The sequence below is a fragment of the Leptodactylus fuscus genome, chromosome 2 (genome assembly GCF_031893055.1).
Source record: "Leptodactylus fuscus isolate aLepFus1 chromosome 2, aLepFus1.hap2, whole genome shotgun sequence".
Lineage (NCBI taxonomy): Eukaryota > Metazoa > Chordata > Amphibia > Anura > Leptodactylidae > Leptodactylus > Leptodactylus fuscus.
In genome coordinates, this window is record NC_134266.1 from 142,507,585 (window position 1) to 142,651,763 (window position 144,179).

Genomic DNA, 144,179 nt, shown 5'->3' on the forward strand with positions numbered 1-144,179 from the left:
GTTTGCTGCAGGCTCCGTCATAAAACCTGTAATGAGGTGAATTGCCGCTGATAAAAGACCAGAGCTGACACTGGCCATGTCCCAATTATATAGGTGGTAGGTGAGTTGTCAGGGAAGCCGCGCTTCTATAGGACCCCGCGGAGCCCTAGTGGTGTCTGACAGGCCACGCCCATTTGCCAGCCTCTTACTCAGGGGTGGGCGGAGACTCGGCTCAGATGGCTGAGGACACAGTGAGGCGGCAGGTGCGGCTGATGTGACGGCTCCAGGTAAGAGCGGGCTTGCTTTAACCCCTTGTATGCTTGTGCGCAGCTGGATTAGTATGGCGGCAGCTGGCAGTGGCGAGGTGTATGCGAGGTGTAGCGGGCTGCGTGTAACCCTTGCGCTGCTGGAGGGAGCTCTGCACACAGCGCTGCGCCGGGCTGGAGTAGGACATGTGCGGCTATGTGTCGCTATACTGAGGCTCCATCAGCCTGCCCATATCACATATCCGCGGTGCTGATCCCCACATCGCTCATCATCACCACAAGCATCACTGGACAGAACCCATTTAGTGTCGTTGTCCTTGTGTAGCTATAGACGTGCATGCGTGTACTGACTGCATTGTTTACATAGGGGCTGACATGGCATCGTATAGTGCTGCTGGCCCATGCTGGATGCTGAGCCTGCTGCCTGAGCTCACACATCACATAATATCATAGGAGAAGGGATTAGACGTGTAATCCTGCCAGAAGATAGCCCCCATACTCCGCTATGGATGACTGACTCACCTGCCCCCAGCCATCCTATGTCATGCCCGCAGTGTGCCCACTCTCTGCACTCCACACAATGGATCTCACTAGGTTGCCCTGCAAATCGACTTTAATAGCTGTTCAGTAAGTGGGTGTGCGAAGTCTACATGGCAATGCCTTCAGCAGCAATGGTTCCATCTGACCAAAGGTTGTAAATAACATGTAGTATAGAATACTTCCATGGGGTCAATAATCTTCATGTGGCGTCTATACACTCTGCAGTGGTTGTCCTCTAGTAGTGCAGAAACCTGTCAGTGTGACTATATCCCCAGATTCATTAATGATAATACACCCTGTATCTGCAGCTGTCACTGATCCATCACATGTGTAGGATCTGCATCATGTGTTGCTACGCACATGATACTGCTGGCCTTTAATGGCTGCAAAGCTTTTCTTCTATTGTTCTGGTGATCATAGAGTTATTTATTATATTACTTCATATAACATATGTATCTTAAGACATTATGACTACTGTCATATTCAGGCAGTTATTTGCTGTTATTTCTACACGTGGTGCATGATGTATACGGTATTACATATATGCTGCACAGCTGTAAATCAAGGTTACTACCGTCCATGCCCGTGCTGAAACCAAACAGATCTACACGAGGTTCTCTAGCATAAGCTACCAGTATGTACAATGTAAGAAGGTAAGCGAAAATGGAACAATAACAAGAAAGCATTTCTAAACATTCCCAAAGAGACTGAGCACGCTGTATGTATTGCCTGTATAACCATTCTAAGTACTGTATGTATATTGTATAATCAGAATTCCCTAAATGGATAGCTGACAAGAAATCCAGAAGTATAAGAGAATTCAGATTACTGGCCATGGTTTGCTGCTATCTGGTGAGTTCACATTGCCATGTGGCTGCTGGAATCCAGATCTAGTAATATCGTGTACTTATTTCTACTGTTCACTATGATGTGTAATCTCTATGCATGCTGGGCTGAGTAGGGAGATCTTTGCTATTCTGTACCCTGTCCGATGTCTTTATTGGATGAAAGTTCTGTGTACGGAGTCAGTGATTCACATGCTGACTGCTGGAGAGATGCTGACTCACTACTCAGTTCACCAGGTAAAAGTAATTTGAGTAATTGCTCAGGTAGTATCCACTGGTGAGTCAATGAAGGTTATGCAGTGGAAAGCAAAGTGTCCTTTAGAGTATAGATAAAATCCAAGTATTGCTATGAGGACGCAAGGAAGCAAATGCAGCCATAGGTTTCTGCAGCTGCAGACTGCAGAGATTAAAAGCTGCATGCAGAAGAGGCTGTTGCCTTGCCCCTAGAGGTCTTTGTTTTCAGGGAAGCAGTATGTATGTGAATGGCGGTAATAGAAGTGTATTGGTCCCTGACCAGTGCACTGTTATATAACCATCAATCACCTGGGATAATTTGCTTCACCATAACTTACATATTCCCTGACAAGTTGTGCTGTAGATCATAACATATTGAACTGGGATCAATGCATAATTCACCTGCCATCCCTGTATTAAAAGACAGAGCCTTGGCACGGTCTCAGGGGGCCCATTGTTCCTCTGCCGCACAGGGTTATGCAGCTTGGATACCATCTATAACTGTGCTATATTGTTATATATTGATCTAGCTAGGATGGCTTACTTTATTATCCCTCTGAAAGTCAGGGAAAGGTTGACCTGTAGAAGACAAAATGATCGGTTTACATTCATGTAAAATGTAGTCTTGAATATTTTTGGCCCTGCATTCATACATCAGTGACATAACTTAGGCTATAGCAGCTCTTGCCAGGGGTTGCTGTTCACGTTGTCTCTTATTAATTTCTGCTTTTTTAAGCTTCATTTTCTGAGTCTTTTCCTGACGGCAATATTTTTTCATAGCTTGTTAAGCTTCATGCACACGTGTGTTTTGTTTTTAACAGATAGCATACCGATCCATTATATTCTACTGGCCCCAAACATATCTGTGTATTATCACAGGTCTGTGTAGGGCGCTGTGAGCCGGGCGCAAAACTCAGAACAGGCATATCGCTTTTGGGACTTTGGCGCACTAATGAAATCTATGGGTCTGTGGAGGTTTTCCCATGGACCCCACATATGTATGGAGCCTTAGAATGTGTTCACATATGCACTGGTATGTTTGTTCATCTCCATTTTAGGAGAAAAACCACGGAAATACTGTAAGTGCTGGATCTGATCATAATGGACATAGTCAGCACCTGAGGGACAGATTGTAATGGGGTATGTTGGGTTTCCGAGGAAAAAAAATCAGCCTTTTTACCCGGCAAAATAATGGGGTATATTGTTTTATTCTGTTCTGTATTTCCACCCCGTAATGAAAAATTCAACATAGATATGACCAAAGCCTTATAATGTAACTTTTATTCTAATTTATTCACCGTGCACCATATGATTAAAGGGGTTTTCTGGGATAAAATTATTGATGACCTATCCGGTACTCCTACATATCAGCAGTTTTTAGCAGCTGATACACAGAGAATGGAGCAGGAAGAGGGCAGCTCTTTTCTCTGTATAGTGGCTTAACTGAGTCTCTGCAGCTTAGCTTCCAGTCAACTGAATAGGAGGAGCTGATTTGCAGTACTTGGTCTGGCCACTACACAGAGAACAGAACTGTCTGCTTCCTGTTCAATTGTCTGTGTGTCACCAGACGAGCACAGCTGATCAATGGGGATGTTGGAAAAGTTGCTATTTACTTACCAATGCCTATTCCTGCTCACGGTCACCTCTACTTCCTCTTCCGCCCTCCAGGGGGCCCTGTTTGTCTCGTATCACATTGCTAGGGCACCCTGGAGGTAAGCAGGGGTGTCCATGAGTGGGGATCGGTAAGTAAAGCTGTGGGCCTGCGACAAGAGTATTTGTTGAGCGAACTCCAACAGATACTGTTGTTGGTATATTCTGGGGTCTCTTCAGACCCCCAAGTATAATGTTCGTAGGCCCAGAGGAGGTGACAAACATAAAAACCAGTGGTACTCACCTCTCCTGTGTTCCGAAGTATCCCTGCTGTCTTCGGGCCTCGGTAGTGACATTATAGGGTCAGGCCAGTGTTGCGACTCATAATGATGCTGGCATAACCCATGCCTATATAACACATAGTCTGGAAGTGGATAATAAACATTATATCTGTTCCATATTATTGCATTTTTCTGGTGTTGATTTTCCATTATTCTACAGATATGTATTATGTACGCACAAAGCAAACATTTTACTTGCTGAAATATCATGTTGGTATACAAAAGCGTCTCCCAGCAAGAATGAGGACAGCTGTGCTATCTCTATAAGCCTTGTATCCTGGCATAGAATTCAGTAAGCTTGTGAGAACAACTTTTGTTATGTACAGTGCAGGTGCATTTTACCTTTAAAGGAACACCTTTTGCTTTTGTATGACTCTTAGGTATGAAAAATAACCCAAACTAGAAGTAGGAATGATCTTCCTAATATTCCATATAATATCTGATTATTAGGACTGTGGGAATATGTCTACATAAAACCAATTCATGTTATTTTCTTATTTTCAATTGTGTCATGCCCACTACACCAGCTAAAAACTATACATAAACTTTTTCTTGTGTGTAAGTTTGGAATCGCTAAGAAATACAGTAAGTCCATTATTTACAACACATTTTTGGTGTTTTAATTTACAGTTTTATTTGTATAGGTTTTGTTCAGCAAGGTGTCATGCAGAAGTGAGAGCAACCAGGCTAGCCATACATATACAGTATACATATTTCGGTAGACATCAGATTCTCAGCAGAATTCACCAAATTTGGTTCTGCTAAACATTTGCATGTTATATGTATGGCCAACTTAAAGAGGTTCTCTACCTTTCCAAAATTAAGTTTTGTGGGGGTTCTAGCAGATCAGCTATTTTCCCAGGTGATGCGCTGCTCGTTCATCATATTATTATCCTATAGACTTGAATAGAACACTGTTTCTGGAACCAGACTACTGTGCTCAATAATACAGTGAATAGGGCCTTCTGTACAATGCTGGATACTGCACACCCAGGGAAACAGTGATCTGCAGGGGTCCTGACAATCCTGCCACTCTAAAATTGATGGCCTATCTTGGTGAGCTGTATCTTTTGTACAGTTATACATTTAATATGGAGGCATATGAATATTTTTCTGCATCACTTTGTATGTATCGCACAGAGAAAATCTTTTTCAGACTCTGTATATGCAAAGGTAGCTTCCTCTAGTAGACTTGCTTCGGCTAAGGCCCTGCGTAACAAAACGTAGCTAACAAAAATATGGAAGTGTGGCAGAAAGTGGGGCCTTAGCCCTCTAGTGGAAATTGCCACCTCACATGGTGCCTGACAAGGCCTTTGTGATTGCGCAAAGGAGGCTGCACCCAGACCCATAAGTTGGGGGGCCCTACAGACCACCATTAACACACTGCGGCTCATTAATCTTCAATCTCTTTTCTGATTTCTTTTGATGGCTGGCAGTCTGGCTATCATAAATCTCTTACTCCTACCCTATGGTGAACTGGAGAGAGACAGGGGAAGAAAGAAGAAAATTAACAATTTAACTCCAAAAGTAGTAGTTGGTAAGCATATTTAATAGTCAAGGAGGGAGGCGGTGACCCAAATACTGTGTGGTGGACACTGGCGGAATGGGGATGATGGGAAACTTGTGTGTACAGACTTTCTCAACAACTGTACATGGTGGTCTGGGTCTTAAAGGGATACTACCATTAAAAAAAACTATATTTTCTAGGTAACGCGTCGGAATAGCCTTTAAAAAGGCTATTCGTTTCCTACCTTTGGAAGTGCTCTCTGCCACGCTGTTCGTTCAAAATACCGCTTGATGTCGGACGCCTGCGCAGTAAACTCTGTTCGGCGAAGATTTTGAGGAACGTACTGCGCATGCCCGAAATTGCGGTGTCGGCACTATGGCCGAGGACATGCGCAGTACGTTCAGCAAAGTTCGCCGAACAGGGCGTACTGCGCAGGCGTCCGACATCAAGCTGAAGAAGGAAGGGGAGGATACAGAAGAACATAGAGGCGGTGCTGCAGTCGGTTTTCGAGCAGCAATGGGGACGCCCCCATCGCTGCGAGAGAACTAATTAGCATACCAGTACAAACTGGTATTTCGAACGAACGGCGCGGCAGAGAGCACTTCCAAAGGTAAGAGACGAATAGCCTTTCTAAAGGCTATTCCGACGTGTTACCTAGAAAAAATAGTTTTTTAATGGTAGAATCCCTTTAATAAAGATAAGGGAAATGTAAATGCTGCTAAAATGTACTGAAGGAACGCGGCTAATGCTGAAAAGAGAAGTTGTGCAGGGGGCCCAAACTGAGGCCCTCTTTTACTTGCGCCTCTGTTGGTAGCTGAAAGGTTTGCTGCTTGCTCATGGCCGGAACTTTTAGTTAATGTTTCATTGCCGTTCGAATTTTTTATGCTTAACTGCAATTTTACTGAAGTTTAAGATGTGCTCTGTTTAGGTCTTTTTCATATTTGTACAACAGAGAACTCAAAGATTTTTCTTTTTGTCTCATATTGTCTGAAAGACAAGCCCCTATATAGTAATCGTTGTATATCACTGTGTCTTTCTTTATGCTACTTTTCACCTCAGATTAGTATACCACTTGGCATGGATCTAGTAGCTGTGTTAGCTGTGCGGTATGGTAGGCACCACTCCTCAACTTATCTCAGGTAATGCATCCTCTGCCTCAGCATTTCTTATAGCAGTAGTAAGTAAATATGCCTTTTCTAAATGCATCCTCTAGCCTGGACACAGCGGGTGGTGCCTAATACTATAAGGCTCCGCTCCCACGGAGTAACGCGCCGCTCATTTAGACACGTAAACACGTGTCAGAGCGAGGCGCTTCAAAACAAATCCCATTGATTTCAATGGGTTGGTGCTTACGCGCGCTACACATTGAAATCAATGGGAGGCTTTATAACCCATTGATTTCAATGGGTAGCGCGCGTAAGGCGGCACCCATTGAAGTCAATGGGATCTGTTTTGAAGCGCCTTGCTCTGACATGTGTTTACGTGTCTAAATGAGCGGCGCGTTACTCCGTGGGAACGAAGCCTAATAGTCACAGGAGCTCACCTAGAGACAGAAGGTGGTGGCTTGACCTCCTAGGAGTCCATATATTCTAGGGTATACTTTCTCAACAGTTGTTGGCGCAGCTTTCCAGTACTCTCACCTAATGCTCACAGTCCTGGAAGGTCCATTTTGGTATTAGTTCGGCAGTGTTTTGCAGAAAGTAGGCATGGGTACAGATACTAGATTTGAGCACAGAGACTACAGATGGGTGAAAGCAACAGCATATTTTGAATCTCCTTTTATATGTTGTATAGCTGTAAGAAATGCTTGAGAGTTGTTTTAAAGCATATAAAAAAAAAAATATAGATTTTAATCGCTTTCATCTGGGTCAAGAAAGATAAATTAAGTTTCCTTTTCCACATTCACTCCAGGTCACCTTTTCCTCCCCTGGTTGTATTTGTTGTATGTATTCTTTATTTCAAGCAGGAAGGTGAAGTGAGCCTCTGACCCCAGGTAGTGCAGTTCAGCTTTCTCCCCTGCCCTCCTGTACAACCCTGCACACATTTGTCCCCATACACTAGTATGTGAGTGGAGTGTGTAAAAAGAAGGGTCTGTATATGCTGTGAGAGTATGTGTGTTGTGCGTGTGGCATATAGGTGTGTGCTGTGAATGGATGTATGTGCTCTGTTTGTTGTGTGTGTGGTATGTTTTGTGTCTACCCATTATATTATATAGTAGTGTAGTTCCTGTATTCTCATTATCTGCTCTTATTCTGTGTATATATACATTGCACAGTAACACTTCTCTTGTTCTGTATGGTGGGTATAGTGCTCATTGTATGCTCTTACTAACCTCTGCCCGTGACTTCGTCTGCGTGCTGTTGGCGTCAATGATTTGCCTATATTCAGCAAATTGCTGCCGTCGATGGTTTGCCTGCTCTGGCGTTTCGGCAGCTCTTAAACTGTCCTGCTGCTGAACTTGTTCCTTACACAATGCCTGTGATTGTTCCAGCATCTCAGTAGCTCGCTGGGACGCCATATAATGTACCTGAGATGAGGCTAAGTTTAATCCCACTAATATAAATGTGAACGTTTGGATGTTTGTTAGTCAATCACGCAAAAATGGCTGAACAGATTTGAATGAAATTTGGCACATAGATGGTTTGTAACCGCAATTAACACATGGGCTACTTTTTATCCCAGGAAATGATATGGCTTCATGACTGTTATGAATCTATGCTCACATACTATATTAAACTTCTAAATATTAAATTAAATATTCTGAGTTTAATATAGTATGTGAGCATAGATTCATAACAGTCATGAAGCCATATCATTTCCTGGGATAAAAAGTAGCCCATGTGTTAATTGCGGTTACAAACCATCTATGTGCCAAATTTCATTCAAATCTGTTCAGCCATTTTTGCGTGATTGACTAACAAACATCCAAACTTTCACATTTATATTAGTAGGATTCTGGGTACTATTCCGTTATCGGGCCAGCAGCAGCGCATTTCAGCACTAGCTTTCGGGACAGCAGTTCAGTTCAGCAGCGGGAATTACAATGACATCCGAGGACTGCTGGCCCGATGCTTGTGCCCAGTAGCCAGTACATCAATGACCCCCCCTCCATCTCCTCCTCCTTCCAGTGCTGCCCCCCAGCTCTCCTTACATCTACCCCGTACCCTCTCCCCGCCACATGACTAAGCCGATGCTGGCCCGATGATAGAGGCCGTGCTTGTGTGTAGTAGGCAGTACATCGATCGATGCCCTCATCCTCCTCTTCCTTCCAGTGCTGCCCCCCAGCTCTTCTTACATCTGCCCCGTACCCTCTCCCTGTAATAGGCCTCACCGTAAATCTTGAGCAATGAATGCTACTAGATAGCCGCCGGACGCTGCAGAAAGTTTGTCCCTCCGGCTCGCTGTAGCTCACCGTTCCTATAGTCGGCGTGTTTCTTGTCAGGGCCTGGATTGAGCCCCGGTGTCTTTCCTTTCGGTCTCGGTACTAGCGCTGAGGTGAGGCCTAGTCGTGTGGCGGGGAGAGGGTACGGGGAAGATGTAAGGAGAGCTGGGGGGCAGCACTGGCAGGAGGAGAAGGATGGGGGAGGGGGGTCATCGATGTACTGGTTACTGGGCACAAGCATCGGGCCAGCAGTCCTCGGATGTCATTGTAATTCCCGCTGCTGAACTGCTGTCCCGAAAGCTGCTGCTGAACTGCGCTGCTGCTGGCCCGATAACGGAATAGTACCGGATTCTGTATATATGGACACTGCGCAGTAATGCTGCTGTATATGCTGGGGGGTAGTTTCCAGTATCTGCTCAATTCTGTAGCTATTGGCACTGCATAGTACCTTTTCTTTTGTAAACTAGGTTGCTCCGATTATGTTCATATATAGTGACAACTTAGGGGTTATTATAGCTCACAGGATCGCCATTTCTTCATCAAGTCAGTTGGCACATCAGCAATTTCCAATAAACTCTCACTGATACAGTGGATTCGGTTTATTTTTCTGTTTGGACAGCTAACAGCATGTGCAACCCAGTACAAATTCTGAGCCGTCTGCCTACTGACTAAACATTCAATGTCCCTCATTATGTCACCTTGGGCCTCCTACCCAGTGGGGTTTATTTATCATCTGCCCCTTTTTTGGGCCATACTTTTTACAGGCGTGCCTTTTCTTAGACTAGTTATACTGTGGCATTTATTTAGGATGTAGGCGCTCCTTCTTGTTAAATGTGCACATGTTAGTTTAGATTCGCCTTTTTTGTGCAGAAAGGCACAAGTGTTGAAAAGTTGTGCAATTGCCCCTTTGTAATGCATTCTAACCTGGCGGGCTCTCTTACTCTGCCCATGGTCTGGAGTGCATGTACTCGAGTATAAGCTGAATTTTTAAGCACAATTAAAAAAGAACATTTTTTTAAGCAAAGAAAAATAATATATATATATATATATATATATATATATATATATATATATATATATTTTTATTTTTTTTTGGGTGGGGGGTTTGAATTCCATGTGGGAGAAAAAAAGTCCTCAAGCTCAGGGACGGGGCAGACCGAAAACCAAAACGCCCCCTCCCCTTCCCCAGCACCCAGTAACTACTGCACCCAAAAACCATTTTAATTTTTGAAATTTTCCAGTAGCTGCTACACTTTCCCCCTAGGCTTACTGTATACTTGAGTCAATAAGTTTTCCCAGTTTTCGGGTCGGCTTATACTCGGGTCGGCTTATACTTGAGTATATACCGTATTTTGGCGCAAGTCATAAATACAGCTTAAAAAGGATCTCCATTTAGGCCATGCCCCCTTGTCGCACTAAAAAGCACAAGTGGTGAAAGCAGCATTACAGCATGAAAAAAGGTGCAAATGCTTCTAAATGAAGCGTGGCGTACAAAAAGACCTCAAAAAGGCGCAAGTAGCTGAATAAATGTGCCCCAGTATCTCCATAAGCACAGTGGTTCTCACCACCTCATGTGGTTATGGCTCTCACAGGCAGGGAGCATTAAGGGAAATGGGAAGGGTTGACACTTTATTCCACCTGGCTGCTAATTAACAACCTGCTTTTCTGTAGATCACATGACACACCCATCTTTTCAGAGACGTTTCTTCTACACTGCTTTCTCAGGGTCCATTCACACGGAGGAAAATCGTGCTTTATTTGGTGCTGAATTTTCAGCGCTGAAAAAAAGCCTCTCATTGATTTCAATGGGTCCCGCTAGCTTTTTTCCCCACTAGCGGAATTTTCCACGCTAAAAAAAAAGCCTTCCGTTGATTTCAATGGGTTCTGCTAGATTTTTATTTTTTTTTACTAGCAGAATTTTCCGCTAGTGGGGAAAAAAATCTAGCAGAACCCATTGAAATCAATGAGAGGCTTTTTTTTTTTCAACGCTGAAAATTCAGCGTCAAATAAAGCGCCATTTTCCTCTATGTGAATGGACCCTGAAATGCACACTTTTTTTGCACCTCTAGTGGCGCCATTTTACTTTTCACCTGGGTAACACACAGCTGAGTGCAACTCTCATTACATCCATAACACTTCAGAACTATTATGTAAACTGGCTTAAAATTATGACCCTTGTTAGACACTGTGTATGCCGCTGTATGGTGCATCCGCATAGCACCATATAAGTCCAGGGCCACACACAGTCTCACCGCAGGGGGGTTATCCACAGTAAAAATTGCTGGTAGCTAACCCACTGAGATGTACAGTAGTAGCACTGTAAATGAGAGAGCTTGCAGGAGAACAAGCTGCAGAATTTCCCTCTGTATTTTACCTTCAAAATATGGCATCCGATGATGCATGGACTCTTTTCTTTTTTTTTCTTTTTTTTTAATCTTTTAGATTCTATATGAATCTAACAGGAGAAAAATCTTTGCTTCAAATAAAAAATAAAAAAAAAATCAAATGGGTACATACACATCTACTAGTTATCAGATCAGAAAAATGCAAGCAAAAGGAGGTATGAATTTTATGACAGAAAACCTTGTAGAATAGAGCGTAAGGTATGCTATCCTGCATAGGCAGAGAAGAGACAGAGTTTGGATGGATTGCACTTTTCTAATATTTCATACTACTTAAACTTTGGTCCAGGATTTGCGGAATAAACCTGACAAGTTGAACAGAACTTGTCTTGTCAGTTTAGATTCAAAAATTTGGGTGATACATGGACCATTTTCTAGCTAGAACTTGGTGGTGTGAAACTGGCTTTACATGCTTATGAATACAGATCAGTATCATAGTACTTGAATTCTTGCAAATCCTTTTTTGATATGAAATGCAGAAAAGTAACTGTGGTAAAAACATAAAAACAGCGAATCCCATGCCCACTATGTGGTAAAAACCGGCACGATTTCCAAAACCAACACAATTTTCCCCATAGGTATAATTGCAACAGAAAGTCCACGGAGGAAAACTCAGCAAACTTTCTGTTTAAAGCACTGCGGGGAGAACCACGATGTGTTCCCGCCATGGTTTTTCCCGCATCGCTTTATTACTGCAGGACATCCCGTAAGACCTTTAGCCTTAGAGTTGCTCTGTGTAGCATAGAATAAACCTTTCTGCATGCAGCTCCTAAGTTGGCTAGTAAATGAAGGAATGGCACCTGTATGACCTGCCAATAATCTAAGGGGGCATTCACACAATGTAACGCGATGTTGATTCTGACACGTAAACTTGTGTCAGAATCGGCTCTGCAAAACAGAATCACATTGACTTCAATGGGTTCCGTTTAGTGCGCATAACACATTGAAATCAATGGGAGGGTTTTAACCCATTGATTTCAATGACTTGCACGCGCTAAATGGAACCCATTGAAGTCAATGTGATTCTGTTTTGCAGCCGCGTTACATTGTGTGAATGGCCTCTCAGGTTATCTTCCTGACATGAGTCTGTCAATGGTAGGCACTGCACATTCTCTTTTCTATGGCACTTTAGTCATAAGGAACATAGGCTGTGACAGCAGAAAAATGTGGGCTTGTGAATTAATGTTCTCACAGAAGCCATTAACAAAGTGACTTAAATTATAGGTCTCTCCCCAAATTGTGTTATGATATCATATTAAATGTATGTGATGGTTTTATAATTAGTTCTAAGCTGCTTCTCCAATGGAAGTGAATTACCGATGACCTATGCTGTGCTGTGAGCTTGGCAGTCAGAAGGATTTCACATCTTTCAGGCCATTACCATTATAGGAATCACAAGCCCTCTAAACATCTTTAGATGATTTCTTCTGGAATGCTTAGACCTCATGATACGGTAGAAACCATTTCAGTATAAGTGGATAATGGGCTAATATACATTTCATTTATATGAGGATGATAAAACATGTAACATAAGTGTTCACATACAAAAGATGTAATGGTAACATTCATGCAGTATGGTTTTGTACATTCCTATTAGTATTGCATTACAAATCCATTCAACATGGATCTGTAATATAACTGTAGGATGCCTGCACAAATCCTAAGAGCTTATTCATATGACAGTGACACATGGCCCTTTTTTTATTGTCCGGCAAACTACTGTTGAGGTCCCACGTAACGTCCTGCAGCAACAAAAAAAACATTGCTGGAGAAACTGCGGGGGCAATACATCACGTTTTTTTCCGCAGTGCTTTTCACAGAAAGCTTGCAGAGGTTTCCTATGCGGACTTTCTACTTCAATTATACCTTCAGGGAAACCACCAGCATTTCCATATGTATAATTGACAAGCTGCTATTTCCAAAACCGCAACGGTTTTGGAATCACAGTGTTTCCACTGCACAAATATTATCACACAGTGATTGTAAAACACTGCGGGCAAACTGCGGCGTATACCTCATGTGGGGACCTGGCCTTAAAAACATTGAGAGCGAATGAGTGCATTCACATGTCCTTTTTGTGGACAGACAGAAAAAAAATAAGAGAAAATAATAAATATAAAATAATAAAAAAAATCCCCTAGAAAACAGACAAATCTTTTATAGTTATCCATTTTAAGAGAACTACAGATCCAATAAAAATCAGTATGTCCATTTTTTTTTTTTAGCTGACATATAAAAACAGCTTGATGTGTGAGTTACAGCCATTAAAAAACTGATCAGCGGGATGGGAAAACAATATGGGATTCATCCTTTTTCTTTCAATGGTCTGTTAACTCATGCAACACGGGTGACACAAGGCCAAGAACAAGGATTTACATCAGCTGTTAAAAATCGATTGATGTATTACTTAAAAAATTCAATAAAGATTAGTTAAAAAAATGAATAAATATAAAATGGACTAATGTGTCGGTTCATGTATGAAAATTGAACACACACACAACATCTTAGGGAAATCTACTGGAAAAACTACCTGAGGCTAAGGCCCCACGTTGTGAAATTTTTTTTTTTTTTTTTTTTGTTATAGATTTTGCAACAAAATTCAGAGCCTTTTGGGGCCTTTATTTATTGTAAAAAAAAAAAAAAAATCTACCCCATTGTTCCCCTATTGTGCTCCATTTGTGCAAAGCCAATCTAACAAGAACTGATCATGACTTGTTGTCTTTCATCTAAATCTCTTGTTAATGATTAAGGGTCCATTCACACGGAGGAAAATGGTAAGGAATTTGGTGTGGAATTTCAGCGCTGAAAAAAAAGTCTCCCATTGACTTCAATGGGAGGCTTTTTTTTTTTTTTTTTTTTTTTTTTTTTTTTTTTTTTTTAAGTGCTGAAATTCCACACCAAATTCCTTACCATTTTCCTCCGTGTGAATGAACCCTTAGGATCTGACTTCGAGCCCCTACTGACCATCAGAATGAAGGGGTTGTAGAGCCAACTTATTGCTGATGTTCTTTCAAAGCTTCCCCTGCACTGCAGGTTGCCTGGTTAGTGCTGTGTAGAGAAAAATTTAGAGGCTATTTTTCTCTTTATTCTCCGAGTGGTGAAGGTACCAGAGGTTAAACCCATTGATCTTAAAGGGATTCTATCATTAAAACGATATTTTTTTCTCAATCAAACGTAGGAATAACCTTAAGAACGGCTTTTCTTCTCCTACTTTTAGATGTCTTCTCTGCTCCGCCATTCGGTAGAAATCCTGTTTTCTTCGGTATGCAAATGAGTTCTCTCATAGCACTGGGGGCGGTCCCCAGTGTTCAAACAGCACTGGGGCGTCCCCAATGCTGTGAGAGAAATCTCCAATGACGCCTCTATCTTCTTCTGGAACGGCCTCTCCTTGCGTCTTCTTCCGGCGCTGGCTTCAAACTTCTATGCATGCGCAGTCAGCTCTGCTGTTGGACCTCGGGCAGAGCCGACTGTGCATGCCCGCCTGTTGTAAGCGGCCATTTTCTTGTGGCCGCTTCCACAGTAAGCTGGGGTAAGTGGCCACAAGAAAATGGCCGTGCGCATGTGCAGTCGGCTCTGCCCGAGGCCCGAAGGCAGAGCCAACTGCACATGCGTAGAAGTTTGACCACAGTGCCAGAAGACGACGTGAGGAGAGACCATGCCAGAAGAAGATGGAGGCAGCACTGGAAAGTTCTCTTGCAGCATTGAGGACGCCCCCAGTGCTGTGAGAGAACTCCTTTGCATACTGAAGAAAACCGGAATTTCTACCGAACAGTGGCGCGGAGAAGACTTCTAAAGGTAACTCCTACGTGTTAGGCAGAAAAAAAAAGAGTTTTAATGATAGAATCCCTTTAAGGTGCAGGCCTGTGCGTAACTATCAGGGTTGGAGACATAGCAGCTGCTATGGTGTCCATTTCCACTGAGACCTAGGGTGCAACTAACGTCGTAATTATGTATCAATGAAGGGGATGAAAACTGAATGTGTCTCGCTCGTGGCAAGCGTGCCTTGGCCTACGCCTGAGGGGGGGGGGGGGGACACACACACACACACTCACTCACTCACTCAATGTGTTTTCATTAGTTTTCTGGGACACCATAATACTTCCTGGAAATACAGAAACGAATGATGGGTAGAAAAGTTATATAAAATGGTACACTATAAGTTCTGCTTCCTACTGATGGAAATGAGAAGTGTTGCTGTTTTTTTTTTTTTTACATTGTGCCAAGAATGTACCAGAATCGTTACATAAAATTCTGTCTCAAAGTGAAACAACTACAAGGTACTATAAGCGTAGATTAGACAGTCTAAAGATAAGCCAGATTTATCATCCAGCATCAGCCATTTTGATAAAATGGTACATTTTCAGATAGCTTGTCTACGTTTGCACTATTTAGCCAACAATAAATCTGGACCTTTGTTCTTCCACCATTTTCTTTTGGAACTTAGGGAATCTATTCTTTTTGGAACTTAGGGTGTGTTCACACATGCATTATTTTTTGTAAAAATCAGACACCAAAATATTTTATTGTATAATAGTATCACACTATGCACTGCTTGGTGCTATCTACAGTTTTGTTTAAGCTGTATCCAACTGAATGAAACACTTGTAGAAGTTTCTGCATCATATCTGGCATATCTGCTTAAATAACAGTTACATGCAGACACCCGTGAACCCCAAAGATTATAATGGGTCTGCCGGGTTTCCGCCAGTTTCAGTATAAGGTCCTATTTGCAGGACTTTTCTCTTGTCTGATTTTTGGCAGCACAGATGGCAACCTGGTGAGAGTTTTCTGCTTTTTTAATTTCATTTTTTTTTCTTAGAAATAATTAAATTTATGACTACCAAATCTGCTGTGTGAACGAGAACATAGCCAAACTATATGTCTAAAAATTCAGATAATAATGAACAAGAGAGTGCAGTAGTTCTTATACACAGTCCAGTCATATTAATGTGACCACTGCCTACTTTTGACGTCAACGTTAAATAACCAATTGCAGAAGGCACGTGTCATCAGCCATCTGGGTGCACTCATCATTGTGGAAGGCACGATGGATCAACACAAGTATGCATCTATCCTTGCGGACCATGTTCACCCCTACATGCGAATTGTTTTTCCTCAGGATGATGGCATCTACCAGCAGGACAATGCGACGTGCCATAAAGCTCGCAGTGTACCTGCATGGTTCGAGCAGCGCCAGGATGAGTTTACCGTACTCCCTTGGCCAGCAAATTCCCTGGACTTGAACCCAATCGAGAATCTGTGGGACCACCTCGATTGGGTTGTTTGCGCCATGGATGCTCAACTGCTTGACCTAGCACAGCTGACCACGGCACTGGAGTGGGCATGGCTCAACATCCCAGTGAACATCATCACAACATCCCCTCTCTTCCTGCACGTCTCGCAGCGGTCCGCTCTATGAAAGGTGCTTATTCTGGATTTTGACAGGTGGTCACATTAACGTGACCGGACTGTGTATAAATATGAGGTGTATAAAGGTACATTGAATGGATGTTCCCTGCCAAGATTGGGGTTACTGCTCCTAAGTCCTGATCAAGACTTAGGTAGGGAACATTTTTGGCTGAGATAGCCATGAACGCCACATATTTTAAAATATAATTCCGTGAGAGCCATAATACCTCCCTGCACACACTATTATGCCCTATAGTGTCCCCTGCACACATTATTTCGCTATTGTAGACACCCATGAACAATTATTATACTGTGGGGATTTTTTCAGACCCCACAGTTTAATAATCGGAGACCCAGGGGAGGATTAAAAAAAAAGCACTGTTACTTACCTCTCACTGGCTCCGCTGCACTCTCCGCTGCTGTCTGGCATCTTCAATGAAGTCCGGGATGTAATATAATCGGGGAAGGTGGTGTGTGTGGGGGGCCAATCGTGACATCTGGGACGTTACGGAAGTAGGCCTGAAGCCTGTCCGGAGAGGTAAGTAACACTGTTTTTTATGTTCCCTTACCTCTCCTGGGCTTCCGATCATCCGATCAGAAAAGACCCCCGAGTATAATAGTGCTTGTGGGGCCCACGGCTTGCGAGCCAGATGCAGCCATCAAAACAGCCACATCTGACTTACGAGCCATAGGTTTCCGACCCCTGCTCTTGGGCAAAACTGATAGGAGTTAGGAAACAGTGCAGAGTTGTACTAGAGGGTCCGTATCAGTCGTTCCCACCTTGGCAAGTGATTTGCCAAGATGTGAATAGCCCTTTAAGGCGTGCATCTTTTACCATATAGGTATCTGGTTCTTAATATTTGTAGTTCCAAGTATTGTGCTATTTGTAACTTTAGTTCTTTAGCATAGACCTATAGTTCTGGTTAAATTTGGAATAACAGTGTAGCCCAATAGACATCACTCAGAAGCTGGGAGTGTTAAGTTTAGCAACATGGTTTAGCTTTAGTTTTTCCTCTTGGGCTTGAAGTCTGAGAAGTTCAGGTACGTATGGGGTCAAAAAGAACTATGTTGTTAGGTCTAAATTTTGTAAACTACTGCAAGTCCCTGCTCCAGTCAAGAGAGAATATTTCCTAGTCACCATGGAAACTGGGTAACTGCGGTTTGGCCAGCTCTCATTAAAACTATAAAACAAGCGCAATTTTTTTTATTTATTTTTTTTTAACAGCGTTTTTTTTTTTTTTCTTTTTTCTTTTTTGAAGAATGCACAATCAGGGCTGGGCCTGAACACACAATGTAATGTCATGTAAGAAGATGTGATCTCTACTGCACCACACAGCTTGGGGGTTTATTTCTTTCTATATGGTGCCATTGGGTTTTATTAGTATCACTAGATTATTCACAAGCAACTGTAGATCTCTAGAGAGCCCTGTCCATCCTTCTGGAAATATCTCGTGCTGGCATGCTGTGGATGTAGCTGAGCGTTGGTATTAATCTTCATAGGTTCCTTGTAAATAAGTATATCTGTCCTCAAAACTTTCCCCCTGATTTACTATTGCATATTGTAGCTGGTGCCCATTTCAGTACACCACATTATAGTGACATTTTATGGCAATTGTCACTGATTTTAATTCACTTTTCATGGAATGTTTTTTAGATTTCTAGTAACTGAAATCTCTTAGCAGTGCCAAAGGGGTTTGATAAAGCGCACAGACACATGTTTTGATGGAATGACTGCATTTTAGGGTGCATGCACACTACGTAACGCCGGGCGTGTATGAGAGCCGTACATGCCGGCGTAACAGCAGACTGCCGAACACTTCCCATTCACTTCAATGGGAGCGCTTGTAAACGCCGCTGTTATGAGCGCTCCCATTGAAGTGAATGGGAAGTGTTCGGCAGCCCTGCTGTAACGCCGGCGTGTACGGCTCTCATACACGCCCGGCGTTACGTAGTGTGCATGCACCCTTAGGGTGCATTCACACTGAGTAAACGCTAGCTTATTCTGAACGTAAAACACGTTCAGAATAAGCGGCGTCTAAAGCAGCTCCATTCATTTCTATGGGAGCGGGGATACGAGCGCTCCCCATAGAAATGAATGGGCTGCTTCTTTCACTCCGTGCAGTCCCATTGAAGTGAATGGGGAGTGCCGGCGTGTACGCTCCGGCATGAGCAGAGCTTGCCGTATACGCCGGCACTCCCCATTCACTTCAATGGGACTGCACGGAGTGAAAGAAGCAGCCCATTCATTTCTATGGGGAGCGCTCGTATCCCCGCTCCCATAGAAATGAATGGAGCTGCTTTAGACGCCGCTTATTCTGAACGTGTTTTACGTTCAGAATAAGCTAGCGTTTACTCAGTGTGAATGCACCCTTACAGGGTATTTACCTCTACCAAAGTCCTTCCAAATCACTGATATGCTATTTTTGTTGCAGATTGGTTAACTTCATAGTGAGCATACCTTTTTAGGCCGAGGCCCCACATAATATACAGTACATACCATGATTTTGCCGCAGTTTTTTGAGCCAAAGCCAAGAAGGGGGAATATATGGGAAGCTGCTATATTTCTACCTTTTGCTCAATCCACTCCTGGGTTTGGCTAAAAAAACAACAACAAAATCTGCAACAACAACAACGAAAAACTGCATTTCTGCAATGTGGCCGGGCTGGAAACTCCACAGGAAAAATCGCGGCATTTTACATTAACTGCAAAGTAGATGGAATTCTGGCTAATCACATCCACACATTGCAGAAAATAATCGGCAGCGGAAATCCTGTGATTTCAAAAACGCTTTACGCAGTAGACAACCGGCGCTAATGTCTCCAATCGGTCCCTGGACCAATCGGAGGCATTAACTTTTCCGGCACCTCGGTCAAAGCTGACTGAGGCGCCATTTTCCTGGTGATCGTCGGAACCTGGAGTAAGCTCCGGGGCCGACGTCAGCTTACTATGACAGCCAGGAGCCTTGTGAAGACTCCCCGGCTTGTCATTACATTACTTCTATTGCAGGCTAGAAGTGCTGGTATTTTGCAATGTATTAGCATTGCATCAGTGATCAGACCCCCCTGGGGTTCAAATTTTTTATTTTTTTTTTTAAATATAATTTTTTTTTTTTTTTTTTAAAGTATTAAAAATTCAAATCCCTAGACCACATATAAATCCCTGTGAAACACATACATGTTAGGTATCCCCGTGTCCGAAATCGCACGCTCTACAAATCAATAAAAAATCTTTTTCCTGTTCGGTAAAGGCTGTAGCGGTAAAAATAGTCAAAAGTGCCAAACTGCAGTTTTTCACTGTTTTTTGATTTTGATAAAAATTTGAATAAAAAGTGATCAAAGCAATAGCATTTCCCCAAAATGGTAGAACTAAAAAGTACACCCGACTCCGCAAAAAAAGACGCCCTATGCATCCCCGTACACGGACGTATAAAAAAGTTACGGCTGTCAGAATACGTGCGTATCACATTGAAAGCAATAGGGAAAAAAGCCTCCCATTGATTTCAATGGATCTCTTGTATGCCGGCACCCATTCAAGTCAATTGGAGCTGGTTTTTATGCACTCATTCTGAACGACTTTTACATTCAGAATGAGCGGAGAGTATACTAAGGCGCCCTTACGCTGGGTTCACACGTGGGGTTTTTTGACGCGGAGACCGCCTCAGAATCCAGTCCAAAAAAAACGGCTAGCTGCGACTGGATGCTGGTGCAGTGCATACAGTGCACCAGCATTCCGCTCTGGATTAGGCCCAAATGAATGGGCCTAGTCGGGAGGTAGTGCTGCTTGGCGGCTGAATCAGCTGTGGAATCTGCCTCAAGAAAGGGCATGTTGCTTCTTTTTTCTGCGAGCAGGAACAAACCGCTCACGGAAAAAGGAACCCATCTACTTAATGGCCCCTCAGTGATCCTCTTACGGTATACTGCCCCTTTACTGGTCCCCATAGGCTATAATAACAATTGTCTAATATGCAGGACTAGTCTTATCATGGAAGAACTCCTTCCTGACCCCCTTCTCACAATTCTGGTACTATTACAAATTCCTTCCATGTCCTTTGTGCTCTATTTTTTTTTTAATACATAGGTTATTAGCTCCACTATGTGGAAACAGTGGAAATGTCTTTGCAGATCACTTAGACCATGTTCACATCTGCATTGGGTGATCTGTTTGGGACTTTTTTGACTGTTTGTGTCTGTGTTTTTTCCATTTTTTGATAAATTGTAGGACCTGTAAAAAAAAAAAAAAAAAAAATCATTTTTTTTAACCTATTCATTTCTGTGAGCTTTTTTTTAACACCTATCTGCACCAGTTCCAGCATTTTTCCAGCATTTCTTATGGGAGATTTTGCTGCAGTCTGCATTATTATTTTCTGTCACAAACATGGAAACATGACAAAACTGATTCTAACAAATCTTTTAAAAAGCCCACAGAAAACAATAGGCTTCAAACGACCATTTTCTACAGTTTTTCGGATCCGTCATGGATCAACACAGATGTGAACATATCTTTATCCCCTTTCTCTTAATAGTTGTCAATCACACTCTGTATTTTTTTCTTTATTCTGTATTCATTATTCTATTTCAATGAGAAATACTGTTTACTATTTATCGGTATATAACATATTAGCTGCTAGAAAAAGAACACATAAATCTTTTCGGTACGTTAAAGACGCTGCATTATGTTTTACAGCTTGGCAGACGACAATTCCGAAAAACTAGGGCAAACTGAATAAAATGCTGCTACACAAGTAATCCTCTTATATTTTTCCAGTGTATTATGTGGAGTTGGCCAGCACACTAAAGGTTGATTGAAGGATAAATCGACAACATTAGTGGTTGTATTTATGAGAGAATTTTCATGCACTCGGCCATGTTCAAGTGTAAGTATAGCTGAGAACAGTCAAAACCTCATCTTTACAAATGTAGACTCTTATGATATGAGAAATGGCTGGCGGTATCTCAGAGCTCTAAGTCCTGTGCTGTAGAGCCAGTTTACAGCACCATTGTGACTTCCACACTGATTTTCCTGGTTCATGTGCTACTGTATGCTGGTTTCCTGAGCTGGGACATCTCCTCTGAGACCTCGATTGGAGGGGTACCCACCATAGTGATTTAAAAAATGTTCCGTAACTTTGCTTAACCAATATAGTTAATGACCTCACAATATATAATAATAATAATGTCATCACACTATGCAAAACTTCTATCTGTATTCTCCAGGCAGTGCCAAGAGTTCTTCCTCAACTTGGCCATTATCCATATCAGGAATTTCATGTACTGCACCAGTCTGTATGAGAAATAAGATACCCTATCATCATGACATTATTAGATATTAAAAATCTTTCTGGACTATGTTTTGAAAAAAAAAAAAAATGCAAAGAGGAAACCATTATTTTTTTTTTCCAGGGATCACTGCTAACATTATTTTGGTCCAATTTGGTTTGCTGCACATGGTTAAAGTTCCTTCAGATTGCTTTACAGAACAAGTTGTTGTGTGTGTACAAGAGGAATAATACTATTTATGACCAGGGGTGTAGCTTTAGGGGTGCATCGGTAGCAGACACTACTGGCCCTGGACCCTGAGGGTTTCTTCACCTCATAAAATATAACACTATTCTGAAAGTCACATTACAGATGTTGCATTTGATGCCATAAGTGTTAAGTTACGACGCTATTTCTGGGCACTGTATAACTAGAATTTTAAATTTTTTTTTTTTTTTAGTTTTTGCAGTGTTTCCATTTCCATCCTCTCAATCTAATTTTCAGTTTTACCTGAGCAGCTGGATAGACACTATGTGCTATGATGTCTGTGGGCCCTGCATCTATCAATCATTTATATATCTATATTTATATATCAATAACCAAACTGTAATAAGTGGAGTAGGTATATAGAATTGTAGGGTACCAAGGGTAACAGTCATAACCATATATCTTAAGTGAGCTTGCATCTACGTGCAATATCATAGTATCATTGAACAGTAAGAATTAAAATGTCATTATGAGACCACATGAGAATTGGCAACGTAAGCAATAAGTGAACAAATAAGATTATTAGTATTGTATTGAACGTATTGAGGCATGGTATAAGAGAGTGGTGAGATCACTAAAAGTAGAGATCTTATTAATAGAAGAGTTTAAAGGGAATCTGTACTTAGGGAATGCCTTTCTCATGAGAGGGTGCACTAACACGTATGGGGGCTGATTTATTAAGGAATTTTATAATGGTAGATTCCCTTTAAGAGTAAGGCCCCACTGGACGATCCACAGCGCTAAAGTGCTGCGGGAAAAACCGCGGCGGGAACGCATTGCGGTTCTTCCCGCAGCGCTTTGAACAGAAAGTTTGCAGAGTTTTCCTGTGCAAACTTTCTGTTACAATTATATCTACGGGAAAGCCGCTGGTGTTTCCACAGATATAATTGACATGCTGCAATTTCTAAAATTGTGCCTGTTTTGGAAATCGCAGCGTGTTCGTGCTGCGGTTTTAAACACAAAGTGTTTGCAGTTTGCAGTTCCTGTAAAACGCCGCAATTTTTCCTGCGGTGTTTCCGGCCCGGCCTCGTTGCAGAAGTGCAGCTTTTTTGTTGTTGTTGTTGCTGCAGATTTTGTTGTTGTTTTTTTGAGCCAAACCCAGGAGGGGATTGAGCAAAAGGTAGAAATATAACAGCTTCCCATATATTCCCCCTTCTTGGTTTTGGCTCAAAAAACTGCAACAAATAAAGCTGCATTTCCGCAATTTGGGGCCTCAGCCTAAATGTAAAGAAAATTGGAGAGGCAAAAATAGAATACCTTTAACAGAAGGAACAGTAGAAACTTCAATCACCCCTGACCGGTGCTGGGGAGAAGACGTGTCAAGCCCAGGCTGAGAAGGATAATTAGCAAGCAATGAACAGTAAGAAAGTACAGACCGTGCCGGTTACACTCACTCTGTAATCCCATCACTGCTGGTTCAGTGGTCCCTACTGGTCTGTATTTACATTGCTTTAAGGGAACCCATAAAAATGCAATCTAATCTGCAAGTATCATTATTGAGCGGGAGAAGCTGAACAGACTGATGTAGAGTTTTGTGGGAAAAGACTCAGATGTCATTTATCCATTTATTATTCCAGTAGGTGGTCCTAATAGTGATAGCTGTCTTTGTATGCACGATGATAGAGGGGAGACTGTCAGTCACTGTTAGGACCGCCCACTGGACTAATTATTCCATTTAAGCAATTTATTCTGAATCTCTTCTCACAAATCTATATCTTAATCGGAGCAACACGGTGGCTCAGTGGTTAGCACCGCAGCCTTGCAGCGCTGGAGTCCTGGGTTCGAATCCTGCCGAGGACAAAACATCTGCAAGGAGTTTGTATGTTCTGCCAGTGTTTGCATGGATTTCCTCCCATACTCTAAAGACATACTGATAGGGAAAAATGTACATTGTGAGCCCTATATGGGGCTTGCAATCTACATATTGGGGAAGAGACTTTATCCTTGAGAGCCAGGAGCCTACTGAAGGCAATACACTTCTATTACAGGCTGGATTTTGTTAGAGTTAAAACAAAAAAACCCCCCATAAATTTAGTATCACTTAGACCCGCAGAATACAGGCAGCATGTCCTGCCATGTTTTAGCTGCACAGTGAACAGCATAAAAACAAAATCTGGAAAAAAATGGTACAAATGGATTTTTTTTTTTTTTTTCTAAATCCACAACATTCTGAAATTTTTGCTGCCTCTGACTAGGTTAGCTCGCAGCTCAGACATTAGGACATCATGCCAAACTTAGTGGCATCTCCTTAGTAATATATCTTACTAAGGAGATCTTTCCTTCTTTGTTCTTCTGCTTCTTATCTTCATTCTGACTGTTTAGTTTACATTATATTCATCTCTGTATTCAGCCTCACACATACAGCTCATGGAGCAGAGGGGTTGAGCTGAATTCTCCTTCATTTCAATGTGATCTTTGTTCCTGACTTTTTTTTTGCAAAGACAATCCATCTCTAGTGGATATGACTTTCAGCTGACCACAGGACTCAGTGGTCAGCAGTAAGCCTGCTTTGTGGGGGTCAGAGGATGTTGAGGGTAGTTGATTTTTTTTTTTGCCTCATTCTGTGTATTATCAGCTTCTTATCTATCTATATAGCGTGTAACAGCAGCAATTATTTAAGTGTCTTTTCTAATTCCCCTCCTCTCTTCATAGCCTAATATGGAGAAAGTAACTGCCTGTAAAGTGGAGAAGAAAGTGTATTTCTTTATTGATATATATTACATAGTTTCTTTTTTTTATCTGTGCTATTCATTTATGAAAAGTAGTTTCTAACTGGAGGTACACTTAGGTGGTTCCACCCACATCTAGCTGACTGTAGGTAGTAACTTGAAAGACGTGGTTTGATCTATCTGGTGAACAGAGGTGCTGGGGAGACTGCAGTCATGTACTATAAATAGAGATGCATTTTGGGCAGACACTACCTTAGTCTGTAATTTTTCATAATGTCAAGCGGTTTTAAAGTCACTAACAGTGCTAAGTTATTGGCTTATAAACTGAAACATGTAGGAGCCAAAACAAATTTTTAGTTGGAAAACCATATTATACTCTCCCCAGCACTCCTCCCAGTTATAAATCTCTCACTGTTCCCATGCATATAATATAATGCTCTCCTAAGTGCTCCCCATGGTATGACGCGCACCCCAATGCTCCATGCCCCTCCCCACAATATATATAATGTTCTTCCCATTCCCCCACCCCAACAATATATAATGTTCTCCTCAGTGCCTCCCCCCACCACAATATATAATACTCTTCCTAGTGGTTCTCACACTTAATGCTCTCACCAGTGACCCTCTCATCAATTTATAATGCTATCCCCAGTGACCTCCAAGTATGTATACTGCGCTCTACAGGCCACCCACAGTATATATAATACTTTCTCCAGCGCCTCTCTCACACTATAATATAATGCTCTCTTTAGTGTTCTCCTACAGTATATATAATGCTGTCCCCTCCATAGTAAATGTAATAGTCTTCCGAGTTACCCCTCACAGTATATATACTGATATATCAGTATATCTGAACTTTTGACATCTTGTTCATCAGCAGGAGTCCCTATAAATCCTTTTAAATGATGAAAATGTGCTGAATAAATTGAGTGAAAACACTGTAAGGCCAAAATACTGTCTATATGCCTTGACAGTGTAGATTCAAAAATGGGGTAATTTGTTGGGAGTGTCCACTGTACCTCAGTGATTACATGGTGCCTGAAAATGATTCTGTCAAAATCTGCCCTTCAAAGGTCAATGGCACTTCTTCCCTTCTGAGCCCCACCATGTGCGCAAACTGCAGTTTACAGGTGCAGCCCGGTACCTGAAAACTATTCCAACAAAATCTGTCTTCCAAAATCTCAATGGCACTGCTTCTTTTTCTATGCCCCACTATGTAACCAAATAGTAGTTTCTATCCACATCTGGTACATATCTGCATTGCATTTTCTCCGTCAACCATTTTGTAGTTTTTTGTCAAAATCAATGTTAAGTGAAAACAATTGAAATTTCTACATTTCACCACCATTTTGTTTTAAATCCAGTAAAAAGGTAAAGGGTTAACAAAATTCCTCAATGCTGTTTTGAATTATTTCAAGGCTGCAGTTTTGAAAATGGTGTGATTTATGGTGGTTGTAATAAAGCAGGTTTATGATGGTTGTAATACAGCAACATTTTAAAGTCACTTCAGAATTGAATTGGTCCCTATAAAATTTGGTTGTGTTAACTTTGTTGTAAATATGGAAAATGGCTGTTGTAAGCCTTCTAACATTGTGGGGAAAACATATATTTAAAAAATGATGTCAAAATAAATCCGAGACATGGTAAATAATATTTACTAACTAATTTGGATGGTATCAAAATTTTTCAAATATTGAATATTGAATCAAATTTTCATAAAATTTCCTATGTTGCTGTTGTTAACAATAATAATAATAATAATAATAATTTTTTTATAAATAATCCAGAAACATATTAACCAAAATTTACCACTAAGGGCTCGTTCACATCTGCGCTCGTACTCTGTTTTGCAGGTTACCGTTTCCTGCACAAAACAGGGCAGGAGACGGAAACCTGCCGGCGTCTTTCGAAACCCATTCATTTGAATGGGTTTGAAAAGTGTCCTGCCGTGAGCGCCAGGGAGCGTTTTATGCTCTCCGCTGCGAAACCAGTTTTTTTTAAACCGGACACAGAGTTGGACATGCAGTACTCTGTGTCTGGTTTAAAAAAAAAAAAAAAAAATTGTTTCGCCGTGGAGAGCTTAAAATGCTCACCGGCGCTCATAGCCGGACTCTGCATGACAGGTTTCTGTCTTCTGCATGCATTTATTCTATTCATAGCAACCAATCCCAGCAAAGCTTTCTTGTAAAGTATAGAAGTAGACTGAGAAGCTGTGGCCATTTCACAGAAATGAAGAGGGGACATGAAATTTAAGAGAGCGAACCAAAGAAAAATAGAAAATGAAGGCTACACATATTTTAACTATATATTATGAGTTTGTGAAATTTTCATCATGAACTGGGAGGTCACTGTAACTTGTACCTCTGGCTTAGGTGGGCACAGGCCGACCTATCTAATGTTGTCAGACATTTCTCAATAGCCGATTGTAAAGCTTTAATCTATATCTGAACCTTGAGCCTGGTAGCCACAGAGAAATCCTATTCCCTAAGGCTTTCCTGCAGCCCATCAACAATCTCTAGGCTGCTATTTTATAAGTTACCAGACTGTATCCCCAAGGTGAAATATAGATTGCTATACTCAGCATCCTGAAGTTTGTCAATGCAATTCAAGGGCAACTGCATGGAATTTGATTTCCCAGTGGCTGCCCTTCTCTATTTTGGGATGTTTCCAGCTTGCAGCAGAAGCAATTCTGCTAGAGAAATGTATTAGAAAACAGCAGATAATGCAGATCCCTGTGTATTAGTCTATGGGCTGCCAAAAAACAATCACTCGATCAGAAATCTCGCCCCCAAACAGCATACACCTAATTGGTGGATTGTTAATAGGTCTTATTAGAGGGGATCTTTTCCACATATGCATTATGCATGTATCTACTTTTATCAGCTGATGTCCTATACTTGGGGATGTTGCAAAATCGGTGACTTTTCAGCTTATTTGCACAAAAAGCTTGCAACATCTTACATTTTATGCCTCTTACTGCTCCTTACTGCTTTGGTGAGAAAGTGGCTGGGGTTAGCCTGTCAATGTGATTTATGCCAGATTTTTACAATGTACTCTTTAACCCCCTTCCTGCTGCAGCCATTTTAGTTTTTGCATTTTTTTTTTTTTACACCCTGCCTTTGAAAAGCCATAAATATTTTATTTATCCTTTCACAGAGCTATAAGGGCTAGTTTACATGGAGTCCAATGGGCCACATTTTGATGTGGAATCCACGTCAGAATCCGGCTAAAAAAAACCCGCCTCCCATTGAAATCAATGAGAGCCATTCATTTCCATTTTCCGCAAGCTGTTTGTTTCCCGCTCGCGGAAGAAAGAAGCGAGTTGCCCTTTTTTCAGGCGGATTCCGCGGCTGATTCAGCCACGGACGTCCGCCTTGCTACACCTCCCTCCTGACTAGGCCCATTCATTTGGGCCTAATCCAGAGCGGAAAGACAGTCACAGCTAGCTGCAGCAGGCGCATTTTGGTCCGGATTCTGACACTGCTTCCCGCATCAAAATCCGGACCATTTTATTCCATGTGAACTAGCCCTAAGGGGGCATGTTTTTTGGAACAAACAGTTGAATATCTGTTACAATAGGTGTCACTATCGTAACAGGCGCTATTGTAACAGACATTAACAAACACTAACTGATATTAATGTGTTTGATTTATTTATTTTTAAATTTTAAAAGGACACATAAGCAACAGTCTGTATCAGTTAGTGTCCGTTTTTTACTTTTTTTTCCTCGTTTTTTTTTTTCTCATGCGCAGAAAAAATGGACAGTATAACGTACACCTGATCCATTACCCATAGACTTTAATGTTAAAAAATACCATACGCATGACATCTGTCATGAAACAGTTTTTCTTTGACACAAAAGTTCTGCATGTAAGATTTATTTATTTTTTGTCTGTGAAAATAAACGGATATTTGACGGATTGGGTGTATAATGGACAATAACAGTCACTACTGGACACCAGATAAAATCCCATTGAAATGAATGGAAATTTTAATGGATTTGTATCAGATTTTAATGGATTTATGTTCAGCTAGTATCTGTTGCTAAAATTTTGTAACGGACAATAGCAGTGGACACTACTGACGGTCACCATTGGTAGTGTTAACACCGCCTTAGGCTAAGGCCCCTTATAGCAAACAGCAAAAAAAAAAAAATAATAACACAGTGAAAACACATTGCATTTTTTTCCCACATCATTTTTCATTCCATTTTTGCTGTGCTTTTCTTTGCATTTTTTTCTTCTCTTATTAAATCTAAGGGGAAAAGGCTTACTATTCCGTAGGTATGATTGACATGCTGTGTTTTGGAAAAGGCAGATTTTCCTCACCGCTTTTTTTTTTTTTTGCAAAATGTGAATGGGTTTAGCCAGAAAATCATTCACTTTGCTGCTAATATATATATATATATATATATATATATATATATATATAAATTCTGCTGCGTTTCTGCAGTGGGAGTCTTGGCCCTAAAGGGTGTTTCATGCAATTAAAGGGGGCCAGGCGTGTGCAAAAAAAAAAAAAAAGCAAGGAAATAAGCTAGAGCTTAGTTTGGGAGAAACTGGGTACTCTAGGCAGTCTAAAATGGAGCAGATTTATCAAAGTGCTTAATGCTGAATGAGTAATCCAGTGCATTTCTAAACTGTCTAGTTTAACTTCACCAGCTAATAGTTGGCTTGGTTTCAGACAAAAAATATGTAAAATGTTTGGAACATTTGTGGTGCACAGTAGCACATTCTTTCTTGTAAACCCCACCCCTTTACTGATAAGCCGCACCCCCAGTTTCAGGCAAGGGACAGAAAGTTTCTAAAACTGTTGATAAATGCGATTTAAAGCATGTAAGCCAGTTTTTGCCACAGATTGCACCATAATTCTTGTTTTCAGCTGTACATGAGCCACAATATGTTGGTCAATTTCTAACACAGTTGACTGGCTACAGAGGTGATCTGACTCAGACCTGGTTCACATCTGTGTTTGGTATTCCGTACAGGGAGTCCGCTTGGGCACCCTCTGAACAGAATGCCGAATGCATTAAAAAGCAATGAGCAATGAAAGTACACGGACCCCATAAACTATAATGGGGTCCATGTGTTTTCTCTGCAGTGTCTGCACGAATCATGTGGAGAGAAAAGTACGTCAAGCACAATTTTCCTCTCTGCATGACTTGTGCGGAAAACACACGGACCCCATTATAGTCTATAGGGTCCGTGTGCTTTTATTGCTCACCACTTTTTAATGCGTTCGATATTCCGTTTGGGATTTGCTCAAGCGGACTCCCAGAACGGAATACTGAACGCCGATGTGAACCAGGCCTCAGCCTCTGCCTGTATGTTTTGAACACCAGGACGTTGTAGGCATTGTGACTGGAGCAGCAACAGATTTGGGAGAGGTGAGTAGCGTTCCAATGCTATTGAAAGGTACTCGTCTCTCCCAGATCCGTTGGTGCTCCAATCACAATCCCTATAACATCCTGGTGTTCAACACGTACAGGCAGAGGCTGTATATTACAGTGCACATCTTTTAAAAATATTTATTTCCCCATAGAAAACCCCTTTCACCCAGAAGCCTCAACATTATGTATCAAAAGTTCATTTTGTAGACAAGTGTTTCCTAAAAACTCAAAAAATCTAGGTCAGTGTATTAAAGCACAATTCCTGCTCGACGCTGAACATTGAAATGTCACATAGCATATTCCAGTTATGTAACTAATTCTCTTAGATTGTAATCTGATAAGAAAAAGCTGTTGTATATTAAGAAGAAAAGCCGCTTCCTTACTTTTATGGACAATTTTACATGAACTGTAGCAAACAGCTCTGCTACACATTGCAGAATAGCTACTTTTTTTTTTTTGCTGTGTTTTTTAAGCCAAAGACAGGAGTGGATTTAGCAGATATACAGGAACCTCTTATACATTTTCAATTTCCCATTCCTATTGAAGTCACTCCTGGCTTTGGCTCAAAAATATGCAACCAAAAAAGCAGCTTTTATACAACATATGGACTCAGACTTAGGTTGAGTTTATACATTGAGCATGCAGTGTGTACAACATGCGCTGGGGATGCTGTCATACCTGGGGATCAGAAGAGTTTAACAAAAGGCAACTTTATTTTTAAATGATTTTCCCATTAATTGATTTTCTTCTGAAGACTGCTTGTTAAAAACTTCCAACCTATACTTCAGGAAAATTATGAATATAAAAAATTAAATTTGGGATGGACAACCCTTTTAATAGCAACCATGTATAGGATGGGGAACTTCACTGTAAAAGAGTGCCGCAAACTGTTGGTGGCCAGTGGCTGAAAGTAGTAGTGCTGGAATTTTGACTTGCCATGTAACACTCTACTAGTTCCTCTAGGTAGGGTAAAAGCATTGGGCCCCAGAAAGTTCCAATTATGCATACTGCACCTTTGTTTTCCAAGGTACCCTTTATCCAAATGCCACTCTGTTGTTCTCTCTCATATAGTGTCTCAAAGGGGATTAATAAGTTTCTGTGTCCGTCCTGTGGCTGGGACAGGCTCATTGCTCTGAGGTCCATGTACAATTTATCTTCAGATTCCAAATCCAGCACCCACGCTTCTTGTACAGTACATCTGCTAGGTTAGACAGCTTGTCTTCTGACTACGGCTGCAACGCAATGCTGGGCTCAGGCTACCTGCTCCTTCCCTACACAACATCACTTCTCTAGGGATCAGATAAGACTCCTAGTCTACTTCGCTGATCCAGAACAATCTGAGTAGGTTATATCAGGTCTCTGCCCACCCACGCATAGTGAAACAGCCTATTTAAGGGGACCAATACTAATTACATAGCTATAAAACAGAGAATATACAGCAATATACAGTTTGCAACACTCTGGTGGGATACTGCAAGAGCAGCAGGCTCCATCACTGTCCCCCCCCACTATGATGCTGTCCCATTACTTATGGGAAAACTAGTTGCAACAGTGCATGTATTTACACATAGATGAGAAAAATTCTACTGTCTTACTGTCCACTTTGAAGTGGTGTACTCTGGTTAAAGTTGGTGAGACATATGGGTGGCCCAGGAGTCTCAGGCCCTGGTGGCCAACCAAGAAGACCCCATAATAATCCACTACTATTTTCCTGATTTACTTTCTCTTGGATGTTTTCACTGGGAAGTTCTGTATACTCAAGTTACCTGCAATTTTTCATCTTATTAAATAGGTAATAATAGAGGAAAAAAAGGTTATTTGCCACAGGATATATATATGATATTTTACTCGCTTTGCTATGGTAAAGGAAAGCATATACTGTAGATGGTTCCAGATTTTTTTTTTTTACGGCCTAAAAAATTAGTTGTTCAGGGCTGTATTCCCATAGTATACAGTGTATAGAGCCAGAAGAGTTACTGCATCTCAGCAACGTGGCCACTATACAGTGTGCAGAGCCATATGCTTTTAGCTCTGTATACTATATAGTATGGAGGATCCAGGGCAGCCCCAAATACTTGAGACTGGCTGCTGGCCTTCACTGAACAGATATTTATATCCTATTCTAAAGATAGTTCACAAGCAAATTTCATGTACAGCCCCTTTAAACTGAATAAACCCTTTAAGTAATCAAATGACTTTCTTGGTTTTTGTTATTTCACAGGCAGGAAGTGACTGGAGGGGGAGGGGGGGCATTTGACCTTTTATTACAGAGCATTTTAAAATTCTCTACTGGGGCCATATCCTTTATATACGGATGTATCATTTCTATGTGGGACTATAGATATACTGTATATGTAATCTAATTGAATCTTTAATTGAAGTTGTTTATGCTTTAATATATTTCTACATTTTGTCCATGTACTGTTATAGTGATACCTTTATGATGAAGTAATATCAAACTGATGTTATTTCTGGAAATCCATGATTATGCATTAGGTTACTCTTTCATATTCAGGTCTCCTTCTTTATTGTTGGCGTCATCTATGTATTTTGATGACTCGTATTGGCAGGTAACAATAGTCTTTGCGATATTGTTTTCAGTCTAGAAGAATACAGAAGGCAGTCAACTGGGACTACAGCATATGGCTGTATTAATGTGCTGCCAATAATTTTACTATAATATCAAGTGCATTTCAAGGGTAAAGCTATACAAACTAAGTTAATAACATGAATTCTCTTATTCCTCACAATTAGAATTTAGACATTTTTTAATTGGGTTGTGTTTTATAAAAATAAAAAATAAAATATTTACTTAAGTGATTTTACCAGTGGTATCGGGCTATAGGAATTCTACTGTATAAAGAAAGCTCAATAAAAATTAGAATGCATTTCTTGCCACAAATGCCATAGATTATTTCTAATCGCACAGTGGGCATTAAACCAGTGATGTATCTCAGCTAATGCCTCACATTTATTCCTTTAGATGCTTATTATAATGACTAGAATCCTGAATAACGTGTAAACCAAACTCCTACATCTGTATATGACTCACAGTTCCTGTATCCATGTAGTACAGTATGTGGAGCTACTTGAGCACTTCTACCTTTTAATGTCTAACTTTTCCCAGCTGGTCTGCCCAGGAAAATAGTGACTTTACAAAAACCCCATGTGATCACATTTGGTGCCTTTTTAGTGCTTTTTTGTTCTGTAAAGGAGAGTTATATTGATGGTGCCCTTTAGTTAAAGGGATATTTCCGCATTAGATATTTGTGATATATGCACAATGTCTGATAGTTGTGGGTCCAAATGTTAGTGCCGCGTCTGTCTCCAGAATTGGATTCTCAGGCAGCTGGCTGCTATCCTGACAAAGACTGAATGGAGAGTTGGCTACGCATGTGCATGGCTAACTCCATTTACAGCTGAGTGTCTAGGAGCCTTGTCCTCCAGGGTGTATCCAGAGGTGGGATCTATATCTTTCAGAGTTTATAGCATAAGCTGTGGATATGGCATAAATGTCTAATATTTCAGGTTTATGAAATACATTTGTGTACAATTCTGATTTGTGACCCATAGGCCAGTAGTGTAATAATGGTGTCACAGGACAAGACGCCCCAGCTACCAGATACTATACAGTTACTACTATACAAGTGTATAGAATGGGTTGCATTATTCATTTCTGTAACAAATGGCAGTGTTATAGTATATGGATCATCCATGTGTTACCATTTTAATTGGCATAGTTTATTTCAGAAGGGCTAGCAAGATATCAATTTTACCTTCCTAAAATAGCTTCTTTTAATACCTCGACTTTATTGCAAAAGCAGTGTGCTCCAGATTGTAAATGAGTGTAAGTCAAATGCTTGCAAGTATGTATTTACACATAATGGAATGAATCGACTTTCAACATGAACTTAATTTTCAGTCATTTTCTAATGAGCTCATTTACAGTTGTTCATTTTCATAGGAATATTTTGGTGAACACAACATTAATTTGAGATCATTATAATGGCCCTATTTTAGGAAATCTAGTTTATCCCCGATTAGTAGCGCCTAATGATGCCAGCACAAATCTCTCCCAATTCACACTTTATCTCCCTCTCACAGCCCTGTCCCTTTCTTTTGTCTGTTTTGTAATATTGATATTATTCTGTTTTGTTTTTTTATACCATTGTCTTCTTCTGAGCTACATCCTCCTATTATATAAGCCGTAGCTTGCTTTGCAGGGTTTTTGGAGTAGTCTTGACATATAAGCCCTACTCCAAAGATAAGCCCTAGTTACAGTTAGTGCCTCCAGTGCTAGGATATGACACATGACGTCCCTGACATCACGAAAATGGAGAATAGACCTACCTTAGCTCTCAACCATCCTGAGCTAATGCCCCTCTACCTCACGGCAAGGCAAAATCTGCACCCTTGCTCCAGAGTCCCGCTTCCTGCCTCCCGAATCCATCTTCCAAGTGCCTTGTTTCTGAAGGCTTTTAAGGAGATTTGGAGTGACTGGGTCTGCTGCGGACATGACCTGTATACTCGCAAGATCCTTGACACTTTGTCTGGCTGCCTACTGAGCTGCTGCATCAGATCAGGCATTAGAAATCTTAACCTTCATCACTTTACAAGCCTCAATCAGTGTGATTAGCGCTGTCTCTTGTGCAGACAGGTAGGTTGGGAGTGGTTCAATTACTACTACTACGTACATCTTCTGATCCATCTTTTGATACCTTGAGCCATCTGCAAAATCTAAATAGATGGGGTGGTAATCAGCAGATCTAACATGCCAAAATCCTGCAGTTTCTTGGCCCATAAGGGCCCATACAATCATGGTCTTCTAGTAAACACTCTTTTTCCTGAGAAGACAATGAACTAGAATAAAAGTCATGGCCCTCTGTACCTTCTTCTACGCCCTTCGGATACAGTAGAAGTAATGTAGCTGAATTCAATACAGTTCAGCATTTCAGGGTGACATTTGGAGGTATGAGGAGAGCACACTGAAGTTGAAGTTGGCGGGCCATCAAGACATGTTTAGGTTGAATTTGATACAGGCAGAGTAATAGGCCACAAGTTGCTGCTGCCCATCATATTGTTGAGTGAGGAGAGTAGTGGTAAGTCTTGAATGGTTTGCTTCCTTTCCTTTGTGTGGTGACGTGCTCCTGCATAGAAGCAGCAGCGAAGGAACACAAGTGAAACCTTCCAGCCATGATCTGCCAGAAAACAGATGCGTCCAAACAAGTTTCAGGACTGTGGGAACAAATCAAGAAACCATCAATATATTGCAACAACACATTGTCAAGATGGGGCTGCCATCCGTGTAGTACACACACCCTAGCAGCAGAATACATGGTAGTTGAATTTTGGGTACCCTGTGGTAATATTGTCTTTGCATACGACTAACCCCTAAAAGTAAATATAAATAAATACTGGCAATTAGGTTACAAAGGTACAAAGAAATAGGCATTTGCAAGGTCAACCACAGTAAAACGGATGGCAGTCTAGGTTACCTGGGCCAATAAGATGTGAGGGTTTGGTACCACTGGGGTGACCATTTCACTTATGGAATTTATTGCCTGCAGATCATGGACCATATGGTGGGTATCTGGTGCTTGTTTCTCAGTCCTCTTCGTAATTGGCCATAATGGAGTGTATGACATAGTGACACAATTGACCTTATAGCTCCGGCAGATAGGAGGTCTTTGATGTGACCTTCTTGGGCAGGGCTGAGTGGTTATTGGCAGAACTGGGGAAGTGTCACATCCGTTTTCAGGATGACAATGACTTGGATGACAATGAGCTTTCCTGCACATTATAGTACAATCTGCAATTTTGCCCTTTGGACTACCCTGCCACAGTTAGCCCTAGTAATCAGAGTTCTTAGTCCGAGAATTATGTGCCCAACTAACCTGGAATATAGAAAACTTACCCAACAATGATAGAAGAAGATTTGATTCTTACAAATTAATTTTACTGTCTTGCTTCAGCCTAAATATTTCACTATCATCTGAGGTTTTCTCATTATTTTTTCTAAATAGATGAACACTATTTTCTGTCCCTGTTGAGGGCACTAATTTTCTATGGTTGGAAAAACAACCCAAAACTTCGCAAAAAAAATTTCTTAGAGTTGACATATTCTGACACCCTTAACTTTTTTTTATATTTCCATGTACAGGGGTGCATAAGGTGTCGTCTTTTTTTTTTTTTTTTTGCTGGGCCAGATGTACTTTTTAGTTATACCATTATGTGAATTTATTCACATTTTTATGTTAAGCGAAAAGGTGAAAAAATTTGCAGTTTGGCTCTTGATTTTTTTTTTTTTTTTTTTTAAACTGTTAGTGTTTGCCATATTGGAAGAATATTTTTATACACTTGGATATTGGACGTTTTCGAAATATGGGGTTGTATAATATGCTTTTGTTTTGTTTTTTTGTTTTTTTTTAATTTATTTTCCTTCTTTCAAATCTAGGGAGGGGGGGAGGTAACTTGAATTTTGAGTTTTTTTTTTTTTTATATTTAAACCCCCCCCCCCCCTTTTTTTTTTTTTTTTTTTTTTTTTTTTTTTTTACTTATTTTATTATAGGATTTTATTATAGGATTTTGATTGCAGGTGCCATAAACTGCTATACAACTGTATTACAGTCTACGGGACTTTAGCTATTAACCAGCTTCAATAGCTATATTACTATGACCAACTTGGGAAATTTGAGAAGGTTTGACCCTGCCTTTTGGGAGCCATTGTGCACCATTTGGGGCAATGTTATGCTTTGGGGGGTCCTGTACAACAGTAGAGACCCGGTAGCTATGGTGACCACCCTGCTGCAGGTAGTAATGGTACAGCAGATGTTTGGATGGGGTTAAGAAACTTAGTTTTTTTTATTAGGTACATACAACCTTTTTTTGTTTTTATTACTTTTTGTTTTTGAGAGGTGAGATGAACAGAAAACATCAATTCTAACATCTGAATTATAAGATTAGTGACATTTAGAATGTAGAATAAATAATGTACTAATTTTATTTAATGGGTTGTTATGGATGTGGTGATACCAATTGGGATTTGATTCTGATTGATAATGGGGTGGTGATATCATGGTACCCTCATGGAAAACTGTAATGGACTTTGCCAGAACCGCAAGCAGGATATGTTTACAACTGTGTGTGGGTTAAGGAGTCCAGTAAAATCATCTTCTAAGACTCTTTAGAATGAAATTCAATTAAAGGTGTCCATTTCCAGCAACATTATTCATGTAATTATTAGGTAAGCATTCTAATGTACAGGTTTTACTTGGCATTGTCTAGGTTTGTCTTGAAGTCAGAAAGTGTAGGTGGGTGAGTACGAAAGCAAATACTTCTTTAAAAGCTACTTAATTCTTCAGGACCATTATTTTGGTAGCCTCAGCAAACCAACTTAATGCAGTGAAATCTCTTTGACATGATCAAAAATTGGTCTTTTAGGTGACCATTGTATGTACATGGTGGAACTGAAAATATGTCATAAGAAAGCTGGTCTGGATAAAGGGTAGTTTTCTCAAAATGTTACCTTTGTGAAATGCTTCATTGTACATCTCTGGTTTCTAGGCAATTTCCTTTTGACATAATGCTGATAGTCCCCACCAGGGCTTAAATATATATACATCTATTGTTCCCTGCTATATAAGCTTTGTTGGATTCCACATATACAAAGAATACGGTATATGTCTAGACATAAATACTGTGTTCTATGGTGCATGACAATTTCATTTTCTGTCATGTATGTATTAAATCAGTGGCATAGATGAGTTCATGTCCACAAGCCATTAATGTAAGTCAAACTTAATTTTTTTTCACTAAGAAAATTAAATCTAGATCATGAAATATATTATTTTCTTCTGTAACCCATTTTTATTTTTTGATTATATACATGATTATGATGGTAGTCTGAACGGCTGTTATTTGCTTTTAAAGATACAGTATAATATACTCCGAGGGCCCCCTTAGTTTAATGCTACACAGTGCTTCCCCAGTATAATGATCCATGGTGTCCCCCACCAGTATAGTGCTCCACAGTGGCCCACACAATATAATATGCTCTCCAGAGAGCCCCCCAGTATAATGCTCCACAGTGGGCCCACACAGTATAATATACTCCCCAGAGCCTTGAGCAGCTTCAAGCGATCCCTTCAAATTTTGTTGAATGGTGCCAGCTTACCCACCTCAGGATTAATGCTGGGAAGACCAAGGAGATGGTGTTGGACTTTAGTAAACGGAGAAGTGCTCTGACCCCGGTGGAGATCCAAGGGACATGCATTAAGATAGTCAAGAAGTCAAGACCTATAAGTACCTGGATCTGCTCCTCAATAATAAACTAAACTGGGCTGATGATCCTGAGGCGCTGCACAGAAAGGGCCACAGCAGACTCTACCTTCTCAGAAGGCTGAGGGCCTTCAGAGTCCAGGGGGTCACTTCTTAGGGCCTTTTTTTTAACTCTGTGGTTGTTTCAGCCATCTTTTTTGGTGTGTGGCCTGCTGGGGCAGCAGTAGCTCAACCAGGGACAGAAATAGACTTGACCGTCTGATCAGAAGGGCCAGCTCTGTCCTGGGGAGCCCACTGGACCCAGTATAGGTGGTGGGTGACAGAAGGATACTCTCCGTGGTGACCTCCATGCGGGAGAACAAATCCCACCCCATGTATGGATGTATGGGACCTTGATGGCATTTGGCAGCACTGTATGTGACCGTCTGCTTCACCCCAAGTAAGTGTGAGAAGGAGCGCTATCGCAAGTCCTTCCTTCCAACCGCGATCAGGCTGTATAATCTACATCAGACCAAGCGAAGATCACCCCGCACAGAAAACTAAATGAGTATGATTATGAAGTCTTCCTTCTTTCTTTCTTCTCTTCCTAAGCTGCTATGGACTCCTAGAATATCTTTCTCAGCATATGTGTGTGTCTACGTCTGTATTATATTACTGTGTATTATCATGTATCTATATTACTATGCTGCTGTAACATACTGAAATTTCCCCACTGTGGGACTATTAAAGGATTATCTTGTCTTATCTTATCTTAAAATTAGTATTGGTAATTATTCCTGTGGTTTTCCCATGCATTTTAGTGCTATTATTATTGCATTCCTGATGTCACTGCTGAGGCCTGTGATTGGGCCTCTGTGACCACGTGGGACACACTGACGTTATGACTCCAGCATGCCCCACGTAACTTCTGATGCCCAATCACAAGCCTCAGCTGTGATGTCTGGAACACATGATGTCAGCTACAGGTCAGAAGGTGATGCCATGGAGCTGGAGGCCCAAGCGAGGTAGTTGTTGCATAACTAGAATGGAGATCGCTAGCCAGGCTCTCTCATCCAGTATTTGACCTTTCATGTTGGTTTGGATGAATGAGCATGAATTCCCACAGACACACTCCAAAATTTTATAGAAAGCCTTCCCAGAAAAGTCAAAGGACCTTTAAATGAAATAGGGGAAGCAATACCATATTAATTCTTTAGAAATAATATGATTTAATATGAGATAAATAATAAAGATACAAACACATTCTATGTTGAAAATCATTTGAATTCAATGGACACAGTCACTTGGTTGACCATGGACACATTGCCCTAGTGTTACAAGCTAGTAGTCCTGACCATGCGGTTACTCTGATATTTCCAGAATGTCAAATTCCTGTAGAGAAATGATAATGAAGGCTAATGCCAATGCTATTATTATACATGAGAACTTTTTATTCTGGATGGGATTGATTGATCACGACACCAGTATAAACACATTAACAGCTTGTTGTCTTGAGTGGTACATGAGCTTTTACTCTCGAAAACTTCAAAGACATAGAGGTGACTTTACAAATTAATATAAAGAAGCATCATGAGAGTGACAATGACACAAGAAAATTGAAGAAAGGGTAACATTTAAGATTTCGTATACTGTAGAATATTTAAAGTGTACCTCCAAATATGAAACAACTTTTCATAAATGAATAGTACAGGTAAATATAAGAAACTTTGTAATATATCTTATTAAACAAATATGTTTTCTTCTCAGCCACTTTTTCTATAGAAATATATGGAGATGGGAGGGGAGAGGAGGAGGCCACTGGAAAAGATAGACAAATAGCTGCAGCTGCTAAACTGTATATTCGTTTTAACAAACCACTGCACAGAAAGAGAGCTAATAAATCAGTTAACACCCTCCACCCCCCTTCCCTCTCCGTAGACTCTATATAAACGAATAGTCTGAGTGAAGGAAAGGAGGAGAAAAAAACTCAAATTGATACAGAAAGTATATTGAAAAACTGAAGAACTTACAAACAGTAATATGTATCTTTTACTATTGGTCTGAAACTTACAACCCGTTAAATAGAAATAAAGAAAAAAGAAATGCTGTCATAAATGGCCACCATTACTGGTCGTAATCCTAAAAAGAAAAAAAGAAACATTGCTGTGAAAACGTAGTTATAATATCCCCATGCGTCACAAAAAAATGGCAAAAGTTATTTTGGTGGCCAAGAAATTAAAAAAACTAAGGCCAATAAACCATCATATGCATAAAATCACTAAGCAACAGTAAAATGTATATTATGTATAAACATAATATGTTGCCATTCTGCTGATCCTGTCATACATAAATGCACAGTCAGATTAAATTAATGTCAAAGTTCAGCCAAAGCTATAGTACTGCATGAATTTATGTGCATGTCCTATACATTACTGTATAAAAGCAATTATGTACGGGTGAGTCATGCGTCACCTCTGTTGAATGCAAGCTGATCTATATGTACTTGGATTTCTGATTGAACCCTGCTGTTGGAATTAGATGGCTTTGTCTTTTTTCAACCTTACATGTAACTTTGTAAAAGGTAGCAAAGTTTTGCCGGACCCTGAGGTTAAGGCCCCACATTGCCAAAAAGCAGGTTTTTTTGCTGCAGTTTTTTTCATCCAAAGCCATGAATGGCTGCAAAAGAAATTGGAAATTATATAGGAAGCTCTTATACTTCTCCCTTCTGCTCAATCCACTCCTGGCTTTGGCTCAAAAATACACAGCAAAATCTGCAGCAAAAATAGTGTGAAGTCCTAAAGACTTAACTGAAATCTGCAGTATATAATGAAGGGTTTTCTCTTCTACTTTTTCTCTTTCCTATATACAGCCAGCTTTTCTATACATTAGGTGTTTCTTTGTACATACCCCCCAGCTGTCCTGAGTGAAACATTCCTGAAATCCAAATTCTGGGCGTCTGGTTATGTCCCAGCATCAAGGTTGCTGGCTACTCCCGGTGTCACCATTCTTCCTGCCACAACTCTCAATATTTTTAGTTTTGTAGCATGTGTAGCATGCACTGGCAGCTTTTCTGCATTAAAGAGGACCTTTCACCATGTCTGGGCGCATGCAGTGTTATATACTGCTGGAAAGCTGACAGTGCGCTGAATTCAGCGCACTGTCGGCTTTCCCGATCTGTGCCCGGTGTGAAGAGCTTACGGCCCGGTACCGTAGCTCTTCTATGGTCAGAAGGGCGTTTCTGACCATTAGCCAGAGACGTCCTTCTGCCTCGCGGCGCCAATCGCGCTGTGCTGTGTGAGCAGGGAGGAACGCCCCCTCCCTCTGCTCACACAGCTTGTCCATAGACGAGCATTATCAGGAGAGGGAGGGGGCGTTCCTCCCGGCTCCACAGCACAGCGCGATTGGCGCCGCGAGGCAGAAGGACGTCTCTGGCTAATGGTCAGAAACACCCTTCTGACTGTAAAGCGCTACGGTACCGGGACCGATAGCGCTTTACACCGGGCACGGATCGGGAAAGCCGACAGTGCGCTGAATTCAGCGCACTGTCAGCTTTCTGGCAGTATATAACACTGCCTGTGCCCGGACATGGTGAAAGGTCCTCTTTAAGCCTCCAACCCAGCCTAATCCATTTAAATGGATGCCTGATCTTGTTTCACTCCCACAGGTAAAATTGTGAACATTGCTGCAGCTTTTTCATCTTTGGGATCAAAGGCATTTAGAACTGAATACAAGGGTAAAGTCCCAAAGGAATGGTGGTAGCTGATAAAGAATTTTTTTTTTTTTTTTTTTTTTTTTTTAATAATTCTCAGTCTTAATTGCAACTTGAGAAAAATAAGGATAAAAGGAGACGCAAGTTGTCCACTAGATCTGAGTGCTCTATTTTAATGCTGGTAGTTCAGATCCTGTAGCCAGTAGCATAACTAAAGTCTTGTGGACCCCGGTGCAATCTTGTGTCCAAGGCCTCCCTATCTCATACCTACAGAGAATCCTTGATAGTGATGGTTACGGGGGCTAAGGTGTTTAATAAACCTTAGTGTGGTTAGGGTAATCTGTGGGTCTCCTTGGTTTATGGGCCAGATGGAAGCGGCAATCTCAATACTGATGCCAGTGCTTATGGGCCTCGGTGCGACTGCATCCTCTGCACCCCCTCAAATTACACCCCTGCCTGTAGCTCCATAAATATGAAGGGTACAGTGGCCACATATATATATGCCATTGCTCTATTCACATGAAACACTTTGGGGAAATTGTGAACCCTAGTTTTTATGTTTGCTATCAAAAATTCTATCTTTTATAAAAGAATAAAAATAATTCCGACATGCTCTCCCCTAAATGTGGGAATGTCCCACAGGATGCACTTATCCTATCTTATCACCGGTGGTCCAGCTGCAGGAACATTGCTTCTTCTATAAAAGACAGATTACTTAATGAATGGGGGCCAGCATGTAGATGAGAAGTAGATCAGATGTAAATGTATGTGACTGCTGGTCCTTTACGTCATTAGCGAGAGGATAGGATGCAGTCGCACTTAGTGACAGATTCCGTGATCAGGGGTGTGGAGTTAAGTCAGGGTGTCAGTACAAGTGTGAGTCATTGATGTAGAATAAAAAGCTCCAGACGACATTAATGTCGATCCATTGCACTGCACTTGTCTTTATTATAGGATCATGCATCACACATATAATTCATTGCACTGCACTTGTCTATATTATAGGATCATACATCACACATATATTTCATTCCACTGCACTTATCTTTATTCTAGGATTATACATTACACTTATAATTCATTTATTTAACCTAACCTTTTACAATTATTCAATGTCTCTTGCAATGCTATAGTAAAACTGCATGGGATCCAACAATATGTAGTTCTATTTACCACAATGATCATTGAACATCACTTAATATTGTAATTCCTACACAGTAGTATTAACAGCACAGAAACAATAACTGTAATAACTATGATCTGTTCATTATCAATACAATAGGGATCAAATATGTGTGAACATGTTTAGTGCTGAGTTAACATCTGTGTTTTAAGTTATATAAGGAGTGTCTGGTGCAGTTTACATGATAAAAACCAGACAAAGAGTTCTGCATCAGGTACTATTTAAGTCTGGCAAATTAATGGGCCCATGAAAAAAAAAACAATATCCCCAAAATTATAATATGTGGATCTATCTTCCTCCATCATTTAACAGACTAGTCTTTAGTGCCCATTCCGTTTATCTCCTTTCACACAGGGGACTCTGGGAACCCCTTTCTTCCGATTGCCTATAATCACAAATTCTAGACACAACCTTGGTTTACTTGAATTGTAAAGTTGCTTTAATAGGAACTTCTACTCCTATGGCAGGAACCATGCGGTCTTTTTGTGGCAGTTTTATTCACAATTTTATATAAAAAATAAAGTAAATAATAAAAAATGAAATCTAAGTCTAAGGTTTAGATACCACATTGCAGAAACACAGCATTTTTTTATTGCTGCAGACACTCAGTGGGGGTCAAAAAAATTGTCCTTTTTCATTTCAGCAAAGTGACACACATCCAAGTGGGGAAAAAAAAGCTGCAGAAAAAAGTTGCTTTTTCAAAACCTCATGCATGTTAATTTCAATTGCGAAATTGTAAGCATTTACCCTGCGACTCGACATTCCTCTACACGGCATTTTTTTCTGGCATAGCAACCCTATGGGACATTATACCACATGGAGGGGCCACTATGGGTTATTATACTGTGTGTGTTGGCATTAAAAACTCCAAGAGAAATGTTGCAGAAAAAAACCCAATCTGTTTTCTTCCCTAAGAGCAGGTTCACACCAGCACCAGGTCTCTGCTTTGTGGGTTTCCGTCTTCTTCCGACAGGAGACGGAAACCCGGCATTCATTGTCCGACATTGAGCGACTTCTGGTCTCTTGCGAAACAGTTGTTTTTTTTTTTTTGTTTTTTTTTATCCGACACAAAGTCCTGCATGTCTGACTGTGTCCGGTTAAAAAAAACAACAACAGTTTCGCCGCGGAGAGCAGAAGACGCTCACTGCCGAACACTTTGCAAACCCATTCAAATGAATGGGTTCGAAAACTGCCTTCAGTTTCCATCTCCTGTCCAGTTTCTCTGGAAGGAAACGGAAACCTGCAAAGCGGAGACCGGGCGCAGGTGTGAACCCACCCTTAGCTGCATTTTGCTACGCGGAGCCTTAGCCAAACTATGAATTCACACTACTGAGTTTCACCTATGAAACTCACTCTGCCAGAAGTCCTGGCCTCCCAACAACATTACTGCCCCATGCGGATTACAGTATGGAAAAGTATGTCACTGGGAGGCAGGGACTTCTAAAAGCATAGATAAATATATGGCTAGTAGTCCCTCTCCTGGCATATTGTTCAGGCAGATAAATGCGGCCAACACACAGACCAAGATTCTTGGGTGAATCTCGCACCAAAAAATGCCACAAAAAGAATGTGTGCATCCAGCCTACTAAAAAGAACTAGTGTAGTGGTTAATATGATCAATTGTTTTCTGCTGAAATGATCATTCAGCTTATGTACAATACATGTATGACGGGGTTTACATGGTGCTTTCTTAAAGGGGTAGTCCACAAATTTAGGAGGAGGCTGGGAAGGGCTGTAAGCCAGTGGCTACTAAATTGAAAATGAGAGGTATAAAAATGTGATGGTTTTTACCTATAAGCTGAAATGCGTAGTAGAAAGCAATGTGAAATCCCAACCTTTACTCTGTGAAGAAGTGAATGAGTTACTAAAGAACAATGATCTCAGCTGTGATTCAGGGCAGAGAAGAGTAATAAAAAAGAGTGGCCGGAAATGATAGGATGAAGAAAAATAATCTTTTCTAATTCATCAGCCAGGTTCTACTAACGTCACATAGTGTGTAAGCCATGAATTATTCTGTCCTTTAGCATCTCCGTCAAGCGTCACACTCTATTTCTAGTCAAGAGCAATTCAGTTTACTCACTTTCCTGGTGGACCAAGATGTAGATGAGCTCATATGTTGTTTGTTCAATATTTTAGGAATGATTAAAACCAGCATGAATATAGTAGTGATAGGGTTTGTTCCTGGTGTGATCAGTTCAGTTCCTATAAGAAGACATCAGAGATTCAGTAAGTAGTAATGATATGGAGAGAGGCTGTAACATGTCTAATCTAACCAATCATTTTGGATTCTTTTATGTGTGAAGTGTTCTACGCTGCTGTATTTTTCTTGCTGTTGTAGATGTTCATATTCAGTGATGATGTTGAGGGATGTCTCACCGAGCTCTTTATCATTTTCAAAAAAAAAAAAAAAAAAATCCATTTACAATTTCCAGTACTAAAATGGATTTGACAAATGCTCTTCACATTTCTAGCATTTTGGACATGCAATTTCCTTTGTAGTGACATAATGTACAAAAACTAGAATGGTTTTGGAAACAGTGGATGGAAATAGCCTTGCTATAAGTATTTTTTTTATGTTTCTCAAGGCTTTTAAAGAAAATACTTATTTTTATGTTAAATGTATTTTTAAAGCATTTTTAGTTTTTAAAATATATTTTATATATAAATATGTATCTAGACCACTAAGCCAAATAATATGCTGAGACTTGCTGTTTTCTGCATGAGATTTCTTTGCAACAGCTACTTCACTTATCAGCACACTGATGATCACAGCTGTCATGTCCATGTAGCTAAAACACAGAATCCACCCGTCACCATAGGTGATGGTCACAACTTACCTACTTCCCCCTCTTTGCAATGACCATAGAGCATACCTACACACCTCTCTCATACAAATCTTATAGGATCTGGTCCAGACAAGTCTGGAGGACCGGATGGGATAGCGCAAGAATTCTTTGTGTGCGTAGACCAGCTGTGTGGTGTTATTACACACATGTACAATAGGAGCCTGAAGCTGGGAATGGAACCACAATTGTGGAAATCATAGTGTGTGGTACCGACAGACCTTAATGGCTACAAACCTGTAGCACTGACATCCAACTTGATGAAGGTTCTAGATAGACTGGTTCTCAAACATCTCCGATCTCTAGTGAGCTCTGCTATCGACCCTCTCCAGTTTAGCTATCGGCCAGGCATTGGGTTGGATGATGCCATCATCCACCATCTAAACAGAGCTCTTTTTCACCTGGAGAAACCAGGGAACACTGTGAGAATAATGTTCTTTGATTTCTCCAGTTTGTTCAACATCATCCAGCCAGGGCTAATGAGAGACAAGCTAGGCCTTGTTGGAGTGGATCATCACCTGTCCAACTGAATCCTAGACAATCTCACAAACCGACCGCAGCATATGAGAGCCTGGGACTGTGTCTCAGGGGCCACTTCTTAGGGCCTTTTTCAACTATGTAGTAGCATCAGCCATCTTCTTCGAAATGGTCTACTGAGGGAGCAGTATACCAGCCAGGGACAGAAATAGAGTTGACAGGCTGATTAGAAGGGCCAGCTCTTTCCTGAGGAGCCCCCTGGACCCAGTACAGGTGGTGGTTGACAGAAAGACGCTGTCCATGGTGAGCTCCATGCTCGAGAATAACTCCCATCCCATGTATGAGACCATGACAGCACTGCACATTACTGTCAGTGACCGACTGCTTCACCCCAAGTGTGAGAAGGAGCGCTATCAGAAGTCCTTCCTCACAGGCTGTATAATCAACACCAGGCTAAGTGTAGAGCACTTTGCACAGAAAATGAAATGATCCTGAAGTTTTTGGGCTTTTTATGTGTTTTTTTTTTCTTGTAGTAATAATTATTATTATTATTATTATTATTATTATTATATAATCTACCCTGCTGTAACACAATGAATTTCCCCTTGGTAGGACTATTAAAGGATTATCTTACCTTATCTTATCGTGTCTACGGTCCATGTGCCATCTCTAGGAAACAGAGTCAAAATTTAAAACCACTTCACCAAAAATTCTTAAGAAATATGTTTAATATTAAAATATGACTCAGTAGCTCATTTCCTGGCGGCACATTTCCATTAAATCCTTTATCTAAAAGTTGTTTATAATCTCTCATTTCTCACTTGATGGTTCAGCCCAAAACAAAGATAATACAATTTAATAAATTGGGGTTCCTGAATTCTCTTATAATAACCAGTGTGGATAGTGACTACAAAAAACATCTCCCCCCCCCCCCCTCCGCTGGAGAGCAAGATGTTGGGGTGCACAAGCATACTCTATTACCTAAACTGATATCAGGCATGGAGAAATACAACTGAATTCTGGACAGGTACTCACTGTGCATTTGTGTTTCCCCATGCGAGAATATACCTGCACAGCCGTGTTAAGGCTTCTGAAACCAACTTTTTTATTGCTTTTCTTATTGTCTCTCTTCACAAGGCCCCCGTTAGATTTACCACAGAGCCCATATGCTGTGCCCCTTTTGGCGCATATTCTCCCTTTCAGTGTATGGTTGATATAATTGGTATGGTGGTCATCAGGCCATAATGGGATATGTAGCCAGGAAATCCGTTATGATTTGACCAGACAAGACTACTCATATGGTATTTCTCTGGTCTTCACTGTATGCTCAGGCTTTGCTTCTATCTCTATACAAAATAAGTACTAAAAGTTGTTAGCATGGGGACTATGGATCATAAAACATAGTATTTGAAATGGAGAATCTATTATATTTAGAGCATGCTTTATGACCTTTTCCTATTGACCTTTTATATAATGGAAATGAGAGACTTATCTAAAATATCAGAAATTAATTATTATATTGATAATGGAGATGTATAAATTCCATGTCTAGTTTCTTTCTAAAAAGGTTTTCTTAAAGAGGTATTACCATCTCAGCCAGTCATAGCTGAGATGGCAATACTCGCCTAAGGTGCGGGCCACAAGGCTGTGAGTTATGGAAAAGCAAGCAGGCAGATGTGACTGTGCAACTGTGTAATTCCCATAGAAGCTAATGTGAGCTATGGAAACCGCGTAGCCTAACATGAACATCCAGAAACAGCATAAAAGTACTGCATTCAGCTATTTCCATAATCCCAATAAGAATACCCATTTAATATTTCTGAGAACAGAAGAAAATGTATTTTATATACCTCTTATCAATCTCGTGCGTGTGTGTGTGTGTGTGTGTGTGTGTGTGTGTGTGTGTGTGTGGTACAATAAGGCTAGCAAAACAAAACATTTTCACTGAATTCATTGCTCACGCTCCATTCACTTTTATGGGACTTCCAGAATGGTGCTCTCCAGCAGTCCTATAGAAGTGAACAGGGTACTTTGGGGCCCTCATCCTTTGGATTGATGGGGTCTGCAGTTGAATCACAAGCGTTCAGACACTTATGGAACATATAGGGGATAAATTTCATTATTTAGGGTGCATAGCACATTTTGCTATAGACCCTTATATATATATTTCTGTTTGCTCCTGGTTACTAGACTGTGTTATCCATTTACAAAAGGTATAATAAATGAAAATGTCAAGTCTGAAATATTTGTCTGTTTCTGGTTTTATATTGTACAGCGTCCGCTATCTTGTCCTGAAATGGTCTTCTCAGAGGCGTTGTGAGAATAAAGCATAGTTATTATTTCTAAAAGCAGTTTAAAATGACATCGGCGAATACGGATAACATCCGCCACACGTCGTGTTAATAGTAAAAGCTAGAAAATGTCAGTCCAGCTACCAAAATCTAATTAAGAATTACAGACCAACTGTTGTGTACTTCCTGTTTGTGTTCCGTTTTGGCTCTTCCTTTGTCTGTAATGAAATCATCATGTTCTAAAGTTTACGTGGGCTTTGAGCTGTGACTGTGAAAAGCTGTCACGTCTCGCTTTAAGTGACCTGGCATCAGCCGCCAGTGACCTGACTCAAATCTTTGCCAAAAATCCTTAGCTCCGAATGTGGTGTTTACTGGATGACAAAGCTGTACATGTAATTTCCAATGTATTACTGTCCTACTCAACACAGTGTTTCAGCTTTATTACAGCACACACAGATGATGCATTATAAAGTGGCTTCATTAGCTAATCTATAAATGGAGATTGCTTGGATCTTGTCCATTGTGTGTTTGTATTTATTCTATATAATGTTAATCTTCATGTTCTGTTCATTTTTTAGAAATAAATATTAAAAACTATTTCTGTAAAGTTAGACTAAATTCTGTGGATCAGTAAAATATCAAAAAGGTTATTATTAATGATCAGTAACACATAGTTTGGAGCAACAGAGCCGCCTTAAGTGCTCCAGATTACTCATTTGCATATTCTGAAATAAATTACTATCTCGACTACAGAGGCACGTATTTTCATGAGGGGGCAAAGCGCTACATTCAGGGGAGCCTGACCTATTTAACTATGTTGCTGGTTTAATAGGCTTCATTCTGGCAACAGGAAATTGGATGGAAACTGAGCCTTTAAGAAGACCAAAGTAAAATTCATGTAAATATATCATATTTACAGGATCTCTCCTATCCAGTGACTTCATGCAATGTATGATGCGTTTGTGTTTTTGATATAAAAGTATCATATATTGTTAGGGTTTTTCTACTTACCCCAACTGAATTCTAGAGTTCTCTCAGTATTAGGGCCGGAAAGCAAAGGTTGGGTTTGAAAATGGCTCTGGGTGTAGCCTCCCTGGACCAAACTTTTATTCACTCAAATGCGGATACATATGTCACATGACATGATATCAGTATAGCAAAAAACAAGCCATATATGGATGCATAACTAGTGTATAGGGCTGCGGTTGGACAGGTGGTTTCACAAATATTCTGGGACTTGCCAGTATTTCACAGTATCCTGTCATTGTTTTTGTAGACATTAAATTAGGAAATTAAAACAGACACCTATTTTTTAGGGTCAGTTCACATGTGAACCGTCCGCGCGGGTTTTGACACAGAGAGAGACGCGGCGATCCGCGTCTCTCTCTGGTCAAAACCCGCCTGCCGCGACCATCGCGGTTGCGGCTTTCCCCTCCTATGTCTGCTCAAATGAATGAGCCGACACAGGAGGGGTGCTGCTGCTAGGTGGAAGCCACGGCCCAGCCTGAAGATAGGACATGTCACTTCTTTTCTCCGCTAGCAGCAGCCCGCCGCTAGCGGAAAAAAGAAGCCCGGTGGTCTGCATAGACCACCATTGTAAAGGGGTGGATTTTGAAGCGAAATCCGCTGTCAAAATCCGCCCCTTTGCCCACGTGTGAACTAGCCCTTAATCCACCTCCTAACTGTCTGATCCCGCTGTTTACTCAGATAGCTTGTCACAAGTTGAGGCCTAACTCTAACAATATATATACCTTTTCTTGGCTAGAAAAATGACATTTGCAAGCTTATAAAGCACAGAGGCGGCTTCTTCAGGCATTTACAATGAATGACTGAGAACACAGCACAAGATGCTGCACAAAGATGGAAGATGCTGCACAAAGGCCATTAATTCATGAGGTGATACATAAAGGTATCATACCTACAATATCTTCGCCTTTTTGACACAAACGATTAAAACATTGCACGATTTATTTATTTATTTTTTAGTACTAGACTATTTTTCCCTTTTTCTTCTTACTTTAAAATATCCAAGCATGATTTTCTCTGCTGTCTGCACTGTAATGTGTGGTGTGTTAACAAATGACCCTGTACTCTTCTAGTAGTGTTCATGTACTCGTGTGTAAAACTGTCGTTAGCACTTTTGAGTGGGAACAATTTCTAAAGACCCAATATCTGCTGTACTACTACAGTAGATGTCAGGAAATGATTGAAGGGGCCGTTCACGAGTATACAATTGATGACAACCCTTTTAAAGAATCACTCTACACCACAATATTATTCTCTAGAAAAGTATATGGTTTAAACTGTAGTTCAAGAAATTCTCAGCTGTGTCATGGGAAAGACACTTTGACTCTCCAAATAATACAGTGTGGAAAGGGGTCAGATGCTCTGTTCAGTTCTGTGAGGCTAAAATTGCGGCTTTCATAGGAAAAAATAGACTGACATCCTGTCCACACATATAATGCTGTGACAGTTCAACAGTCTGATTGCTGGTCACATGACACAGCTGAGGAGCAGAAGAAGAAGGGTAACTTCAAATACAGCCACCAGTAAGGATGTATTCAGATCATGTTTTTACATTTATTTAACGGATTAAAAAAGAATGCAAAAAAACCAGACACAAACTGTTGGCCATCCATTTACATAGACATCAATGTTTATTAAAAAAAAAAAAAAAAAGGATCCGATGCTATCTGGGTTTTTTTTTTTTTTGGACAGACACCATAAGTAAGATATACTACTTTTTTGTGTCCTTTAAAAAAATATATATATATATTTATTTATTTTTAAACACTAATATCTATGTTAACAGATGGCCATCAGTATGTGTCCATTTTCTGCATCCAATTTATTTTTTTTCTTTGCGTCCATTAAACAGATGTAAAAAAACAAACAAACATGATCTGAAAAGAGCCCAAGCTGATTACCTTCTGTACAAGTGACATAATGAACCTCTCCAATGGGCCTGAGAATATAAACTTTTGTGGCAGTTCTATTTGAAGAAAATAATCCTCTTGTATAACTGTGCCTATGATTGAAGTCATGTTTCTTCTCTCAGCAGAGCAGTGGATACGCCACCGTTTTTGGACTCTTTCCTTTTTCAACAATATACAGTATATAAAGTAGCCAATACTGCTATATGTGAAAATCAGCCTGCAAGATACAAAGGAGAAAATCTATATGAGAATCAGAACTGCAAAGCGACACTGAAGAGGAATTTCAGCAACATGCCCAGAAATCTGTGCAGACTACACTGCTATGGATAAAGAAGTGGCATAAAGGTCTTCTCCCATAGGCTTCTTGATAATCTGAGTGACTACAAGTTTCCTGTATAAGACGTTACATGGCTCTATAACCTAGAGGAAATTTCACAGCAAGAACCATTGATATATATGATACGAATTTCCCATTCTCTATAAGTCATTCAGCCACTGACCACCTTGGATTATTGTCACTAGTTCGCAGTCATATTTGCCATGGTGAGTCCACCATTATTCTATTTTTGTTTCTCTTGAATAATTTCGATTTTCTGTAAGTGTCAGACATTAAAACCAAAGGGCAGCAAAACTCTGGTTTCTACTAATTTGTGACTACTGTAGTAGAGTAAGAGGCATACACTTGAATTCGGGGCATCGGTTGTGGTCAAAGGGGTTGTGCCATTAAAGACTCTTTTCCCCTAACCACAGTGAAAGGAGCATTGGTGTGCTCGTGTGATTGATGCTCTATTCACAACTATGGGGTCTTTGGGAATGCAATCTCTGGCTGCCTCATAGATGTGAATGGAGTTCCAGTTGTGCAAGTACACTGGCACTTCATTTACAGGGTGACTTTGAGGCCCCTGTTCTCCTGATCGGGATCCCATCATATATGTTGGCTGGAGGAGTAAGCCTACATAAATCATATAACTGGCTGAGCAGGCTGTTGTCTACAGTCAGGATGGAGGGGGTAGGGCAGCACTAAAATAAAGTGCCATCTTGGAATGCTGCATATTATAAAGTGACAGGGTGGCACAACTGTAACGGCTTCCTGCAACAGCCATTTTTTGTTTTTGCATTTTTTTTTTTAAACTTTGATAGGTGAAACAGTGAAAAAAGGCTCATTTGGGCTTTTTGATATTTTTTTTCCTAGTATGAATGGTATAGATACATTTATATTTTTCTAGTCAGGGCATTTTCTGAGTTAGGGATGCCTAATGTATTTTATTTATTTTTATATCTATCCTATGTAGCTGATTTAAATTTTTATATTTTAACTTTAAAGCCTCCCATAGGGGATTTGAATTACAAGTACTATAGATTGCATTGCAGTCTATGGTAAAATCCCTGTATATCTATTAAAACCTGCCACAGGCATACTCATATTCTATTTCTGTGTCAGGCCTGGGTACCGACTACTATATCAAGAGTCTAATCTCTGAGTTCAAGTGATAAAAGATATCTCTTATCATAGACACTGTCCCTAGGTCTCTGTTGTGTGAGAGCAGGTCCCAGAGCAGGCACCATATTTAAAGTCCCAGCATCCTCCATACTATTACAGTGGATGTTGGATAAAGGTAGTAAGAGCCAAATTGAACAATTCTGTTAAAAAAACAACACCAAAATTATGATTAATATATTAAAGAGGTATTCTGCTCCCTAATGTATGTTCTGTATTTTGACCTATCCACAGGGTGGCGGAAGCTGCTGCATTGGACATGGAGCGGAAGCAGCTCTGCTCCTATTCAAGTAATGCAATTGGAGCTGCAGTTCCCCAGCGCCACCACTGCTCCAAATACCAGCAGTAGCAGCTTCTGGCAGAGGCTGTTAGAATAGCTGATCTGTGTGGGGTTTAGGATATCAGACCCCATCAGATACTGTTGACATATCCTGTATGAAACTGGCATTTGGGGTCGCAAAACCCCTTTTAAAAATGTGGGCCTAGGTATACACAATGCTGTAGACGGGTACAGGGTCACTTCTTTGGATCATAAAAACAGCATTTTGTGTTTACATTTTATATCTTAAAGAGGTTTTCCGTGGAATATTAAAGATGCTTGGGGTTGTAACACCCGGCATCCTTACCAATTAGCTGAATTCAGCAGCCACTAGCTCCGGAACTAACAAATGGAATGGAGCCAGAAGCGAAGCTTCAATCTCCTGTGTCCTGGCAGAGCCAGGTTACCACAGTTCAGCTCCCATTTGAAGTCAATGAGAGCTGAGTTAGTCCCGGCTACTGAGAACAGCATATCAGTGGGGTGTTTGGTGTGGAACCCCCATCGATCTAATATTGATGACTTATCCCATGGATAACCTGATATCTGTTAACCTGGAACGGGGAAGGTAGCAAGTCTCTACACCCACATTTTTTTTATTTATTTTTTTTTAGCAAAAGTAAATGAACTATGACCATTGTGTATACTGTATGGGGACCTATACACTTTGTGACATCTCACACGCCACATTTTATATCTCTGATCCAAGGATTGGGGAAGAATTTACCAGGATACGGATAGGATTTTCAGATTTTACATGTAGTTTGACATTAACAATGCACATTTGAACATAATGCTGTGATTTTCCTCCTTCTGTTGTTGATGCACTTATTCACTATTCAGCAGTATTATACAGCTGAGAAATGTGAATGATAAAACAGGGAATCTGGCTCTTTTGAATACCATCTCTTTTTAGTAAATGGAAGGATATCCTCAGACAAATTGAAGATTGCTTCCATTCACGGCATCATTTGTAACTCGGAGATTACAGAGACTAGGGCTGAGAGGCAGATTTCAATTTTAATGCATTGAAGGATTAGACATGTGCTGCTTGAAGTAAAGGAGATAGATACCCGATAGAAGACTCGGAATTGTAATTCACGTATCACTATCCATCGATACTTGCTTCTAATTCTTCCTAAAATGATGGAACGATTGGAGTAGGAGATGGCAAAACTTGAAACCCTGGGAAAATGTCACAAATGACTATTACCTCTGTGACATGTTCCATTCCATGCAATGCTTTTCTACTTCTCCTTCAGAGTCCTCATCTATTAGCCAGAATGCAGGGCTGGAGTAGAGGGCATCTCACATACTCCAAGACCCGAAATGTCTGAACATTACATGGACATCCTATTAATATTAATGGAAATCATGAAATGCTACATTTCACCAGTGGTGAGACTTCAGGAAAGTTGAACACTGGGTGCTGAGTCCCCCAACGGAGTACAGCTGATTTTGGGGTCTCATCATTGGCACAGCCTATCAGCTTATTGTCTAAAGCAATCTTTGGATAATAAAGACATAAGCAATATACTGTATTTCTGTTCTTCAGCATTTTCAAGGTTTGCTTGCTGAAGTAGTCTTAATTTTAATTTAGACTAGGTTCTGAAACAGTAAGATCCCCATCGTCTGGGGTCTAAATTCATGGGTCATGCATACTCCTCAGGGATGTTGGGCAAGTGACCTGTGTAAAGGGACAAGGCATATGTTCTTACAAATAGTGGTGTGTCCATAACCTTTGTCTCAGCTGAGATCCGTACTTAACATATGTGACCTGATCACCATAGTCAAGTATGTTAGGCAAAGCTTATGTCACTATGGATGACGTGACCACCACTGTTGGGTGATATGTCGTCATATGGAGAACAGGTTGGAGTTTCACAATGGGGTCTCTAGCTGGGGGTTCTCTGACCTGTAGAAGTTTGGAAAAAAACTTGTCTAGACAATCCCCTATGAACTAGAAATAACATTAGCACAAGTATATCTCTTGTCATGGACTCCAGGTGCATTGTTCTGATCTATACTAATACATTGTAAAAACTGCAACTGTATGACAATAATTCAAGAAATTCCCGCGAACGTAAGCAATAATGTTTCAATTCATATCTGTGTGTATCCGTCTGAACACTGGTTCAGAGCTTACTTCTCTGTGTAGACAGGATATCAGTCTCTTCCTATATCCTACAGGATTATATAATTACTTAGCATATCCCCCCTCCCAGCTCCACTCTTTAGGGACCAGGAGTGCACTGATGTAATAGGGCCGTACAATGATCAGCTGCAGTTATAAAACCTCACTAAAGACACTGCTGCTTGTAACGACTGACGGGAGAAACCTGTCTCAAGCAGGAGACAAGGCACACTGTATTAGAGACTCTCCTGCATGAGTTAGGGGACACGGTGACATTTGCTGCTCTTAAATATGAATCAGAGCAGATCAAGTGCCGTGTGATAAGACTTCACTCCTCTCCTCCAGAGGCATAATGGAAAATGTAGGGGAACCATATTACTGGGGAAATAGGAATGACAATTACAGATCCTCCATAGACGGCACATCAGATAACATAAATATGCACAAACGCATTTACAGTTTTCTTTAATTCTGTTGCACTACATACAAAAAAAAGCTGGAGTGATTTTTTTTATTTTTTTTTTAAGAGGGTTGTACAGGATTAGATAATAATAGCGGCTTCCTTCCAAATACAGTATCACGTCTGTCCATGAGTTGTATATTGATATTGCTGCTCTCTCTATGGCATTGCATAGGACCGAGCTGTAATATGATGACAGGTGTGTAACTATTTTGAGAAGAAAGCAGCCATTTTTTTTCTAATCTTGTACAAGCCGTATAACATAGCAGATGCCTATGTTCTATTCTTAGATTATGTCTATTAATTATTAAATTTTAGGTTTGTTGGACTCTTTTAGCATTATAAGTAATGTCCCATTTAGAATTACGGTACTCTTCCCCTTTGCGGTTAACATATGTAAAGTAACAGAAGTTAATAATACCAGAAGGCATTGTCTTAAAAGGCTGAAATGATTCCTTTAATGCAAATGAATGTAAAGACAAAACTTCTTATTGCGTTTGGACATATGCAGAAATTCATTGACTCTAAAGGTGCATTTTCTTATAGGGTTTGTATACGTAACTACAGTAGTTTCATGTTCTCTGTAATGTATGTATATGACTATTAAATGTAAATTCTTTACTTTTTATATTGTATATTTTATATTACTTTTTTTATTTCTTATACAGCCTCCTTTTCTCCAAGGAGATGCTTCCTGAATGTGGCTGAGCCTGCAGCCTCTAGAATATGCCGCAGTGCAACCATCTTGCCAACGCCACGGACCGTGTGAGGGAATTACCCACCACCGGCCCAGGGAGGCATGGTGACGACCTTCAAGATTGCGGTACTTGGGGCCCAAGGAGTGGGGAAAAGCGCAATTGTGCGTCAGTTTATGTACAACGAGTTCAGCGAGACCTGTGTCCCCACCAAATCTCGTCGTGTCTTCCTACCTGCTGTTGTCATGAATGGCCATGTCCACGAACTTCAAATCATGGACTTCCCTCCCATATCATCTTTTCCAGTCAACACCCTTCAAGTGAGTTTGAGTACATGGGTAACAGCTGAGCCTAAATGTTTGGTTCCTTAATTATTGTGATCAACACAGATGTAAATGACATTAGCCAGAGCTCATTGAAACCAACCAAAATCTCTATGTAGAACCTGTCACCTCTCCTGACAAGTGTATTAAATTTGCGTCTTCCCTATAAAATAACAATTCTGGAGCATCTAAGGGTAAGTTCACACTAGGGTTTACAGTACCCATTCTAATCAATCATTAGAATAGAAGAATTTACTAAAAAGTAAAAATGGATCCATCTAATGACGAACACCAGTGGATCTCGAGTGACCCCATTGACTATAATGGAATTCCATTGGGTATCTGCTAAATTCTCAGTCATTTTGCTAGATACAATGCAGGACTCCTTGTCAACACTATTCAGCAGGGACAGCAAGTAGGATGCTTGGATGTATATCTAGAGGTATAACCAGTAGGAAGAGAGAGATTGTGATTGCTCTCTATAGCATGCTAGAGAGATCACATCTGGAGTACAGTGTCCAGTTCTTGAGACCTCCCCTTCTAAAAGATATACTAGAATGGGTGCAAAGGTGGATTACAAAAATAGTGGAGGGTCTAGAGTATAAAACATATTGGGAGCAACGTGATATGAGTAACGTGATTCCAAATGTGTGTAGTTTTTTTAAAGTTTTTTTATTTTTGCTAATTAAAATCAGTTTTTTTTGTAGTAACATTTTTTTGCATCGACACTTTACAAGACCTATAACTATTTTTGCCAACTGAATTGTTTCAGGGCTTATTTTTTTGTGGGAAGACCTGATGTTTTTATTAATGCCATTTCGGGGAACACAAAACACTTTGATTGCTCTGTATAATGTTTTTTTCAGTGGCCAAGAGACAAAAAAACAGCCATTCTGGCATCTTTTTTTTTTATAGAATTTTTTTTTTTTTATGCAGAAAAAGTAACATTATTGTTGTACTGCGCAGATCATTCTGTACGTGAAAATACTCAATCTGTGTGTTATGGTGGTTGTTTTTTTATTATTATTATTTAACAATTCTTTTGAGATGGGGAGGGGGGGTTAATGTATTATTATGTTATTACTTGCACTTACACTTCAGGTATTCTGTTATCGCATGCCTAATAGCAGACGGGGAGCCCTTCATTAGGCTCTTAGCTGTGATGTTATGGCATCAACCCCCTGTGATTTTGTTTAACAAGAATACCAATGCTTAGAGGAAAGAGCCCCCTCCCTCCAAAGTCATTAAGGCAGAAGTCCCATGTTGCAAAAACGCAGCTTTTTTTTGTTGTTGCATGTTTTGCTTTCTTTTTTTGAGCCAGAGTCGAAACTGGATTGGGAAGAAGGTAAAAATATAAGAGCTTCTATATATTTCCCATTCCTTTTGTAGCCAATTTGGCTTTGGCTCAAAAAACTGCAGCAAACTCTGCAACAAAAAAAAGATGGGGCTCAGCCCAAATGCCATGGTTGCTGTTGACTGTGGCATCAATAGGGGAAACTCCTGATCCCAGGGGTTAGGAGACCCTGCTCTGTTCTGATTCAATTGACATAGAAAATCTATATATTGGTCAAGAAAGGGTTAATCACGCCTGAGATAAACACATATAATTCCTAAGATAAAGTGGAAATAATAAAAGGTCAGACCAGATAGACCACGTGGGCTTTTTCTACGGTAATCCTCTGTTTCTATGTCATCGTAAATTACCTCTTATTCTCCAAGTGGGCAAATGCCCAATTGTTGAGGGGCACGGTCGTGGCAGTGAAATGATGTCTGTCTTATTAGCATTTCATACTTGGTGAGAATGAAAAGACGACAGTGAACGGGAGGAGGAGGGGGGTCTTGGTGGTATGCAGTTCTCTGAACAATGTGTCTGGGAGTGCTAATGTGCAAGTAAAAATGGTGTACAGGCACATACTATTAGTGCGTCATCCTCTCCGTATCATACCATAGGTCATCTACCATCCTCTGAGCATAAAGTGTTAACCTATTCCAATGATATGCCATCATATAATAAGATGGAAATAACCCTTTCATTGTCTTTATTTCATTCTTCTTCTGCTGTATTTAGAATTGGTTTACTTAGCCATTTTTGCTTTTCACGTAATGATTTAGTCGCTTCTTCTTCTAACTAATAAAGTGTTGAATGAATTACAATCTCCCATCCGATCTGACACTGGGCTTGGAAAGACACCAGTACACACGGAGCAGTACAGTTGCCTTGGCAACTGCACGATGACTGGAGAGTATGTTGCATAGTTACTTTTAATTAATACAGGAGCCATATATGATCCAGGAGTTACACGTTCGCCTCAACAGGTGAATCACCCAGCGTGTGCAAATGTCTGTCAACACTCCATGTCAGATCAGACCGGAGATTATAATTGGAGTTACACTTTAAGGTTTTGATCACACGGTACAGTAATGATATGACAGAGCCACCATGCTACCATTGTGCTGAAAAACTGTGTGGCTATGTCAGCCTTCACCATATTCCATTATAATGTATTACAAACTGATTATTTACTGTTCCATATTAATAGCCACACAATGTGACAAGTTATCACACATCTATTAACTAGAAGCACTCAATAATAATACATTTGCAATATATCCATGGAATACTGTGTAACGCTAGGTCCACACTAGTGTTCGGGTTTCCATTCGTGTGGTCCGCTTGTGGTTACCCAAAGAAACCTGCGGACCCCATAGACTATAATGGGGTCCGCTGGGTTTACACCTCGTTTTTACACAAAAAAGCAGAGAGAAAAGAGCCCTGTGCGATTGCTTTGTTTGCATGTTGGGCAATACCATCACTGACTGTAACTTGTAACCAGGATGAACGTGCAATGCTTTGCTGGAGGTTGCATGGTCATTTCATTGGTACAACCTCTGTATTAGTAAAGGGTATGTATTTATTGGCTGACTAGTAGCACCTCTCTATAACATTTACTGGATTTACTATTAGCTTTAATTCTCTTTACCTGTGCTATTGCTATTTACGTAGATATTGCTAGGATGAGCTATTCTTTTGGAAATCAGGTTAGAGTAGGTCCATGTTATTTTTCATCTCCGCTGTATATACTGACATACCGTTATAGAACTGAATTTGCTGCTTCCGGAAGCACTTTCTGGCTTTTATGACTGACTAAGGGTTTGCTATCTATATCAGTTATTTAATGATTTTTCTTTCACTTTCATTTGTTTAATCTTTTTGGTGCCATTTTAGGTCTTCAGAACCAGTTTCCCAGTTATGATCTTGAGTCATGGCTTCTAGTAGTTACACCTTACAAAGGTCAGCACAAAACCAATTAATAGTGTACCTTGACATGAAATTTTATCTTTTATGAACAATAAAGGCCTAGTAATAAATCAGGTCCCCCTAACTTAGTGTACAAAAAAAAATAAATCTATATTTACCTAGATCCCCAGTGCAGTCATGTGACTGCCCCGGGCACATTTTCTAATTTTTCAGTGGCGTTCTGATCCCGCAAGGAGGGAAACGCAATGCCTCCTATACTAACCTACCACCCCTGAAAAGCTCATGGTACCCTTTGTTGACCAACTGACCAAATCCCTCAGGTAACGGTCGTTGTCCTAATTGATATGTGCTAAGTACTAGCTACGAGGCATTGACACCAGACACAGAATGTTGGTATTAACTCCTCTCTTAGCAGTGAAGAGAGTGCACTGACGCACTTTATTAAAGCAACATCAGGTTAATCTAGGTGCCAGCACAGGAAAAAGAAACATTGCAACATTAGTCCTCATGTTCAATCCTGATTGGTGTAGTATATCTTGATTATGTAGAAGAGAAGCATAAGCAGTTCCATATATAGTCAGCTACTCCCGGTCTTGCGCTATGTCTCAAGGGAGCTGTTTTCTGATAGCAAGCCAAGCACATGTCTTCTTGCACCCAATAGAATTCCGTCCTGGATGTAGGCGCAATCTTATCATATAGCCTTGCAGCATTATTGTAAGCGGCCATTTTCTTGTGGCTGGCAGGCATGTGCAGTCTGCTTTGCCCTAGGCCCGAGGCAGTGGCGTAACTAGGAATGGCGGGGCCCCGTGGAGAACTTTTGACATGGCCCCCCCGTCCGACGCCGAAGACCTCGACTGACCCCCTCCTACGCGTTTCTGCGCGTTCTATTATCCCCCTTAGTGGCCCCTGCACACAGTATTATGTCCCTTAGTGGCCCCTGCACACAGTATTATCCCCCATAGTGGCCCCTGCACACAGTATTATGTCCCTTAGTGGCCCCTGCAAACAGTATAAACAATTATTATACTCTGGGGTCTTTTCAGACCCCCGAGTATAATAATCGTAGACCCAGGGGAATAAAAACATAAAAAACTACTGTTACTTACCTGTCCCCCGGCTCCTATGCGGTCTCCTCCACTGCTGTTCTTGTTCAATGACGTCGGACATCACATGACCTGGGATGCAGGCCGGGTTCATGTGACGTCAGAATGGACGTCAGGAAGGAGGCCTGGCAGGATCAGGGAGAGGTAAGTAACATGTTTTTTATGTTTCTTACCTCTCCTGGTCCACCAATCATTATACTCAGGGGTCTGAAAAGACCCCCGAGTATAATGATAGCAGTGGTGGCGGGTGTCAACGGGCCCCTAATGTCCCGGGCCCTGTGACAGCTGCCTCCGCTGCTATGGCGGTAGTTACGCCACTGGCCCAAGGCCTAGAAGTTTTAAGCCAACCCCTGGAAGAAGACGCATCAAGACTCCGTTCCTGAAGAAGATGGAGGTGGCGCTGGAGAGTTCTCTTGCAGCATTGGGGACACCCCCAGTGCTGTTTGAGCGCTGGGGCCCGCTCCCAGTGCTGCAAGAGAACTCATTTGCATACCAGCGAAAATCGGGATTTCAAGGGAACAGCGGCATGGAGAAGACATCTAAAGGTAGGAGATGAATAGCCTTTTTTAAGGCTATTCCTACGTGTCAACCAGAAATAAAATGTGTTTAAATGATAGGATCCCTTTAAGCAGCATATATACATCTTATCAAAGATTATAATGTTTTTGCAATATAACAGCAAACAAAAGGAATACATTTATTTTCTAACCTTGTCCCCTCCACCCCATTATACTTACCGTACCTGTCTTCCACTCCAGACCTACTGGGCACGGGACATCACTTCTTCTGAGCACTGGACGTCACTTCTTCTGGGCTACTGTGCATGGCGACGCTCCTGCTTTTTTTGCAGGCCATCTGCTGGCCACCAACACCTGCAAAATAGAGCCAGAGTATCGGCATGCACAGTAGCTCAGAAGAAGTGACATCCCATGCTCAGAAGGTCCGGACCAGAAGACAGGCAAGTATGATGGGGTGGGAGGGGTTGAGTTAGTTAAAGGGGTATTCCCACGTCACATACTCACCAGTCTTCACTGCTGTAAAATCTTCTTTCTTCCTGGTTTCTTGCGCCATTTGGTGGGCGGGGTTTCACATGCAACCTGCCGTTTAGCTCCGCCCCCAAATTAATGTGAAGTTCCGCCCACCGCATAGCGTGATCCTATGGGGGGGCTGAAGGGCTTGTGATGTCATCAAAGGTCCTCAAACAACACTATATGCACAATATTGGACTATAAAGTACAGGGAGGGTCAACTCCATTCTGTGTTACATACAGAAACTGCCTGTCTCTGTCATAATGAACATAATTGAATTAGCTAACCTGATAACTGGGAGAACAGAAGACGAGTTCAAAAATGAAAGCAGCTCCTCTCCCCTATCTGAGAGCAGCAAGCTTGGTCATGTGGTGTAGACACAGGAATAGCTAGAAACACATCCTGGCTCCCGTGCACTTAATCCCTTCTCCCTCCCCCCTGAGAGCAGGCAGATACATCACTTGACTTTTGAGCAGATAAGTCAAGGGCTGTGTCAACAATGAAGTGAATAAAGTAAGATAGTGGACAAACAAAGCAGTTTTGCTGAAGCAGTGTATTTAGGAAAAGTCTTACATCCACATTAACAAGCAGTATAGATAGGATCCTTGTGATGGGACAACCGCTTTAAGAAGAGTTAGTAGTGGGCAGGCTAGCTAGGAGGGGGTGTGAGAAAGGGAGGAAGAGGGAGTGAGAGAGGGAGGTGGTGTAAGTCAGTTCAGAGTGAACTCCAAGGCATTATGCTAATTTTAGGAAAACACAGAACAGGAAGATGCCCGTGTAAACAAATGCAGAAGATGCCAGGAGCTCACAAAGAAAACCAGCAATCGCTTAAAGCACTGTTAGCACCAACAGACCTTTTTTGAAAAAATTTTTTTTTCTTTGCTCAGAATACCCCTTTAAGAATCAAAAGAGGTAAGGGATTAAATAAGGTGAAATTTTAGTTGTAATTATGAGATCACAGTGGTGGATTAGTTATATAGTATTAAGTGTGCATTTATCTGAGCCTTCCCTCCAGTACTGTCAGTGTAGAAGATGAAACGGTTACAAGAAGAAGCAGTTTATATATGCACACACCACGCACCTCTATATCTGTTCTGTTACAGTAAGTGTCGCCTCTGCTGTGACTCCCCTCTGTAGTCTTTTTTTTTTTTTTTTTCTCGCCCCCCTGTAATATTTTTCTAAGCTAGCTTGTCTGTGATCTGACTGGTTACATAACATTTGCAGATTCAGGCAGGGGGAATCCCGCCATAGGCATGTCGCATCTCACTCTTTGAAGTTACCACCCCCGTTTTTCTGTCCCTCAGCAACTTCCCACGCTGAGATGTGTGTGCTACAAACCCAGAGGCAGAAGGGATGACCCTCTCCCTCATCAGCATGCCTGTTAAGGAGGAGTGCGTGGGATATAGTGACAGGAGGAGTGAGTGAAGAAAAGAATGATGTAGGATACTTTCTGTAATTGCATAGCAGATGAAAATGGAAAAATGTGAGAATCCATTGTAGTAGGGCTTGTGCTGTGATGGCAAAGTGATCCAGCCTAAGTCGTTCTTATGTCCTGTATATATTGTAAGGCTAAATTCAGGTTAAATTCTTTGTTTTATATGCCATTCTGTTTCGAGGTTCTCTCAAGAAGCATTTTATTGGTCTTAGACAATGGTATAGATTCAGAGGAAAAACTATTTATTTTTGTCACATCCAGCTATAATCGCAACATGAAAATGACCTGTAGTGGTTGACGATGATTACCATCATAATTGAAATTACATGGAGATTCTGTGTCTATCTATCTATCTATCTATCTATCTATCTATCTATCTATCTATCTTTATATATACTGTATATATATCCTCCTTTTATTAGTGTAATCGAGAACAAGTTATATTGTAACATTTCGGTACAAAAACAATGGACCTTAAACATACATCAGACGCCTAAGAGATAGAAAGCATGTGTAAATAAGTGGCATCCAATGCAAGGAGGAGGAGAGCAGACTCTCATCAGCATGGGAATGACTTGCCTGCCATTGTCATTACTCTGATCCTAACATTGGTTTGAGTTAATTAGATTAGATCAGTTAGAATGTGAAACGCGTTGTATTCTATCCATATTTTTATATTTCTATTTTATTTCTCTATTTTTTAACTACAAATCAATATAAATGTGTAACACTTATTCTATACTGGCTGCATGGTCCTTAGATTTAGCACTTCTATCAAGGTCCGAATTCTTACATTTGCTATAGGATGTATGCCATTTGAGGTCTGTTTTGGAATCCTGGTGGATCAAGAACACAGATTTTTAAATTAAAAGCCTGAGATCGTGCCAAAAAAGTAGGGTGTGCTACACTAAGGATGCAGTCTATCGCACACACTCTACTAACAGAAATGGGCCCTGACCTCCTTAACCCAGTGAGCCAAATGATCCTGATAGGGTCCGGCACTATGGTCTACCCACACTCCACAGAAACAGAGAATGGACCGGGTAGCAGGGAAAACATGCATAAATTAAATAAGTGAGATGAGTGCTATCTAGTATGGCCTGGTCTCCCTGCTGGATCTATAAAAATTCCTTTCCAAGCAAATAAAGGTGATTGCTCACTAGCTATGAAAGAAGTTCAGTGCAGTGTTCTGTACTCAAGCGGATACTTTCCCCAAAGAGTTCAGGCACCCCAAGAGCCACCATCTAGTGAGGCTCTTTACCACCTCACACTTTCATGTTCACAACATAGGGCCTATGCAGACAACTGTTTGCTAGGTCAGTTTGTTATCTGGGTTTTTCCCAGATAGTACACTGACCCATTCATTTCTGTCGGTGCATGCACATGACTGTGTATTACATGGAGCCGTGTGTGGGCCAACAGTTTGGGACGAAAAACTCAGGAGAGGTCTTAATATTGTCCGGTTTTGCGGCCGTGCTTCTGCGGCCCCCATTTATTGAATGAATCACGGCCAGTGGCCAGCATGCGGTTGTGTACAAGGGAAGTTAATTGCATCTATCTAGAAGTTCCTTCCATGCTAACCTGTGGTTTTCTGCCCTCCATTATTGGTGTTGCAGTGTTTTTTCTCTATAACGTTGGGGTGTATGCACACAGGCTCAAAAAGTGTACAGTATTGCAGAGAGTCTCTATAGTATGTAGAAGCACGATCTCCATGAACTGAATGCATGGGATGCCACAGATTAAAACTTCTTATGCCTTAGTGTGAACTGACAATAGTCTCAGGGTAATGGAGTACCTTTATGTTTAAACTGAACTCTATTCTCTAAATCTATTATTAAATCCTTTAGGCCAGGGCCCCATGTTGCAAAAACACTGCATTTTACATTACCTGCAAAGTGAATAGGATTATAGCGGAAATGCTGCAATTTCAAAAAAGTTTCTGTTTATGTAAATTGCAGCGTGTTAATTATACCTATGGAAATGCTGGTATTTCTCGTATAGCTATAATAGAGGTTTTCTGTAAAAAAAAAAAAAAAAAAAAATAATGAAAAAAAAAGCAATGTGTTTCTACCGTGGTCTTTGCTGCATGGGCCTTAGGCTAAGGCCCCACATTGCGGAAACCCAACTTTTTTGAGCTAAAGTCAGGAGTGGATTGAGCAGAAGAGAGAAGTAAAAGAACTTTTTCTAGAGTTCCCATTCATTTTGTAGCTATTCCTGGCTTTGGCTCAAACAAAAAAAAGCTGCATTTCTGCAACATGAGGCTTTAGCCTAATACTCAGAAGAGGGGTAAACTATGGAGAAATGGATGTGTTACTAGTAATGTTTTTCTATATTATGTATATGTAGTGTTCCTTTAAAGGTGAACTCCTGGAAAAGTTATCATTGTTCAGTCTGTTTGTAACTTACATCCAGTAAAATAGCTGTGTTATTAAATTTATTTATTTTTTATTGGTGGCTTTTTTCTTAATTTGTGAATTTTGGTTCCATGTTGTACTTTGCAGGGCTTATAAAAGGGGGTAATTTCTGTGTTAAAACTGCCCCCTTGCTGACCCTGGCTAGCCACCGTTCCCTGAATGATGATGATGATTGTTAGCAGGAGTATGGCAACTCATTGAGTACTGATGAAAACGTTCCTTGCTTACTGGTGGTTCCAGTGAGTACAGCTCTTAGTACTCGCCAGTCTTAGGACTCCCTATATCTTTGCTCTGGCTTTGCTCTGATGTAACGTGCATAAGTGTCAGGAACAGAGAAGGAAACCGCAAATCCTAAGAGCACTGAGTACTGAGAAACATACTCTCCACATGCTGTCTGGGCTTTGACTGTGTGGGGGCTCCAGACAATATGCTGTGTGGGACCTGGCAACGTTATGCTGTGTGAGAGATGGGGGCATTATAATATGTGGGATTTGGTAATATTATATTGTATGGGAACTGTGGAATTTATTCTGTGTCCACAGAGGTGATGGCTGGGGAACTGAGCTGGGTTATTAAACTGTGTGTGGAGTATAAGGGGGCATTATAATGTGTGTGGGCCACTGAGGGGGCATTATACGGTATGTGACACTTAGGAAAACATTATACTGTAGGGACCTTGCAACCCACACCATGACTGTCTGAGACATTGAGAATTTCCTAACTTGTCTAAAGAGACTTTACTTCAGGTCCACACTGAAAATCATGTATGATTCATAATGTGGGTCATGCAGTCCTGCTAATACACCACGACGGAGGCCACTGGTAACAAAAAAAAGAAAAAAAAGACCCCGACAGAATTAACAGTACATCTATTCGGAGAGCGTCAATTAGAAACCAACCAAACAATAAAAGCTTTTCTAGATGTTCCACTTTAAATGTAATCATCTGTACAACACTTGTTTTACTGTAAAATAACAATTTTTTTTATATAACCTACAATGCTACAATAAGTGTTATTAAACCATTTAGTAACGCATTTACTGACTGTTTAACCCTTTTTCTTTATGTCATTGTAATTTACAAGAGTGGCATAATCTGTGTGAAAATATCCAGTTTACATAACATGGCAAAATGTAAGTCATAATATGTTGTATGTTGCAGGAGTGGGCAGATTCCTGCTGCCGGGGACTCCGAAGTGCACACGCTTACATCCTCGTCTATGACATTTGTTGCTTTGACAGTTTTGAATACATCAAAACCATAAGACAACAGATCTTGGAAACAAGGTGGGTCACAAATACCTAAGAAACCTGCAAATGGTGTTTGATATTTCATTACTTCATAAAGTAATGTTTAGATATTCCACATGATTGTTCAATATGTACATAGTAAAATGTAGTAATGTCAGGGGTATTCCCATTCAAGGTTTTACCCAACACATTGCTTTCTCTATCTTGCTCTGTTTGCCAGATACTGCTGAATGTGTCCTCAGTGTTGACAGTTGGTTGCCTAGGTTACAGACCTGCTCTCAGGTCACAATGCTGACTCAGCTCCTTTTCACACACACACACACACACACACACACACACACACACACACACACACACACACACACACACATTCTCTTCTCTTCCTTGCACTGCATATAGCTTTCAACTTTTAAAGGGGTATTCCCACGTCGCATACTCGCCAGTCTTCGCTGCTGTAAATTCTTCTGTCTTCCGGCACTGCTGGGGAGTGTTAGATGCTGGCACAGGTGCCTGCAACATCGCTACACTCCTGCCCTGCATGAAGCCAGCAGCGGCAGGAACGATACTGCTATTCCACTCCTCCGCCCCCCCTCCCCTCCAGAATATTAGCATCGCTCCTGCCGCTGCTGGCTTCATGCAGGGCAGGAGCGTAGCGATGTTGCAGGCACCTGTGATGGCGTCTACACTCCCCGGCATCCGCCTCTCTATTACAGCGGATGCCGGGTCTGTATTGGCGGCCCCTTCCCCCAAAGTGTAAACTACCCCCCCCCCCCCTCCAGGCTTGCTCCCGTGCACTTAGCCCCTCCTCCCTCCCCCCTCAGAGCAGCAGATACATCACTTGACTTTTGAGCAGATAAGTCAAGGGATGTGTCAACAGAGAAATGAATAAAGTAAGATAGTGGGCAAACAAAGCAGTTTTGCTGAAGCAGTGTATTTAGGAAAAGTCTTACATTCACATTAACAAGCAGTATAGATAGGATCCTTGTGATGGGACAACCCCTTTAAGCCATGATAAGGGCTAGATAAGTATCTTGAGCAGTACTTCTGTTATGTGTATGTAAATACAGACATAGCTGTGCCATTTACAGCAAGAAGGAGCTTTGTGGAGGGAAGAGATAGGAAAGCAACTGAAATCCTAAAATGAGGAAACCCCTTTAACCCCTTCCCGACATGCGCCGTAATAGTACGGCGCGTGTCGGGTCTGTAACTATGGCAACCGCCCGGGAGCCGGGCGGCCGTCATAGCCGCCGGGTGTCTACTGCTTTAAGCAGTAGACAACCGGCTCTAATGCCTCCGATCGGTCCCCGGACCGATCGGAGGCATTAACCCCTCCGGCGCTGCTGTCAAAGGCGCCGGAGGCGCCATCTTCCCGGCGGCGCATGGGCGCCGCCATTTTGGCAGGGATCGCCGGCTCCTGGAGCATGCTCCAGGGCCGACCCCCCGTTGCCATGACAGCCGGGAGCCTTGTTAAGGGCTCCCAGCCAGTCTGCAAATTCTCTCTTTTGCAGGCTGGTGTATACAGCCTGCAAAAGAGATGATGATTTTTTGCAATGCATTGCAATGCATTAGCATTGTAATGCATTGCATTAGTGATCAGACCCCCTGGGGTTCAACACCCCTAGGGGGTCTAATAAATGCAAAAAAAAAATAAAAAAAAAAGTAAAAAAAAAATATAAAAAAATATAAAAAGTATTAAAAGTTCAAATCACCCCCCTTTCCCTAGAACAAATATAAAAGTAGTTAAAAACTGTGAAACATATACATGTTAGGTATCCCCGCGTCCGAAATCGCCCGCTCTACAAATCTATAAAAATATTTTTCCTGTTCGGTAAACGCCGTAGCAGGAAAAATAGTCAAAAGTGCCAAACCGCCGTTTTTTCACTGTTTTAATTCTGATAAAAATTTGAATAAAAAGTGATCAAAGCAATAACATTTCCCGAAAATGGTAGAACTAAAAAGTACACCCGGCCCCGCAAAAAAAGACGCCCTATGCATCCCCGTACACCTATGTATAAAAAAGTTACGGCCGTCGGAATATGGCGACTTTTAGAAAAAAAAATTTTTAACACCGTTTTGGAATTTTTTTTAGGGGTCAAAATGTAAATAAAACCATATAAATTTGGTATCCCCGGAATCGTACCGAAACACAGAATATAGGGGACATGTCATTTTGGCTGCACAGTGAACGCCGTAAAACCAAAGCCCGTAAGAAAGTCGCAGAAATGCATTTTTTCTTCAAATCCACCCTATTCTGAATTTTTTTCCTGCTTCCCAGTACATTATATAGAATAATTAATGGTGGCATCATGAAGAAAAAATTGTCCCGCAAAAATTAAGACCTCATATGACTCTGGGAGCGGAGAAATAAAAAAGTTATGGGGTTTAGAAGGAGGGGAGTCAAAAACGAAAAACGAAAATCAAAAAATGCCATCGGCGGGAAGGGGTTAAGGCTGAGGCCCCATGTAGCGTAAACTCCGCAATCTTGCCACAATTTTTCTTCTTTTGTCTTTATGGCATTCATTCTGCATTAAAAATGACAAGGCATCTTTGCCTGGTGGGTCATTGTGATTACAGTGATACTATATTTATATTGGTTTTACTATGTTTTGCATTGGGTCACCGTATGCTGCTATCTGCAACTTTTTTTTACTGTTATGTCAGGGCTCTTTGTTTGCGGGGCAAGTTATACCTGTGGATGTCTAATATGTTTGTTAATTTATCTGCTTACATTATTTTTTTTAAAACTTTTCATTTCCTCTTTTTTTTTTTCTTGTCCCACAATGGGACTGAAGCCTAGGAGCTCTTGATCCCCAGTGCAATGTACTGACATCCTTCTGCAGTGCTGTACATTGCACATAGACTCCCCATATACAATATGGCCCATTGATTGGCCTCCTGGCTGTCAGGTCAGCCCCTTGGACCTTGGAATGTAACCACAGGGGATGTCCTGCTTCAATCACTGCCTGCCGTTGAATACAATGGGAGGCAGAGTCAAGGTGGAATCTGTCTTAAAATCAACTCCAGATTCCACAGTATGAACATACCCTAAAGAGCTTGCTTTGTGCTATATGTTGCTATAGACAGGAGCGCTAGATGGCAGAATATTCAGAAATTCTGGATTTCTTTTATAGGACACAAGCGAGCAATGCAAACTGATACAGCAAAATGCTGGCTTCTTTATTTGTATAGTCTGCTGTATAAAATAAAAATATATTGGGGCAGATGTCCCTTCTGTCGCAGAAATCGCCAAAATCGGCAAAGAGAAAAGTCCTGCATGGAGGACCTTTCACCCTGTTGGTTTTAGAATAAAAATGTTGGAAACCTACAGACACCCTGCGGACCCGATTTATAGTTTATGGGGTGTGCAGGTAACTACTGTTTTAGTGGTCCGGCTCTGCTTTTTGGGTCCCCCGACGCACCAGAACAATGGAGAACCCAGCGTATCCAGTCACAGCGTAGCTTTCATTTCTTATAGCGTTTTTAATTAAAAATGAAAGTTGTGCTATGGTTACTATGGACAACTAAGACATTTTTTCTTTAAGACAGTTTTCATGAATCCGCCCCATTATGTATAAATATATTTATTTAGTATATAAAAACAGAATTAAGGGTGCAGTCACATCAAATGGATGGCCACCTGTTAAAAAAAAAAAAAAAGTGGAGCCCTTACTGCTAAACCGATGTAAAAAGTTTGATGTGACTACAGGACAAACAAGCAATTTCCCAGGTCTGTTGGTTACACAACAGCGCCACCTTCAGGCATTACCAAATATTTGTTGTCAGAACTCAGAACACACCATGTAGGGAAAGGACCTTTGTATTAGGGAATCTCTGATATTTTTATTTAAAAAAAAGCCTCTAAAGTGTCACCTTAGTAATTCACTTAGAGTTTCTAAGTAATAGCCATATAAAGTACATAATTCAGTCACATGCATAGGTTTTTAAGCCTGCCTCAACTCCCCAGCTATAGTACCCACAACTGCAGTTATCAAGAGTACAGCGAGTGAGCAGTGCAGCATCCGGCATGTAAACAATACTGGAGCTGCATGCTGTGGGAAACAGCTGATCTGCAGGGTCCTATCATTCTAAGAAATCTGAGAGATCAGTGGGGGTCTAGCCCCCTTGGCCCCTGCTGATCAACTATTTGAAATACTGTGGGGCTTTTGTGAGCGTCTGTTTTACAATGACCATGCAATGTTGTTACAGCCTGTAATAATAATGCATGGCTGCTATAAAACTGATGACGTGTGATGCAAATAATGAAAGGGCCTCACACTGTGTAATATATTCCCCAGAGCCTCCATTCAATATAATGCTCCACAGTGGTTCCATACAATTTAATATGCTCCGCAGTGGCTCCCACACAGTATAATATGCTCTACAGCATATTATACCCCCACACAGTATAATATGCTCTAAAGTGACCCTCACACAGTATAAAATGCTCCGCACTGGCCAACACACAGTATTATATGCTCCACAGTGATCCCCACATAGTAATGTATTCTCCACAGTGGCCCCCACACAATATATGTTCCACAGTGGCCCCCACATAGTATAATGTACTCCACAATATTATACACTTCGCAGTGACCCCCACAGAGTATCATACACTTTGCAGCGGCCCACACACAGGATTATACGCTCCGCAGTAGCCCCACACAATATTATACTCTCCGCAGTGGCCCCCACACAGGATTATACGCTCAGCAGTGGCCCCCGATATTATATGCTCCCAACAGCCCCTCCTCCACTCTGGTACTATTATTATACTCTGGGTTCTCCTAAGACCCCAGAGTATAAAAATTGGAGGCCCAGGGAAGGTGAATAAAAATAACAAACACTAATACTAACCTTGCCTCTCCTTTCCTGGGCATCTTGGCTCAGTCATGCTGTCTTCAGTATCTTCAGTCCTCAGCAATCTTGTGTGGGCGCACTGATGTCACTACACCGCTGCACCCATGTGACTACTGGGGCCTAATCACAGGCCTCAGCGTGGCCTCAGTCACTTGACAGAACATGTGCTGATTCCAGGAGAGGTTACTATAAGTATTTATTATTTTAAGTCACCTCCCCTGGGCTAGCATCCATTGGCAAAGGGCATGGCAACATACCGGGCCCACTTTTTATTTACAATATGTATAGCGGTCGGGGAACCAGGCTTTCCTCGACTACTATCATAGTGGTCCGAGGCCCTGGCCATGGGCCCCATACCCCACCCCCTGCGTCCATGATCGTTACGCCACAGCCTACTACACTGTCAGGTTGTGCAGACAACAGACGGGATAAATAAGAAGAGTCGCCTACTTCCGCTACCATACTACGATGCCTCTGCCTCCAGATTAGGCTTCATAAGCACAACCGCAGTTTTAATCCTCAATTACAGATAAAGTTTGGACATTTTTATGGGCCCATGCACATGGCTGTAGATTTTTCAGCTGTGTGTATGTGCCGTATATAGTACAAGGACCGCAAATTAGTGCAGGTTCTACATTAGAGGCCTTTCTTTATGCTGAACCTGACTATATGGGGCCTTAGTATATATTCACACATCTGAAATTGAGGCAGAGTCCACCTCAAAATTATCTCCAAATTCTACCTGAAATCTTTCTCACATTCTTTTCAATAGGAGTCAGTAGCTGATTTTTTTCAGCTAGCAGAAAAAACAAGTATCCTGCTTGATCTTCAGGAAGAAAAATTCTTCCTGGCTGGTGCGAATTTGCAAAGTCTGTGGCAGATTCCGCTGAGAAATTTGGCCAAGCAGAAAATTTCAGCTTGGAGTTAAATTTTTCAGTTTGTACAAATTCCACCATGTGAACATACCTTAATTATACATATAATTTTATATGTTGTCTCTTGGTGTTTTTTTTTGACAGCAGTTGTCATTTAAGAAATGAGAAGGTTTCAGTGTAGGTTTCTGGTGTGACACTGGCCGCATTGTACCTTCTCGCCCTTAAAATTACTATGACGTGCTTAAGCAGCTTACTTAGGTTATATCATGGTCTGAACAGATACTGACATTGTTTGATTCATTATTATTACATACATGTATGTTCAAGTGTATTTCTACACTGTAGCCGCATGGATATGTAGTTTCATCTACTCTGTTCCTTGTAATGTCTAGTAGTGTAACTAGGCAACAAGTACAAATAGCCATATTCCAGGCTGCACAAATATAAGCAATATCAGAATCGTGACTCCGTGGTGTATATACGCACACGTATATCTCTCTGGTCATCATATAGAGAAATCACAAGCTTTAACAGCCAGATAAGAATGTAACATGCAGAAACTAATGAATACAGAAACAATTGTGCCTAATGGTTTACTTTACTGGCAAGAACTAAAGATATGACATGAATAAATACATGAATGTGACAACAAGCAAATCAGAATACTTGCTACAGTCTATGGGTGAGCACGTCTTCTGCAATTTTCTCTCTCCTGTAGGCCTCTTCAGGCCAGTCTGCCCGAGATGGCTCCTCATTGCCTGCACAGACTAAATACTGTGCGCACCAATTGCTATATCAGCACCATGCTATCGCTGTCTCCATTGGTGAAACAGCTGCTGCCTACTAGCAGATTGGTGGCTGGCGACAAAAACAGTCACCAGCCCTTCACTTCTGCTCCTTAGTGATGTCCGTGGTGCCTATCCTGCAGGTCCTGCCCCATCATTCTCTGTTAGACTAATATCCCAACGTGAATCATGGTAAGGGCTAGCAGCTGCCTACCTAGGCATATATAGGAAGAGAACTACTACTCTTAGGATGGCCTGCTCTGGCACCTTGGCCAATTAGCTGTGACATCACATTCATGAGTCACATGACTTATTTGTAGCTTTGCCGCATTCTGTTGAATGGGGCTGAACTGCAGTGTACTGCAGTGTTTTGCGCAACCGCAATACAATGTACAGCAGTCGTTGATATGCAGTGAAGATGTCTCAGAACTCCTCTGAACACTGCAGCCACTTCAGACAGCAGATTGGTGGTAGAGTTGGGTGTCACATCTGATAATGATGACCTATTCTTAGGAGGATAATGTTGCGTTGCTTTGTTTTCCAGTCATTGCTTCCTTTAGGCTGGGGCCACACATGGCGTAAACGCCACGGGAATAAAACATCATTTTACAGTCTCAACAAAGTGGATGGGATTCTAGTGAATCCCGTACCCATTTTGCTGAAAAATATGCGCAGCGGACATGCTGCAATTTTCAAACCCATCACAGTTTTTGAAATCACAGTATAGACAAATGCTGCTGCACACCATGTATGGGTGAAAAGGTGAAACACAATTTTTTATTGGTACATGGCGCCATGATTCCTCTGCGCGCTCTGCTTACTGCTAGATCCTATCTGAAGAAGGTCCAATATTACCGAAACGTTATGTTCATTTCTATGATCTAGTGCTTTCTTTATGCTTGACAAACCACTCATGGCGTATATGTACCAATAAAAATTGTGTTTCACCTTTTCACCCATACATGGTGTGCAGCAGCATTTGTCTATACTGTACATGAGTCGCAGGACTCTTTGACTGCTAGCACCCATACTCTTTGTTTATAAGTGTGCGGTTCCATTGCTCTTAATATATAGTTTTTGAAATCACAGCATGTCAATTATACCTACGGAAATGCTGGCGGTTTCCCTATAGGTATAATGGAAACAGAAAGTCCACAGAGGAAACCTCTGCAGACCTCTGTGAAAAGCGCTGCGCATAATACCACAATGCATTGCGCTTTTTTGCTATAGGATGCTACATGGGGCCTTAGCCTTCCGGAGGAACCAGCTTTTAACCTGTAATGAACGGTTTGGTGCAATGAGGACATCCCTGTTGCTCTCATTGCACCAATGAGCTTCCACCCTACTATTATTGACAGTTCCAGACAATGTACAACAGGGAGTAACGGAGGGACTGGACACTGGAAAGCATAGCTTTTTGTCAAAAAGTCAAAAAAGAGGGGTTTGAGACTGTTTCTTACCCCATGAAACCGACCTGGACCGGAGGTGCCAAACTTCGTCCCTGGACTTGTAGGGAACATACAGCAATAGAGGCAGATACTTGGAGGAAGATGAAGATTGCAGCACTCCAGGGTCTTCAGTTAAATAAATCCTTTATTAACGCATTATTTTAAAAACAAAAATAGTACACACACAAGGAGTGCAAAAGTTAGGAAAAACACATGTGTGCTAAAAACCGCCGACGCGTTTCGGGGCTCAGGGTCCCCTTAATCATAGCGTACTTACATCCTAGCTCTTAAACCTTTATAAACACTATGGGTTCTACCACCCATCTGTATTCAATCAGCAATCAGGTGTCAACCCAGAATGAATAAAGTTTGTTCAAAGGAGTGAAAAAACACACATGACAAGAGGAAAAAACACATTTGCATACTATCAACATATTTGCAAACCATTTGTACAAGTATGTTGCCACTGTAGTAACAAAAAAATGTATTGTGCCTCTGACTAATCCATTTCTATATATACGACATGGCATCATGTTATACTGCAACGGATCCCAGTTCACCAGAGGTAAGTATACCATTATAAAAGATTTTGGAAGAGACTCACGTATGATTTAAGCTTGAGCATATTCACTAGATATCCACCTTAGTTAGCCCAAAAGTGGTAACCGGATCAATTTTATGGATCTTAATAGGAGCGATATCTACTACCCAACTAACTTATTCACTTGTATAGTGTATGTCACATGATAGCAGTACATAGATAGCTTTTTGTCGCAACAAGAGTGTCACTGTTACTGTCATTGCACTAAACAGCTCACTAGCATATCAGGAATAAGCTAATATTCTTTGAAATGGAGCCAATGATCAGGAATCAGAAAAAAATTTTTTATTCATGTGAAGTAAGACTATCTGACTGTGCTTATAGTTCAATAAGTTGAAACCTGTTTTTATTTCTGTTCCTTTTTCTTCACAGAGTGATTGGCACATCTGAAACTCCAATTATCATTGTTGGGAACAAGCGCGATTTGCAACGAGGACGTGTTATCCCACGTTGGAACGTGTCCCATCTGGTGAAGAAGACCTGGAAATGTGGCTACATTGAATGCTCTGCCAAGTATAACTGGCACATATTGCTACTTTTCAGTGAACTACTTAAAAGTGTTGGCTGTGCAAGATGTAAGCATGTACATGCTGCAATACGCTTTCAAGGGGCACTACGTCGCAACCGGTGTTCTATCATGTGATGGCACAACATTTATTTTCATGGATATACGGTGAAAAGAGGTTCAGTGTCATTAGTTCTGGGATTTACGATGACCACTTGCCCAACAAAATGACTTTGATACCAATCCTAGTGAATGGATCCCGCGTTCTACCACATCTAAACCTTAACGTGATGTCATAGCATAGCACTCCGTTGCTTATTTTCAGTGGGAAATAGGGATCTAAGACCTCTTCTGTGATGACCCGTATGCTCCTTTTCTAACAACAAGGTTACTAGTGGCATAATACTTGCTTATTCATTTGATACTAGATAACGGATGCCCTTACAAGGAATAATCTGTGCTTGAATTTCTACTTGCTACCTTAAATTTAGGGGATTTCTGCTTAACTTCCAGTTTGGTTCTATGTCCTAATTTGTATAGATCCCAACATGGTCTTCAAGAAAGTTTTTTTTCTTGAAGTGGATCCACTTGTAGCTATATATTAAAACTCAGGCAGATAGACCCTCATTATTGGGTCTCTGTGATATCTCTGGCTACGTGTGCTGTTGTTTTGATCTCACTCTTCCATTTCTTCTTACAGGGTACAGTACATATCATTGTACATTAGTCAATAAAATGCCCCCCATAGATGTCGTCAATATAACATGATTAGTTATAAATTCAGCACTTTGCATCACATTTCCCATTTTCTTGTTAATACATAAGCACATTGTCCATGCAGACCATCAGCATTACCAGGTTAACTTTCATTCCAATAGAAAAACCCTATTGTTATTGTATTTGTTCTAGTCTTGTCTTTGCCAGGAGATCAGGTAGAACATTGCTGTGAGATGTTTTACAGTTCAGTCTGGCAGCAGAGGGCTCATTTGTGGTGAAAATAATTGTATTTAGTTTCCTTTTCTTACAGTCACCTATAGATATATATATATATATATATATATATATATATATATATATATATATATATATGTATAATAATTTGTATCAGCACAACAAAATAAAGCCACCTTTCAGAGCCAAGCCTTGTATTTGACCTACAATGGTCTTGGTGATAACAGTGCAATGTTTTGTGGTTATGGACTATGTTGGTCTCGTATTTTCTTTGTTTAATGTACCTGTGTACAATTGCGTCTGACTTTTCAGCTCGCTCTTACAGACAGTTCAGATCAGTGGCGTAACTAGGAATGGTTGGACCCCAAGGCGAACATTTGACAAGACTTCCTCTCTGTGTCCTCTACACTTCTGTTGTCCAATCTGCTCCAACCATCTCCGTAATTATAATGGTTGTATGTAATGTGAGGACTAAAAGGACCACTTGACAGAATGGGGTGCAGTGGAGCTTGTATGGCTACACATGATACTCCAGTGGCTCCTTATTGTGAAGTTGTAGGTATTCCATGTGCTTCCATGGAGTGGCATCAAAGAAGCTTATAGAGAAGAATATTTCTTTAAAATATCCATTGGAGTATTTATCGTATAGAAAATAAAACCCCTTTATTCTGGTGAATTTGGAGGCATATGGAGGGAAAGAGATACAGATTAGACATTAGGAAAAACTTTCTGACAGTGAGGGTAGTGAGAGAGTGGAATAGGCTGCCACGGGAGGTGGTGGGCGCTCCATCAATGGAAATCTTCAAGCGGAATCTGGATAAACATATAGCTGGGATGATTTAGGAAGACCTGCACTCGCAGGGGGTTGGACCCGATGGCCCTTGAGGTCCCTTCCAACTCTACCAAAAAAAAGTAAAAAAAAAAAAAAAAGAGTCAATGTATGACCCCTTAGATTGCAACCCAGAGGTACACAGTATGGAATACATGTATGAGCATATAAAGAGTCATTGAAAATCTTCCCTTTAACAATGACAGCCATTTGTATCGCAAATACCTGATAACGGTGTACACTTATATGTGTCTATAATCATTTTGCTTTCCTTTAAAATCTGGTCCATACACAGTAATTTCTATGGGAGTCTGTGATAGACTTGTATTAATTCATAACCAGTCTGTGATGAGCTGCAGGAGGAGGGAGCAGAAGCCTGAATCAATGCTGAAAGCGAAGCGGAGGAGTGTTTCACACTACCTCAGACCCTAGTAACCTAGTGGTAATGCAGATACGTTGTAGTCACACGTTAGAGCCCCTAAGAGGGCTAAGATTTAAATGCAGCCAGGGATCAAGCACTGATAAAAATACATTATAAGTATATCTTATAGATCTTGACTTTATCATTCGTAAGCTCAGAAGGAAAAAGGAATTTACTTATACATAAAACAAATTTGTCATATACATGATGGTCATGATCATCTAGCACGCATTGTTGATTCCATGAACTAGGTCTACAGCTACATGACACTTTGATGTGTGTACTAATAGTAATATCCTATCCTTCCTACTAATATTATAATCATCCTACTTAATATTATAAATGTGAAAGTTTATGTGTTTGTTACTCTTTCATGCAAAAATGGCTGAACGGATTTGGATGAAATTTGGCACATAGATAGTTTGTAACCTCAATTAAAACATAGGCTACTTTTTATAACTGTAAATGACATGGCTTCAAGACTGTTATGAATTTATGTTCATATACTATATTACACTGCTCGTGGCAGCACCTTATCTCAGTTAATTGGAGATTGCTGATAGTCACGTCTGTTATCTCTCTATGTAAACACACAGCTAACCCTGAATCCATTTTGTACATGTATTTGCATATTACCTGATATGCTCCAGGCAGTGTGCTGACACACTGGATGGGAAAACACCTTTAATCCAAATAGTCAGTTTGCTCATTTTAAACATGCCTGGAAAAAGAAAATCTAAGTTGTTGCAAAATTCTAAAACAATGAGAGATATGGAGGTAGCCAGAAGTCAACAGAGGACGGGGACCATAAACGCCAACAACACACTCATTATATGGCGTCCCAGCGAGATGATGAGATGCCGGAACAATTGCAGGCACATTACAAGGAACAAGTTCAGCAGCAGGCCAGCTTGAGAGCTGCCGGAGCAGATGGATCATCAACGCCTAAAACACACTCATTATATGGCGTCCCAGCGAGCTGCTGAGATCCCGGAACAATGACGGGCACGGAGTGAGGAACAAGTTCAGCAGCAGGACAGCTTGAGAGCTGCCAAAATGCTGGAGCAGGTGAACTATCGACGGCAACAATTTGCTGAATATAGGCAGATCATCGACGCCAACAACACACAGATGAAGTCGCGGGCAGAGGCTAGTCAATTTATATAACTATAGCCTATACATTGTATTAAAGAAATAGTACAAAAAAATATGCTATTTGTATGGGAATATTGTTGAGCTTTAGGCTAAGGCTCCATGTAGCAGGCCACAGTAAAAAAGCGCTGTGGGAAAAACCGTGGCGGCAATGCATTGTTTTTGAAAATCACGAGCATATTTTTACATATTATGTATATGGGATATGCTAGAATCACATCCACTTTGCAGTTTTTTGCCATGGTATTTACACCAGGTTGGGCCCCAGTTTTATGTAGATTGTCCCGGCTCATAGCTGAACCAGACTGAATGGCTCTGAAGAGCAGCTCTTACATATGGAGCAAGTGGCACATTTCTGCATTGCACAGACCGCCTTTTGGTTTCATTGTATTTTTGTAGTGTTTCATTTCCTCTCTGGTGCTGCAGGGAGATTATATACTTGCTGCCAGATTATTCCCCAGATTACATCTGATTTGGGGCCAAAATTATACATTTTCAAGAGGTCTGTTACTGACAGTCTATCCAATATAGCTTTGTTTATTCACATTTGACAACTTTTTCTTGAAGACCTTTTATTACATCTGAAACTATTCATGTTATTGAATAAAGTGTATGCCTTCCATTAAAGTTCACCTTTTGTATAGTAAGCACCATCTAGCATTTGGTCCCGAATTCTGTGTAACATTTTATTGTGACCACAGCAGGTAAGATGAACAGAATGGATTGTGTATTTATTGTACAGATCTATGTTCTCTATGAGCAGGGCCGTTCATATTTGGTGAATACAGACCCCAAACAACATAACAACTCACAATGCACAACAGATAGGGCTCGTTCACACGTGAGCACAGGGGAGGTTTTTGACAGCGGATTTCACATCAAAAACCTCCCTTTTACAATGGTGGTCTATGCAGACCGCCAGGCTTCTTTTTTCCGCTAGCGGCGGGCTGCTGCTAGCGGAGAAAATAAGCGACATGCCCTTTCTTCAGGCGGAAGCCGCGCGGCTTCCGCCCCCGGCAGCACCCTCCTAGGTCGGCTCATTCATTTGAGCCGACAGCGGAGGGGAAAGCCGTGACCGCGATGGTCGTGGCAGGCGGGTTTTGACCAGAGAGAGATGCGGCTCGCCGCGTCTCTCTTGGTGTCAAAACCCGCGCGGGCAGTTCACGTGTGAATTAGCCCATAAGGTCTTTACAACCCTAGTATAATGTTTATTTTCTGTGAACACATATATCCTAGACTGAATTCATATATCCTCTATAAAGTCCTGGAACATTGCTAACAAATTAATCATTATTAGGTAAAGTAAAAATGTCATTTTGGTTTCTCTTTTGTTACCAAAACTAATCATTCAGCGGTGTCCCAAAACATTTCACAAAGAGAAAGTAAACTTTTTTTTTTTTTAAACTGTAGATTGTGAGCCCCATATAGGGATCACAATGTACTTTTTTTTTTTTTCCCCTATCAGTATGTCTTTGTAGAATGGGAAGAAATCCACGCAAACAAGGGGAGAACATACAAACTCCTTGCAGATGTTGTTCCTGGCAGGATTCGAGCCCAGGACTCCAGTGCTGCAAGGTTGCAGTGCTAAACACTGAGTCATCATATTGCCCCAAAGAGAAAGTAAACATATTTAATTTTCATAAAATGATAGTGCAGGTGAAGGGAACATATATTACAATATACTTCACTAAATAAAATTGCCTGTGTCTTTAAATATTATTCCTATCGTCATCTGAGTGATTTTGTTCTGTACTCCATACACAAGCAGTCTCAGTTTACAATGGGGAGGAGAAGGAGAGAGGCAAAGATATGAGGCTTCCTACAGCATTAAATGACTCACTAGAACTGTCTCTCTACAGTGCTTGTCTATGAGTAGCTCTCCTTTTCCTACCCCCTCATAGAGTTCTATTATACATATTTAATGAGTTGCAAAAGAAAACAAATTAGTAAAGAAACAGGCACTTTTCCCATATAAAGCATTTATCATCTTCACCTGAACTATGGATTTATGAAAACAATATGATTTCCACTTTAAAGCTGGAGCCCCACATAGTGTAAATGCCACAATTTGGCCACGGCGGTTTGCATCAACTGTAAAGTAGCTATGGAAATGATGTCATGAAAAACAAAAACTGTATTTTTGTAAATCACAGCATGTCAATTATACATAAGGAACTCTATAGGTATACATGTCATCTATGTGTTGTCTGTGCCGATAATCATGGCCTCGTGACATGCACACAGTAGTGTGTATGTCACCTACGAAACACACAGGTCATATTTTTTATTTTACTATTGGACAGTGCCACCTGCTGGTTAAATTTAAGTACAAGTTATTATGTAATGGTTGTAAAACTGCTGCCATGATAAGGTTTATTAGTATGTTAGCATTGCCTGAATATGCTTTGCATACACCTTGCAGTGGACTGGTTTGTAGGCAGTAAGTCGTATGTGCTGACAATTAACAAATAATTACCAGATAAGCAAACAGCAGACAGTGAATACAGCTTTAGGCAATCACATATAGGCCTAAAGTCATGCAATTTATTTACACAGGAAAACTCGACATTACAGAAGAGGGAACACTGTCACTGTGAAAACAGATTCCTACTGTGAATTAGGTTACCTGCAGAAATTTCATAGCTCTCAACTGTTGGAGGATTGTTAGGAAGATATAAGGGAGTGCTCTATGAGGAGCTGCTGAAAAGCACCATACAGTTTTTGAACTGTGCCCTAGTGAGATTGGGGGTGGTGATCCATTACTATGACAGCCAGGATCCTATTGAAGGCTCCAGGGTTGGTCTTCTATGTATAGTATTTCTATTACAGGCTTTGCTGGGAAGCCTGTAATAGTAGTACAGGGAATTTTCAGTACATAGCAATGTATAAGCATTGCATACCTCCCAACTTTCAAAGGACAGAAAGAGGAACAAAACTTAGCTCCACCCACTTCTAAATTGACTCCGTCCATTCCTATCTCTTTTTCTTAGTTCTCACCACACACTATAATGCTCCTTCAGTCACCCTAATATTATATGTTCCCACTTTATAATGTTTTTTTCTTAAACTGACCCCACAGTATAAAGTCTCTCTCCTGGTCCACTCACAGTGTAATGTCCCCCTTCCGTTGACTCAGTTTAATCTAGGGACAACTAAAGGGGGACAGCAAACTGTGGGGTTAGCTGGTAGGAGATATTAAATTGCCCCCAGTTTAATGTCCTTCACCTGTCCCTACAGTCTAATGCCCCCTTCATCTTCCCCAATTGAATGCTGTTCATCATCTGCCCCCACAGTTTAATGCGCCTTCTATCTGACACCAAAGTTTAATGTTCTGTTCATATGCTCCCCCAGTTTATGGCCCTCTTCATATACCACCGTAGTTTAATGTCCCCCTTCCCACCTCTACTTGCTGCCCTGCTGCTCTGTCTCATGTTTCTGCTCCAATTTGTTCAGGGAGCTGCAGGCGCGATGTGAGTGACATCATCACATTGCACTTATAGCTCCCAAAGCTGGAGCATGCAGGGGCACAGTGGTAAGGTAGGAGCTGTCCCCAAAAAATCTGCAGTATGCTCTCAAATTCCCACTTTTCACTGCATTATAGCAGTGTTTGCATTGTACTTTGTATTGTAATTTCCAATATGTTATATATAAAATTAGACTACACATTTTCTATTTCTTATTTTAAAAAACCTACACATTGATGTAATTTACAGTAGATTTTAATTTGCCGTAAAAATTTGCACAGAAAAATCTTAATTTAGACTTTAAAAAAAAAAATCATACATATAATACAGTCATGGTTCTGTTCAATAATAAAGAGCATATCTAAATCACATTCCTTATTATGGCTACATGTGCTGGGTCCATGATAGAATGGCAAGGGCAGCACATGGATGATAATCTGTTGTGTGCATGAAGCCTGAGGGTCCATTCACATAGAGGAAAATGCGCTTTATTTGGTGCTGAATTTTCAACGCTGAAAAAAAAGCCTCCCATTGATTTGAATGAGTTCTGCTAGCTTTTTTTCCACTAGCGGAATTTTCAAATAAAGCGCCATTTTCCTCCATGTGAATGGATCCTCACAGAAAATATAGGTGGACCACTGCCTTGCAGGACACAAATGATGATATATATGGTGGTTTAAAGGATATAAACCACATAAGCAGAACTGACAAAATACAAAGGTTAATCTTGTTCATCAATATCTATATTTAAAATAATGGAGCTCAACATCAATCATAACTGTGCAAAATTGGGTTACAGATATAATTGACATGCTGCAATTTCCAAAAAACTTGATGTTTTGGAAATCTCAGAATCTCTACTACAGGTATTTTTCTGCAGCGACTGTAAAAAGCCTTGTGGAACTTCAGCCTTATATTCATCTTCCTTCACTTCTACTGGGCCTCCTTGTAGTGTCATGACACGCGACGTGCCCAGGGGTGAACCTGGGCTTTCTGCCGTCTGAAGCGGCGTCAGAAAACCGCCTCCCCCCTGAGGAGGGGCGGGGGTCGCAAGAAAGGGGCGTGGTCGAGCGGAAAGGGGGCGGAGCGAGCAGCGTTCGCAGGCAGAGAGCAAGCAGGGAGAGGACCTGCTCTCTGCCTGAGTGTGAGGGGCGGCCGCTGGAGCAGCGCTGCGTCCAGCAGGGCCGCCCCAATACACCACTCGCTTCCCGTGTCGGGCTGCAGACACGGTGACGCTAAGCCAGTCCAGGACAGCTTGTCCTGGACTGGCTTAGGTCAGCAAAAATGCCGCCCTCCCAAGGCCCTGGCATAGCGCCGCCTGAAGCGGTCGCTTCAGGTCGCCTCATGGGAGGTGCGGCGCTGGACGTGCCATGTGACCGCTTTGGCCCAATTCACAGGCCTCAGACCCCTTGTGTATGACATTACCTGGAGAGCGCCAGACGCCACAAGAAGAAAAGAGATGAGGGAAGGTGAGTATAAATGTTTGGGTTTTTTTGTTTGTTTGTTTTTACCTCCCTTGGGCTCCATTTTTGTTATATTTTGGGGTCTGACTCCAGAGTATACTAATTTACTGCAATGTATGTCACTGTGTCCATTTTAGTTTGTTCAAAATGACTCTCCTTTTGTTTGGTTTCATTACAAACCAAATAATTTGGAATACTTTGAATGAAGCGGTTTGCCCCTCTGACCAGTTACAGGCACATTTTTTTCTGATTCTCTAAATGGCATAGTATCATGTTTAGAAAAAATACAATATAGCAAGGGCACTGCTGTGAGAAGGCTCTTATAGTTTGTCAAGTACTTAATATAATTAAAATGCCAGTGAGTATATGATTGTAATTCTGAGGGTGGCTTTTAGGAAAATCCAGCATTGGGGTAATAATGATCTACTCTTTCTGTGAAAAGCACTGCGGGAAAAATGCGATATATTCCCGCCACAGTTTTTTCCGAAGTGCTTTTTTTTTTTTTTGCTGAGGCCCATTACGTGTGGACTTAAAAGGGTTTTCTCTTCTCCTTGTTTCAGCTTTGCCTGCAGTCTCTTCTTCTCACTTCCTGTATTTCCCCCCTCCTCCCCTCCCAGCTTCCTGAACAAGGTATCACAATATTTATGTAGATCAGATAATATGCACATGTTTGTAGAGAATGGACTCAGTGTTATCTGTGTGTTTACTTATAGAGATAACAGACTCGGCTTTATCAGCAAACTGCAATTAACTGAACGATTTTCCTGCCAGTAGAGCACTGAATAAGTGACGTCACTTGTCCTATCTCACAGGTCCGTGGTTATAGCAACGCTGACAAACAAAGCAACATTTCTAAAGTAATATATTTAGAAAAATTTACATAAGCTACCAGTAGAGGTAGGATCCTTGAGATGGGACGACCCCTTTAACCTAAAAAGACTATGGGTATGATGCAATCAACCCATGTGACTGCTGTTGGCTTTTTGGAGAGCAGGCTCTTGGTTAGTATTGTGCTCCTTCCTTATACGTGACGACCTATGAAGGATTGCAGAGGAACTACATTATTTGCAAACAAACACTTTGAAAGGAGTCTATCTGGAGAACCTAGAATTTCAACCCAGCCACACAGATAGATTACTTAGGATCTCCTGAATCAAATGATGTTTATCTATTTAATCACTTCTATATATGCCACCATACAATGTATATCAGTTTACCTAAAAAAAAGTATGTCATGATTGAAATAATTCAATATGCTATTTCAACGCACAATGGCATCCACAACTACTAATAAAAAGCAAAAAGTTTGAAAAGAATTTTCTGAGTCACATAAAACTTATTTGAAATCACTAAAATACACTCATTTGACAAAAAAAAAAAGAAAAAATAACGCATCAAGGAGTTGCTGGAATCCAATTAAACTCTATATGTGTGAATGTAACAGAGTGATATATGTAAGTGACTACAATATTAGAGTGAAATTGTAAGATTATTGGGGACAATTGAAAGAAGGGTCTAGTAACCTGTTGGGCATCTTGTAGCCTGGATACAAGATAAGATACTGTTGGACATAGAGGCATACAAGTTCTGTAAGTTTTCCTGCGGAATATTTGCCTGCGCACGTGGCTGCAAAATGTCCTGCACATATCGATAAGCCATTAGTGTCTCTGGTATCACTATTAGTGGTGATCGACTATTATATACAATGGTTCTCAAGATCATCACAGCAGTTGGTGCAGAATGTCTATCTTCAACAAATGCAATATTGAAGTTCTCACCACGAGGCCTCCATACCTGAACATAATTGTTTTTGATCCTAAACAGAAGTCGGTTTCCTTGCTAAAGAGGATACTATTACAGTCCATGGTACTCCAGGTTTTTCATTCATAACATCTCTAGCCAAGATGTAAACTACCCAAAGTAGCCTCTGAGAGCCTTATTATAGGATGCTGGGGGAAGCACCTTTATACTTTCTTGTGGTAAGATCCAGTGACTAATCAGACCACACATTTATGTTCCTGCCTGATATAACTAGATGCTGAGCTTTTCAGAAATCCAACATTTCTCTACTGGTAGCTTATGTAAATTGAAGACTTTTCCTAAATATATTGCTTTAGAAATGCTGCTTTGTTTGGCTGCTATGTGAACTTATTCCTCCCATTGTTTACACAGCATTACTATAACCACGGACTTGGGGGATAGGACAAGTTACATCACTTACACAGTGCTGGCTAATTGCAGTTGCAATTGCAGCTAATTGCAGTTTACTGATAAAGCCAAGTCTGTAATCTCTATATGTAAACACTGAGTCCATTCTCTACAAGCATCTGCATATTATCTGATCTATATAATTATTGCGATACCTCATAGTGTCGAGGATGCCGGAAGTGAGAAGAAGAGACAGTAGGAAAACTTCTGAAACAGTGAGATAGGAAAACCCCTTTAAGAATGGTTATTAAAGTTACTGTTTGTTTCAACTTTTTTTTGTTGGAGACCTTTAGTATCTAAATATGTTTCAGTTATGGCACACACACACATTATTCTGACATATTATAAGACCATTTTACTGAGAACATTTTAAGGTGAACCTGACAAGGAAATATTAAGCTAGCCCCACATATAGTCTAGGGTCACCTGAATAAAACTGTTTCCCTTTGTGTATCCCTGCCTCCATTATCTAGATATTACCGTTTTGGTTGCTATGAAGAGTTAATTTGCATATTGACAAACACTGTGATATCCCAGCAATGGAGGAACTAAGGGTCCATTCACACGGAGGAAAATGGTGAGGAATTTGGTGTGGAATTTTCCACACTGAAAAAAAAGCCTCCCATTGATTTCAATGGGTTATGCTAGCTTTTTTTTTCCCCTCTAGCTATCAGTGATAGCTAGCAGAACCCATTGAAATCAATGGGAGGCTTTTTTTTCAGTGTGGAAAATTCCTCACCATTTCCACCGTGTGAATGGACCCTAGGGATGCATTCACACGGAGGAAAATGGTGCTGAATTTGGTGTGAAATCCACATCAGATTAAGCCCTGAAAAAAAGCGCCTCTCATTGAATTCAATGGGAGGCTTTTTTTTTTTATCAGCGCTGAAATTCCACATCAAATTCCTCACCATTTTCCTCCATGTGAATGCACCCTAAAAGGGAAAAAGATCTAAAAGGCCAAAAGAAGTAGCTGGGTTGATATACTGAGTTCTGGTGACAGTCTTCCTTTAAAATCGAATAGGTATAATAGGGGCAGAAAGTCAGCAATGGGAAACTCTGTGGGCTTTCTGTGAAAAACTCTTCTGAAAATAATGGGATTAATTTTGCAGCATTTTTTTCCACAGTATTTTTTTTGCTGCGTCTCACTACATGGGGCCTTAACCTTAAGTTGGTTAACCCTTGTGATGACTCCAGCAGGTAACCTGCTGAAACCTGCAGTAGCAGCAACTATTGCTACAGACCCACAGAGAAACCTGCAGGTAAGTTGCAGCAAAAATTACACATTTTCTTTTTGCCACAGTGACTTTAAGAGAATGACCGACAAATTATTTTATTATCCAGTTTTATCGTATATTAATGTGAGGTCTCCCTGTTCATTGAGGAATATCATGAAATGACCCAACAAAACAAAGAATTTCATGTATTGAGCTAAGACCATTTTCTATTGATTTGCCGCAACTACTCAGTGTGATATACTGTATATGTCATAATACTCTTTTTTTATGAATTTCCGATGTCTGTTGTCAGTTCTTTATGCCTGGCCAAATGGTTGGACCAATCTGCACTACATTTGGTACATAAATGATAAATCAGGCACCTCCGAAAATGTTGTTTCTCCTCTCTAGGACTAACTGCTCTAAACCTATTTACAAAAGTAATTATGGCACCACTGGCTTCTACAACAAGGGCCCTCCTCCCTATTACATGACCTGTATAGGTCAACATAAGCTCACTGACATACACCATTATTGTAGAGTTGATGCCCCCACTCACTGTTGTGTGTTATCACCCATTATCAGAGGATTGTATCCACAAGATGAAATATATATACACACACACACATATATGTTAGTTCCTTTAAGTCATCACACTATATACATAGCCTGTATTACACAAGTAGAAAATCAATAGAAATTCTGTAGCTTAAAATAATAGAATACAATGAACATATGTGAATAAAATATAAAGTCAATTTTTTTTGTCAACCAACAAATTTGATATTTCATATTCATATCTTTTCATCGGCTTTTGCAAATCTCTGTAGTTTCTAATATTGATAATAACCCAAGAAGAATTTCATTATTGGCCCATAGAATAACATTGATTTGTATTTTTTAGACTTAAACCCATGTCTCTTCTTCTTCATCATCATCATCTTTTTTCTCATCTTCTTTTCCTGTATTTTCTTGTTGTTGTTCTTTTTCTTCAGTCCTTACGTCATTTGTATCACAATGTTCTTTCATCTGAGAATTAGAAGCTTCCAAGGACAAAGAAAGTTCTGAGGACCACGTTCCTTCATCAGTATCCAAATCCTCCGCACTCACAGCTGTACTCTGTGACTCATTCCGACTTCTGATGCTCACCAATTTTATACTATGTTTTTTTGTGATTTTCGTTTTGCTTTGTCCTTGTCGATATGACACTGGTGTTGGAATTTTGGAGGGCTTCTTTTCTGGTCTGTTATCTTTTCGTGGACGTATTTTTGGCTTTAGTTTCAGTTTATAAATTGATGGTACTCTCTCTGGTTTCTTCAAAGCTCTTTTTGGCTTAGACGACTGTGGCAACTTAGATTGTTCTCGAGCATTTTCATTATTAGATGTTGGGCCTAATGAATCTTGGTTGTCATCTGCAGCCTGTAAAGTTTTCTTTTTGGCTTCCATTGCTTGCTGTCTCAGTCTTTGAGACGGCAGCTGCTTCATTTTGTTACTACTGCTTTCAACAGAAGATAATTTCTCTTTGGGAATTTTTTGTATTTGTGTTGCTATTTCACTCTTTACATGTGGTTGTGGAGGCTGTACCGGTAGATCTTTTGCTTTTGTGTCTACCCCTACTCTAGTTTTTGGGGGTATGTTTGAGATCCAGTTTTCCACATCTACTCTGTTAAGCTTTACAGGACCCTTTGTCAGTTCAGTGATGACATCATCATAGTTTCCTCCTTTTGATGGCCATTTGGTGTTTATATATACCCCACTCCTGGGTATTTCTACTTCTCCATCAGGTGTCTTTAGTTTGTTTCGAACTGAGGACAAAGCTGATACCGATTTCCTTTTCATATCAAAGTCATGAACAGCAACATCACTTGCAATGCTAGATGTAAATTCTTTACATCTGTTTTCTTGGATACTATTTTCATCAGAATCTCCTTCCAGAACTTTGATGTTTGATAGGATTTCATCTTCCAGACTCTGATACAACTCTTTCTCTAGATCCGGACCAATTGGCAATGGTTTATATGAATAATCAGCTTCCACATTATCTGACAAAATTGAGGCTTCCAAAAAACTAGCCTGCTTGTACTGCATTTTCATAGCAGGGGTACCATTTCTGTTTAGCTGGATTGTTGGGGTACTTTTACCATTTCTTATATTTTTACATTGTTCAGTATAAACAGGAACACTTTTTGTTGGTGTAAGTGTATTATGAGCAGAGTTAAAATCATTTCCTATTGATCTGCTTCTAGTTCTGTATTCTGAGTCATCATGGTAAGCCCTACTAGGAGTATATGGCCTAATAAAAGTAGACATTGGTTTAACACCATTCAATTCTTGTTTTACTGGCTGGCTTAATTGTTTAGTTGGAGAAGATGATCGGATGTTCATTTGTTTAGATGGTGATGAAGGTCGTACACTAGGCTGCTTAGTTGGAGATGGAGAACGTATGCTAGGCTGTTTAGTTGGAGATGAAGAGCGTGTGCTAAGCTGTTTAGCTGGAGAAGGAGAACGTATGCTAGGCTGTTTCGATGGGGACGAAGAACGTATGCTCAGATGTTTAGTTGGAGAAGATGATCGCGATGTGTCTAAAGTGTTCTTTGGTTGGTATTCAGACATTTTACTTTGCTGATTGTACAGCAAATACTTGGAGGGGCTGGGTGGTCGCAAATAGCGAGAGGGGGTTTTAGGTCTTGATTCCCGTTGAGTGTTGTCATTTTCTGTTGCTGACTGTGCTCTTACATTAGCATTGTAGGTGCGAGTTTGGTTAATTTCCTTCAACATTGACTCTTTAATACCAGGTGCAGGGCTCTTTCCTACTTCTCGTCTTCCTCTTTGATTTTCAATAAAGACGTCTGAAGAATATGAGTTGTCATCTTCACTTCCAGCGAAGTAGGATGCTGCAGAAGATGTAGACAAATTATGCTTGTCATGGCTAGATTGTGAGGGGTTAAACTGCTGGCTAGCTTGACAGTCTTCCATGAACAGTTGTCTCCTGGATGGTGTAGGTGGTCGTTCGTGCCCTCTGTAAGAAATAAAAAAAATTACATTCCTATTAAGATTATGTGATAACTTCAGTTGCGCCATTGCAAAATTCATAAACCATGCTTAGTTTCATTAGTTTTTTAGTGAAATTACGTACAAATTTTTAAGATACACACAGAAATTGTACAAACGTAAAACATGTGTGCAAAGGTGTGCATAGCCTTTGATCACATAACTAAAATCAGTTGAAACTAAAAGATGACAATAATCAAAAAGATTCAGTGTTGAACAAAAGATCCATCAAGCAAACTATCCAGCACATTAGAAACATAGTGTCACCTACCTGAAAGCAAAGCTCCTCTTGAGCTCAGGTTGCCCAGAAGGGGTTCTATACACAGCATTCTTGTCTGTACTTTCAGGTGAGTTGGATGATAAGGAATAGGTTCTATTGCTGTTAGATGTGTATGTCCTCCAATCCACTGGAGGCAGTGGACTCTGAGATCTGTTTACTATCAATGTTGTTTGCGTTTTATTGGGATCATCTGATCTAGGTGTTAAGCGAACCTTTATTTCATGAGTTGGATTTATTGGCTTCTGTTGATTTCCAGATTTTGACACTTGTTTATGGGCTGTAGGAAAAATGTACAAAATATAGGCAATGCATTAATCTGGGTAAAAACATGCTGAAAATAAATATTATTTCATAGATATTTATATAAATCATATAATTTGTTCTCACATTGGCCTGACTAGTTTTGTAGAATATCAATATCAACTATAGGCATTCATACTTCTATAAATTCAATACCATTGAGAAGATTTCTATACATGTATCCCTCTGACATCAATTCCTTACCTGTTGAGTTACTTATGTGAATCCTTTATCCCAACATGCTTCACAATTAGGGTCAATACACACGGAGTTATTGTGTGCGGATTCTGACGAGCAGTGTTCGAGAGTATTTAAAATACAAGTAATTAAAATAGTATTTAAAATACTTGTCAGGTATTTGTATTTTGTAATTAAAATACTTTTTTATTCAGTATTTTGTATTTGTAATTAAAATACTTTTATTAAGTATTTTAAGTATTTTAATTACTGTCTAAATTCAAAACAAATGTTGTAATTTAACCCGCCTCACCGCACTTTAAAAAAAACAAAAAAAAAACAACAGTGCAAGTCACATTATCACTCTCGTTTCTCATATCTCATGTGACGTGCGACGAGAGGAGGGAAAATTCCAGCGCGTTCCAGCAACGCAAGTCCACCTTTATTTTTAGTTTTTAATCATCCTGATCGTATAATCCATTCTGTAAAATTACTTCAAAAATGGAGGAAAATCGTAATACTAGTGAAGGGGACGCAACCGACAATGATTCAGATCTCGAAGACCCACATCTCCCTGCAATTTTTTTTTTTTTTTTTTTTTTTTTTTTTTTTTATAAATGTAGATTTTGAGCCCCACATAGAGTTCACAATGTACATTTTTCCCTATCAGTATGTCTTTTTTGGAATATGGGATGGAAATCCATGCAAACACGGGAAGAACACGGGATTTCAACACCAGGACTCCAGCGCTGCAAGGCTGCAGTGCTAACCACTGAGCCACCGTGTGGCCCCTCTCCCTGCAATTTTAGATGGAACTTTTTTCAAAATTAACAAGACTAAGGGAGCGTTCACACTACCGTCGGTGTCCGACATGTAGTGTCCGCTCCTAGTGTCCGCTCAAAATCTGTCACGGACACTAGGAGCGGACACTAGATGTGTCCGTGACACCTGTCATTCACTTGAATGGGCATCGGGTGCGTTCTTTTGCACTCCGTGCCCGTCCTTTCCTGTCCGCAAGAGAAGGTGTCCGACTTCTCAAGCGGACAGAAAAACCCTGCATGCAGGGTTTATATACCCCCGATACCCGTTCCAACGGTGTGCCCCCCCCACCTTCACCCCAGAAATACCCTGCAAGTCCCCTAGCAATAGAATTGGGGCTATATACACCCACTATTTTTGCTACTGCCATATAGTGCCATTGTCTGACTGGGAATTCAAAGAATATATTGGGCTTACATATAACTTCAATTACAGGGAGAAGCTTGTCAGTGTAACGTGGCACTGACGGGCTCAATCGCTGCAACCCAGCTTTCCCAGGATCCTGAATGGAACACACTGACAGTGTATTCCCGTATACCCCATATATACACCCCAAATCCCAGTTCCAACGGTGTGCCCCCCTACCTTCACCTCAGAAATACCCTGCAAGTCCCCTAGCAATAGAATTGGGGCTATATACACCCACTATTTTTGCTACTGGTATATAGTGCCATTGTCTGACTGGGAATTCAAAGAATATATTGGGGTTACGTGCACCCACAATTTTTGCTACTGGTATATAGTGCCATTGTCTGACTGGGAATTCAAAGAATATATGGGGGTTACGTGCACCCACAATTTTTGCTACTGCTATACAGTGCCATTGTCTCACTGGGAATTCAAAAAATATATTGGGGTTATGTGCACCCACAATTTTTGCTACTGGTATATAGTGCCATTGTCTGACTGGGAATTCAAAGAATATATGGGGGTTACGTGCACCCACAATTTTTGCTACTGCTATACAGTGCCATTGTCTCACTGGGAATTCAGAGAATATATTGGGGTTACAAATACCCTCATTTCTTGCTACTGCCATATAGTGCCAGTTTCTGACTGGTAATTCAAAGAATATATTGGGGTTACGTGCACCCACAATTTTTGCTACTGGTATATAGTGCCATTGTCTGACTGGGAATTCAAAGAATATATTGGGGTTACAAATACCCTCATTTCTTGCTACTGCCATATAGTGCCATTGTCTGACTGGGAATTCAAAGAATATATTGGGGTTACGTGCACCCACAATTTTTGCTACTGGTATATAGTGCCATTGTCTCACTGGGAATTCAAAGAATATATTGGGGTTATGTGCACCCACAATTTTTGCTACTGCTATATAGTGCCAGTTTCTGACTGGTAATTCAAAGAATATATTGGGGTTACGTGCACCCACAATTTTTGCTACTGGTATATAGTGCCATTGTCTGACTGGGAATTCAAAGACTATATGGGGGTTACGTGCACCCACAATTTTTGCTACTGCTATACAGTGCCATTGTCTCACTGGGAATTCAAAGAATATATTGGGGTTACGTGCACCCACAATTTTTGCTACTGGTATATAGTGCCAGTTTCTGACTGGGAATTCAAAGAATATATAGGGGTTACGTGCACCCACAATTTTTGCTACTGCTATATAGTGCCATTGTCTCACTGGGAATTCAAAGAATATATGGGGGTTACGTGCACCCACAATTTTTGCTACTGGTATATAGTGCCATTGTCTCACTGGGAATTCAAAGAATATATGGGGGTTATGTGCACCCACAATTTTTGCTACTGGTATACAGTGCCATTGTCTCACTGGGAATTCAAAGAATATATTGGGGTTACGTGCACCCACAATTTTTGCTACTGCTATACAGTGCCATTGTCTCACTGGGAATTCAAAGAATATATTGGGGTTACGTGCACCCACAATTTTTGCTACTGGTAGATAGTGCCATTGTCTCACTGGGAATTCAAAGAATATATTGGGGTTACGTGCACCCACAATTTTTGCTACTTGTATATAGTGTCATTGTCTCACTGGGAATTCAAAGAATATATTGGGCTTACATATAACTTCAATTCCAGGGAGAAACTTGTCAGTGTAACGTGGCACTGACGGGCTCAATCGCCGCAACCCAGCTTTCCCAGGATCCTGAATGGAACACACTGACAGTGTATTCCCGTATACCCCATATATACACCCCAAATCCCCGTTCCAACGGTGTGCCCCCCCACCTTCACCTCAGAAATACCCTGCAAGTCCCCTAGCAATAGAATTGGGGCTATATACACCCACTATTTTTGCTACTGGTATATAGTGCCATTGTCTGACTGGGAATTCAAAGAATATATTGGGGTTACGTGCACCCACAATTTTTGCTACTGGTATATAGTGCCATTGTCTGACTGGGAATTCAAAGAATATATGGGGGTTATGTGCACCCACAATTTTTGCTACTGCTATACAGTGCCATTGTCTGACTGGGAATTCAAAAAATATATTGGGGTTATGTGCACCCACAATTTTTGCTACTGCTATACAGTGCCATTGTCTGACTGGGAATTCAAAAAATATATTGGGGTTATGTGCACCCACAATTTTTGCTACTGGTATATAGTGCCATTGTCTGACTGGGAATTCAAAGAATATATGGGGGTTACGTGCACCCACAATTTTTGCTACTGCTATACAGTGCCATTGTCTCACTGGGAATTCAGAGAATATATTGGGGTTACGTGCACCCACAATTTTTGCTACTGGTATATAGTGCCATTGTCTGACTGGGAATTCAAAGAATATATGGGGGTTACGTGCACCCACAATTTTTGCTACTGCTATACAGTGCCATTGTCTCACTGGGAATTCAAAGAATATATTGGGGTTACAAATACCCTCATTTCTTGCTACTGCCATATAGTGCCAGTTTCTGACTGGTAATTCAAAGAATATATTGGGGTTACGTGCACCCACAATTTTTGCTACTGGTATATAGTGCCATTGTCTGACTGGGAATTCAAAGAGTATATTGGGGTTACAAATACCCTCATTTCTTGCTACTGGTATATAGTGCCATTGTCTGACTGGGAATTCAAAGAATATATTGGGGTTACGTGCACCCACAATTTTTGCTACTGGTATATAGTGCCATTGTCTCACTGGGAATTCAAAGAATATATTGGGGTTATGTGCACCCACAATTTTTGCTACTGCTATATAGTGCCAGTTTCTGACTGGTAATTCAAAGAATATATTGGGGTTACGTGCACCCTCAATTTTTGCTACTGGTATATAGTGCCATTGTCTGACTGGGAATTCAAAGACTATATGGGGGTTACGTGCACCCACAATTTTTGCTACTGCTATACAGTGCCATTGTCTCACTGGGAATTCAAAGAATATATTGGGGTTACGTGCACCCACAATTTTTGCTACTGGTATATAGTGCCAGTTTCTGACTGGGAATTCAAAGAATATATAGGGGTTACGTGCACCCACAATTTTTGCTACTGCTATATAGTGCCATTGTCTCACTGGGAATTCAAAGAATATATGGGGGTTACGTGCACCCACAATTTTTGCTACTGGTATATAGTGCCATTGTCTCACTGGGAATTCAAAGAATATATGGGGGTTATGTGCACCCACAATTTTTGCTACTGGTATACAGTGCCATTGTCTCACTGGGAATTCAAAGAATATATTGGGGTTAGGTGCACCCACAATTTTTGCTACTGCTATACAGTGCCATTGTCTCACTGGGAATTCAAAGAATATATTGGGGTTACGTGCACCCACAATTTTTGCTACTGGTAGATAGTGCCATTGTCTCACTGGGAATTCAAAGAATATATTGGGGTTACGTGCACCCACAATTTTTGCTACTTGTATATAGTGTCATTGTCTCACTGGGAATTCAAAGAATATATTGGGCTTACATATAACTTCAATTCCAGGGAGAAACTTGTCAGTGTAACGTGGCACTGACGGGCTCAATCGCCGCAACCCAGCTTTCCCAGGATCCTGAATGGAACACACTGACAGTGTATTCCCGTATACCCCATATATACACCCCAAATCCCCGTTCCAACGGTGTGCCCCCCACCTTCACCTCAGAAATACCCTGCAAGTCCCCTAGCAATAGAATTGGGGCTATATACACCCACTATTTTTGCTACTGGTATATAGTGCCATTGTCTGACTGGGAATTCAAAGAATATATTGGGGTTACGTGCACCCACAATTTTTGCTACTGGTATATAGTGCCATTGTCTGACTGGGAATTCAAAGAATATATGGGGGTTATGTGCACCCACAATTTTTGCTACTGCTATACAGTGCCATTGTCTGACTGGGAATTCAAAGAATATATTGGGGTTATGTGCACCCACAATTTTTGCTACTGGTATATAGTGCCATTGTCTGACTGGGAATTCAAAGAATATATGGGGGTTACGTGCACCCACAATTTTTGCTACTGCTATACAGTGCCATTGTCTCACTGGGAATTCAAAGAATATATTGGGGTTACGTGCACCCACAATTTTTGCTACTGGTATATAGTGCCATTGTCTGACTGGGAATTCAAAGAATATATGGGGGTTACGTGCACCCACAATTTTTGCTACTGCTATACAGTGCCATTGTCTCACTGGGAATTCAAAGAATATATTGGGGTTATGTGCACCCACAATTTTTGCTACTGGTATATAGTGCCATTGTCTGACTGGGAATTCAAAGAATATATTGGGGTTACAAATACCCTCATTTCTTACTACTGCCATATAGTGCCAGTTTCTGACTGGTAATTCAAAGAATATATTGGGGTTACGTGCACCCACAATTTTTGCTACTGGTATATAGTGCCATTGTCTGACTGGGAATTCAAAGAATATATTGGGGTTACAAATACCCTCATTTCTTGCTACTGCCATATAGTGCCAGTTTCTGACTGGGAATTCAAAGAATATATTGGGGTTACGTGCACCCACAATTTTTGCTACTGGTATATAGTGCCATTGTCTCACTGGGAATTCAAAGAATATATTGGGGTTATGTGCACCCACAATTTTTGCTACTGCTATATAGTGCCAGTTTCTGACTGGTAATTCAAAGAATATATTGGGGTTACGTGCACCCACAATTTTTGCTACTGGTATATAGTGCCATTGTCTGACTGGGAATTCAAAGAATATATGGGGGTTACGTGCACCCACAATTTTTGCTACTGCTATACAGTGCCATTGTCTCATTGGGAATTCAAAGAATATATTGGGGTTACGTGCACCCACAATTTTTGCTACTGGTATATAGTGCCATTGTCTGACTGGGAATTCAAAGAATATATGGGGGTTACGTGCACCCACAATTTTTGCTACTGCTATACAGTGCCATTGTCTCACTGGGAATTCAAAGAATATATTGGGGTTATGTGCACCCACAATTTTTGCTACTGGTATATAGTGCCAGTTTCTGACTGGTAATTCAAAGAATATATTGGGGTTACGTGCACCCACAATTTTTGCTACTGGTATATAGTGCCATTGTCTGACTGGGAATTCAAAGAATATATTGGGGTTACGTGCACCCACAATTTTTGCTACTGCTATACAGTGCCATTGTCTCACTGGGAATTCAAAGAATATATTGGGGTTACGTGCACCCACAATTTTTGCTACTGGTAGATAGTGCCATTGTCTCACTGGGAATTCCACAAATAATTTGGGGCTTCATTCACCCTGCATCTCAGGCTCTTGCCATATTCACCCAGGTTGTCAGTGCTGCACCAGCTCGTTCCCAGACAGCTCGGCCCGAAAAACACGTTACCTATATAGAGGATTTGGACAATGAAGACAACATGTTCTAAATCTAATGTCTGCACCTTCTCCAGAATTAAAATAAAGGCAGCGTTTAACTTTCAAATAGCACTGCACAAAGGAAGAGCTTATCAGCTTGTCTCATGACATGCTACTGAAAAGTGTCATTTGTGTATCTTAATGTAAATATAGTTGTATAAGCTTTTTGGGTTTTAGGCACTGCCAAGTTATTTATTACCACCCGCTCCCTTATAATGATGATGACGCCAAAGTCACTGTGGGTGTTCAGAGCTCACTGCTTTGGTTGACATTTGTCTTGCTCTCTGTCGGTACCAGCTGTCTTTTTGGATACCGTAAAGTTATGTTGACTTTATTAACAGCTATAGAAGCTTTAGCCAGGTTGTGACGGTGTGTAACCCTAACAACACTAAGTGGGATGCACATTAATAGTCAGTCTATGTACGCTAAACGTATCACTGAAGTAATTTTTTTTCCCTCTCCCCTAATATAAGAAAGGAACAGACATTAGACCTAGACCGGGGTTCGAGGCTTGTAAAAATCCAGTATTATTTGTTCTTCATGATGTGAAATATGTGTTGAAAAGCAACCCAAGATGAAGTCAGCCATGTGTGCCAGTGTGTTACTTGGCATGCCTTTGCTGGCCCCAACTGTAAGGGTCACTCTCCATTTCCTCCATTTTCCACTCCCCTTCACACCATTTGTGGTGAAGCAATGGGATGCACTGAAGTGCACCCTCTAGCCTCGTGTGGGACAGGGACATCAGATGCCACTCCAACCCCCTCGTCTTCCTCCGCCAGCCAACGGTGCGAAGATGAGAGGAGTGTGCTCTGAATATTTTCTGCCTAGCAGAGGCTAGTTCTCACTTACGAAAATGGCCCCACTTTGACCTGTATATCAGGCACAATGGTGTAGGTTTCAAAGAAACATGGCACCAACAAGTTGAAAAACGTGGGCCATGCGTGGACCGTGTTTGAGTCTGGCAAGCTCCAGATCTGCTACCAGGTTCCAGCCATTATCACAGGCGCAAAAATGCCAGGCCCCAGGTGTAGCAGGGAAAAAAAATGCCATCTCAGCCAGGATGGCATCCCTGACCTCGGAGGCACTGTGCTGTCTGTCCCCCAAGCTGATCAGTTTCAGCACGGCCTGCTGACATCTCCCCATGCCAGTGTTACAGTGTTTTCCGCTAGTAGCTGGGGTGGAGGTTGCAGCATCGTAGGGTTTCAGTCTACTCCTGCCATGAATTTTGGCCTGGGAGAGGAGATAGGCCACCCCAGTTTGCACCCGGGGAACAAACTCCACCACATTCACCCTGCCTGTCATTAAAGATAAGCACTGCAGCATCCCTGACCACAGGCGCTTGTCCATGTGTCAGTGGTCAAGTGGACCTTGCAGCAAAGCGCAGAGCTCTGGGCCCGACTGATGTTATGGGACACATGCAGGCGCAAGGCAGGGACAGCACACCAAGAGAAGTAGTAACGGCTAGGCCCAGCATAGGGAGGTGCCCCAGCTGCCATCTGCTAATGGAAGGCCTGGGTCTCCAGAAGCATAAACAAACACCAACATCTCCAGGGCCAGCAGTTTATCGATGAGGCTGTTAAAGGCTTGGGCATGGGGGTGGGTTGTGTTGTACTTCTGCCTGCAATGAAAAGCTTGGGAAATGTGGAGTGGCTGGGAAGAGGCGCATGATGGTGCAGGCCAAAAGGGCGCATGAGGGTGAACTCCCCAATGTGTCAGAGATAGGTGTGTAGGTGTCCTTGCATCATATACTTGCACCATATTTGGCTTTGGAAGTTAATTTTGTGCCAAAAAGTGGTTAAGACAGCGATCCCTCAGCTACTCCCGTTACACTGTCTAGTGAAATTACCATCTTTGGAAGTGGACCACCACTTGTAAGATCCCAAAGGAAGCAGGCAAGAGATGTGCAGTGCAGAAAAAAAGATGAGAAAATAAGTGTAGGCTGTAGAGCACAGAGGGATCGGAGAGGACAGAGCTGGTGTCGGCCAGGTATTCCCACAACATGCGCCTATACTTGTCCCTCCTGGTGACACTAGGCCCCTGAGTGGCAGTAATTTGTCCAGGGGGGCCATTAACGTGTTCCAGACCTAGGAATAAGTCTTCCAACAGGGTAGAGTTTTGCATGCCTTTGCTTCTACCCACTGTTTTTGCTGCTTAGCTTCCCTCCACATCTACACTGCTTTAGCCCCTAAACATCACCCCAGTTTATGCCTTTGCTTCTACCCAGGTTTTTTGTTGATTTAGCTTCCCTCTACATCTACACTGCTTTAGCCCCTAGACATCACCCCTGTCCATGTGGGGTCGGTGGCCTCGTCATCCACCAACTCCTCTTCCAATTGCGCACTGGCCCCTTACTGCAAACCGCACATGACCACAGCTTGCCCTGATGGCAACTGTGTCTCATGATCCCCACTTAGGTCCAGACAAGTCGGTGGCGGGTCCAAAACCCCAAAATTGGAAGGAAATGGCGGATGCTGCAGTATTTCTAACACCTGTTCCTGGTGCTCGGGCCTGGTCTGTGTTGTACCCTGCACCCTGCTTAACGCAGCTGCCATATCCGAAGTTGTGCTGAGCGCATGCTAATGTTTCGTGTCCAGTGCAATGGATGGGATGGGATTTCACATAAGTCTGCCACCCATGGCCACTCATGGTTGAGCAACTGAGGGAGTTAACTTTGACGAACCCGAGGGTTTTGGAGTTGGAACTACATCAAAGGTCTGTGCTGCTCACACACTCTGCTCAACACATGATATGTTTAGTGCCAGCAGTGTGGAGACGTCGCACAACAGCCGTTGTTCCAGCAGGTACAGGCGTTGTAGGAGTGCATAGAGGCTAGCAGCGGGAACTATAGACTTTAAAAACTATCCGCACAAGCGCCACACTTTCACCAGTAGCTCAGGAACATTGGGGTACCTTTTTAAAATGATTAGCAGCAATGAGTTAAAAACGTGGCCCAGGCATGGAATATGTTGCAGGCTGCCAAGCTACAGAGCCAATCCCAGGTTACGGCCATTATCACACATGACAACATGCCTGGGCCCAGGTGCAGTGGCAAAAACCACATTGCCGTCTCATCGAGGATGGCATGACTCACTTTGTAGGCAGTGTGCTGTCTGGCCCCCAAGCTGATGAGCTTCAGCACGGCCCGCTGACGTCTCCCCACACCAGTGTTGCAGCGTTTCCAGCTCGTAGCTGGGGTCAATTTAACAGCGGAGGAGGGTGGTGTTTCAGCCCTCCTCCCAGGAATGTTGTGTGGGGAGACAAGTCAGGCCACCACATTTTGCGACCCGGTCCACGCCTCAACTACATTCAACCACTGTGCCCAAATTGAAAGGTAGCGTCCCTGTCCGCATGCACTTGTCCATTCGTAACTGGTCACATGGAACTTTAGGGCTAAGCGCTGAATTTAGGGACTGCCTCATGTTTGGGGGAAAGTGCTGGTGTGGACGGCACAGTGCGGTGGCGCAGTAGACACTCTGCCCAAAAAGGGCAGAGTGTCCCCCAGCCGGGATTCCAACATCTCCTGGGCCAGATTTCTTGAGATGAGGCCGTTGAAGCCTTGGGCATGTGGGTGGGTTGCGCTGTACTTTAGCATGAAATGAAAGGCTTGGGAGATGGGGAGTTGCTGGGAAGAGGCGCATGATGGCGCGGGCAAAAGGAGAAATGGCAGGAAAAGGTGAGGATAAGGGTGAACTCCCCAAAGTGTCAGAGGCAGATGTGGAGGTGTCCTGGCTGCTGGTCTGGACTGCAGCGCCAGCCCTGTCAACAGTGGGAGAGGCAGTGGCCGCCAGGCCAAACGACGATTATCCTGCGCTTGCTCTCACCCACTGAGCCCAGGGCTTGCCTTCCAAATGATGGCACCCGCAAGTGGTGGTGAGATTCCTCTCCGCAGATCTCCAACCCATCTTGGACTTGCAAATTGCACTAAATTTGTCATGTAACTGACATGTATATGATGAGTCTATCCATTGTCTGTTCATTTTGGTGAAAGTCAGCCTGTCAGCTGACAGACAGCTGTTCTTGTCAGTGATGATGCCACCGGCTGCTTGTACCCCCAGTTTTTGCTGCTTAGCTTGCCTCCACATCCACACTGCTTTTGCCCCTACACATCACCCCTATCCATGCCTGTGCCTCTAGCCATAAGTCTGCCACCCATGGAAACTCATGGTGCAGAAAGTGAGGGAGCTGACTCTGAGGAACCCTTGGGTTTTGTAGCTGGTACTCCATCAAAGGTCTCTGCTGCTCACACACCCTGCTGAACATACGGTATCTAGGGTTAGAGCGTGTGGTGACCTCGCACAACAGTAGGTGCTTCAGGCAGATGTAGGCCTTGCTGGAGTGTATTGCGGCTAGCTCCAGGTACTGTAGACTTGGGAAAGTGGGTGTCCAAGTGCCGCACTTTCACCCTTAGCTCAGCTAATTTGGGGTATGTTTTTAAAAATCATTGCACCACTACATTGAACACGTGGGCCAGGCATGGAACGTGTTGGAGGCTGGCAAGCTCCAGAGCCCTCCAACAAGACAAAAAAGCCTGGCCCCAGGGGCAGCGGGGATAAACAAATTGCCATCTCATCCAGGATGGCATCCCTGACCTCAGAGGCAGTGTGCTGTCCGTCTCCCAAGCTGATGAGCTTCAGCCCAGCCTGCTGACGTCTCCCCACACCAGTGTTGCAGCGTTTTCAGCTCGTAGCTGGGGTCAATCTAACAGCGGAGGAGGAGGAGGGTGGTGTTTCAGCCCTCCTCCCAGGAATGTTTTGTGGGGAGACAAGTCAGGAAAATTCTTGAAACAGGGGAGAGTTTTGCATCTTTGCCCTTGCTGCCTATGGACATCCCTTTGCCTCTAGCCACCATTTTCCCTGCTTTGCTTGCCTCCACATCCACACTGCTTTTGCCCCTAGACATCACCCCAGTCCATGCCTTAGCTTGTACCCCCAGTTTTTCCTGCTTAGCTTGCCTCCACATCCACACTGCTTTTGCCCCTAGACATCACCCCAGTCCATGCCTTAGCTTGTACCCCCAGTTTTTCCTGCTTAGCTTGCCTCCACATCCACACTGCTTTTGCCCCTAGACATCACCCCAGTCCATGCCTTAGCTTGTACCCCCAGTTTTTCCTGCTTAGCTTGCCTCCACATCCACACTGCTTTTGCCCCTAGACATCATCCCTATCCATGCCTCTGCCCCTAGCCATAACTCTGCCACCCCTGGAAACTCATGGTGCAGAAACTTTGGGAGCTGACTTTGAGGAACCCTTGGGTTTTGTAGATGGAACTCCATCAAAGGTCTGTGCAGCTCACACACCCTGCTCAAGATATGGTATTGTAGGGTTTCAGCGTGTGTGAATGACGGACAACAGCCTGTGTTTGGACAGATGTAGGCCTTGCTAGAGTGTTTTTAGGCTAGCAGCGACTCCTGTGCACTTGCAAAAGTGGGCGCACAAGCGCCGCATTTTCAACAGTAGCTTCGGTACATTTGGGTATGTTTTCAAAAAACTTTGCACCACTAGGTTAGACGTGGGCCAAACATGGAACGTGTTGGAGGCTGGCAAGCTCCAGAGCCGCTACCAGGTTCCAGCCATTATCACAGGCGTAAAAATGCCAGGCCCCAGGTGTAGCAGGGAAAAAAAAATGCCATCTCAGCCAGGATGGCATCCCTGACCTCGGAGGCACTGTGCTGTCTGTCCCCCAAGCTGATGAGCTTCAGCACCGCCTGCTGACGTCTCCCCACACCAGTGTTTTAGCGTTTGCCGCTAGTAGCTGTGGTGGAGGTTGCAGCGTCGTAGGGTTTCAGTCTACTCCTGCCATGAATTTTGGCCTGGGAGAGGAGATAGGGTACCTCAGTTTGCACCCCGGGACCAGACTCCACCACATTCACCCTGCCTGTCCTTAAAGATAAGCAGCATCCCTGACCACAGGCGCTTGTCCAAGTGTCAGTGGTCAAGTGGACCTTGCAGCAAAGCGCGGAACTAAGGGCCCACCTGATGTTGAGTGACACGTGCTGGTGCAAGGCAGGGACGCCACACCGGGAGAAGTTGAGACGGCTAGGGACGGCATAGTGAGGTGCCACAGTTGCCATCAGGTCCGGGAAGGCGGGAGTTTCAACAAGCCGGAACGCCAACCTCTCCTGGGCCAGCAGTTTAGCGATGTTGGCGTTCTAGGCTTGCGTGGGTGGGTGGTTAGCGGTGTATTTCTGCCGGCGCTCCAATGTCTGAGAGATGGTGGGTTGTTGTAAAGAAGCGCCTGATGGTGCCTTTGATGGTGCAGGAGAAGGAGATAAGACAGAAACAGGGGAGGATGAGGGAGAAGTCAACAAAGTGGCGGAGGCAGATGAAGTGATGTCCTGGCTCGTCCTCTGGAGTGCATCGCCAGCACTGTGAGCAGAGGCAGTGGCATGAACGGCGGGCGACGTTTGTCCTGCCGTTGCTGCCTGCCACTGATTCCATTGCTTGGATTCCAAATGACGGTGCATTGAAGTGGTGGACAGGTTGCTCTTCTCAGGGCCCCTACTCGATTTCGAGAGGCAAATTGTGTAGACGACACTATATCTGTCCTCGGCGCATTCCTTGAAAAAACTCTACACCTTCAAGAAACGTGCCCTCGATGGGGGAGTTTTTCTGGGCTGGGTACAAAAGGGAACATCTTCGGACATTCCGGGTCTGGCCTGGCTTCGGCAAAGCAGCTGACCTCTGCCTCTGGACATGTCTCTGCCTCTAGCTACCCTTTTTGGTGCTGCACCTGCCTCAACATCCACACTACTTTCCCAGCTTGACATCCGCCTTGTCCAGGTGGGGTCGGTGTCCTCGTCGTCCACCACCTCCTCTTCCAAATCCTGTCTCGCCTCCTCCTCCTGCACAATGCGCATGTCAACTGGCTTCCCTGACAGCAACTGCGTCTCATCGTCGTCGATGAGGGTGGGTTGCTGGTCATCCGCCACCAAATCGACCGGAGATGGAATGGAGGAGACTCTAGAGTTTGAGCATCTGGACACAGATACTCGTCTGTTAGGTCCGTGGAATCACGAAATGGAGGGGCAGGTTGCGGTACAGTCAAAGGAAGGGAGAACAGCTCTGGGGAGCAGGGACAGTTGGGGTTATTGTTCTGGGAAGATTGGGAATTTTGGGTGGAAGGAGGACAAGACTGTTGGGTAAGAGGAGGTAGAGGCTGACTGGCTGGTGGACAATGTGCTTTAAGCGTTATCCGACAGCCATTGCAAGACCTGTTCCTGGTTCTCGGGCCTACTAATCTTTGTACCATTCAGCCTAGTTAATGTGGAACTTTTGTGCAAAGCGCAGAACTTAGGGCCCGCCTGATGTTAAGGGACACACGCTGGTACAAGGCTCAACTCACCCTAAGTGCCAAAAACACTGCTGGTGCAAGGCTCTACTCATGCCAAGGGCCTCAATCTCTGCTGGTAGCTCAGCTTAAGGTCCTGTAACTTTGTTTGGAAGGGCTCATGTTAAGGGCTAGAAAAGTGAATTTTGGAAGGTCTTACCACATCACACACACACACACACACACACACACTCAAAATGACAGTTAAGGGTGAGGGCTTTTGGAATTCCCATTGCCTATTCCATTTGTGCTTGTCATGGGGAACGTGATTTAAAGGGGTGGTTGTTACTGTTTGTTGAGCTTAAATTGGGGTTTGTGTCCATCCATTTGGGGAGTAAAGAAGGTTTCCAGGTATTTTCCCACTTTGATAGAAGTTTTTTTGAATGTGGAAAGTGTGTAGTTGTTAGGCAGTGATGTTGGGGTAATAGAGGGTCTTTGGTGTGTTAGATGCCCCCAGACATGCTTCCCCTGCTGTCCCAGTGTCATTCCAGAGGTGTTGGCATCATTTCCTGGAGTGTCATAGTGGACTTGGTGACCCTCCAGACACGGATTTGGGTTTCCCCCTTAACGAGTATCTGTTCCCCATAGACTATAATGGGGTTCGAAACCCGTTCGAACACACGAACATTGAGCGGCTGTTCGAATCGAATTTCGAACCTCGAACATTTTAGTGTTCGCTCATCTCTAATAATTATATAAAATATAAAAAACAAAATTAATATCCTTTTTTAAAAGAATTAAAATACGTTCAAAGAATTTTCTCACGTGTCCCGAGATTCACGAGAATTGACGAGAATCTCGCCCACGCTGCGTTAACTTGTTAATTTATTAATGATAACAAACAATTTCTAAATTTTTAACATGTTATTTACTTGTTTCTTAAAAAGTATCCGATCGGGAATATATTACTGTATGATTATGTCATGAAATACAGTAAATTCGCTTCTTTTGCATATTTTCCCACATATTTTTTTACATTTTTCAAGTATTTTAGTATTTTTAAAATACTTTTGAAGTAGTATTTAGTATTTCTATTTAAAATACTTCGGGATGAAAGTATTTAGTATTTGTATTTCAAATACTTCAGTCATAAGTATTTTGTATTTAAAATACTTTCCCAAAGTATTTTCCTGAACACTGCTGACGAGGAATCCGCGTTAGAATCCATGTGAAAAAAAAGCCTCCCATTGAATTCAATGGGTTCCTTAGGATGTTAATGTAACAAAGGAAGAAATTTGAATAAACACATTGGGTGGAATTTATTAAGACAGATGCATTGTGTGGCTAGGTTCACACTAGTGTTCAGGTTTCCGTTCTTCAGGTCCACTTGGGGACCCAAAAAACAGAAACCCTATCCACTTAAAAAGCGGTTACCCCATAGACTTTAAGAGGTCCGTTGGGTTTCTGCCCAAATTCAGCTTTCTTATTAACAAGTTTGGCCTTTTTATAATTCTGGCACATCTTGGTAGTTTCAGTACACACTAACATTGAAATGGCTGGTGTAAATTTCAGACATGACTCACACCAGTTTTTTTGGTACAAGTTGTAGTAAACCTTGGATGTCCTGGCCTGCCCATTTTTATTTTCAAAAGTAAGGCTCCGTTCTCACGGAGTAACACGCCGCTCATTTAGACACGTATACACGTGTCAGAGGGCGGTGCTTCAAAACAGATCCCATCTTATTTACGCACGCAACACGTTGAAATCAATGGGTTACAAAGCCTCCCATTGATTTGAATGTGTTTCGCGCGTAAGCTGGCACCCATTGAAAACAATGGGATCTGTTTTGAAGCGCCGCGCTCTGACACATGTATACATGTCTAAATGAGCAGCGCGTTACTCTGTGAGAACGTAGCCTAATAAGAAGTAAACCAAAAAAGGGACATAGTGGTCCCGGTTTAGTTCCCTAAAAATTGTGACACTCTTTCACAAGTAAACTTTCAGGAAGTATTGTAAAAGTACCTATGATATAAAGCTGCCATGACACAGGAGAGGTAGTGTTGTCATTGCTCAGAGGTACATAAGTTCTTTACTTGCCAGTATATTAATATAAAAATAAGATAATAATAATAATTGTAGAGTTTTTCGCTTATGAATAAGATAAGTGACTTATGCATTTCTGCCTATATGATATGGTTAGCCAGGACAATGTCCCATGCTGTATGAAGAGTGAAAAAGTAATATGACAGAATAAAGCCCGGCAAATGCAGAAGGTTTGTATAACTAGAGCGGTGAAGAGACAGTTAATGTCTCCCAACAAGCTAAGAATAGAATGCTGCAGACATAATGTCACAAGTATCAGGGACAAGTGACATTACAGTAAAGAGGTAATGGACCATGCCGAGACTTGATTGTCTCTCATACCTTATCTAGTAGAATAGAGCCTGCCGCTGGCAGCGTTCCAAATAGAGAGTGAGTGACAGCAGGCATTTCAGGTGACTGATGCTAGAGACTGCTTAGATGGGCTCACTGAAGCGACCTGTCATACTGTCATAAGCGCTGCACAACAATGACCTAGCTCAAGTAATTGATTTCCAAAGACTCTGACAGGTAATTGATAGGTTTGTATATATGAGATGGAGTTTATGCTTCTTAGGAAAAAAGCAAAGTATCACCTACATAGGAAAGGTGCCTCCTTAAACTAGTTTTGTCATTTAGAGGAAAAGTGTGGCTATTTTCACAGTCTACTTGAATAGTAAATGAAAATCTTATTTTAATTTGACAGGGATACAACAGCCGCCATAATAAATAATGCCATAATAAATGATACCATCAATCTCAATTTCAATAGGTTAAAAAGATTTGCTCTCTTTCTTTTATAGTTTTTTATAGTGCTTCGCAACATCAAGCTAGATACATTTATAGTCTGCGCCATATCATAGTTTGTGGGACTAAAAACATATATTTTTTTGGAAGGATTCAAACATTTGCTGCAGGTTTCATATTTCTGAATACATCCGCAGTTCCATATTTTCATGCCATATTATTTCCACAACGTCTGCTCCACTCTCAGGAATAATAGGGAGCATAGATGTCGTAACTATAATGTGAATGATAAAAATTGGGCTGTCTTAGCTCTTATGCACACAATAGTGAAACATTGCCATTTTTGTAATGACTGTAACATGGTAGTTTCTACAACACAAGGGGTGGAATTTATTAAGACTGAATTTTCCTACACTAGTCTTAATAAAGACCCCATTTGGCAAAAAGAGCAACTGGACTATTGATAAATTTGGCGCATGCCAGTGTGCCAGAATGGAAATCTATGCCAGTCTGTTTAAAGAGGACCTTTCATGGTCCGGGGCACAGGCAGTTCTATATACTGCTGGAAAGCCAACAGTGCGCTGAATTCAGCGCACTGTCGGCTTTCCCGATCTGTGCCCCAGGTAAAGAGCTATTGGTCCAGGTACCGTAGCTCTTTACAGTCAGAAGGGCGTTCCTGACAGTCAGTCAGGTACGTCCTTCTTCAAAGCAGCGTCTATCACGCTGCACTGTGTGAGTAGGGGGAGCGCCCCCCTCTCTCTGCTCACAGTGCTCGTCCATAGACAAGTATTATCAGGAGGGGAGGGGGCGTTCCTCCCCGCTCACACAGTACAGCGCCATAGGCGCTGCTTTGAAGTAGGACGTACCTGACTGTCAGGAACGCCCTTCTGACTGTAAAGCGCTACGGCACCGGTACCGATAGCTCTTTACCTGGGGCACAGATCAGGAAAGCCGACAGTGCGCTGAATTCAGTGCACTGTCAGCTTTCCAGCAGTATATAGAACTGTCTGTGCCCCGGACCATGAAAGGTCCTTTTTAAGACTGAGGCCCCAAATTGTGGAAAAGCTGCTTTTCTGTTGCAGATTTTGCTGCATTTTTTTTTTTTTAAGCCAAAGCCAAGAATGGCTACAAAAGGAATGGGAAATATAAAGGAAGTTCTTATATATCTAACTTTTGCTCAACCCACTACTAGCTTTGGCTCAAAAAAAAAAAAATGCTGAAAAAAGTTGCACCAAAAACAACAGCTGTGTTTCTGCAATGTAGGGCCTCAGTTAACTCACGCCAGTTACAATAAATATGTCAGGCTGAGAAATTTCTGACCTGACCTTCCCTGCCATGCTCCACTCACTATGGAGGATCTATGGAGAAAGAAAGGGCCAAAAATGTGCCACATTATCACCCATCTACACCAGAAAACTGGCCTAGATAGGATGATAATAATAATGTTTTGACTGTTTTAATTTCAATAGACTCATTGGAGAGATTTGACAGATTCACTATAAGTCAAGCCAGAAAACTGGCATGATTTATACCAGATACTTTTATAATTCAGAAGCATCTTAAGCTAGCGGGGAGATTAAGACTGGTGTACGAAATGTCAGTCTAAGGTTAAGGCCGGGGCCCACGGGACGTAAACCTGCTGTGGGAAAAATCGCAGTGTTTTGCAGTTAGGGCAAAGTGGATGGGATTCTAGTGAATCTCATGCCCACTTTGCAGTAAAAACTGGCACGATTTTTTAATTCGCTGCATGTCAATTATACCTACGGAAACATCGGCGGTTTCCCCATAGGTATTACTGAAACAGAAAGTCCGCAGAGGAAACCTCTGCAAACTTTCTGAATAAAGCGCTGCGGGAAGAACCGCAACACGTTGCTGCCACGGTTTTTCCCGCAATGCTTTTTTGGTGATGGATATGCCCCCTGGGGCCTTACCCTCAGGCCCCACGTTGCAGAAAAACAAGCCTTTTGTTGCAGATTTTGTTGCATTTTTGGAGTCAAAGCCAGGAGTGGATTGAGCAGAACGTAGAAGAACTTCTTATATATTTCCCATTCCTTTTGTAGCCATTCTTGGCTTTGGCTCAAAAAACCGCAACAAAATCTGCAACAAAAAAAGCTGCATTTCTGTAACATTGGGCCTCAGCCTTAAAAAGGTTCCACCATTGTGTAACAGAAACTAGAAAGATATACTTATATATACAAAGAAATAAATAAACACAGAAGATGAGAACTAAGAATGACATGGTGGACATTCACATTAAGTTTACCCTTTCATATGTAATAAGAATTACATACAGAGAGATGTACAGCGGCAGGGGTCATGTTTATCCAAATAATGTTCCAATGTGTCCCAGCCACCTCCAACTCTGACCATCACATGGTTGCGCAGAATCTGTAAGAGATGAATCCACTTATGATTTTCATAATATATTAGAGGAAAATTTAGCAACAGGGCCTCATTCATACAATTGTATTAGCTATGAGTAACTGAGACATCCCCACCACCGCCGTTGCTCTCTGTAAAGTGAATCATCAGTATGTGGACCTCTGAAACCCCCTTACAATCACAGCAATGGGGGCCAAAAGTTCCCCTGAATGATCCATATTAGCTAAGTGGTAGTACACAAGGGTGAATCTCCATTCAGTTCTATGGGACTGTCAGGATGGTGATATCCAGCCAAGCTTGACCACCCCCACCCTATTCACATAGAATTTCCAGGGGAACTTGTGAACCTCTGTTTCTCTCATTGCCTTGGAGTCCCATTGTTATCAGATGTAGATTCAGAATAAGCACCTACAGGGGGACATCCCTTTTACATTTTAGTTAACTAAAACCAGCAAACTGTTACTTATGTGTAGATTTACAATGACTTACCCGAACAAAGATGAGCGTGCTGGATTCCCCCACCCTGTATTTTCCTTCAGAGACTTTAATCATACAGAATTGCACTGGACATGTACATCTGCTGACCAGATGCTGCACCTGTAACAATGGGCAAAAAAACCGAATCATTGTCGATCTAAAGGTAATATAAAACCTGGATTATATTTTATTACAAGGTATAAATACGTTTAACATGGCAAAGATAGAAGAAAACTACACACTACATGGATTTCCAGGTGAATACAAAACCTTTATTATTCACTGCCTTGTCCCTTCTAAAGACTTAAATGGCCCAACACCGCCTTTTTCACAGTTGTTGGGTCTGTCATGTAAATATTACCTAAGATTTGCAGCCAACCTGCTCTAACTTTCATACAATGCTGCTCTGGACTTTTTTATTATCTTATATTATATGCATAATTCATTCATGTATTATAGTTGTGGGCAGCAAGGTGGCTTGAATCTTAGAGCAGAGATTGCCTGTGCATACTACTTATATATCAAATACCTAAGATACTACTTGGGAGCACTAGGATGTAGCATTGTTACCGTATATACTCGAGTATAAGCCGACCCAAATATAAGCTGAGGCCCCTAATTTTACCACAAAAAAACTGGGAAAACTTATTGACTCGAGTATAAGCCGAGGGGGGGAAATGCAGCAGCTACTGGAAAATTTCAAAAATTAAAATGGTTGGAGTTTTTGGGTGCAGTAGTTGCTGGGGAAGGGGAGGGGGTATTTTGGTTGTCTGTCTGCCCCTTCCCTGAGCTTGAGGACTGAGTTTTTTTCCCCCACTTGGAATTCAGTCTGGCTGAATATAGAGTATCTGCAGTGCTCCTATTAACCCCTTCCTGACGGAACAGGAGCACTGCAGATCCCCTATATTCAGTAGACCGGGCACTTTCAGGCACAGGGATACATCATGTGTATGTGCTTCACAGTAATTTTCTACTTTTGTATGTATTCTAGGGAAAGGAGGGATTTAGAACTTTTATTTTTTAATTTTTTTTAAATCTTTTTTTTTTTTTTTGCACTATTTTATGGGAGATTCTATACATTGATATTTTGGCTGGTTATAGACCCCTTCTCCCCCTCCTTAAAAAATAATAATAATAATATTTTTTTTTTTCTTTTTGCTGACTCGAGTATAAGCTGAGGGGGGCTTTTTCAGCACAAAAACTGGGCTGAAAAATTCTACTTATACTCGAGTATATATTATATTATATAATATTATATATCATATCATAGTATATTACATTTATATACAATGTTTAGCTGTTGGGGTGATGTAATGAGAATCATACACAAGAGGATAATTTTACAGCTACCCACTTGTTGACCTTGGCCAGCCACTTCTCTCCTAAATGATGAAGATGATGATCATCATCAGGAAAGTGGCATCTCAATGGTGATGGATTGAACCTACCAGTTAAATAGGGCCAAGGGAGGAAGGATACTGCTTGTCATCTCCACAGATGTAAAAATAAACTGGGTAGTTTGTTAAAGGGATTCTGTCACTAGAGTGAAACATATTAAACCAGCAACACAGTTAGATAGGTCAGGCTCGCCGTAATGCAATGCCTTTTTACCCATGAAAATGTGTGTATCTGATGAAGAGATATTCATTCATTTCACCATATATATAAATGAGCAATCTGGAGCACCGAAGGTGGCTCATTGCTCGAAAACTGCTATTCCACACACTTTGTACTGCAAAAATGATTTATAATTCAATGATAATTTCAATGAAGAGCGATCAACATGGTGCATTGTTGCTTTTCATTCTTAAATGTCTATCATCAGCTGGTAGAAGATGCCTTTAGTGTTGAGGAGAAGACATTACTGATCAGTATCACCATCTGGCTAATCGCAATATGATTTTCTGAACAGGAACATAAATAAGAAAATAGCAGCACTCCACAATATATTTAAGGATTATGGGGTGAGTGACTTTGTGGGGTGGAGGAGGGCTTTTTCCCATATCTGGTTTAAATTCCAGGCATATACCCAATATTTCATCATTACATGTTACTTTTATAGTAAAGTCCTGACTTACCATTTGGTCCAAATTTTTAAAGTCTAAAAGTTTTCTTTGGCTTGGTGGTTTAGGAAGTGGGATCTCCACTGGAGGTAGTTCCAGTTCTTCACGGATTTCCTCCTCAATTTGCTCCTCCATCTGGATGAGCATTGGGGCACTCATACCAAAGCGAGATGCTCGTCGAGCCACTTCCAGCAGGCACAGAATGAAATTTTTTTCATTTTTCCGTAGAACTAGATCTTCTGTCTCAAACATCAGGACATCTGAAAAGAACAAATATTTGAAGGCATACAATAGGATATACAACACCTTCAACTGCGGAAACTGTTATTCATCTTAATAACTTTGATTTTAACTGAGAAATTCGGAAATATTCTCATGAATTACAAGATCTTTATCTCTGAACTGCTTAGAGTTGCTCAAAATTGATTGGGTTTCTATGGTCAACAATTGTTTCCATGCGGTCATTTGCAGTCAGATTATACATTGCACAACCCTTTGAAAATATCTAGTGACCATGGAGAAGAAATACACACCTAAGGCATTACCATTGTTTTTATGCTATCAATATAAGACTATATTTCTTACGGGACAGGCAAATGTTCCTTCATTGTTCTTACTCTGCTTTTATCATCTTGTTCTTCTGTAGTCAAAATTAAATATTCAGACAAATGGGTGGTGTTTTGGGACCACTAGACCCCCAGCATGTTGCTATACAGCTAGAGTCTCAAACCTCTTTAACCCCTTTCCTCCAAAGGCATTTTTTGATTTTTGTTTTTGACTCCCTGTCTTCCAAACTCCATAACTTTTTTTTTTTTCATTTTAACGTTCACACAGTTATATGAATGCTTAATGTTTGTGGAACAAATTGTTCTTTGTACTGGTATCATTTAATTTTTTTTCTAACTGGGAAGCTGTAAAAAAAAGTCAGGATCGGGTGGAATTGGAGAAAATCTGCTTTTATGTGACTTTCTTATGGGATTTGTTTTACCAATTTTACGCTCCAAACATGGTTTATCCACACATTTACGTGCGGCAGCTTCATATGGTGGCTCCAACTCACTCGGATTGTGTCACTAGAGTGAATCAGATTTGTAGATTTGAAGAGATTTCCAGTTGGGCTTCAGGTACCTGCAGTAATTTCCTTAGGATATGGAACCCATGGCTCAAATATATGGGCCAACTGTAACTGACCCGTGCTGCCCTGGTCTGACCTGCTGTGAACTCTCGTTCTCTTATGATCCCGCACTCAACTGTATCCGATTCTATGTTGGTGATGTACTATCTCATGATCATTATTTGCTGCTCATTACGTTTACTTACACTTCCAGGTTTAAATGTGTGTTTATATACAGGAATGTGCCCCCCCCTTTCTCCTCTCTCCCCTCCATCATCCTTTTATACACGTAAAATTTTTGTTCATGTCGTTTTAGGTGTCATGGGCCAGGTGAGCCTACAAGTAGCCCTGGAAAATACACCACAAGGACCAGCAAGACCCCTAGAATTTCACAAAGAGAATTCCTTATTCCTCATTTCCTCATATATTCATCAGGGGTCAAGATGTAGAAAATAGTTAAAACTGCTATAGATATGTATATAATTGCATAAAAAACACCATGACACGTCGGTAGTATAGTATAACCGTACTTGATAGCAGCAGTAACAAACGCTGACAAACTCCACCTTTTTAAAGGGCAAGGCCATCTCCAGTTGATCCATGAGTATCCAATCCTTCAGAGACATGTCAGGCACCGGCCACCTCCCATATAATACTGCACACTGAGTGCCGCAAGAGGCCCTGGCCATCAAATGGTGGCGACCATTCATCACGCAGCAGCGGGACGAGGGACTGCCTAGCTAGAATCGTGTCATCAGATTATCATAGTGGAGCACGTCCACAGAGCGGGAAAGCATGGCTTGACTACTGTTAGACAAGGGAGAAGACACATCCCTTATATTGTGCCACTCCCTTTAATCATGGACGATAATAATGTGGGGGGCGGTACTGGTCATCATAGGAACAGACGCCATCTAAACGTATAATCAGGTATATAGACTCAACAATTACACTGTAACCTACTAGAGTTGGACATGGCAGGTCTGCAGAATTTTCCTCTGTGGACGCTCTGCTTTAATTATACCTATACAGAAAACGCCAGCATTTCCATAGGTATAATTGACATGCTGTGATTTACGAAAACAAAACGATACAGCTTGTCAGCTGTAGATTTTTTTTCTGCAATATGTGGAGAGAATTAGCCAGAATTCCATCCACTTTGCAGGGACTTTGAAATGCCGCGGTTTTTGCCGCAGTGTTTCCACCGTGGCAAAATTGGGATGTCTCTACTATGTGGGCCCCTGGCCTAAAACATAGCTCCCAAACGCCCAAATCCGGCGAGACAGTCCTGATTTTACACTGCTGTCTCGCCATCCTGCATGGCTCATGGTTTGTCCCATCATGCCCCTGAAGTGTTTCACTGTAAACTTTCTTAGGGTAGGGTAAAGCTGAAATGGTAGATGTTAAATCCTAGTGGGGTAAAGGACTTTTCATGACGTCATGACCATGTGATCAGACTCGTATGGGCAGAGCTATTCTAGATACTTCAGGACAGTGTGGTGTAAAACAGAGAGGAAACTGATGGGAATGAAGACTGATGGAAGGTAAAGAGAAGAGGAAGCATGTGTGAGCAAGATGGGGGAACTGGGGGCAGATGTAGGGGGCAATTAAACTGAAGGCAGATAAAGGGGGACATTAAACTGGTGGTAGATGTAGGGGGCAATTAAACTGGGGCAGATGAAGGGGGACATTAAATTAGTGGAATATGAAGGGGGGTAATAAGCTGGTGGCAGATGAAGGGGGACATTAAATTAGTGGAATATGAAGGGGGGTAATAAGCTGGTGGCAGATGAAGGGGGACATTAAATTGGTGGCAGATGGAGGGTGGAACAATAAACTGGGAAAGATCAAGGAGGGGACATTAAACTGCAGGCAACTGAAGGAGGACATTAAATCATGAGGAGTAGCTGGAGCAACCTGTAGTTGCCTCCAGTTTAATGTCCTCCTCCAGCTGCCTCAGTTTAATGTCCCCCTCTAGCTTCTGCCATTTTAACTGGAGCACGAGGAGAGGAACTTAATACTGTGGGGCAATTGGAGTGGAACATTATAATGTGGGGACATATAATGTTAGAGTGACTGTAGGAGCATAATACTGTGTGGAGGCACATAGAAAAATGGATGAGAATGGGTGGAGTCAATGTAGAATTGGGCAGAGATAAATTTGCCATGGTACGCATAGCACACCGCACATTTTGGCCCTCTTTCTGTTCTTTCAAAGTTAGGAGGTATGCCTAAAAGACGACTCATCACTTGTCCTGACATTTTTGTCAAAAACGATATTGGACATGGTGTCCAATCCCATCTGGTAATATCCAGGTGTAAATGTACTAATACATTTCTAGGACAAATAACAGACAAATGGAAAGTACTAATAAATCAGACATGTCAGACAGGTTATTTTATTGCGTGCAGTAGTACAACATACCAAGTATTTTCTTGTGGCTGTATACATTGTGCTGTAAACGATTGATTGTGGAGGTGCTGGATATCAGACTCTCACCAATCTGATATTGATGTCTTGTCATCATCAATATCAGGACTTCGAGAACTACTTTAAACCTCTAGATGATTTTTTATAAATGCAATACATTTTGTAAAGGGAACCTGTGATATAGAACATGTAGTGCAGGTTGTGTAACATTTATTCCTTTATATATTTGCTTCGAGACAGTCATGGAGTCCAGTGGACAGCGCAAGCAGTGATGGCAACCCTCCTTTTATGACTGTGCATACAGAGAGCTGTCAATCACTGACAGGACCACCCACTTGAATACATGACTGTTTCTAAGCATGAAAAGAGCAAAGATAGAATTAAATCTAAGTTGTGTTGAATGCTTTACCGCAAAACTATATAACAGTTTGCTCAGCTCTCTCTCTGTGTATATCCTGGGATTTCCCATCATGTATAATGTGGAATATCAAATTTGAGATCTCCTCTGAGATTAAAAATAACTATTCATATAGTTTCAACATTACTCCACATATTGATGTTGACTGGCACCCACAAATAGTAATGGCAGGAACATGTTACATGCGGTGCCAACAGTGTCCTCATATCTGGAATTTACAAACAAACCAGTTTGTCAGATGCAGAAATTTTTTTTGACAAAGATGTCTGTCAAAACTTTTTCTGAGAAGTTTGATCCTATATCTGATATTAATAGTTCATTCTTTTCTTTGCAGCTATTAGATAGAGAGTGAAGTGATCTTCGTGCAGTAAGGTTACTGGAGACTTGGTGATATCTGGGCACCCATGTATGAAAAATGATTCCATTTCCATTTATTTTCGCACTGCAATGTTAGAAATGTTAGCAATGTTGGGCAAGTCAATGGAAAGAAAGATGTAAATTACTCTTCATTATTAGAGATGAGCGAACAGTGTTCTATCGAACTCATGTTCGATCGGATATTAGGCTGTTCGGCATGTTCGAATCGAATCGAACACCGCGTGGTAAAGTGCGCCATTACTCGATTCCCCTCCCACCTTCCCTGGCGCCTTTTTTGCTCCAATAACAGCGCAGGGTAGGTGGGACAGGAACTACGACACCGGTGACGTTGAGAAAAGTAGGCAAAACCCATTGGCTGCCGAAAACATGTGACCTCTAATTTAAAATAACAGCGCCGCCCAGGTTCGCGTCATTCTGAGCTTGCAATTCACCGAGGACGGAGGTTTCCGTCCAGTTAGCTAGGGCTTAGATTCTGGGTAGGCAGGGACAGGCTAGGATAGGAAGGAGAAGACAACCACAACAGCTCTTATAAGAGCTAAATTCCAGGGAGAAGCTTGTCAGTGTAACGTGGCACTGACGGGCTCAATCGCCGCAACCCAGCTTTCCCAGGATCCTGAATGGAATACACTGTCAGTGTATTCCCGTATACCCGATATATACCCCCGATACCCGTTCCAACGTTCACCCCAGAAATACCCTGCAAGTCCCCTAGCAATAGAATTGGGGCTATATACACCCACAATTTTTACTACTGGTATACAGTGCCATTGTCTGACTGGGAATTCAAAGAATATATTGGGGTTATAAATACCCTCATTTCTTGCTACTGCCATATAGTGCCAGTTTCTGACTGGTAATTCAAAGAATATATTGGGGTTACGTGCACCCACAATTTTTACTACTGGTATACAGTGCCATTGTCTGACTGGAAATTCAAAGAATATATTGGGAATACAAATACCCTCATTTCTTGCTACTGCCATATAGTGCCAGTTTCTGACTGGTAATTCAAAGAATATATTGGGGTTACGTGCACCCACAATTTTTACTACTGGTATACAGTGCCATTGTCTGACTGGGAATTCAAAGAATATATTGGGGTTATAAATACCCTCATTTCTTGCTACTGCCATATAGTGCCAGTTTCTGACTGGTAATTCAAAGAATATATTGGGGTTACGTGCACCCACAATTTTTACTACTGGTATACAGTGCCATTGTCTGACTGGGAATTCAAAGAATATATTGGGGTTATAAATACCCTCATTTCTTGCTACTGCCATATAGTGCCAGTTTCTGACTGGTAATTCAAAGAATATATTGGGGTTACGTGCACCCACAATTTTTACTACTGGTATACAGTGCCATTGTCTGACTGGGAATTCAAAGAATATATTGGGAATACAAATACCCTCATTTCTTGCTACTGCCATATAGTACCAGTTTCTGACTGGTAATTCAAAGAATATATTGGGGTTACGTGCACCCACAATTTTTACTACTGGTATACAGTGCCATTGTCTGACTGGGAATTCAAAGAATATATTGGGAATACAAATACCCTCATTTCTTGCTACTGCCATATAGTGCCAGTTTCTGACTGGTAATTCAAAGAATATATTGGGGTTACGTGCACCCACAATTTTTACTACTGGTATACAGTGCCATTGTCTGACTGGGAATTCAAAGAATATATTGGGGTTATAAATACCCTCATTTCTTGCTACTGCCATATAGTGCCAGTTTCTGACTGGTAATTCAAAGAATATATTGGGGTTACGTGCACCCACAATTTTTACTACTGGTATACAGTGCCATTGTCTGACTGGGAATTCAAAGAATATATTGGGGTTATAAATACCCTCATTTCTTGCTACTGCCATATAGTGCCAGTTTCTGACTGTTAATTCAAAGAATATATTGGGGTTACGTGCACCCACAATTTTTACTACTGGTATACAGTGCCATTGTCTGACTGGGAATTCAAAGAATATATTGGGGTTATAAATACCCTCATTTCTTGCTACTGCCATATAGTGCCAGTTTCTGACTGGTAATTCAAAGAATATATTGGGGTTACGTGCACCCACAATTTTTACTACTGGTATACAGTGCCATTGTCTGACTGGGAATTCAAAGAATATATTGGGAATACAAATACCCTCATTTCTTGCTACTGCCATATAGTGCCAGTTTCTGACTGGTAATTCAAAGAATATATTGGGGTTACGTGCACCCACAATTTTTACTACTGGTATACAGTGCCATTGTCTGACTGGGAATTCAAAGAATATATTGGGGTTATAAATACCCTCATTTCTTGCTACTGCCATATAGTGCCAGTTTCTGACTGGTAATTGAAAGAATATATTGGGGTTACGTGCACCCACAATTTTTACTACTGGTATACAGTGCCATTGTCTGACTGGGAATTCAAAGAATATATTGGGAATACAAATACCCTCATTTCTTGCTACTGCCATATAGTGCCAGTTTCTGACTGGTAATTCAAAGAATATATTGGGGTTACGTGCACCCACAATTTTTACTACTGGTATACAGTGCCATTGTCTGACTGGGAATTCAAAGAATATATTGGGAATACAAATACCCTCATTTCTTGCTACTGCCATATAGTGCCAGTTTCTGACTGGTAATTCAAAGAATATATTGGGGTTACGTGCACCCACAATTTTTACTACTGGTATACAGTGCCATTGTCTGACTGGGAATTCAAAGAATATATTGGGAATACAAATACCCTCATTTCTTGCTACTGCCATATAGTGCCAGTTTCTGACTGGTAATTCAAAGAATATATTGGGGTTACGTGCACCCACAATTTTTACTACTGGTATACAGTGCCATTGTCTGACTGGGAATTCAAAGAATATATTGGGGTTATAAATACCCTCATTTCTTGCTACTGCCATATAGTGCCAGTTTCTGACTGGTAATTCAAAGAATATATTGGGGTTACGTGCACCCACAATTTTTACTACTGGTATACAGTGCCATTGTCTGACTGGGAATTCAAAGAATATATTGGGAATACAAATACCCTCATTTCTTGCTACTGCCATATAGTGCCAGTTTCTGACTGGTAATTCAAAGAATATATTGGGGTTACATGCACCCACAATTTTTACTACTGGTATACGGTGCCATTGTCTGACTGGGAATTCAAAGAATATATTGGGAATACAAATACCCTCATTTCTTGCTACTGCCATATAGTGCCAGTTTCTGACTGCTAATTCAAAGAATATATTGGGGTTACGTGCACCCACAATTTTTACTACTGGTATACAGTGCCATTGTCTGACTGGGAATTCAAAGAATATATTGGGAATACAAATACCCTCATTTCTTGCAACTGCCATATAGTGCCAGTTTCTGACTGGTAATTCAAAGAATATATTGGGGTTACGTGCACCCACAATTTTTACTACTGGTATACAGTGCCATTGTCTGACTGGGAATTCAAAGAATATATTGGGGTTATAAATACCCTCATTTCTTGCTACTGCCATATAGTGCCAGTTTCTGACTGGTAATTCAAAGAATATATTGGGGTTACGTGCACCCACAATTTTTACTACTGGTATACAGTGCCAATTTCTAACTAGGAATTCAAAATGCGCAAGGCTCCCGGAAAGGGACGTGGACGAGGCCGTGGGCGAGGTCGGGGGAATGGTTCTGGGGAGCAAGGTAGCAGTGAAGCCACAGGGCGTCCCGTGCCTACTCCTGTGGGGCAGCAAGCATTGCGCCACTCCACAGTGCCAGGGTTGCTTGCCACATTAACTAAACTGCAGGGTACAAACCTTAGTAGGCCCGAGAACCAGGAACAGGTCTTGCAATGGCTGTCAGAGAACGCTTACAGCACATTGTCCAGCAGCCAGTCAGACTCTGCCTCCTCTCCTCCTATTACCCAACAGTCTTGTCTTCCTTCCTCCCAAAATTCCGAAGCTTTACAGAACAATAACCCAAACTGTCCCTGCTCCCCAGAGCTGTTCTCCGCTCCTTTCATTGTCCCTCAACCTGCCTCTCCACGTCACGATTCCACGAACCTAACAGAGGAGCATCTGTGTCCAGATGCTCAAACACTAGAGTCTCCTCCATCTCCGTTCGATTTGGTGGTGGATGACCAGCAACCCACCCTCATCGACGATGATGTGACGCAGTTGCCGTCAGGGCATCCAGTTGACCGGCGCATTGTGCGGGAGGAGGAGATGAGACAGGAGTTGGAAGAGGAAGTGGTGGATGATGAGGACACTGACCCGACCTGGACAGGGGGGATGTCAAGCGGGGAAAGTAGTGTGGATGTTGAGGCAGGTGCAGCACCAAAAAGGGTAGCTAGAGGCAGAGGCAGAGGTCAGCAGCTTAGGCGAAGCCAGGCCACACCCGGAATCTCCCAAGATGTTCCAGTTCGTACCCAACCCCGAAAAACTCCCACCTCGAGGGCACGTTTCTCGAAGGTGTGGAGTTTTTTCAAGGAATGCGCCAAGGACAGATATAGTGTTGTCTGCACAATTTGCCTCTCGAAATTGATTAGGGGCTCTGAGAAGAGCAACCTGTCCACCACTTCAATGCGCCGTCATTTGGAATCCAAGCACTGGAATCAGTGGCAGGCAGCAACGGCAGGACAAAGGCCGCCTGCCGTTCACGCCACTGCCACTGCCTCTGCCACTGCCTCTGCCTCTGCCTCTGCCACTGCCACTGCTGACTGTGCTGGCGATGCACTCCAGAGGACGAGCCAGGACACCACTTCATCTGCCTCCGCCACTTTGTTGACTTCTCCCTCATCCTCCCCTGTTCCTGTCTTATCTCCTTCTCCTGCACCATCAAAGGCACCATCAGGCGCTTCTTTACAACAACCCACCATCTCTCAGACATTTGAGCGGCGGCAGAAATACACTGCTAACCACCCACACGCGCAAGCCTTGAACGCCAACATCGCTAAACTGCTGGCCCAGGAGATGTTGGCGTTCCGGCTTGTTGAAACTCCCGCCTTCCTGGACCTGATGGCAACTGCGGCACCTCGCTATGCCGTCCCTAGCCGTCACTACTTCTCCCGGTGTGCCGTCCCCGCCTTGCACCAGCACGTGTCACTCAACATCAGGCGGGCCCTTAGTTCCGCGCTTTGCACAAAGGTCCACTTGACCACCGACGCGTGGACAAGTGCATGCGGACAGGGACGCTACATTTCACTGACGGCACACTGGGTGAATGTAGTTGAGGCTGGGACTGCTTCCCAAACTGGCCCGGTGTACCTCGTCTCCCCACGTAACATTCCTGGCAGGGACACGAGAAGAACACCCCCCTCCTCCTCCTCCTCTACCGCCTCCTCCTCCGCCACCGCCTCCTCCTCCGCCACCGCCTCCTCCTCCGCTGTTAGATTAACCCCAGCTACGAGTTGGAAACGTTGCAGCACTGGCGTTGGTAGACGTCAGCAGGCTGTGCTGAAGCTGATCAGCTTGGGGGACAGACAGCACACTGCCTCCGAGGTGAGGGATGCCCTCCTCGATGAGACGGCAATATGGTTTGAGCCGCTGCACCTGGGCCCAGGCATGGTCGTTTGTGATAACGGCCGGAACCTGGTAGCAGCTCTGGAGCTTGCCGGACTCCAACATGTTCCATGCCTGGCCCACGTCTTCAACCTAGTGGTGCAACGTTTCCTAAAGAGCTACCCCAATGTTCCAGAGCTACTGGTGAAAGTGCGGCGCATGTGCGCCCACTTTCGCAAGTCGACAGTAGCCGCTGCTAGCTTAAAATCTCTCCAGCAACGCCTGCATGTGCCACAACACCGGCTTTTGTGCGACGTCCCCACACGCTGGAACTCAACGTTTCAGATGTTGAATAGAGTGGTTGAGCAGCAGAGACCTTTGATGGAATACCAGCTACAAAACCCTAGGGTGCCACAAAGTCAGCTGCCTCAGTTTCACATCCATGAGTGGCCATGGATGAGAGACCTTTGTGACATCCTACGGGTCTTTGAGGAGTCCACAAGGAGGGTGAGCTCTGAGGATGCGATGGTGAGCCTTACAATCCCGCTCTTGTGTGTTCTGAGAGAATCCCTGATTGACATCAGGGATAACTCAGATCACACAGAGGAGTTAGGGATAGCATCCGATCCGTCACAGCTGGAGAGTAGGTCCACACATCTGTCCGCTTCACTGCGTTTAATGGAGGAGGAGGAGGAGGAGGAGGAAGAAGAGTTGTCCGATGATGTGATGGTGATACAGGAGGCTTCCGGGCAACTTCGAATCGTCCCATTGTTGCAGCGCGGATGGGTAGACATGGAGGATGAGGAGGAAATGGAGATTGAACTTTCCGGTGGGGCCAGAGGAGTCATGCCAACTAACACTGTGGCAGACATGGCTGAGTTCATGTTGGGGTGCTTTACAACCGACAAGCGTATTGTCAAAATCATGGAGGACAACCAGTACTGGATCTTTGCTATCCTTGACCCCCGGTATAAAAACAACATCTCGTCTTTTATTCCGGTAGAGGGGAGGGCCAATCGCATCAATGCTTGCCACAGGCAATTGGTGCAGAATATGATGGAGATGTTTCCAGCATGTGACGTTGGCGGCAGGGAGGGCAGTTCCTCCAGTAGGCAACCAAGTTCTCACCGGTCCACACAAACGAGGGGCACACTGTCTAAGGTCTGGGACACCTTGATGGCACCCCCTCGCCAAAGTGCCGCCACGGAGGGTCCTAGTGTCACCAGGCGTGAGAAGTATAGGTGCATGTTGCGGGAATACCTTTCCGACCACAGCCCTGTCCTCTCCGACCCCTCTGCGCCCTACACGTATTGGGTGTCGAAGTTGGACCTGTGGCTTGAACTTGCCCTATATGCCTTGGAGGTGCTGTCCTGTCCTGCCGCCAGCGTCCTATCTGAGAGGGTGTTCAGTGCAGCCGGTGGCATCATCACTGACAAGCGCACCCGTCTGTCAGCTGAGAGTGCCGACCGGCTCACTTTGATAAAAATGAACCACCACTGGGTAGAGCCGTCATTTTTGTGCCCACCTGTGTAAAGCACCCCAACATGAAACTCCATGTCTGTACTCAATCTCTCCAATTCCTCCGCATCCTCATACTCATCCACCATAAGCGTTGCACAATTCTGCTAATACTAGGCTCCCTCCACCCTGATTTCCCCCAACTTTGCTGGTTAGAGGCTCCCTCCACCCTGATTTCCACCAACTCTGCTGGTTAGAGGCTCCCTCCACCATGAATTGGTCCAAACTGGGCTGTTTAGCGGCTCCCTCCACCATTAATTGGTCCAAACTGGGCTGTTTAGAGGCTCCCTCCACCATGAATTTGCCCAAACTGGGCTGTTTAGAGGCTCCCTCCACCATGAATTTGCCCAAACTGGGCTGGTTAGAGGCTCCCTCCACCATGAATTGGTCCAAGCTGGGTTTTTTAGAGGCTCCCTCCACCATGAATTTGCCCAAACTGGGCTGGTTAGAGGCTCCCTCCACCATGAATTGGTCCAAACTGGGCTGGTTAGAGGCTCCCTCCACCATTAATTGGTCCAAACTGGGCTATTTAGAGGCTCCCTCCACCATTAATTGGTCCAAACTGGGCTGGTTAGAGGCTCCCTCCACCATGAATTTGCCCAAACTGGGCTGTTTAGAGGCTCCCTACACCATGAATTGGTCCAAACTTGGCTGTTTAGAGGCTCCCTCCACCATTAATTGGTCCAAACTGGGCTGGTTAGAGGCTCCCTCCACCATGAATTGGTCCAAACTGGGTTTTTTAGAGGCTCCCTCCACCATGAATTTGCCCAAACTGGGCTGTTTAGAGGCTCCCTCCACCATGAATTTGCCCAAACTGGGGTTTTTAGGGGCTCCCTCCACCATGAATTTCCCAAAACTTGGCTGTTTAGAGGCTCCCTCCACCATTAATTGGTCCAAACTGGGCTGGTTAGAGGCTCCCTCCACCATGAATTTGCCCAAACTGGGCTGTTTAGAGGCTCCCTCCACCATGAATTGGTCCAAACTGGGTTTTTTAGAGGCTCCCTCCACCATGAATTGGTCCAAACTGGGCTGTTTAGAGGCTCCCTCCACCATGAATTTGCCCAAACTGGGTTTTTTAGAGGCTCCCTCCACCATGAATTTGCCCAAACTGGGCTGTTTAGAGGCTCCCTCCACCATGAATTGGTCCAAACTGGGGTTTTTAGGGGCTCCCTCCACCATGAATTTCCCAAAACTTGGCTGTTTAGAGGCTCCCTCCACCATGAATTGGTCCAAACTGGGTTTTTTAGAGGCTCCCTCCACCATGAATTGGTCCAAACTGGGCTGTTTAGAGGCTCCCTCCACCATGAATTTGCCCAAACTGGGCTGTTTAGAGGCTCCCTCCACCATGAATTTGCCCAAACTGGGCTGGTTAGAGGCTCCCTCCACCATGAATTGGTCCAAGCTGGGTTTTTTAGAGGCTCCCTCCACCATGAATTTGCCCAAACTGGGCTGGTTAGAGGCTCCCTCCACCATGAATTGGTCCAAACTGGGCTGGTTAGAGGCTCCCTCCACCATTAATTGGTCCAAACTGGGCTGTTTAGAGGCTCCCTCCACCATGAATTGGTCCAAACTGGGCTGGTTAGAGGCTCCCTCCACCATGAATTTGCCCAAACTGAGCTGTTTAGAGGCTCCCTCCACCATGAATTGGTCCAAACTGGGTTTTTTAGAGGCTCCCTCCACCATGAATTGGTCCAAACTTGGCTGTTTAGAGGCTCCCTCCACCATTAATTGGTCCAAACTGGGCTGGTTAGAGGCTCCCTCCACCATGAATTGGTCCAAACTGGGTTTTTTAGAGGCTCCCTCCACCATGAATTTGCCCAAACTGGGCTGTTTAGAGGCTCCCTCCACCATTAATTGGTCCAAACTGGGCTGGTTAGAGGCTCCCTCCACCATGAATTTGCCCAAACTGGGCTGTTTAGAGGCTCCCTCCACCATGAATTGGTCCAAACTGGGTTTTTTAGAGGCTCCCTCCACCATGAATTGGTCCAAACTGGGCTGTTTAGAGGCTCCCTCCACCATGAATTTGCCCAAACTGGGCTGTTTAGAGGCTCCCTCCACCATGAATTTGCCCAAACTGGGCTGGTTAGAGGCTCCCTCCACCATGAATTGGTCCAAGCTGGGTTTTTTAGAGGCTCCCTCCACCATGAATTTGCCCAAACTGGGCTGGTTAGAGGCTCCCTCCACCATGAATTGGTCCAAACTGGGCTGGTTAGAGGCTCCCTCCACCATTAATTGGTCCAAACTGGGCTGTTTAGAGGCTCCCTCCACCATTAATTGGTCCAAACTGGGCTGGTTAGAGGCTCCCTCCACCATGAATTTGCCCAAACTGGGCTGTTTAGAGGCTCCCTCCACCATGAATTGGTCCAAACTGGGTTTTTTAGAGGCTCCCTCCACCATGAATTGGTCCAAACTGGGCTGTTTAGAGGCTCCCTCCACCATGAATTTGCCCAAACTGGGCTGTTTAGAGGCTCCCTCCACCATGAATTTGCCCAAACTGGGCTGGTTAGAGGCTCCCTCCACCATGAATTGGTCCAAACTGGGCTGGTTAGAGGCTCCCTCCACCATGAATTTGCCCAAACTGGGCTGGTTAGAGGCTCCCTCCACCATGAATTGGTCCAAACTGGGCTGGTTAGAGGCTCCCTCCACCATGAATTGGTCCAAACTGGGCTGTTTAGAGGCTCCCTCCACCATGAATTTGCCCAAACTGGGCTGGTTAGAGGCTCCCTCCACCATGAATTGGTCCAAACTGGGCTGGTTAGAGGCTCCCTCCACCATGAATTTCCCAAAACTTGGCTGTTTAGAGGCTCCCTCCACCATTAATTGGTCCAAACTGGGCTGGTTAGAGGCTCCCTCCACCATGAATTTGCCCAAACTGGGCTGTTTAGAGGCTCCCTCCACCATGAATTTGCCCAAACTGGGCTGGTTAGAGGCTCCCTCCACCATGAATTGGTCCAAACTGGGGTTTTTAGAGGCTCCCTCCACCATGAATTGGTCCAAACTTGGCTGTTTAGAGGCTCCCTCCACCATTAATTGGTCCAAACTGGGCTGGTTAGAGGCTCCCTCCACCATGAATTGGTCCAAACTGGGCTGGTTAGAGGCTCCCTCCACCATGAATTTCCCAAAACTTGGCTGTTTAGAGGCTCCCTCCACCATTAATTGGTCCAAACTGGGCTGGTTAGAGGCTCCCTCCACCATGAATTTGCCCAAACTGGGCTGTTTAGAGGCTCCCTCCACCATGAATTTGCCCAAACTGGGCTGGTTAGAGGCTCCCTCCACCATGAATTGGTCCAAACTGGGGTTTTTAGAGGCTCCCTCCACCATGAATTGGTCCAAACTTGGCTGTTTAGAGGCTCCCTCCACCATTAATTGGTCCAAACTGGGCTGGTTAGAGGCTCCCTCCACCATGAATTGGTCCAAACTGGGTTTTTTAGAGGCTCCCTCCACCATGAATTTGCCCAAACTGGGCTGTTTAGAGGCTCCCTCCACCATGAATTGGTCCAAACTGGGGTTTTTAGGGGCTCCCTCCACCATGAATTTCCCAAAACTTGGCTGTTTAGAGGCTCCCTCCACCATGAATTGGTCCAAACTGGGTTTTTTAGAGGCTCCCTCCACCATGAATTGGTCCAAACTGGGCTGTTTAGAGGCTCCCTCCACCATGAATTTGCCCAAACTGGGCTGTTTAGAGGCTCCCTCCACCATGAATTTGCCCAAACTGGGCTGGTTAGAGGCTCCCTCCACCATGAATTGGTCCAAGCTGGGTTTTTTAGAGGCTCCCTCCACCATGAATTTGCCCAAACTGGGCTGGTTAGAGGCTCCCTCCACCATGAATTGGTCCAAACTGGGCTGGTTAGAGGCTCCCTCCACCATTAATTGGTCCAAACTGGGCTGTTTAGAGGCTCCCTCCACCATTAATTGGTCCAAACTGGGCTGGTTAGAGGCTCCCTCCACCATGAATTTGCCCAAACTGGGCTGTTTAGAGGCTCCCTCCACCATGAATTGGTCCAAACTGGGTTTTTTAGAGGCTCCCTCCACCATGAATTGGTCCAAACTGGGCTGTTTAGAGGCTCCCTCCACCATGATTTGCCCAAACTGGGCTGTTTAGAGGCTCCCTCCACCATGAATTTGCCCAAACTGGGCTGGTTAGAGGCTCCCTCCACCATGAATTGGTCCAAACTGGGCTGGTTAGAGGCTCCCTCCACCATTAATTGGTCCAAACTGGGCTGTTTAGAGGCTCCCTCCACCATGAATTTGCCCAAACTGGGCTGGTTAGAGGCTCCCTCCACCATGAATTGGTCCAAACTGGGCTGGTTAGAGGCTCCCTCCACCATTAATTGGTCCAAACTGGGCTGTTTAGAGGCTCCCTCCACCATTAATTGGTCCAAACTGGGCTGGTTAGAGGCTCCCTCCACCATGAATTTGCCCAAACTGGGCTGTTTAGAGGCTCCCTCCACCATGAATTGGTCCAAACTGGGTTTTTTAGAGGCTCCCTCCACCATGAATTTGCCCAAACTGGGCTGGTTAGAGGCTCCCTCCACCATGAATTGGTCCAAACTGGGCTGGTTAGAGGCTCCCTCCACCATTAATTGGTCCAAACTGGGCTGGTTAGAGGCTCCCTCCACCATGAATTTGCCCAAACTGGGCTGTTTAGAGGCTCCCTCCACCATGAATTGGTCCAAACTGGGTTTTTTAGAGGCTCCCTCCACCATGAATTTGCCCAAACTGGGCTGGTTAGAGGCTCCCTCCACCATGAATTGGTCCAAACTGGGGTTTTTAGAGGCTCCCTCCACCATGAATTTGCCCAAACTGGGGTGTTTAGAGGCTCCCTCCACCATGAATTTGCCCAAACTCTGCTGGTTAGAGGCTCAATCCACCCTGATTTTCAAAACAAATGTTGGTGCCAACCTCAACTTACTACAAGGGCCAAATTCACTGCTGGTGACAAGCTCTCCTCACTGCAAGTGCCAAATACACATGTTTCAAGGTGTTTTCCTACTGTCAGAGAGGTGGTATTGAGTGTGTAAAGTGTGTAGTTGTTAGGCTGTGATGTTGGGGTAATAGAGGGTCTTTGGTGTGTTAGATGCCCCCAGACATGCTTCCCCTGCTGTCCCAGTGTCATTCCAGAGGTGTTGGCATCATTTCCTGGGGTGTCATAGTGGACTTGGTGACCCTCCAGACACGGATTTAGGTTTCCCCCTTAACGAGTATCTGTTCCCCATAGACTATAATGGGGTTCGAAACCCATTCGAACACACGAACATTGAGCGGCTGTTCGAATCGAATTTCGAACCTCGAACATTTTAGTGTTCGCTCATCTCTATTCATTATCCATTGCTTCAGTGGTTTAGTATTCTGACGCTGGAACAGGCGACAAACAGATGTAGACAATTCCGAAACGATAAGTACTGTAATTTTTGTTCATAACTATATAAATACATGCATATCATCAACAACTATAAAAAATGAAGCAGCACTCCGAAATCCTAAGTGGAGCAATTTATTCATCCATTCCTGCAAAATGCCTAAAAATGGCTGCATAGAGCATCCTTGAAGCATGGATAAATGACGCTAGGTTCACACCAGCATTCGTCTCTCTAGTCGTCCACATGGGGACCTGAAACACGGAGAGCCCCTTTGCTAAAAAGACTATAATGGTGTCCATTGGGTTTCTGCAGCTTTTATACTGAAACCAGCGGAGAGGAAAGTCCTCCATGCAAGACTTTTCTCTCCATCGATTGTAGACGGAATGTGAACCTAACCTAAATTGTTCCCCTGAAGATTTTGGAGTACTGTTTTGTTTTTTTTTAATTCTATACTTTGATGATCAATGGTAACTGGAGTTGGAGTTAGGTTCCTGAAAGCTTTGCACCCCCTGTCCTATAGATGATTTTTTTTTTGGCTATTGTGTTGCCTCTGTTTTCTTTTCTTCACAACCACACAGTCACACAAGAGCAACACAGACCATATTTGTTGCCATTTAGACTATGTGGCCATAGTGTCATGCACATGACCTCCAAGGCCTTATGCACATTAAACCTAATGTCAGTGGTAAATGTCATCACACTGCCGCTTTAAAACCCATGCAAGTCTGTAGGTGCATTCACATGTCCATATTTGGCCAAAGATAAATCATGTCCATTGTTTTGTGTTTACTATCTCTGCGTTGACATCAAAGTATTTTTTTTACTTCTGTACTGTGACATCATTCTGTATTATCATACTGTGGCTAACAACCCTGTGCTATGAAATCACTAAATGAATTGTTCCTGTACTGTGACATCACTGTGTCCATTAGACTTTCAATAAGATGATATGTTTGGGAAATGTCTTATTTCTGTCTTGTGATTTATGTTTTATTATGTTTGTGCAGTAACATCATCGTGTCCGTTTTCAGCAGGGCACTTTTGTGGATATTTGGATGATACTATAATCTTTCTCCAGAATTAATGTAATCCCTGTTCCTACATACAATGACTTATGGATTCAGTAACTACTCTGGCTCATAGAACATTACTTTCTGGATCATTGAAAATTTGCCAAATTTTGATATGTCAATGCCCCAAATGAGTCTCTTTATAAATGAGTATTATTTTCAGTGTTCTGTAAACTTTCTGTGCAATGGCCATCTATTCTTTGATGGACAATTGCTGACCATCAGAAGTGAGGGGAATAATGTTATAGGGCCTTCCATGTTTTGCTATGAGTGCCCATGTCTATTCGCATACTTGTATATCTACTTCTGTGCTGATGACAAATGTTCATATATGTCTCTTTATGACCAATCCTGAATCATGTATTCACAATACCAGTTGTAGTATTCCCTACCTTTAATGACCATCTCCTTCCTGCACCATTGAATAAAGTTGGACACATTATCTCTCGCCAAAAACGTTGCAGGTTGGGCTGATGCATTGAATGTTACTCCAGCTTTTGGTAGCCAAAGTTTTTTGGCTAAGTCAGGATACTCTGTAGAAAATCCACGTGCTGTCTCAGTCACTTTGTTGGCATGATAGCAAAGTAAAGTTCCAGTCTCCAGGACTTCAATAAAGTTCTCTACTGTTATATCCAAATTGTAGAGATCCTTTAGCCACTCAGCCAAGTCTTCTTTCATGGCAAACAGGTACTGCTCACTGGATTTATATGGGCGGATGCTGCGCACACTGCCCCCTTGGTGAGCTGGCATTTTGAAGGTATCCATGATGAAATGCTTCAGAAAGGACTCACATACATAATAATGTCACAGATTCCTTAAGCACCATCTTATCCGAAGGAGGAGTGAGGTTCAGATGCTACAGTAGGGTCAGTTTGTCATATCTGAAACACAAAACCAGTTCATAGTAATTGTATTTAGAGTGTATTGCGCTTCACCTGAGATTTACTGTTGTTTAGGTCAGTTATTATTCTGGATCTAAAGTGAGAATGCTTTCAAAAATCAAAGTGCTAATATTTCATTTTTGACAATTAACAAAATTAAGTAAATGACCAAAAGACATCTGACGCTTGGTTCACACCTGTGTCTGGGTTTCCGTTAGCAGTTACCCCCAGAAACCCGCGGACCCCATAGACTATAATGGGGTCTGACCGGTTTCCACCCCAGTTTCTCCCCGAAAGAAACTTTGTGGAAAAATACATGCAACGGACACACTGTGATTTCCAAAACCGTTGTGGTTATAGAAATCGCAGCATGTCAATTATACCTATGGAAACGTTGGTAGTTCCCCTATAGATATAATGGAATCAGAAAATCTGCAGAGGAAAACTCTGCGAACTTTCTGTAAAAATTGATGCAGGGAAAAGTGCAATGCATTGCTGCTGCAGTTTTTCCAGCAGCACTTTTTTGGTGCAGGATGCTACATGGGACCTTAGGCTTAAAGGGGTTTTTCAGGCTAAATTATTAACCCGTTTATGCCGGAGGTTGAGGTTTTTGAGTTGGTATTACAACTCCCACTTGAACGAGACTAAGCTGGGATCAAGCCATGTGACCAATGAATGGGACGTCATATAGTCTGTAAAGTCAAAGAGCAATTCCCCTGCTTCCATACAGCTTATAAGCCTAAGGATACCTCATCAATTAAAAAGTCCTGGAAACCCCTTTAATACATGCGCTCATTTTCTCATTACAAACCCTAGTTTATCGATATATTCATACAAGTTTTGAAAAAAAAATTTGCCAAATAAATAAGAATACTTTCAAAAATATTATATTTATAGATCATTTTTGTCCTTGAATAAATTCATTTAAATCCAACCAATATTTAGTGTGACCACCCTTTGCCTTCTAGGTTCACTTGCATACAGTTTGTGAAGTTGTTCCAAACATCTTAGAGACCTAACCACAGATCTTCTATCTCTTCAAACAGACTCAATGATGTAGAGATTAGGTTGGTCACAGCAAATTGATTTGATAGATTTCTCTTTTGTTGATTCGCTTACGGTAATTTTGTTAATTTACAAAAATTAACTATTAAAACTTCTATCTTTGAAAGTATTGCAGAATTTGCAGAATTTTTCCACGCGTTCCTTAAACTTTTGCACAGTATTGTACATATGACATTAAAATGAGATTTGCGCACTGTGGACTTTAGACATGTAAAGGAGAGTATAACATAGAGTATATACAAATAATAATACTTGTAATATAGTATCATTGGTAATATGTTAAATCTGTATACAGCATAAATCGTAACATTCTCCATCATCAGTATACCAGACAACAATGCATATAATTTTTACAGTAAAGTTGGGTAACTTTTTGCACTAAGTTGTTAGATATCTGTAAGTTACAACTACTTCTTAAGATTTTATGCTAAATTATGTTACTTCTGATGACTTTTTCTTATATGTATAACTTTTTAAATAAATCCAAGCTTACATCCATTTTCTTCTGCCATGATACAAACCTGAGGTCTCTTTGGACAAACCACCTGCCGGTATTCTGTCTACGGAGGTCCCATGTCATCTTTTGCTGAACACAAGGATGTTCTGTAGTGTCTTGTACAGACAGGACACTGTATTCCCCAAACTGACAGTGGGGGAAATGGCTATTCTGAAGGAGCAGCTCCGTGTTTTGTTTCCTTACCAATAGCTTACACATTTCTCCTTGGTGACAAAAAGCTTGCTACAAACACTCCCTTTTAACCCTCATAGAGCCACACGCCTTGCAGTCCTGGCTGGGAACAAAGTATTTGTCCTAAACAAAAAGGAAGCCTGTAAAGTGTAACCGGCATTTACAGTACTTGTCTTATGGAGTAAGCTGGCTGAATCGATGATAACCTTCTTAAAGATTCTCTTCACACTGAGATTTTGTTTCTTTGTAATTTAACCCCTTCCCGCCGATGGCATTTTTTGATTTTCGTATTTCGTTTTTGACTCCCCTTTTTCTAAACCCCATAACTTTTTTATTTCTCCGCTCCCAGAGCCATATGAGGTCTTAATCTTTACTTCATGATGCCACCATTAATTATTCTTTATAATGTACTGGGAAGCTGGAAAAAAATTCAGAATGGGGTGAATTTGAAGAAAAAATAAATTTCTATGACTTTTTTACAGGCTTCGGTTTTGTGGTGTTCACTGTGCAGCTAAAATGACATATCCCCTGTATTCTGTGTTTCGGTACGATTTCGATGATACCAAATTTATATGGTTTTATTTACATTTTAACCCCTTAAAAAAATCCAAAACTGTGTTAAAAAAATTTTTTTCTAAAAGTCGCCATATTCTGACAGCCGTAACTTTTTTATACGTCAGTGTACGGGGATGCATAGGACGTCTTTTTTTGCGGGGCCAGGTGTACTTTTTAGTTCTACCATTTTCGGGAAATGCTATTGCATTGATCACTTTTTATTCAAATTTTTATCAGAATCAAAACAGTGAAAAAACGGCGGTTTGGCACTTTTGACTATTTTTTCCGCTACGGCGTTTACCAGACAGGAAAAATATTTTTATAGATTCGTAGATCGGGCATTTTTGGACATGGGGATACCTAACATGTATGTGTTTTACAGTATTTAACTACTTTTATATGTGTTCTTGGGAAAGGGGGTGATTTGAATTTTTAGTACTTTTTAAAAAAACTTTTTTTTTTTTTTTTTACTTATTTTTAATTTTTTTTTTTTTGCATTTATTAGACCCCCTAGGGGTCTTGAACCCTAGGGGGTCTGATCACTAATGCAATGCATTACAATGCTAATGCATTGCAAAGTACTGGCACTTCTATTTCAGGCTATGTAGGATAGCCTGCAATAGAAGCATTGTAATGACAAGCCTGGGAGCCTTCACAAGGCTCCCGGCTGTCATAGTAACGTGATGTCGATGATCACCAGGAAAATGGCGGCACCCACGCGCCTCCGGGAAAATGGCACCTCAGTCAACTTTGACACCCGGCAGCTATGGCGGCCATAGTTACACACCAGGCATGCAACGTACTAGTACGGTGGATGTCGGGAAAGGGTTAAAGTGTGGTGCTTCGTCACTTAGTTAAACTACAAATCCAATCCCATCCACACATTGAAGAAAAAATCCACAGCGAAAAAACTTTGATTAAAAAAAACCGACCTTGTGACAATCACAGCATGTCAATTATACCTAATAATACCTGCAGAAATGCTGGTGTTATCTGTATAGGTATAATAGGGGCAGAAACATGTAAAATGTGGTCATAAAACTAAGTAACACTTGACCTCAGCTGTAATCTGACTTTCCATTGACTGTAACCTAAAAAATTACAAAAGAGAACCGAAAAATTTCAGAACAAATTCACATTTTTGGGTTTTAACCACTACAGTACCGGACTATTTTGAGACCGGACACATTTTTTAGTTTTTGCATACAAGTGGTTTTGAGGGTTATATAATTTTTTTCCATTTTGTGTCTTTTTTTATAAAGAGAACTTTTACTTTTATGTTTTAATTTTTACATCTTTTTTCCTCATTTTATTATCCGAGAAAATGTAATCAAAAAAAGGAGAAACATATTTTAGAGGTGCTACTAAAAAAAAAAAAAAAAAAAGAATTAAAATAGTTTTAATAGTTTGTTGTGTGGCTGAGGGGAAGGGGGGAGGTGCTGTAACCTGTGACAGGGAGATGTGGTAGTGGAGGGGGGTAATTCACTTTATAATTTTTTTTTGTGTGTGCCCCCAATAAGGTCATAATAGACTTTTGGCAAGGGCATCCCAATCCCAAAGCTGCACAAGTTTGTGCATGAGTCTAACCTCATATACGTATGTCCTTGCAGGGTTAAAGATAGACCACCCATATATAGTCATAGTTGCACCTATAATGAGGTGATGTGAGGTGGCCTATCCATGACAATCTAGGGGGTGACATTTTGACAATTTATTTAACCTAAAACAGCCCAAGACTGGCAGTCTTAAAAAAACACACTGAGCAGGACATGTCCTGGGCTGGCTTAGAAATGTAGGCAGGGGAGAAGAGAGGCTGGCCAGAAGGGAGCTTGGGACTATGTACAGCGTCCCAAAATTCTTCAGTGTCGTGACGTAAGGGTAGCGGCAGCAGCGTGGATGACAATCTGTTCAGGAGCATGAACAGGTTATATGCTGCTACTCTGAGTGGGGATAGGGGTCGAAAAGAAAAGTGGGGCGTTATATGATAAGAGTATAAAAGGTGGTCATAAAAAGTGGTTCATGTATTGTGTTGTGGCACAAATAAAACAGGGGTCAGGTATTGTGCATGACACTATGTGGGGGCCAAATAAGGAGATTTTTTTTTATCTGCCAATGGGGGTGTGTGTCATAATTAGGGGTGTCCCATCACACAATCAAAGATAGCCAGGTGGGTATCTTTTTTTTGAGGGGGGAAAGGGGGGGTACCTTTCTATAGTTCATTTCAGGAAGCAGAAAGGCTAGGATCACCCCTGTATATAGTCTGTTAGATGTTTTAGATGTTTAATTAAAATGTGTTTCGTATCAATGCATTAAAGATGGACGTTGTGCCCAGGTTTCTTTACCTTTTCCAGGCGCTCCTGGTCCCCGTGCCCAGGCGATTTTTTAGGACTCTTCAATCAATGTTCGGTAAATTTGTTTGGGGCTCCTCTCGTAGTAGGATTAAATTCCGGACCCTTACTCAACGCAAGAACAATGGGGGGACAGGGCTCCCCGATCCCTTTTTGTATTACTGCTTGGCAGTGTTGCTACGTCTTTTCGACTGGCGTTTTCGGGCCTCGGATAAACAATGGGTTTCCATTGAGGCGGCGCTTCTTTCTGCTCATCTCGCCTCTCTTCCGTGGATCCCCTCTCATTTTCGGCCGGTCCTACCACACGCCTCTCTTCTTTCTTCTCACTTCCTAACTAACTGGGATTCGGTCCGCTCTTCTCTTTCCTTGGCCGCGGTCCCGGGCTGTTTAACTCCACTATTCCAGAGTAACATGTTTCCCCCCGGTTGAACTGCCCGTCGATTCCTTTGTTGGTCTGTTGGCGACGATGTCCGGCTGGGGTCTATTGTTGGATCCTCTTCACTGCCCTCTCTCAGTCTACTACAGGCTTCTTTTCCGGACCTTTCTCTTTAATGGCTTGAGTATAATCAGCTCGTCGCGTTCCTTCACCGGTTTTCTCTGCAGCCCGATCTCTCCGCTGCCCCGACCGCCCTGGAGACAGAGTTTCTTCCCCCCCCCTTCCCGTGGTGCCGACTCGGGCTCTCTCTATCTTATACGATATTCTCCTAACGGCCTCTGCCCTGGGTCTCCCTCCATTTACCAGGGCCTGGGACTCTGACCTGTTCTCCCATTTATCTGCTGCTGATTGGGAACGCTCCTTTATCTTGACCCACAAACTGCCTATGCCCTGTAATGCGCAGGAGAAGAATTATAAGATCTTGTCTCGCTGGTACCGTTGTCCAACCCTTTTGCATCACATTTTTCCTTCTGTGCCAGAGGAATGTTGGCGCTGTGGATCCGCAGTGGGATCCCTCCTTCATATTTGGTGGGACTGCGGAAAGATTCAGGTGTTTTGGTCGTCCGTCTTCTCCCTGTATTCTAAGGTTAGTGGTCGCAGTGTGTTCCCCTCCCCCCAATTGGCCCTCCTCTCTCTTATTCCTGGAAAGATTTCCAGGGTAAAGGGTGACTTGCTACGCCACTTTCTTATGGCTGCCAGAACGGTCATTCCACGCCATTGGCGCAGCGCAGTAGCTCCCTCCTTGTCAGAGTGGCTCCGTGAATTTCTCCTCATTAGGAGGATGGAAGCTTTAGTTGTGGAGGACCTGGTAGACTCGTCTAAATTTGAGTCCCTCTGGCGGCCGTGGATCATATTTCAGGATTCATCTGAGTTTTCCTCTCTTTTCCCCTAACTTTTTTGGTTTGTTCCTTCTTGGAGTCTCTCTTGGCGTCTTCTTTTTCTTCTTGCTTCTATGTCATTTGTTGTTTTCTTTCTCCCCCTTTGTTTTCCGTCTTTGTGGTGTATTGTCCCTCTTCAGTTTTGTGTCTTGTTGGTCCTGCCCTCGGGGCTGTGTTGCGCCTGTGGATGCGCCTTCTGTGTTGTTTGGTGTTGTATGCTCATGGTGCATGTTTATCTTATTTGGCCCACTTTGGGCGATTTGTGGTTGTTCCCCTGATATTAGACCTGCCCATGGTTGGTTCTCATTTTGCATTCTTGCAATACCTTGTGGTTTTGTTTGTTTGTTCCTTTTATTTTTTGTAAAATTTTCAATAAAATACAGTTTACACATAACTAAAATGTGTTACAAACAAAGATGAAAAGCACATATAAAACCAGAAATACATAATACTTCTGTGGCCGGGTATCAGTGGCATAACTAGGAAAGGTGGCGAATAAATGACACTCACTTCTTCTCTACCATTTTGTTTTGTCAAGAATATATTAATATTACAACTCCAAATGAGCTTATCAGTATGAATAGTGAGTGGAGGCCACAGGCAAATTCACAAAGCATTAGGCTAAGGCCCCATGTACAGAGCCGCAGCCAAAAAGTGGTGCAGAAAAAAAACACAGTGGAGACACACTGGGGTTTTTCCAGCTGGGCGTTTTTTACAGAAAGTTCGTAGAGTTTTCCTCAGAAAAACAGAATATATAGTACTGCACTATAATTGTGGGAAACCAGAGGCCAAAAGGTTGGGAGTAGTAGTACTTGCAACCAAATCCTCCAGCGTTCCTCCTGGTGTAGTGCTGAGGGGTCCTGCAGGGTACCTGATGGCACTGATAGGCTAAGTGCCCATGAGAATACCGCGTGGCGTAATTTGGTCCTGAAGAAAAATTATTCCTAATTAGGAAGCGGTTTTTGGACCTTGAGGCGTTTTTTGGAGCGTTTTTGAAGCGTTTTTTGGTAAAAACCGCTTCAGAAAACGCCAGGCGGTTTTTCCCACCTGGACAGTGAATGTACCGTAAAAAACTGCGTCGCGGTTTTTGGTCGTGGTTTTTGCAAAAAACAATGATACGGTTTTCACCTCCCATTCACTCCTATTGACCTCCTGAGGCGGAATCCGCCTCAAGAAAGGTCATGTCGCTTCTTTTTTCCACTAGCAGCAAAAAAACGCTAGCAGAAAAACGATCACTAGCAGTCTCTATAGGCCACCATTGTGAGGGGGAGGATTATGACGTGGATTCCGCGCCATAATTCTCCCCCTCTGTGCCCGTGTGAACGGGCCCATAGTGTTTTCCCCAAGTCATGTCCTAGTTGCTGTTGGTCTTCCTGAGCCAGGTGGAAGTTAGAGTGCTCATAATGGTCATACCGAAATAAGTGGAGGAGGCAAGAGGTTTGCAGAAACAGGGTAACTTCCAGAACCAAGTTAAAAATCCTCCATTTTCTGGAGGTATAGTTCCTATGTCGTTACCACTGTAGGCTGGGGGCTAAGCTGATTGATGGCACACCGTTTTTACAGTATGCGTCTCTCTTGCTGTGGCAGTTTTCACTTTAGTCTACATCACTCTCTCATAAAGTCGGTAAAGCTCTGCATGTTTCCAAAGCGGGTATAATATAGTAGGATGACCATTTGTCCTGAGTTGCAGGCAGGGTTGTAGCTCTGGGGCTTATATAACACTTAAACTCAGATTCTTATCAGGCACACTTCTCTTTGTCATCAGCCAAGTAGGGATAATTGCTATCTCCTTAAAGGTTCACTGATGTGGGGCTTCTTCAGTCTAGTTGGACTCTGGCTCAGTCCCTCCCCACACTCCACACTTCCTCTAACTTCAGAGGACTAGGAAGACTTTTGGTGTCCTCCTCCTTTCAGATCTCTCTTTCTGTTGCTTGTACCACATTTAAGTTCCCATTCTGCAGAGGTTTAGCCCATTATAGGGGTAAGTCATATAATATGTACATATGGGGCAACATGGTGGCTCAGTGGTTAGCAATGCAGCCTTGCAGTGCTGGAGTCCTGGGTTTAAATCCCACCAGGAACAACATCTGCAAGGAGTTTGTATGTTCTCCCTGTGTTTGTGTGGTTTTCCTCCCATTCTACAAAGACATACTGATAGGAGAAAAAAAAAAAGTACATTGTGATCCCTATCTGGTGCTCATAATCTACATTAAAAAAAATAAAATAAATTATAATACGTACATACAACAGTGCAAACATATTATGCAAGGTACAAATGCAAACATTTTGAAGTGTTCTCAGTGGGACACTACGTACTGTAGTGCGGGGAGAGGCAGCACTAGTACTAGTCAGTGCATGCGCTTCACTAATACAGGGGTTTACCAATAAAATGATGACTCCGGATCCCAGAGTCAGTCTGGGTCATATCAATAACAGAAAGGGACCCAGTGTCATGTGCCGCAGGGCCCCTTTCCAAGGTGAGTAAAAATGACAAATATTTTTATTCACCTGTCCTAGGCGTCCAGCGTCATCTTCTGGTGTTCTGGACATCACCACTCGCCTTAGCAGGTACTTGGGGTGTGCTGACCATGTACCCTGTATAACTGCTGAGGCCCAATCACAGGCCTCAGAGGTGATGTCCAGAACGCGTGACATCAGCCTCAGAGAAGAAAAAGCTGGTGGCGGGGACAGTGGAGCAGTGCGAGGAGGCCCAGAAGAGGTAAGGCAAGGTGAGTATAACTGTTTGTTATTTTCCCTTACCTCCCCTGAGCCTCTGACTATTATACTCTGGGGTCTGAAGAGGGAGGGAGTCTGTGGGGCTACTGTGGAGCATTATACTGAGGGAGCCCTCTGGAGAACATGTTATCTTCTGTGGGGCCACTGTGGAGCATTATACTGAGGGGGCCCTCTGGAGAACATGTTATCTTCTGTGGGGCCACTGTGGAGCATTATACTGGGGGGGGGCCCTTTGGAGAGCATATTAAGGTGTGTGGGGTCACTGTGGAGAATTATACTGGGGGGGCCTTTGGAGAGCATGTTATATTCTGTGAGGCCACTATGCAGAATTATACTGGGGGCCCTCTGTAGAGCATATTATAATGTGCAGGGCCACTCTGAAGCATTACACTAGGGGTGCCCTCTGGAAAGCATTTTAGATTGTGGGCCACTGAGAAGCTTTATACTGAGAGGAAGGGGCCTGTTATAAGATAAGATAAGAAAAGATAATCCTTTAATAGTCCCACAGTGGGGAAATTTCAGTATGTTACAGCTGCATAGCAATACAGATAAAGGATAACATACAATAATATGTTACAGTAGTAGACACACAGATGCTGAGAAAAAGAAGATATACTACGAGTCCCTAGCAGCTAGCAAGAGAAGAAAGAAGGAAGAATTCAGAGTTATTTAATTCTCTGAGCGGAGTGATCTTCTCTTGGTTTGATGTAGATTATACAGCCTGATCGCGGTTGGAAGGAAGGACTTGTGATAGCGCTCCTTCTCACACTTGGGGTGAAGCAGACGGTCACTTACAGTGCTGCCAAGTGCCATCAAGGTCTCATACTTGGGGTGGGATTTATACTCCAGCATGGAGCTCGGCACGGACAGTATCCTTATGTCACCCACCACCTGTACTGGGTCCAAGGGGCTCCCCAGGACAGAGCTGGCCCTTCTGATCAGCCTGTCAAGTCTATTTCTGTCCATGGTTGATATACTGCTCCCCCAGCAGGCTACACCGAAAAAAATGGCTGAAGCAACCACAGAGTTGAAAAAGGCCTTAAGAAGTCTCCCCTGGAATCCAAAAGCCCTCAGCCTTCTGAGCAGGTAGAACCTGCAGTGACCCTTTCTGTACAGCGCCTCCAGGTGATCAGCCCAGTCCAGTTTATTATTGAGGATCACACCCAGGTACTTATAGGTCCTGACTATCTCAATGAAAGTTCCTTGGATCTCCACTGGGATAGTAGCACTTCTCCGTTTACTAAAGTCCACCACCATCTCCTTGGTCTTCCCAGCATTAATCCTGAGGTGGTTCTCCTGGCACCATTCAACAAAATCCCAGTTTAAGTCTCTGTATTCCCTATCGTCACAATCAGTGATGAGGCCAACTATTGCAGAGTCATCTGAGTCCTTCTGTAAGTAAGTATATGAGTTGTGCCTAAAGTCAGCAGTTTACAGTGTGAAGAGAAATGGGGCAAGAACTGTACCTTGTGGTGCCTCCGTACTACAGTATCACAGTGTCAGACACACAGTCTCGGGCTCTCACATATTGAGGTCGGTTTGTGAGGTAGTCTAGTATCCAGTTAGACAGGTGGTGGTCCACTCCAACACGGTTCAGCTTGTCCCTCAATAGCCATGGCTGAATAGTGTTAAACGCACTGGAGAAATCAAAGAACATTATTCTCACAGCGTTCCCGGGTTTCTCCAGGTGAGAGAGAGCTCTGTGAAGAAGGTGGATGATGGCGTCATCTACCCAAATGCCCGGCCGGTAGGGAAACTGGAGGGGGTCCAGACGGAACACACTAGAGGGCATAGGTGAGTCAGGACCAATCTCTCTAGGACCTTTATCAGGTGGGATGTCAGTGCTACAGGTCAGTAGTCGTTGTAGCCCAGGGGTAGGGAACGTACGGCTCTCCAGCTGTTGCAAAACTACAACTCCCAGCATGCATACTGGCTCTGCTGTTCTGGGAACTACCATGGAAGTGAATGGAGCATGATGGGAGTTGTAGTTTCACAGCAGCTGGAGAGCCGAAGGTTCCCTACCCCTGTTGTAGCCCATCGGGTTGGGTTTCTTTGGGACTGGTACCACACAGGATGTTTTCCACAGTTGAGGTACCACTCCCAGCTTTACACTCATATTATACATGTAATACCACCACACAGCAGCTCTCTGCACATTTCAAGAACTCTTGCGCTTATCCCATCGGGTCCTCCAGCCTTGTCTACTTTAATCCTCTTGATTTCCCTACACACTCGAGACTCATTAAGGGTCAGATAGCCAGATGGCAATTGACTGCAAGTCGGTGGGGGTGGGGTCTTGGTGTGTGAGGGGGGGGGGGGGGTTTGACTGGCATGCTCGTAAAGGGAGCGTTGGGGTGGAGTCGAATCTGTTGAAGAATAGATTAAGCTCGTTAAGCAACGTCCTGCCACCTTCTATCTGGAGATGTGCCTTCTGCTTGTGGACAGATATTGCCTTAAGGCTGTTCCACACTTTGGTGACCCTTCCTTCCCCCATCTGTAGTTCCATCTCCCGCCTGTAGTTGGCTTTCCCCTCTCTGATCAGCCATCTCAACTGTTTTTGCACCTCTCTCACTGGGGAAGGGCCACTGTGGAGTGTATTATATTGTGTGGGGCTTCTTGGGAGCATATTATACTCTGTGTGGCAAATGTAGAGCATTATACTTGGGGAGCACTAAAGAGCATTATACCCCTGGGAAGCATATTATATTGTGTAGGGTCACGGTGGAGCAATAAACGGGGGACTGGGGGCACTAAAGATTAATATAGGGAGCTTATTATACTGTGGTCCACTGTGGAGCTTTATACTGGAGGGAAAGGGGCAGTGCGGGGAGCATATTATATTGTGT

General features: G+C 42.2%; 2 protein-coding genes across 2 annotated transcripts; one reads left to right on the forward strand and one right to left on the reverse strand.

Moving 5' to 3' along the window:
- The first annotated feature begins 214 nt into the window (after positions 1–214).
- Positions 215–77,817, forward strand: RASL10B (RAS like family 10 member B). The gene is made up of 5 exons (XM_075264803.1): positions 215–266; positions 51,897–52,314; positions 56,848–57,194; positions 67,599–67,723; positions 76,626–77,817. Exons 3-5 carry the CDS (start codon positions 56,979–56,981, stop codon positions 76,894–76,896), a joined length of 612 nt encoding a protein of 203 aa, XP_075120904.1. The 5' UTR covers positions 215–266; positions 51,897–52,314; positions 56,848–56,978; the 3' UTR covers positions 76,897–77,817.
- An 11,552-nt stretch (positions 77,818–89,369) lies between these two features.
- Positions 89,370–132,511, reverse strand: GAS2L2 (growth arrest specific 2 like 2). Its single transcript, XM_075264755.1, has 6 exons — positions 132,139–132,511; positions 113,966–114,210; positions 111,900–112,007; positions 111,320–111,416; positions 91,786–92,071; positions 89,370–91,482 (listed from the first exon to the last, which is right to left on the reverse strand). The coding sequence occupies exons 1-6, from the start codon at positions 132,509–132,511 to the stop codon at positions 89,370–89,372; spliced, it is 3,222 nt and encodes a 1,073-aa protein (XP_075120856.1).
- Between the last annotated feature and the right edge of the window lie 11,668 nt (positions 132,512–144,179).

What these genes read in the sequence shown, in the direction of transcription:
- RASL10B (XM_075264803.1), top strand. Translation starts at nt 56,979, where the DNA reads ATGGTGACGACCTTCAAGATTGCGGTACTTGGGGCCCAAGGAGTGGGG. An exon ending in TTCCAGTCAACACCCTTCAA is followed by an intron (nt 57,195 to 67,598) that starts GTGAGTTTGAGT and finishes TGTATGTTGCAG; the next exon opens with GAGTGGGCAGATTCCTGCTG. An exon ending in CAACAGATCTTGGAAACAAG is followed by an intron (nt 67,724 to 76,625) that starts GTGGGTCACAAA and finishes TTTTCTTCACAG; the next exon opens with AGTGATTGGCACATCTGAAA.
- GAS2L2 (XM_075264755.1), bottom strand. Translation starts at nt 132,511, where the DNA reads ATGGATACCTTCAAAATGCCAGCTCACCAAGGGGGCAGTGTGCGCAGC. An exon ending in GCACGCTCATCTTTGTTCGG is followed by an intron (nt 111,417 to 111,899) that starts GTAAGTCATTGT and finishes CATCTCTTACAG; the next exon opens with ATTCTGCGCAACCATGTGAT. An exon ending in CTGCCGCTGTACATCTCTCT is followed by an intron (nt 92,072 to 111,319) that starts GTATGTAATTCT and finishes TTTTTCCTACAG; the next exon opens with CCCATAAACAAGTGTCAAAA.